The sequence below is a fragment of the Malania oleifera genome, chromosome 9 (genome assembly GCF_029873635.1).
Source record: "Malania oleifera isolate guangnan ecotype guangnan chromosome 9, ASM2987363v1, whole genome shotgun sequence".
Taxonomy (NCBI): domain Eukaryota; kingdom Viridiplantae; phylum Streptophyta; class Magnoliopsida; order Santalales; family Ximeniaceae; genus Malania; species Malania oleifera.
In genome coordinates, this window is record NC_080425.1 from 85,886,959 (window position 1) to 86,014,741 (window position 127,783).

The 127,783-nt window shown below is 37.1% G+C and overlaps 3 protein-coding genes across 9 annotated transcripts; all 3 read left to right on the plus strand.

Annotated features, from left to right (window-relative positions):
• The first annotated feature begins 9,026 nt into the window (after positions 1–9,026).
• Positions 9,027–75,429, plus strand: LOC131164495 (uncharacterized). 5 transcript variants are annotated; one of them, XM_058121742.1, is made up of 18 exons: positions 9,027–9,597; positions 10,313–10,712; positions 10,798–10,869; positions 11,001–11,063; positions 33,869–34,078; positions 39,355–39,960; positions 40,073–40,825; positions 41,297–41,581; positions 43,193–43,348; positions 46,973–47,159; positions 47,236–47,410; positions 47,782–48,262; positions 48,655–48,984; positions 64,033–64,819; positions 64,938–64,996; positions 65,499–65,960; positions 72,626–72,664; positions 74,980–75,429. In XM_058121742.1, the coding sequence occupies exons 1-18, from the start codon at positions 9,224–9,226 to the stop codon at positions 75,163–75,165; spliced, it is 5,625 nt and encodes a 1,874-aa protein (XP_057977725.1). In that variant the 5' UTR covers positions 9,027–9,223; the 3' UTR covers positions 75,166–75,429. The 5 variants fall into 5 exon arrangements, 4 of the variants coding, with proteins under 4 accessions (XP_057977725.1, XP_057977726.1, XP_057977727.1 ...); XM_058121743.1 differs by having other exon boundaries at positions 47,272–47,410; XM_058121744.1 differs by having other exon boundaries at positions 9,054–9,597; positions 47,275–47,410.
• Positions 75,430–76,959: 1,530 nt separating this feature from the next.
• LOC131164497 (transcription initiation factor TFIID subunit 12b) lies at positions 76,960–109,520 on the plus strand. 3 transcript variants are annotated; one of them, XR_009139274.1, is made up of 9 exons: positions 76,960–77,881; positions 78,099–78,314; positions 91,815–92,474; positions 92,698–92,772; positions 97,481–97,559; positions 105,160–105,224; positions 105,634–105,669; positions 105,759–106,007; positions 108,969–109,520. XR_009139274.1 is itself a non-coding variant. In XM_058121746.1 (8 exons), exons 1-8 carry the CDS (start codon positions 77,270–77,272, stop codon positions 105,939–105,941), a joined length of 1,917 nt encoding a protein of 638 aa, XP_057977729.1. In that variant the 5' UTR covers positions 76,960–77,269; the 3' UTR covers positions 105,942–106,326. The 3 variants fall into 3 exon arrangements, 1 of the variants encoding a protein (XP_057977729.1); XR_009139275.1 differs by having other exon boundaries at positions 91,824–92,474; XM_058121746.1 differs by lacking the exon at positions 108,969–109,520 and having other exon boundaries at positions 91,824–92,474; positions 105,759–106,326.
• A 1,907-nt stretch (positions 109,521–111,427) lies between these two features.
• On the plus strand, positions 111,428–113,460 carry LOC131163547 (transcription factor MYB8-like). The gene is made up of 3 exons (XM_058120140.1): positions 111,428–111,560; positions 111,968–112,097; positions 112,851–113,460. The coding sequence occupies exons 1-3, from the start codon at positions 111,428–111,430 to the stop codon at positions 113,458–113,460; spliced, it is 873 nt and encodes a 290-aa protein (XP_057976123.1).
• Positions 113,461–127,783: the final 14,323 nt, after the last annotated feature.

The following is a 127,783-nucleotide window of genomic DNA, read 5'->3' on the forward strand; positions in this document are numbered from 1 at the left end:
CCATTCAAAATGGTCAAATGGGATAATAAAACAGTTTTGTATTTATCTTCTTCAGCAATCTGTATTTGCCAAAATTTAGATTTCACATCAAATTTGAATAAATTGCAGCTGTACATAATCTATTTAGTAAAATTTTTTTATTAGGTTTTGGATACCTAATCCATTGAAGGGCTTTATTCAAAGGTTTGTAGTTTATGACAAGTCTAGGTTCTCCTCTTTTTATTTTTTTTAGGTATTCGTAGTAAGAATTGTATTCAAATGTTAGGATATTTTTGTTATTAACAAATCACATGATACAACAATATGATAGATTGACCAATGAGTTTGAATATTTATAAGAAATCGCATGCACATTGCCCTTTTTAAGTCCTGCAGATAAAAATAATTAAATAAGATGAGCAAAGTTTATTTTAAAAATGAAAATTACAGGCTTGTATAAAAGAAGTTATAAGCCAATTTAACCCATGATAATAACATATTACACGGATTTGGATTTGCATTAACTGTCAACAAGACTATATGTAGTACAATGACGTGGTTCATATTTATTTTTGTTCGAATTTATTAGTTAAAGGACCATTGGTTATCATTGTCAAATATAAGAAAATGAAAAGTAGAAATAAAAAAACTAATGGCTTTTTGACTAATATTTCTAAAACTAAATAAAGTAAAAAATGTTGATCGAGCAAACTCTCAATTTTCTCTTCAAATAAAAGACAATTTAAAATATGGCTAAAATAATAAAATAGATACTATAAAAAATTAAAATATTATGATAAAAATGAAAATATTATAATTATTTCAATTAATTATTATATTTCAAAACTCCGTTTTAGTGTTAAAAGAAAAATCTCATTGTACACGACAATTAAAAAATAATAAAAATATTTTAAAGTGATTTTTATTATAGATTTCAAATATTCATAAATTTCATGGATATTTTTAGATTTTTAAATTTACATCATTATTTAATTTTAATTTTAATTTAAAATTATGTAAAAATAAACAATTTAATTTACAAAATTTAATATTGAGTAATAAATATTTTTAGAAAATTTAAAAAATAAATTAAAATAAACAAATAATTTTTATTATTTACAAAATAATAAATAATAGAAGCATAAACTAATACAACAACAACAAAACCAAGTTTTAAGTCCCATTAAGTGGGGTCAGTTATATGAATCATTTTCTGTCAATTTATACGATCATGAACCATTTCTTTTGACAGATTCAGAGATATTAAATCTTTGCTCACTATCTCTCCTCCCAAGTTATTTTAGGTTTACCCCTACCCCTTCTACTTCCCCCCACAGTAACCAACTTACTTTTCCTTATTGGTGCACTATGTAGCCTGCGTTGCAAATGTCCATACCATCTGAGTCGTCCCTACCTTATCTTATATTCTATTACACCTAACTTACCGTGAATATGTGCACTCCTTAATTTATATTTCAATGTTATACCACTCATCCATCTAAGCATTCTCATCTCACTAACTTTTACTTTTTGGATATTATTTCTTCGTCGCCCAACATTTTGATCCATATAGCATAGCTGGTCTTATAGCTGCCCTATGAAACTTTCCTTTCAATTTTAAGGATATTCTACAATCATATATCACACTTGAACCACTGCTCCATTTTACCCAACCTGCTTTAACTTTGTGCATTATATCATTTCAATTTCTTCTTCAACTTGCATAATAGATCCAAGGTATCGAAATCTACAAGTGCTATTTATTTCTTCATCATCAAGTTTAATTTTGTTTCCAATATTCCTCGTATCATTACTAAAATTATATTTCATATATTCTATCTTATTTCTGCTTATCCTAAAGCCTCTAGATTCCAAAGTTTTTCTCCATCATTCTAACTCAACCTCTACTCCGTCCCTATTTTCATCAATTAATACAATATCATCTGCAAACAACATACACTATGGAACCTCCTTTTGAATACTATTAGTCAATTGGTCTATCATTAAAGCAAAAAGATAAGGACTCAAAGCAAATCCTTGATATACACCTGTGGTGATTGGAAAGTTTATAGTTTTTCCATCTATAGTCCTTACATTAGTCATTACTCCAGCGTACATATCCTTAATGACTTCAGTATACACATACATTTTTTTTTCTAAAACCCACCATAGAACTTCCTTAGGTATCCTATCATATGCTTTCTTAAGGTCAATAAATATCATGTGTAACGACTAGAAAATTTTTTGCTCAATTACTCTAATACCACCTGTAATGACCTGAACATTTCATACAACGGAAGTGGGGATAAATTATTATCAGTGTGTGGCAAGTGAGTTGTCAAGTAAGCAAGATATAACGATTCATTATTGCACTTTTACTGTAATATCATAAATACTGTTCTCACACTTATATACATATATCTGAAAATACATATTTTCATTTCACAACATATTTTAACTCACCAAATACTTTATTCTCATGAATCTATATGCATACTTGTAATACTTGTAACTTGGTTTAGAATCATATTCCGTATGCATTCATAACCTAGTATAGATTCACAATTCTATACAAATAATCATAACTCTATACAACACTGTTGCACCATATTACTACATAAAATTATCGTAACATAATTCTATAACAATTTTTCAAAACATAATACTGCATAGATCTGTCATATCATAATACTATATAGAATTGTCGTATCATAATTTCATAATAATCTGCTATACTCATCCTCATGCTGACTTGTATACGAGGAGGGTAACCTCATACTGGTCCGCATAAGAGGGTCCCTGCTATACTCATCCTCATGCTGACCCATATACGAGGAGGATATAACCTCATGCTGGTTCGTATACGAGGAGGGACTCTGCTATACACATCCTCATGCTGACTTGTATATAAGGAGGGTAACCTCATGCTGACTCGTATACAAGGAGGGACTATACTCTATACTCATAACTCTATATAACACTGTTGCACCATATTACTGCATGAAACTATCGTAACATGATTCTATAACATTCTGTCATGATATAATACTGCCCAGATCTGTCATTTTATAATACTTAATAAAATTGTCATATCGTAATTCTGTAAGGAACTGTCATATCATAGCTCTATAATAATCTGCCATACGCATCCTCATGTTGACCTGTATACGAGGAGGATAACCTCATGCTGACCCATATACAGGGAGGGACTCTGCTGTACTCATCCTCATGCTGACCCGTGTACGAGGAGGATACAACCTCATGCTGGCCCGTATACATGGAGGGACTATACTCTATAACCATAACTCTATATACAATCGTCCTTTATACTAATCACAGCATAAAGCCGGTCATATCATAACTTACCAAACATAACATTTCTTCTCTATTAACATAATATTTTTAAACCATAGTTCATGTATTGTTGTTTTACGATTTTTCTAAAAACATATTATAACATGCTTATTCTGGAAAATCGTAGTATTTTGATATAACATAATTTTCATTGAAAATCATACTCATGCCACACAAGTATAAGTAATATTCTAAATGAAAATTTGCCCTGATATCATATTCTCTAATAATACATATTAAATCTATTTTCCTGTTCAACAACAGTATTCCCAAACATTGTACTATAACTTATGTAATTTCTAAAAATAAATGCTATATCATATTTATTTACTCATGGCACACACTTGAGTGATAATTCAGGTATAATGATCAGCCTAGAATACCTATATTACTATATACTTTTGCTGGAAATAATCATATACTCAACTCTAAAATCTTACTTAAATTCAACAATTAATTTTTCCCTTGAAATACATATAATAATTAATTCAAACTTTTTATTATCTTAAGCCTGATAATTCGGCAAAATCATATTTAATATTTCCATAATCACATGCTCTATTTAATCAGTTAAACTTCTGAAAATACTTGACATAATTTATTCCCCTTACCTAACTGGCTAGGAGGCTCGCCTTCAACTTTATTTGCACGCCCCTGACGTATTATCCTCAAAATCCTGAGCTCTTGGAAAGATATCCGTTAGGGTCCTCAACCCATGCCTACAGGGTCCCAAAAACATCCTAACCTTGAAAATGTAACACCCTAATTTTACTTTACAAAATTCTAGTATATTCTCATACAACACAAAATCTAAACCCAAATGAGCCTGATAATATTGAAAATAGTCACATAATCTACTTACCCTAATTTTGGGATGATGCCCAAGTTGGTTTAACCAACAATCTACTCCAGCAGACTTGTAGAGAATCTCCCTAGGATCAATGTGGCGACTTTTGATCGTCGAAACAGGGCGAGAAATCTAAAAAGAAGTAGAGAGAGTTGTGTAGGAGAGAGAGAAAGCTGAGAGAAAATGATTTCTCTCGCTGAAATGTGGTTTTCAACTATTTATAAACCTCCTGTCACGTGGCCTTATTGACGAGCCACAATACCTCGTCGACGAATCCAAGAAGGGAGTTCATCGACGAACTCATATCCTCGTCGATGAATTTCAAGCCCTGAGATCAGCCCTCTCGGTAAATTATCATCGACGAGACATGTGTCCACATCGACGTGCCCAAGAAGATGACTCGTTGACAGGCACTTTGCGCTCGTCGACAAGACCCAGCTGAGGCCCCCTTTGAAAACTTTTTTTCCCTCTTCTTTCTTTATTATTTAATTTCTATAATTATTCGAGTTACTACAATATGCAAGACCCTCTTGTTTTCCCTAAACTTTTTCATTAATCTTCTTAAAAGATATATAACTTTTGTGGTAGATCTCCGAGGCATAAAACCAAATTAATTTTTTTAAACCTTCGTTTTTATCCTTAATCTCTGTTCAACTACCATTTCCTATAGTTTCATCATATGCCTCATAAGTTTAATTCCACGATAGTTTATTACAATTTTGAATATCTCATTTATTTTTGTATATAGGAATTAAAGTGCGTTTCTTCCATTCATCTAATATTTTTTTAGTTTTTATGATTGTATTAAATAAATTAGTTAACTATATAATTTCGTTATTACCTAAACATTTCCAAACTTCAATTAGGATGTTATCGAGTCCCATAGATTTCGTTTTTTTTTTTTTTAAATCTTTTTTAGTGCAAACTTAACTGCATTAACTATAATTTTGCAAATAAATCTCATATTTTTAGTTTTTTCTTCATTTGATAATTCTAAATTTAAGTCTTCTATTTGGTTTTCATTAAACAACTTACTAAACTAACTTCGTCATCTTTCTTTAATGTCTTCGTTTTTAACCAAGACAGTATCATCCTCACTTTTTATACATTTTATATTTCTTAAGTTCTTACTCTTAATTTTTTTAACTTTAGTAAGTTTAAATATATCTTTTTTTCCTTCTTTTGTATTTGATCTATCATACAAACTATTGAATGATCTGTGTTTAGCTTCACTAACAACCTTTTTTGTATTTTTCCCTGCCTCTTTATAATACTTTTCAAAGTTATCCATGTTCCTACATTCTTGCCATGTTTTATACTAAATTCTTTTTGTCTTTATGGCTTTTTATACACCTTTATCCCACCATCAACTTTCTTTGCTATTCAATAATCTTCCCCTTGATTTACCTAAAATCTCTTTTACTATCTTTTTAATAGAGCTAATTAATTTACTTCAAAGAGTATTTGTATCTATCTCATCCCTATAATCCAATGCTCATCTTTGATAATTTTGTCCTTAAATTTTATTATATTTTCTCTTTTTAGGTTTCACCACATAGTTCTCTTACACTGGTTTATTGTATCATTTTTCTTCAAATTTTTAATACATATATTTAACACTAAGACTTTATGTTGTGTGATTAGACTTTCATTTGGAATAACTTTACAATCCTTACATGATAAATGATCTACCCTTCTAGTTAAAAATAAATAAATATTTGACTTCTATTTTGTCCACTTTTAAAGGTTATTAAGTGTTTTTTTCTCTTCTTAAAACAAGTATCCATTATATTAAAATTATATGATAGAGTGACGTGTAACATCATTTCCACATACTCATTTTTGTCTCCATATGCATATCCTTTATCTATCCTCTCATAATTTTTATTATCCCTTGCAATGTGTCCATTTAGATTTCATCTTATAAATATTTTCCGAGTCCTTGGTATGCCTTGTATAACACTATCCATATCTTCCCAAAATTGTCTCTTAAGATTTTTTGCTAAGCCGACTTAAGGAGCATGAGCACTAATTGTAACGACCTGCTTATATACTCATATTATATAAGCAAAATAAATAAAACAGTCAACCCGAACTCGTGGGTAACGAGGGCACCTATCCTTCACAGCGGAAACCTAGACAACAGTAAATATAAATCACATTCTCAAAATCATAGAATACATAATATCAGAGTTAATTATTATCCATCATGTTCTGTATTTATATACAATCTCCAAAATACCCAAAAACACAAAAAAGTATTTCCTAGGATCCTACAACAAAAACCATTGATCCTAACACAACACTTATCCTCCCAGCAGGGAAGCTCAACTCACTCAGCGGCGGCCCTGACTCGCCAGTCTCTTCGGGTTTCCTGAAATAATTTAAACTTGGGGTGAGACACCTCTCAGTAAGGGTAGATAAATTAAAATCAGTTGTGTGACAACATGAATATTTAATACTGTAATACATATATCATACATTTCACATATCATAAAACATAAATCGTAATAAGGTTAGATAAACATATGATTTCATACTTCTAAACAATCATACTAATCATGTATTATCTGATATATTCTATAATACTGAAAACTACCCAGGATGAATAGCTAACCGATGTCATGTATTACCCCCCATGACGGGTTGTGCAGCCTGAAGGCGAGACCCTACAATGGCTGGTCGACCACTGTCGAGTCAAAAATATCTGTAAGTACGATGGGCCCGCCACACCTTGGTCCGGACTGCCAGGTGGACGCTTGCACTCTACACTGAAAGTCACATCGACTATTCATCTCCTACCCCCTCGTGGGGTGGTTAACACAAATCTGATCATAGATATCTGATCTATAAGTTACGGTACCGTGCTCCTGAAGCTGAACTAAACTAACATTCGGATTCTGATAACATATAGTATATAAACACACACTGTTTATCGTAAATCAAATAATAGCATTTTCTGAATCATACATTAACATAATAATAACGGCCTTGCGGCGAAAATATGAATAAATACAGCCTTGCGCCGAATAACATGAGTAAATACGGCCTTGCGCCGAACATAACATTTATTCTGAAATCATAATTTACTGCGTTTATCATGTTATTTTCGAAAATATTTGTAAACATGTTTATTTTGTAAATTTAACTTAACATGGTATAATATATATATAAAATAGTATTCATGCCACACGAATTGAATAAAACTGTATATTCCATTCTGAAATCACATTTCCTGTACAATTGCAGTATTTTACCAAACTTACATTTTCTCAATTATACTCATATATAATCACATGCTTTCTAAAAATTATTTTACTATTAAATAATAGTAATTTCAGTGGAAAATAACTGTTTTAATTTATCCCCTTATCTGACAACTGAAAAGCCCTCTATAATACGGGTCTTACACTCGTAGGAAACCTTAAGCAGTACCCTAAATGATAATTCCCATAACTAAACTTCAGTAGTTATTCGGGTACATCATTTCCTTCAACTGTGGAAAGACTAAATCTCAAATAAAAAGTCTTACCTCAACTTAAGGATGAATTTTAATGGAGTTCCACCGATGATCCGCTCCGGCAGATTTGGAGAGAACTTTCCCAGGAGCGTCATGGTGGCCTTAAATCGATTTGGCGAGCGACAGAGTCGAAATTGATAAAAGAGGAGGGGAAGACCGTAGAGAGAGGAAAGAGGAAGAGTTTCTATAAATTTATGTGTAAAAAATTTAAGTTTCAACTATTTATAGGGCCGGGTTCGTCGACGAGACACATCATCTCGTCAACGAGTCCTGTAGAAAGTTCGTCGACGAACCTGTACCCTCGTCGACGAATTTCAAATTTCCCCAAAATCCTCTCTCGGTATCTTCTCGTCGACGAAAGTTGCCTTCATCGACAAGACCCTCTTGCACCCTCGTTGACGAATCCCCTGTGTTCGTCGACAAGGACCTGATAAGTTTTCCTCGGTTATTACTCCTAAAGTGCAATGTCGTCGACGAAGTTTGCTGCCTCATTCTGTTTCTGTTTCATTTTCCCTTCCTCTCTATTATTTAAATACCATTATTATTCGGGTCATTACACTAATAATATTTATTATCTCTTGTCATAATACCATCTTGAATTTTATAATTCTATCAACTACTCTATTTACATCAACAATACTATCTTTTAAGTTATTATCTATAATAATTCCTACTATATTCTTATGTTTTTCTCTTCTAGTATATCAAAGTTTAAATCTTAATTTATCAATTTCTCTTACTTTCTCCCCCGCCCACTTAGTTTATTGAAGGCAAATTATATTAATTCTTCTTCCGATCATTGTGTGTACAATTTTCATACTTTTACCCATTAGTATCCCTATATTCCAAGTTGCTAATCTACTTATAGTTTCCTAAACTAACGTCTTTACCTACTCACGTCAATAATGATGCAGGAACCCTTGCAAACTTGACACTGTACTGCGTGCTGACACGACGCGTTGCTTCGAGGCGGCAAATTTTACGTCGCTCACAAATTTTTTATTACACCCGAGTGGTACAAGTGCAATACGTCGCTCGTAGGGGACGCCCAACAAATATTCGCTAAGAATTCATATCATAGTGATTAGACAAATTTTACGCTCACTTTCAGCTACCTAACACAACTCTTCTCCTTTATTCGTGTTTGAGATCAGTCGTGTGTGAAAAAAATAAGATTATAAATAAATGTATTGTCATACTAATTTGTTTTCACTAAAGTGAAAACAAAAAATAAACATTAATAATAATATCAGTCCGTCCGAAAGGATGTGGGAAAAAAACATTCGTGGGGAGAGAATAATATTTATGCTCTTACTCCTATCAATTATTGTCATCAACGAGAATTGAACCCTAGACCCCGATCCCAGCCGTTATCCGACTTCGCTGCCTCAAACATCCATCCAACGAACCACCCTCCTTCACCCGCCAAAACGACGAGAACGAGGAGGAGGACCACCACACACACTCTCTCTCTCCATGACTGAGCTCTTCTGCTCATTTTTCTGCTACAACACACGCTCCCAATGGACTCGATCACATCCTCAGCGCTAGAGGAGATATGCGTTTCCGGCCCTTCCGGTCTCCCTCTCGCCGAACTCTGGCCCAAGCTCCGCCCATCCGTTTCCTCCGCTGGCCTTGACTTTAGCTCCGGGGTCAAAGGCGCTCTCTGGTCCAGCCTCCTCCGCGTCCCCGCCCTCCAGTTTGCTGCTCGCGGTGTTTGCTATAGCGGCGGAGACCCTGCGGTTCAGCGTCTCGAAGAGGCGGAGAGGTTGGGGTTGAGCATTGTCGCCGCCGACCACCTTAGGGATAGCTTCCTTGGGCTTTATGATCTGCGGGCTGCTGATGCTGGCATTTGTCAGTCTCAGCGCTCTGCGCTCGGGCTTCTCGCCTCTGCTAGGTTTGTGCTGCTGAAGCTGGAATGCGAGCTCTTTTGGCAGTTTGAATTCAATTGTGTTGTGAGAGGGAGAGAGAGAGAGAGAGAGAGAGAGCCGTGTGATTTATTTGAAAAAGTTCAGACTTTTTTTTTATTGTTTTCAGAAGAGAGAGTAGAGATAGTTATTCGCGGCAATTCGTCTAAATTCTGCATTTGTTTGGCCGTTTCAATTAATGTGTTGAGGTGTTCTTTAAATGCCCCTTAAGAATTACAAGTTACTCTAGAAGGATGGATAAATTAGGATGGTTGAGAAAATAAGAATGTTGGAACTGAAAATTTTGAACTAATTAAGGACTTGAGGATGTTGTTTCTGTTGCTAGAGCCAATGACTGTTGGATAAATAATGTGTTATTTTTTTTTTCAAAAATAAATGTTGGAGCTGATAATTGTTTGATTGCTTTGGTTTAGTCAGTTTTAGTGGTTTCTGCCTGTGATTGTTTAGGTTCTGAGTTAAACATGATGTCCAGAAAGCCAGTGATTGTGGAATTGTATGGTTCCCATTAGTGCAATTCCTCATTTGTAGGTAGATTGCAAAGTACTCTTACGCGTGTGCTGTCAGCTGGAGTATATTTATTAAAATGGTTTTCTTTGAAATGTTCTAATTTTTTGTGCTAAGTGGCGCAGCAAAAATATGGTATGGCGACAATACAATGTTTGATAACACACTGGGCATTTGCAGAACCAATGGAATAACTCAAAGTCAACTTGCTAAAGAACTTGGCAAGAATGCAAACAACATGTTCTTTGTTGTGAGGAACCTTGAATGCCAAGGTTTGGTGACTAGACATTCAACAGTCATGAGAACCAAAAAAGCTTGCAGTGAAGGGGAGTCTAACAATAGCTCAGCTGTGACTACAAATATGATCTACTTATGTCGTTATGCGAAACATTTGGGCTCACAACAGAGGCTTGAAATTACAAAAGAGGATAAAAGTTTGGACAGTCTTGAGGATGTGGGTAGAAGTGCTATGGCTGGAGATGGTGCTGCAGGAGAGTGTGTCAAAGATGAAGTGCTTATAAATGATTATCTGCCTGCACTGAAAGCTATATGTGATAAACTCGAAGCAGCCAATGGCAAGGTTCATCATGATTAAGATGTGGTTATTTTCTCCTGTTCAATTTTATTCCATCATGCTTATTTTATTTTTTGACATTTTTTTGAAGGTTCTTGTCATCTCAGATATTAAAAGAGATCTTGGTTTTCGAGAAACACGTGGGCATAGACGTTGGAGACATGTAAACTTGAATTACCCTTTTAATAACTTAAACTCTTGGAGTTGCATCTTCTTGTTCTTCCCCTGCTTTTTTGGGTTGGCTATTTCCATTCTTTGACCATATTATTCATCACATTTATTTTTTGATGCCAGATTTGTAAGAAGTTGAAAGATGCTGGTGTTGTGGAAGAATTTTGTGCAAAAGTGGACGAAAAGGTAAACCTTTACTTTTTACTCACAAAATAATGCACTGGACTATTTTTTAGTTTGATATTGTCATGCCATGAATATATGTTTTGTTTGTTTTTAATAAATGTACTCTATGTTCACATGCCTCATTTTTGAAAGTGGAATAGTTAGTGTTAAAGCTTGATATACATTGTTGACCAACAACCTAACAGTTTAAGCTTTTAGGTAAAGTGGTTGTCTAACTTGGTATTAGATCAAGTTCCTAAGAGGTCCTAGGTTCTAGCTTTGTTACTGCATTTATTATGTGGTGTTTAAAAATTATTATATTCATTGTAATGGGTGTTATTTATTGATTGTTTATCTTTCCATGTGCTATTGGGTCGTAGTTGCAGGGGATTGTTAAAACTTGATATACATTGTTGACCTACAACCTTATAACTTAAGCTTTTAGGTGAAGTGGTATTTTAATAGTTTGCTTCTTCACGTTTGATCATGAATTCATGATTATTTTTTGTGCCAATTCATGGTTACTATTAATGGTTATTTAATCATTAGCTTTATTAGTTTATGTTAGAGTTATGTTAGTAAGTGTGAGTTAGTAATGGTATTATGGTCATTGGTATTGTACTTGACATATAAAGGAGGGACCTATCATTGAGGTTTGGTCTTCTATTTTACCCAATTATTTAACATGGTATTTGTTAGTTGTCCCAGCCCCGGGAGTATATAATCTAGAGGGGGAGTGAATAGATTCTTTTCGTGAAATACGTATTTTTCTACAAAATAAAAACTCTTGGTAAGATATAAGAAATTATATCGCAATATAAATATAAATCATGCACAAGATATAAAATAAAGAGTGTAAGGGAGAGAAAGAACAACACCGATATTTTTACGTGGTTTGGCACCAAGCTGACGTCCACGCCTTAGCACCAAGTCAAGAATTCCACAATCCACTAAGGATACTCCTTCACCGGCGGAGAAACCTTACAACTCCAGAACAAATCCCTACACTCGGGAACAAATCCCTACCGCGGTCACTAAGAGCCTTTGCTACGATTCACAAAGAACCTTACAACAATGGTTTACAAAGAACCTTACGAGAGATTGGAAATACAAATTAATGCTCCTTAAATTAGCCAATATGAAATACAACCAAATCCTCACTCTATTCTCTCAAGGAATGAATCTTACAAGATAAGTGAGCAAGAGAGGATTGAGCACTTGTGAAGAATAACTAAAATGCAAAGTGCAAAGTGCTTAGATTTTGGATAAAATGATATTTTTCACAAATATGATCAACAATGCTCAAAACTATGTTAATACAAGTTTAATAGCTTGTATTTATAGCCCAAGAGTCAAAGGAGCCGTTAGGGGAAAGAAAAATTATTTTATTTGGTAAACTAGCCGTTTTCCATCCGTTGGAGCGGTTCTGCCCGTTGGACTCGTCGACGAGCCCCCGCTCTCGTCGACTAGTCACACACTGTCACTCGTCGACGAATCCCCCGTGTTCGTCAACAAGTGCCTTGAATTGGAAAAAGTCATCAACATGAAAGTTGTGGCATTTTGTCTTAACTTTCCAGGGACACCAAGATCGTCCTTTTTGGACTTTTTTAGCAAAAGTTATGTCCCAAATACCGAAAGGTGTTCAGAACTCAAGGTTGCACTACGGTAGTGATGATTGCTTTGTTTTTCCTTGTCAAAAAGTTTTTAATGACTTAAAACATTCTTGGACAAAAGTATATAAAATATATTAAGTCTAATGAAGATTAAAACTTGTCCAAGTGAGTTTTCCTTTGAATATAAGATATCATATTTGAAAACTCGTTTCGATATCTTATATGCTTAGTATGCCCTTTATTGAAAATATACTTTACTTTCTTTGCACCCTTAGGACATAAGACTCGTTTTGACTCATTTGGACCAAGTATGAAAATGTTTGTAAAACCAAGATGTTAAAAACTTGTCCCTTTGAAAATAATGTTTGAGTTTAGGATTCATTTAACAAACTCTTTAAGTTTAACTTTGAAAACCATGAAATGTGAGTTTGTGTTTATGACTTTAGTGCAATCCTATAAACTCACGTGTTCTGGACCTTCTGGTATGCATGTGCATTGCTCAACTCTTACTCATAAATCATGCAGAAACAAAACGCAAGAGTTGCAAACTGAACCTACCACTCACACAATCCTTATTACAAATAATTCAAAAATTATAAAACATCCGGTTGTGCTTGGGTCCTTCCGGGTATGTGTCCATTTGATCTTTCCTTATTGACGCCTACTCGGTCCGATCTTTGCCTCTCACTCGGTACTGCAAGCATTTGCCACTTATACCTCTACTAACCATAACTGCAAAGATAGGAAAAACACTAGGAACACACAAATAGGTTAATATCATCAAAACACATTAAATATGATATTGTAGCCAACAAGGCTAACATTCTCCCATTTTTTGATGATGTCTAACCTATTACTAATTTACTTAATCTTTGCATTTGAGTTTGACATACCCTAGCTTATTCTGCAAAGATAAGCTAACCTAGAACCACTAATGGGTTGTTATCATCAAAACAATGCAATTAAGCTCACATAGCCTCTAAGGCTAACAGTATTAGAGCAAGATCCAACCTAAACTCTACCACCACCACCACCACCAAACCAAACCCTAAACCTAGCCATCCTACGCAAATCAGTCTATATAGGAGGATCAACCACACTCCTACAGCCTAGAAACTAGTCCAGGGACTGCCATAAAATTCAGTCGTCACTAGAAAATTCCCTGGCCATCGCTGCAATTCTCAGAACCTTCAAAACCCTTTCATTTTTCACAAAACCAACAATAACCAACAACAAAACCCTCTGATTTGTAGATCTGCAAAACCCCATTTCTGGAAACATCCTCATGTGCCTCCACGTGCTGGCCAATTGACGGTAGTGTTGGACCCATGCGCTGGCATGCGAAACAAATCCCAGCCCCCTTTTTCTTCATTTTTCCTTTTTTTTTTTGGTAGATGCTTTAATTAATTCCATATACCATAAAAATCCAACCTTTTTTAACCATGCACTTGTGGCAGTTGTGTTGTTCTTTGGTATTAGTAAAGTTTATTGATCTCTTGGAGCAGTGGCAGCGTTTATACATTGATTTTGTAAGGCTGTGGTATCCAGTTGTTGGTGACTCGTTTGTGGTTGAATCAATGGTTGACTCTTTTTTGTTTGTTTTAGTTGGTCCAAAAGTTCATTTTTGGAATCTCAAGAGCATTTTGTTCACTGTTTATTTCTTATTTGCTGCAGTATTGAGGTTGTGTGTGTGTGGGATGGCGCCCTCAAATCCCAAAAATTTGTTTCCCTTGTTAGGCACTTGTTCAGGTGAACAACCTATAACTACCTTGTAGGAAGAGTATCAAGGTTCCTCCATATCAAGCATCCCAACAAGCATCTTGTCACATTGCATCTTTTGCTTAGACTGATAATCCTACAGTTTGTATGTCATCTGTTATATCTTCCCTAGTCTTTGGATTATCGACTCTGCTGTTAATGATCATATGATTAACGTAGCCAACTTCTTTTTGCCAACCAGTATCCTACAAATTTACCGTAAGTTACCCTTGCTGATGGGTCCACAAGTACAATTAAGGGGATAGGATCAATAAATCCTACCCCTCCATCTCGCTTTATTTTGTTTTGCACATTCCTAAGTCCCTTTTTAATCTCATGTCAGTTAGTAATCTTACAAAAGCAGTAAATTGTTCTATAACCTTCTTTCCTAATTCCATGGTTATTCAGGATCTGAAGACGAGGAAGACAATTGGCACAGGATGCGAGACTTGTGAACTTTACTACTTTGAGTCGCTCTTTTCTCCCATTGCCTACATAGCGCTGCTTCACCACTTCAAATCCATTGTTGCCTTTGTCATCTGTCCTTGGACAAATTGAAACAGCTAGTTCCTATCTTGAGTTTTGTGTCTACTCTTGAATGTGAGTCTTGTTAGTTAGGAAAGCATCATCATGTTCCCTTTGCTACTCGGGTCGACAAATAGGCAGTTAGTCTTTTCATGCTTGTCCATTGTTTGGATCCTAGTTATATCACGTTGAAATTGGGATTTTGGTTCTTTGTTACATTGTCGATAACCTTTTTAAGGTGACTTGGTTATGTTTAATGAAAGATCATTTTGAGCTATTTAATATCTTTTGTGCCTTTTGTTCTAAAATAAAGACTTGGCTTGATATGCTAGTCAAGATACTTCATAGTGATAATGCTAAGGAGTACTTCAGCGCCCGATTCAATACCTATATGATTAAGTTTGGTATAATTCATTATTCGTCTTGTGTCCACACTCCACAACAATGGAGTTGCAAAACCGAAAAAAGGCACATTCTCGAAGTCATTCATACATGAATGTCCCTTAAGTTTTTTGGAGTAATGTCGTGCTCACTACTTGCTCTCATTATCCTTGGTGGCTACATCCCATATTTAAATATCTTTCTTAGGATTCCTTTGTTCTCCTTTCCTCCTCGTATGTTCGGTTGTGTGTCTTTTGTCCATCGGTTAACTCCGAGAATAGATAAGTTGGATCCTCATTCTATTAAATGTATTTTTTGAGGTATTCCTACAATCAAAAGGTATATCGATGTTAGCCCTACTTTACATGGATTTTTTGTCTCTGCTGATGTCACCTTTTTTGAGTCTTCACCATACTACTGCTCTAATTCCCCAAGTATTGTTGACCTTAATAAGTCTCTTCCTTTGCCTTGCCTTCCAGATTCTAAAATTATATCTGTGCCTAATCCTCCTACTTCATCCAATTTTAGTCCTTCTCGTCATTTGGATCATTCCAAGTTGCAGGTATACACACGAGGACTCAAGGGAGGAGAGCCTCTTCTTTGTGTTCACTTCTACGCCTTAGTTGCCTCATCAAATGATCCTATTTCCCAAGATGCTGATCCTCCCATTGCTGTTAAAAAAGGTAAATGTAGTTGTACCCAACATTCAATCTCTAATTTTGTTTGTTATGATTTCTTGTCACCCTCATATTACTGTTTCATTAGTACTTTGACTGTTGCTCTTCAAAAATCTATTCCTGAAGACCTATTCCATTTTGGGTAGAGGAATGCAATGATTGAAAAGATGCATGCACTATGGGATAGTTCTTGGTTTAGATTATTATGACACATTCTCTCCAGTTGATAAACTTGCTTCAGTATGTTTGTTCATCTCCTTAGCCATTACTTGCCATTGGCCTCTACATTAGTTAAATGTGAAGAAAGCTTTTCTACATGGTGATCTCTAGGAGGAGGTCTATATGGAGCAACCACCTGGGTTTGTTGCCCAAGGGGAGTCAGGCTTGTTGTGCTAATTCAAGAAATCATTTTATGGTTTAAAATAGTCTCTAAGAGCATAATTTGGTTGATTCAGTGCTATTGTACTTGAGTTGGGCCTCCAATAGTGTGTAGTAGATCACTCCATTTATCATCATCACACTTCTTCTGGCAGGATTTTGCTTCTTGTGTATGTGGATAAATTTTGATTATTGGAGATGGTGATCAAGGCATCCAGGATATAAAGCTTTTCCTACAAACTAAATTTCAGACCAATGATTTGGGATCGTTTAAGTACTTTCTTGGGTATAGAAATATTGAGATCTCGTATGGGAACAATGTTGTCACAAAGAAAGTGTGTTCTTGATCTTTTAGATGAGACTGGGTGTTGGAATCCAAACCTATTGATATGCCCAGATACAAAAAATAAGTGCCAGATATAGGTGATTTGTTGCCTAACCCAAGATAATACTTAATTCATTATTTGGCCTTGCTTTCTAGTTATTTTATGAAGGAGTGAGTTTTCCAGATGTTCAGTGGGATCGGCGAGCATTGTTATTTTGGTTTGTTTTTTTTTATTTTTTTTATTTAAATAGGACATCTTATTTTCCTTATTATATATTCTTTATGTTCTAATGAGATCATATATATATATATATATATATATATATATATATATTTTTTTTTTAATTATCCAAAAGAAGTGCAGATTGGGCAACATTCTCAATTTTTTCTTAATAGTCTAGTGATGGATGGAACTCTGCATTGTGATGGATAAAATTAAGTAGAATCTAAGTTAGAATTATAGAGAGAAGTTTTAGAATGTAGAGGTTTTAACATTAGTAGAAGTAAGACATAATGCATGACATTTTATTTTAAATATTGGAGAAAAAATTAAACTTGATGGTCAAGAAATTATTGGCACCACAAGATTTTGATACCTTGGATCTGTTATGTAAGCTGAAGGAGAAATTGAATACGTAATAATAATGTTAAAAACAAGTTGGGTAAATTAGAGAAGTGCTTCGTGTGTTTTGTGTGATTATAGAGTACCCTTAAAATTATGAAGAAAGTTCTCTAGGAAGATTATAAGGCCAGCTATGCTGTATAGATTAGATTATTGGGCAACTAAGAAATAATATGTCAAAAAAGTAGAAATTTTTGAAATGAGAATACTATGGTGGATGCGTGGTATAACTCTAAAAGATAAGTTAAGGGATGAATATATTTGTGTTAAGTTAAGCATAGCACCTATAGAAGATAAGGGAAAAGTGGTTAAAATGGTTCGGGGATTTGCCATGAAATAATGTAAGTGAGCTAGTTAATGTTGGTGGTAGTAAGAGGGGGAGGGTAGACCTAAAATAACTTCGATTGAGATAGTGAGGTTTGACTTCTGTCCAATTATTATAGGATATTGTCGTAGATCATGTGAAATGGCGGAAGAAGATTCATGCAGCTTACCCCACCTAGTGGGACTTAAGAAACTCTTTCTTTGGTAGAAAATCTTGTCCTTCAGTATTCATGTCTTACCCACTTCATTGTAGTAGTTGGAAGGTCAAAATAGCTTGAAAGCTTTTGTTTGCTTGGCAGTTCTTAATAGAGTCAACAACAGTTTGTTACTGCAGAGACCTTCTAAGGCTTTACTTCTGGGTGTGCATTTTTTTTTTTTTGACAATACACCCTTTTTGCATCGGTATTCTCTTGGAGGATTTGGAACAAGTTGTTTGGTTATTTTGGAGAGAACTGAGTTTTAGTCAAAGTGGAGATGCCTTTGTGACATAGGATGGGAAGTGGGTGCTTGGATGGATCATTTTGACTCAGTTTGGAGGCCAATTTCAAAGAATAAGGTCAATAGATTCTTGGGCCCTAAACCCAAATATTTGTGTATTTTAGGGATTGGTTTGTAATTTCATGTATATTTAGGGGTATAGGTGAAATTTCGTGTATTTTAGGCTTAGTGTGTGAATGCTAAATTTGATTTAAGAATAGAATGTTTGTTCTTCACCCCCCCCTGGGGCAACGCGCGCACGCGCAAAAGAAAAAAAGAGAGAGAAAAGAAAAGAAAAAGAAATAGAAAGAAAGAAAGAAAGAAGAAGAAGAAGAAGATTGTATCTCCCTCTTCATTCTCTCTTCTTCTTTCTTCTTCTTTCTTCTTCCTTCTCCTTATTCCCCTTTCTCTTCTATTTCCTTGATGCTGTCCTGCATCATTTTGGTATTAGAACCCAACCATAATCAGACCATTGTTCCATTTCTATCCTCACCCCTCTCGCTCATTCTTCTTCCACATTTCCTTCATCCCGTCTCCTGTTCTATTTTTGATCTTTCTACTTCCTCTTCTGCTGTCTCTAATTTTTGGTCAATAACTTCTTCTTCCTCCTCCTCCTCTTCTTCTTCTTCTTCTTCTTCTTCTTCTCTTTCTCTCTTTCTCCCCCTCTCTCTCTCGCTCTCATATTTCTGTCCTAATATGTTGCAGCTGCTCTTCTCTTCTGCCTTATTCTATCTTATTTTTCTCTTGATTCTCTTTCTCTCTCTTTCCATCTCCCTCATTGATTCTACAGTGCTAGAAAAATAACCAGAAAAAATCTGAAACTACAGCTGCGGCCCTCAAATTTTGAACACCACTTTCCAAGTGTCATTTTGCAATGCTACCACTACCATTCAAAATAGAAACCCCTGAAAAACCCCTCCCCAGTGATGCAGGTGCAGCATCAAGGATCTGCAGCCATGTGAGAGATGAGAAGAAATTGAAGAGAGGAAGGAAGGGGAAGGGAGGAGTGAGGAGATACAAGGGGGAAACTCATGCTCACTTCAATTCAAATTCATCAACAACTTTTCTACAGCATGGTTTTCACACACTATTTATAAGAAAGCCTCTTCACATGAAATTATATGTATATCTGCAAAACTAAATTATATTACAAACACACCATTATAATGCACAAATATTACAAACAAGCCCTCACATATACATTTTTTTTGCTCGGTAATCCCTAAAATACACATAAACTAAATATACAATTAACCACTATCCAAGCCCAACTATCTCTTAGAGCAATTCTTATTAATTATTCTTCAACATGGATCTTCCCAAGGTCTTACTTCTTCTCCTACATCACCCAAAATTTCTCCTGCGATTGACAAATCGTGTGGCCCCATGCCCTAGAGAAAGTTTCCCGAGTCATTGCCCTTTCAGAATCCCTATGCTCCTGAGATTATTTCTGACACCACTATCATCACTGCCACTGCAATTAGCATCCTCTGATCTTCCTCTGTTCCAAACGGAGGGTCTCTACATGCAGTGCATGCGATCCACATGCCCCATGCACCAGCAACGTGCATGTGGAAATTTTCCAGATATTGCTGCAACTTCTAGACTTGCTAAAAATTAGTTCTAGTCACGAGTTTGGGTTTTTCTCCAAGATATTTTGATTGCGAACATGATATCTTGCAAGCAAGCTGGTAATTTGACACGGAAATTTAGAAATTGTTGCTGCCAGCATCGAGACTTATACTTATTGCTGCATTTAGTGAGTTTTCTAAGTGAAATTATTTAATATCTGCATGATACTCAAGATTAAAGGTGAATTGAGGATATTTCTTGAAAAATTGGGAACTGTTGGCACTTGTGTTGAGGGTCCTTTGCAATAAATAGTTGCAGCATATATATATATGTGTATATGTGTGTATATATGTGAAGACTATATTACTTTGGATAGGCTAATGACTGAAGTTGCATCCCATCTTTTTCAGCATTGTCATTTTGCCTTGAGATTGTGGAATAAGTTATTTGGTTTATTGGGAGAGTGTTGGGTTTGAAGGGGAGCTTAGGAGCAACAGTAAGGTTGTTGCCGTGTGACCTGGAGGTCACAGGTTCGAGGCGTGGAAATAGCCTCTTGCAAAAACGCCAGGTAAGGCTGCGTACTGTAGGCCCATTGTGGTCCGCCCCTTCCCCAATCCCCGCATATGCGGAAGCTTTGTGCACCAGGCTGCCCTTTTTTTTGGAGAGTGTTGGGTTTGCCCAGAAATGGTGGAGGACTTTTTGGCAGTTTCATTTGCGGGTTTTGGAAGGAGAAAGGACAGGGAAGCACCACAGAAATGCACTTATTTTGCGGTGCTGTGGTTTTATGTTGGAATGTAATGCACTTATCTTTTTGAGGAAGAAGTTCATTTTTTTGCTGGTTTGGGAGAAGATTCATTACTGTGCGTCACTTTGGTGTGTTGGTTACGGGTGCTTAAAAGGAGGGAGCTTCTTAGATATTAAACAAGAGTGGCGATATTTGTTGGCTTGATTATGCATGCTGTGATATTTTTGTTTATTTCCTTTTATTTTTTGTTTTGTTTTTTGTATTTTCTATCTGATTTGTTCCAGATTTCTCTAGGGAGATGTCTTATTCTCCTTTCCCCTAATCTACTAATGAAATTTCTTCTTTTCTATTAAAAAAAACACTGAAGTTGCTGCCTTGGGAAAGAGGCCCATTTATTTTCCTACACCAGGAAAGTGGTATAGCTGTCGTCCCTCGTACTTTTGAGTTGTGTGAAGGCCGAAGTGATCATTTGAGTCAGGGAATTAAAGGAGAAGTTTTAGATTTTAATAGTGATGGTTCTCCTGATGAATTTGATGATTGGGTGTATCCTTTAGAGTACTATTTCCTATGGTATGACATTAATGAAGTTAGAAAGTTGTACTTGGTTGAGTTACAATTGAAGGGAACTGTTCAAATTTGGTGGATTAAACAATAAGAGATTTAGAAGTAGGAGATTTGGTGAGATTAAAACATGGGATGAGATGGTGAGATTAAACATGGAAGCAGTTTCGTCTGGTTCTTGAAGAAGCTGGTGCAGCAAGCTCCCCACATCCTATGTTGTGGAGTAAGTAAGGTGGTGTTGGAAGGTAAATCAGGAAAAGGTGATGTAAGTCGTTTCAAGTCAGATCATTTATGTTTTCGGTGTGGAGGCGACATGCAATTGAAAGATTATGGAGTGACCGTTACAGATAACTTCACATCATGCTCAGAGGAGAACATCCAAAAGGTGAAAATGTATAGGGCTTCGGTGGTCACTGCTAGTGTTGTAGAGGTGGCTAGGGATGTTTTCAGGGAAGATAAGTGTACGAAGGCTGGGCTGGGTCTGCTGGTCCTCATCTTGGACTTGAGCCAGTTATGTGAGAAAGGGAGTTCTTCTTTCTTATTAAAACTGGGTCATTTAATAGAACAGGCCCCAAGATTAAATAATAATTCTTTGGGCCTTTCTATGGGTCCTAAAGAGGGTTCTTCTCAACAGTGGTTTTCTCAATTGGGTCTTGCTTCTAAAGAGGCCCATTGTGAGGGTATGGATGACCAGGCTCATCTCATTTTTGTTCCCATTAGTGATTAGGTCCATTCCCTTGGCGAAAATTCACAAGGGTCAGAAAAGGGAGATGGGAGCAGTCAAATAATTGTTAACCTCCCTCCAATTATACAAGAAAAATTTAGAGCAGGTAAACATTCAGTGTGTTATCAGGAGGACTTCAGCTTGGTTTCGAAAACCATTCAGGAAGAAAATGATGATATTTTTGAAGTGTCAGATTGGTTATTGATTTTGGTTTTGTAGATGGGTTAGATGCTGGTATATCCAGGAGTAATGGAAAAAAAGAAGCTGGTTTGGAAAAACAATCTGATACTTCAGGTTTTAAATCTGAAAAATCTAAGGGCCCAAAGGTGTATGCTCTGATCTTATGGACGCAGAAATGAGGAAAGCGTTTTGAGGAGAAAGTATTTCGGTGAGATAAGGTCAAAGATTTAAGGAGGAGATTCTGCAGGCGATTTGAGTATTGTGGAAGATGTACTTGCTAAGATGAAGGATGTAGGAAGTAATGAGCTACAAAAATAGAGAGCTTTTTGATGATGAGGGGTTGGAGAACATAATGCTGTGCAATGATCGATTTTTACCTACACTAAAGGTGGTGTGGTGATTTCTAGGAAGGATTTAGAAGCCCCAAGAGATTTTGGAAAATTGGATTTGAAAATGAGTGATGCTTTTTATAGGGGGTAAATTCAAAGCGAAGAAGGGTTAAATGTAGCAAATCTAAAGCGGTTGGTGAATTACAATGGGAAGGGTTGAAAAGGGGTTTCCTTTTTCAATTGTTCTTTTTGATTATTGTCTTTTAGTTTTTTGCTTTATTTTTTCTTTCTTTCCTTTTTTTGCTCTTTCTGTTTTTTATTATTGTTTTTTGGGTGGACTTTTGTCCCCTTAATTTTGTAACTTCTTTCTCTTGTTCTAGTATACATTATTTTATTATCTACAGAAAAACATGGGATGAGATGAAGCGAGCCATGCAATAGCAATTTATATTTTATACATTCCAATTACTAAAAACATATTCATTTGCAACTTTTCAATTTGAAATAAGAAGAAAAGACAGCGATAAAATGCCCTAGTAGGTTCTATCATGGAAATAGGACATGATGATTGCTTTTGTTAGAGGTTATTTATGGCTTTTAGTATTATTACTATTATTAAATATGTTAGTATATTAATTAGTGAGAAGGCCCCATGTGCCCCCACAAAATCCCATCGCTAGAGAAGGCCCCATGTGCCCCCACATGTCGTTCAATTGGCTGTAGTGCCGACCCCACGCACCGGTGCGTGAGACAGTTTCCGACCACCTTTTTTCTTTTTTTTGATTTTAAAATTTTCCCCTCTGCCATGTTCTGATTCCTTCTCTTGACAATATTATCTAGTTGAGCATGTTTTTTGAGTAAAAAGTCCAACCTTTTTTGACCATGCACACGTGATAATATGTTAATTTCTGTTCGGTGCTTGTGAGGCTTCTTTCTGAGTTTCTTAGAGCAGTGGCAGTGTTCGTACATCAAGTTGTGAGACTGTGGCAGTGTTATATCAGTAGGTGAGTCGTTCACCTCATCCGTGGTTGTGTTGGTGCTTTACATAGTTTGTGATTGTCCCAATTAGTTTTGATTGTTCTTCTTGTTTGACATTGGTGTGGCTGCAAGTTTGTGAGTATTGGGATGGAGTCTATGAATCCCAAAAATCTGTTTCCTACGTCACTGCCACAGATAATGGCTCAAAAGTTGGACAGAAAGAATTTTGTTCAGTGGTCTATAGCTGTTCAAGTTTGTTTAGCTGGATTAGGAAAATCTGACCACTTGCTCCATTATGATCCTTCTGATGAGAAGAGAAAGAAAGTGTGGGTTCAAGAAGATGCCTTGATTGTTTTCCTCTTATGGAATTCAATGGAGCCATAGATTGCATGGATGTGTATCTAGATACGTGCAAGGAGATTTGGAATTATGTCAAGCTTCTATACTCCAGTAACATTACATGTATTTATGATTTATCCCTGGAGTACTTTCAGTTACAACAAGGAGATAGGAGCATTGCAGATTATTTTGGAGAGATGAAGCGTATTTTTGAGGAGCTTAACATCGTGCAACCTAACTGCCGATTTTCGTGAGATGCAAGAACTAGCAGGCTTAAGACTTGGGTTTAAGGTAGTTCTGTCCCAGATACTTAGTAGTGTTGAGCTGCCATCATTTGCCAATGTTTATTCTTGTGTCCTTTGTGCTTCCTTTAGCACACATTCTCTTGCTCTTGCATTTGACTCTGAGAGGACAGCCTTTGCTACATAGGGTGATTCTAGCTCTCTACTAAACAACTACAAAAAATTATCAAGGTGGTTCGAGTGGTGGTGGTGGTAGAGGTGGATGAGGTAAAGGCACTCCTCACAAGTGCAATCATTGTGGATGGAGTAATCATACTATTGAGTAGTGTTGGGATCTCCACGGTAGACCTTCACGTGTTGCCAATGCAGCCACCTTTGACTTCACACCTTTGGAGGCAGCCAATGCAGCCACCACTGACTCGACACCTTTGGGGCTGAGTTGGGGGCAACATACTGTATCTATGTTAGAGAAAGAGTACTCTAAGTTCTAGCAATATCAAGTGTCACGATAAGCTTCTCTTCCCATTTCAACTCTTTCCCAAAGAAGGTAATTCCATAGTATGCCTGTCATCCAGTACTTCTCGTCCTAGTCCTTGGGTCATAGATTCCGTTGCCACTGATCATATCACAGGTATACGTAGTTTCTTCTCCACTCTTCAATATCCTGCAAATTTTCCTTGTGTTACTCTTGTTGATGGATCCACCACTGCAGTCAAGGGAATTGGGACTATAAATCCTACTTCTTCTATTTCTCTTCCTTCAATTTTGTATATTCCCAAATTTCCATTGAATCTTATTTTGTTAGCATGATTACTAAATCCATGAATTGTTTAGTGAAATTCTTCCTTGATTCAGTGGTTATTCAGCATTTGAAGATAAGGAAGACGATTTGCAGAGGGCATGAAGTTGGTGGACTTTATCACTTTGAGCTGCTATCTCCTTCTACCACTTGCAATGCTTCTGCCACACCTCTCCAAATTCATTGTCCTCTTGGTCATCCTTCTCTGGAAAGTTAAAACGTCTTGTTCTTGATTTGAGTTCTGTGTCTAGTCTTGATTGTGAGTCTTGTTAGTTGGGAAAGCACTATCGTGTCCCTTTTGCTTCTCAAATCAATAAATGGGCTGCAAGCCCTTTTATGTTAGTTCAGTATGATGTTTGGGGTCTTAGTAAAGTTGTGTCCAATTTGGGTTTCTAGTACTTTGTAACCTTTGTGGATGATTATTCAAAAATGACTTGACTATGTTTAATAAAAGATCATTCCGAGTTATTTCATGTATTTTGTGCCTTTTGTTCTGAAATAAAGACTCAATTTGGTTTGCCAGTTCAAATACTTCGAAGTGATAATGCTAAAGAGTACTTCAGTACACAATTCACTACTTATATGACTCAGTTTGGTATTGTCCGTCAATCATCTCATGCCCCACACTCCTCAACAAAATGAATATGTGGAGAGGAAAAATAGATATATCCTTGAAATCACTTGCACCTTAATTTTTCAAATGCATGTAGCTAAAGTGTTGTGGAGTGATATTGTACTTATTGCTTGCTATCTGATTAATAGGATGCCATCATCTGTTCTTAGTGGTAAAATTCCCTACTCCATTTTCTTTCCCAATTCACCTTTATTCACTCTTCCCACTCATATATTTGGGCGTGTCCTTTGTTCTTCAACTAATTCTTGAGGTGGATAAGTTGGGTCCTCGTGCTATAAAATGTGTTATTCTAGGCTATTCATATACTCAAAAGGGTTATCTTTGTTAGAGTCCTGTGCCGCATCGCTTCTTTGTTTCTGCCGATGTTACCTTCTTTGAGTCTACACCTCATTACACCCAGTCCCTGAGTGCTTATGAGCTCAACGTGTCTCTTCCTTTGCCTAATCTTTTAGATTCTACATTGCTGCCCTTGCCCAACTAGCCATCTGAGTCTCCATGTAGTTTGAGTCCGTCTCATCGTCTTGACCATCCTAATTTGCAAGTATATTCACGATGACGGCTCCAAGGAAGAGAGTCCCCTCAAGCTTCTACTACCATGCCTTGGTTTCCTCATCTTGTAGTTTGAGTCCTCTCATTTCTATTCAGAAAGTAAACGCACATGTACTCAACATCTCATTTCCAATTATATTTGTTATCACTTCTTATCACCCTCCTATTATTGTTTTGTTATTGCTTTAACATCTACTACCCTTCTTAAATCTATTTTGGAAGCCTTAGCCCACTCTGGGGGGTGGAGGAATGCTATGGTTGAAGAGCTGAATGCTTTACATGACAATGACACTTGGGACTTGGTAAATTTTTCTCCTGACAAGTCTATGGTTGGTTGTCATTGGGTTTACATTGTGAAAGTCAACCCTAATGGTTTTGTGGCTTTTCTAAAAGCTCGTCTTGTTGCTAAGGGGTATACTTAGGTGTATGGTCTGGATTATTCTACTACTTTTTCTCCAGTTGCCAAACTTATGATAATACGTCTGTTCATGTCCTTGGGTACTACTTGTCATTGACTCACTAGCCTCTGCATCAATTAGCTATGAAGAATGCTTTCTTGCACGGTGACCTTGAGGAGGAGGTCTATATGGAGCAACCACTTGGGCTTGTTGCTCAAGGGGAGTTTGGCTTAGTGTGTCAGCTCAAGAAGACACTATATGGTTTAAACCAGTCTCCCTGAGTGTGGTTTGGTTGTTTCAGTGCTGTAGAACTTGAATTTGGTCTTTGACGGTGTGTAGTGGCTCACTCCGTGTTTTATCGTGATACTTAATTGGGTAGGGTCCTTCTTGTTGTTTATCTGGATGATATTGTTATTACAGGTAATGATGATAAAGGTATTTAGAGTCTCAAACTTCTACATATTAGGTCTCAAACCAAATATTTGGGATTGTTGAAATACTTATTGGGTATAGAAGTATCTAGATTTCGTATGGGAATTGTTTTGTCACATTGGATGAAACTGGATTGTTAGTATCTAAACTGTTTGATACATCCATGGATCCTAATAGGAAGTTAGTGCTGGATATGGGTGGTTTGCTACCTAATCTTGGAAAATATCAGAGACTTGTTGGAAAGTTGAATTATCTCACAATCATTCAGCCGGATATATCTTTTGCAACAAGTGTTGTGAGTCAATTTATAGATTCTCCAAGGACAAGTCATTGGAGTGCAGTAATTTGGATCTTGAGATATCTCAAAGGTGCACCTAGGAGAGGTATTTTATATCATGATCAGGGTCACACTTATATCCATGGATATATAAATGCCGATTAAGCTGGGTAGCGTTTCTTTGGAGATCCACAACCAGGTACTGTATCTTGGTTGGTGATAATTTGATTTCTTGGAAGAGTAAGAAACAAACTGTGATGTACAGGTCAAGTGTTGAATCATAATATAGAGCTATGGTTCACAATACTTGTAAACATGTCTAGTTGAAGAACATTTAGGAAGAATTGAGTTTTTCGCATTCTTAGCCTACAAAGATGATGTGTGATAATCAACCTGCTTTCCATATTGCCTCCAACTTGGTCTTTTGTGAGCGGATGAAGCACATTGAAGTTGATTGACACTTTGTTTGGGAGAAACTTGTGCATAAGCTTATTACTACTGCATATGTGAAGTCTGATGCGTAGCTTCTTGATTTGTTTGCCAAAGCTTTAGGGGTGCTCTTGTTAAATTTATTTGTAACAAGCTAGGAGCAGATGTTTATGCTCCATCTTGAGGGGGAGTGTTAGAGGTTATTTTTGTCTTTTAGTATTATTATTATTAAGGTGTTAGTATGTTAATTAGTGAGAGGTAGTAAGGGTATTATAGTCATTAGAATGTATTTAATTTGTAATATGAATAGAGGGAGAGACCTATCTTCAGGTTAGGTCATTCATTTTAATCAAAATCTCAATAGCTTTGTACCGAAGAAGGGTTGAAGCCAACTATTGCCTCCTAGGTTGGTGCATGTTGTCTTATTATAGTCGAGGAGGATATGCATTGCAATCCTCCTAGAGCTAGATTAAACCTTCAGTTTAGGAAGCGTAAGATGGAGTTGTGGCAAAGAAGTCCATTGAGCAATTAGTTATAGTAGTTTGGACTGATATCCCTTGGAGGACTCCTAAACATTTTGGAACAACTTCTAAGGTCCAACCATCAATCAAGTGCTTCAAATGTCAAGGTTGTCGATAATGTCCTAACCAAGTCATGGCTGTTATAGAAAAAGAAGGAGAAGATGATGAGGATGATGGCTTTCAAGTGGTTGAAGTTGAAATAGAAATCCCTAGTGACTTAAATGATGATGGCAATGTGAATAATTTTTTTAGTGCTCTGACCTATGCTCTTTTCCCACAAGGTTGAAGAAAAAGAAGACTCAAGATCAACTAGCATCGTTCAAACTTAGGGGATTTGTTATTAGAAGCTTTGTACTTTGATTGTTAATTGAGGTAGTTGTAGAGTTGTGGAGAAGTTAAATTTGGAAGTTGAACCTCATCCTAATCCATGCAAAACTACTTCGGTAAATGATACTAACTTGAAGGTCGATGGTTGCTACCTTCAAGATTGGTTCAAATGTGGGGACAATGCAATGTGATATCCTTCCTCTCAAGATTTTTTGTACCCTTTTTCTAGCATCCATCGATGCCTATGAAAATTCTTATTCCCTCTCCACTAGTATTAGTTGATGCCTACTCAAGCACTTCCATTCACCAAATTGATGCATGCTGCTTATTCCTTTCTTATGAAGCTAGATCATTGTATGATCATTGTATTCATGGTGATGGACTCCTTTGTGCTTTCCTCTGTCGAGTTCTTTTTGGAAGGATTGAATTGATATAGGATAGGAAGCGGGTACTTGGATAAGTGGATGGTTCATTTTTACCCAATCTGGAGGCCAGTTTCAAAAAATAGGGTCAATGGATTGGTTGGTGCTAACCCAAATATACTTAGTTAATTAGTAATTTATGTGTGTTTGGTTTTCTTGAAAAAGTATTATATGTTTTGGGGGCTTGTTTTGTAATATTTGTATTTTTTAGGGGTTTGTTTGTAATTTCATGTGTCTTTATGGGGTATAGATGTAATTTATTGTATTTTAAGTTTTATTATAAATAGTGTGCGAAAGGTATGTAAGAGATGGTTGTTGTTTAATTTGAATTGAGAATTGAACATGTGCTATTTCCCCTTACAGAGGATGAGAAATGACTTGATATGTGTGGATGTTGAGCTTGATCTGAATCTCATCATTAATAGATCTTGATGGAACTCTTTTTTTTTTTTTTTTAAAAGAGGGCGGCACCTCCTAATTTTATTAGAAAGCCCCTCACTTATGGCGGAGGAATACCATGGTTCCAATTGATTGTAGTCATTAGCTTGTGTTGTTTGTATCATGATATGTTCTTTGTAAGCTTGTTTGCCTTTAAATCCTTATTGGTAATATAGGATGCTTTTTAATAATAAGGGGGTTTGACAATAATAAGGGGGTAATGTGCACTAATTACTAATTTACATAAGGGGATAATTTTATAAACTTATAAGTTAATTACTAATAACTAAGAAGTTACTGTTTATATAAGGGGGTTAAGGATAAATGGAAGGGATAATTGGGAATTTGGAAGGGGTAAAAGAGCAAAAGAGAAGTTGGGGGTGGGGGGGGGGGGGGGGTTTAATTTGGCGCTCTAGTGTTGCAAAGCAAAGAGGCAAGGAGTACAAATAGCCTGGAGGCTGCGTGTGATAGAGGTTGAAAGCCTTCGACGATGCCCCTCCTCTTGTTTGCCACATGTTGCTACTGTGCAAGAGATAGAGTGAGCAAGGAGTTGTAGTGCTTGCGAGGGTTTCTTTGGAGTTCCAAGGAAGAGGAAGAAGATGAAGTGATGATGCGTGCTTCAGTCAGGGCTTCAAAATTCTTTGCTTTTCCCAAAATTTTCAGTAAAATTTGTGCAATAGTGCTGAATTTATTGAAATTTCTATTGATTCTTTTTTGAAATTTTAGTCAAAATTAACCAAAATTCCCAAATTTCAGTTAGAAATGAATTTGAAAGTCAGTTTCTTTTTGGTACTCTCTAAAACTTGAAATTCAATGTTTCAATCAAAATTTAAGTCCTTGTATACTACTAATAATAACAAGAACAATAATAATAAAAAGTAACGATTATGTAAAGATATATTTATCATTATTTTCTAGTTTCCATTTTTTGGCATTTTATGATATTTCAATTGACTAAAAACTTAAGCACTAAATAATAATTAATAAAAAAATAAATATCAAACAACCTAAAGCTACACACAAAAGAAAGTATTTTTTTTTTCACTAGATTTTTTAATTTTTTATTTCTAAAATTTTTTTCTTGATTTTCTTACATTTGCATATTTTTTTTAAGTAGGAAGAAAATTAAAATGAATAAAAAATCAAATAGAAACAATAATAAAGTAAAAAACTGGGACAGGTAAACTTGATCAACCCAATCGGGTTAAACTTGGTGACTCGACCCTGGTAGCTAAAGCAGTAGCAACATTGGGGTCACAAGACTGCTCCTTACTTTTCCTTTATGAAACACTAGGGTCTCAAACCTTGTAGAGCTACAAGGGGAGGTTTCACTATTGCTTCGCTGCTGCATTGCCAAGCCAACTGCTATTTGCAAGCTGACTACCATGGCTGCCCATCGCTGGAGCACCCAGAACAATTGACCAGTGGATCCCCCACACATTTGCTACTGTGTTCGCCTGAACTACTGTTGCCCCGAGTGCTTCTCTGTCTCTGTCTCTGTCTCTACCTCTGTATCTCTCCTTACTTGCCATGATGACCTTGTTGTGCAAAAAAATAAGAAGAAGAACAGATGTGGTCTTGGGTAGTGATGGAGTTGTGCGTGCTCATGCATCGGTTTGTATGAGACGTGCACTACAGCCGTGGCTGCTGTGCGTGGCCGTGATTTTGGTGATGATGATGAAGTTAGGTGATGATTATGAGGTTAGGTTGTGATGATGGCGATGATTGCATGCATGAAAGGGAAGAGGATGGATGGGGATGTCAGTTACGTGAAATTAATAATGAGCATGGAAAATGAGGATATCATGGTTGTCACTGTCAAACACAATGGTTTGAAGAGAAAGGGAACCCTCCTGACCCGTATGCTTAATGAGGAATTGGGAAGGGAGCAGTTGCCTACCTCTCTTATGCCCCCAAGAAAACCCTAGACCTTCCAAATGCCTTTTTTTCCCCTCTCACTCAATGTCTGCAATCCCCACCTCTTGAACTTTTGGACGTATTCCCCATTGTTGAATGTGTGTTTACAAGTTCCCCAATAGCTCTCTAAAATAGAGAAATGGTGACAACACTATTGCCGTTATGGAAGAGATGCTCTTTCCCTAAATAAAAAGGGGCAATATTCTGCTGATTGATATAAGATTGAAAGGGAGCTTGGGAATATACAGAACTGAAGGAAGAGAAATATAGGAAGTGGGATTTACAGTCCTTATTCCCTTAATTGCATTGGTGGATCCATCAGTAAAAATAACATAATGTAAGTTTTTTCAGGATATAGGAGAGTAGAGAAGAGATTAGGAGTACCTGATATATGATCACTGGCAGCAGAATCTATAACCCAAGGACTAGGATGAGAAGTATTGGGTGATTGGAAAGGTGTAGGGTTACTTTTCTGGGCAAAGGATGCAATGGGAAGGGAAGCTTGCTGGGATGTTTGATACCGCTGGAATTTGGATTATTCTTCCTTTGACTTAGATATAGTGCACTGCTTCCCACTTGGACTTGAAAGTGTGGTATCTGTGGTGGCTGCATTGGCGACATGAGGATGTTTACTGTAGAGATCCCAAAACTGCTCAACAGTATGAGTTCCTCGTCAACAATGAATGCACTTGCAAGGAGTGCCTCTTCCTCGTCCATCTCTTCCACCACGACCATTTGAACCACCTTGAGAACTTCTGCAAAGCTGCATGGCTGAAAATCAGAATCACTTTATCTGACAAAAGTAGTCCTCTCAAAGCTAGGGGTTGAAACACTAGATGCAAGGGAAGGGAAATGTGTGCTAGAGGAAGCACAGATCTGAGAATAAGCATCGGCAAAGGATAGCAGCTCTGCACTACCAAGAATCTGGGATTAACCTACTAGAACTCGCAGAACTGTCATCTGCTCCCTCTGTTTGTGCATCTCGCGAACATCGGTGGTTATAGGTCGCACAACATTAAGCTCCTCATGGATACGCTTCATCTTTTCAAATTACTCCATGACACTCCTACCTCCTTGTTGTAACTGAAAGTACTCCAAGGATAGATCCTACCTACATATGTGTAATATCAATGGAAGACAAGTGTTTGACATACTCCCAAAAATTGTTGCATACACCTAGATGCATGCACATCCATGCAATATGAGGTTCCATCGAGTTCCACAAGAGGGAAATAATAAGTGTAGTCTCCTGAATCCACACTTCTTTCCTTTTATCATCAAAGGGCCCAGATAGGAACAAATATTTTCTGGTTTTCCTAATCTTGTCAATTTGATCTTGACAGCCTTAGACTACTAATCATAATTCTTTTCATCCAAATTTTTGGTTCTTATCTCATAATTCTTTTCATCCAAATTTTTGGTTCTTATCTGCAGGGATGATGAAGGGAACATATTTTTGGGATTCAAATCCATCCCGACACTCACAAATAGAACAAACGTCAAACAAGATGAACTTATGGACAACCAGAACAGGTAAGGCTAACCACTAACACAACCACAAACAAGCACCAAATAAAAACAGGCATAGCACTGCCACAACCCCCAAAAATTAGCCTACACACACTACTAATGCCCCAAGTGACCAACCAATCAGCTTAATACTATTAAACAACACGAGCGGACAATCCAAAAAGGCTAGATCTGTTTTCTAACATAACCAACAACTTAATATAATGGTCTATGGAATGGTTTTAAGCAATCTGGAAGAAGTCAGAAAACTGTCTGGAAACAACTCTCACACGCTGGTGTGTGAGAATGGACCTGCCGTTGTGTGGGTGATACTCCAATGATGAAATTTCTCCCACTAACAGATTGGAGGGTTCTGCGAATGGGTATGGTGTTGATTTAGTGAAATATGGAAGGGTTATTGAGATTTTGAAGAAGGCAGGGCTGTCCAGGAAGTTTCTAGTGACTGCAGTGTTTTCTGGTAACTTTTGGGCTTTTTTCTAACCTCTAAAGGTACTGCTGACCCCCCTATGATGGCAGATTTGCATAGGACCATAAGGTTTAGGGTTTGGTTTGGTGGTAGGGTTTATAGGTCAAATCTAGCTCTGATACCATATTGAAGTATTGAGTGAACCAAATCACAATGATAAGTTTCTCCCTCAATTTATAATGTGTGTCAAGTACATACCAATGGCCATTACGTTAACTCTCACTTATTAACATAACAATAACACACTCATATGCTAAATGACTAAAATAACCATGAACAAACATAAAACTTTTAAAAAATAAATGTTTTTTTTTTTAATAATTGAAATTATGTCATCTATAACTATGTTAAAATTGGGTTGAGGTGTATTTTGGGGCTAATATGAAGCACTGGGTGGTTTTGGGGTGGCCCATGTGGGCCTGTGGCCAACTACATTTGGGGCGACACAATTTCTCTATTTGTTTGTTTTTTATTTTTTGTTTCTGTTTTTGTTTTATTTAATTATTTTTTTTAAGGTTTGTGTCACATGGAACATTTGCGTTTCTTGAGAGGGTTTTGGCCGGATGATCCAATATCAACATGTGGTGGGTGCGTGTATGTTGGGCTGGCCTGGTTGAGGAACTTAGACGTGCTTATAAAACAAAAAGAAAAAAGAAAAATAAAACTATGGATGAATCTATTTGTCCGGGCATAATACTTTATTTTTTTATGTTTATTATTTAATTCATGTATAATAGGTTGAATTTTGAATGGACCTTATGCGTGGTGCAGGCACATTGTTAGTGTAACTTGAAAATAATTCTAGGTTTTATGAATTTATTACTGAATTTCATGCACTAAATCCATGGCAATAGGCACCTATGTGTCTTTAACTCACAAAGTTAGTCAATGTACATAAAATTTTATTATTACCTTGATATCTTTGTACTTTTTGCAGGAAGTTAGCTGCCTACGTTTGGTGAAACAGTTTTCGACAAAGTATTTTGAGCAAAAAAATCTTGGATGTGGAGATGATAATTTTGAAGAATATTCAGCGAAGTTTGGGAAGAAAGGTCAAATAACCGATCAGCTTGTAGAGCTTCCAATTGAGCATCAAATTTATGACATGATTGATGCCAAAGGACGAGAGGGCTTAACTGTTGTCGAGGTTTGTACATTTGTTTCTTGGCTTTTGTTCGATTATATTGCTGTTGCTTTTGAAATTGTTAGTGTGCCTTTTTTTTTTTTAATTTTCCTCCTTGTCCAATTTTTTCATAAACAAAATAATTGTTCCTACACAGATTTCCTCTTTCTAATTTTATGCTTTATATTTTGGTTTGGTTTTGTTATTTTTGTTTTTTAAAATTTTTTTGGGGAGGGATGTTTATGGGAGCCTAGGAGGTTCATTGAAATCATGAGATTTTTTATTTTAAAACAATTGAATTCATAGATCTTGTTTTGATAGAGGTTTAGTAATTTGCAGTGATAATTTTCACTTCTCATAGAGTCAAAATTTAGCAAGGATAAGAAAAGAAAAAATAGGGAAGAGAATATGTAGGGAAAAAGGAGAGGGCTTGGGTCCTCCTAATATACTAAGAGAGAGGAAAAGGAATACAAGCTAGAGGAGTACCAAAAGGGAAAATGAAAAAGATAAATACTTGTAAGGGGCAATTCCTCCACGTATGGTTTGGGATCCACCATTTCCAACATGTTATATTAATATTTGGATGCTCTCAAGTGATGTGGGACCCATGTTATTGGACCCACTCCAAACCATATGTCTCATTTGTATGGGTCCAAGTGCCAATGTGGTGGGTTCCAAATCCTATGTGGAAAAACTGCCCCTTGCAAGTTTTCTCAAAGAAAAAATCTCTTAAGAGTTGAATGCTGGCCAGTGCAATTGATAGAAGACTTTAAATTAGCTAACTCACACTGACCCATATAACTCATACAAAAGAGGTTGGCAATGGAATTTTGTCTAGTCTTGAAGTGTTTTGAAGTGATGCTTGTACTTATTGCTTGCCATCTTATCAGTAGGATGTCATCCTTTGCTCTTAGTGGTAAATTCCCTACTCCATTTGCTTTCCTAATTCTCCTTTGCTCTCTTTACCTTATATATTTGGGTGCCCTTTTTCCATCAGCCAACCCCTTGGGTGGATAAGTTGGATCCTTGTGCTATAAAATGTGTATTTTTTGGGCTACTTGTGTACTTAAAAGGGATATCGTTGTTATAGTGCTACTTTGCATTGGTTTTGTTTTTGCTAGTGTTACCTTCTTCGAGTCTGCACCATACTAATCTTAATCCCTTAGTGCTTCTGCTCAATGAGTCTCTTCCTATACCTAATCTTCCAAATGCTAGTTTGTTGTCCTTACCTAGTCATCAATCCGTGTTTCTTTGTAGTTTGAGTCCTTGTCACCATCTTAATCGTTCTAATTTGTTGGAGCGTTCACAACAGCGACTCCAAGGAAGAGAGTCTTGTCTAGTTTCTATTGCTATGCCTTTGATTTCCGTGTTTGATGATCATATTTCCTATGATGTTGACCTTCCCATTGTTGCCTAGAATGGTAAATGCACATGTATACAACATCGTATCTCCAATTTTGTTTACTATGATTTCTTGTCACCCTCCTATTTGTTTTGCTACTACTTTATCCTTTGTTGGCCTTCCTAAATATGTTTCTGAATCCTTAGCCCACTTTGGATTGAGGAATGCAATGGTTGAAGAGATGAATGCATTACAACACAATGATACTTGGGAGTTAGTATCTCTTCCTCTTGATAAATTTGTGGTTGGTTGTATGGTTTGGATGATCTGTGGTTGCTTGTCCAAAGGCATATCTTGTTGCTAAGGGATATACTTGTGTGTATGATTTGGATTATTTGGACACAGTTTCCTTGGTTGCCAAACTTACCTCAATGCGTCTATTCATCTCCTTGGCCACCATTTTTCATTGGCCTCTGCATCAGTTAGATGTGAAGAATGCCTTTCTACATGGTGATCTTGAGGAGGAGGCCTTTATGGAGCAACCACTTGGGTTTGTTGCTCAAGGGGAGTTAGACTTAGTGTGTCGGCTTAAGAGGGAGTCATATGGTTTAGAAAAGTCCCCCAAATTATGGTTTGTTCGATTTAGTTTTGTAGTACTTGAGATTGGCCTTCAATGGTGTGTAATGTATCACTTTATGTTTTAATTGGATCACTTTATGTTTTATCATCATACTCTATGGGGTAGGATTTGTTTTATTGTGTACGTGAACGATATTGTAATTACAAGTGATGATGATCAAGGTATTAAGGGCCTAAAACATTTTCTATGGACTAAGTTTTAGGCCAAAGATTCACGAATCACGACCATTGAAATGCTTCTTGGTTATAGAAGTATCTAGATCTTGTAGGGGAACTGTTTTGTCACAGAGGAAGTATGTTCATGATCTTTTGTATGTGATTGAGATATTGGAATCCAAACCTATTGATACACCTATGGATTCTGGCAATAACTTAGTGCTCGATATGGGTGATTTGTTTCTTGACCCAAGGCAATACCGGAGACTTGTTGGGAAGTTGAATTATATCAAAGTCACTTAATTGAATGTATCTTTTGCAACAAGTGTGTGAGTCAATTTCTGGATTCTTTGAAGAAAAGTAATTGGGATGTAGTAATTTGCATCTTGAGATATCTCAAAGGTGCACCTAAGAAAGGTCTTTTAGATCCATTAGGGTACTCTTAGGGATATATTGATGTAGATTGGGTCGAATCACCTTCAAATAGAAGATCCACAATCAGGTACTATATCTTTGTTGGTGGTAATTTGGTTTCTTGGAAGAGTAAGAAACAAACTATAGTCGCTAGGTCAAGTGCTGCATTAGAGTATAGGGCCATGAATCACACTACATGTGAGTTTGTCTAGTTAAAAAGCATGTTGGAAGAACTGGGTTTTCCACATTCTCGGTCTATGGAGTTGATGTGTGATAGTCAAGGTGCTATTCATATTGCCTCCAACTTGGTCTTCATGAGCGGACAAAACACATTGAAGTTGATGCCACTTTGTTTGGGAGAAACTTGTGCAGAAGCTTATTACAACCACCTATGTGGAGTTTGATATGCAGCTAGCTGATTTGTTTACCAAATCTTCCTGGGGTGCTCATGTTAAATTAATTTGTAACAAGCTAGGGGCATATGATATCTACGCTCCAGCTTGTGGGGGAGTGCTAATGGGTATTTTTAGTCATGTGTTAGTGTTATGTGCTTGATATATATTATAAATATAAGGAAAGTCCTATCGTTGTGTTATGTCTTCGGTTTTACCAAAACTTTATGTAGCTCTTAAGAAGATTTGTAGATAGAGCTGCCAGGGTTTGTAAGGGGATTTTTATTTTTTATTTTTTTTTTGGGGTGGGGGGGGGGGGGAGTGAGAAGGTCATAGTGTCTCATCTTCAAACTGATGACACTATATTTTTCTTGGAGCATCATAGAGTCTTCTTTAAATGTGCCCACCAATTTACAACTTTTTGGGTGTGTTTCAGGGTGAATTTAGGGAAGAGTGGGATAGCTGGTAGTTATTTGGGAGTTGCTGGATAGTTGGAGTTGGCTTCTTTAGCCGGGTGTGGCATCGTAGATTGGTCTTGACTAGCTTAGGGGTTTCCTTTTGATGGGAATCCTAGCTCGGTGGATTTTTGGGCTGTCGCAGGGGAGGAGGTGGCCGAGCGTTTGAATGGGTTGAAGGGTGCTCTTTTTTTCTTTAGGTGGTCATATCACACTTATTTAGTCTGTTTTTTTTTTTTTTTTTAAAGTATACTCCTTTGTTTTTTGTCCATTTTTAGTTACTGTAGGGGCAGCTCGGACTATGTTAAGAATCATAAGAGATTTTCTTTAGTCTAGTGTTGGGGATAAGAAAGATTATTTGATTAGTTGGATGGTGGTGTGTAGTATAAAGGATAGGGGGCTGGGTCTAGAGAAGTTGGTGTCAAAAAACATTACTTTGATGAGTAAATGGTTATGGAGGTTTCCTTTAGAGGAGACCTCTGACAAAATAATTAAAAGTAAATTTGGCTTAGAGATAAATGGGTGGCATGCTAATGTAGGTTTTGGATCTTCTTTTGGGAGCTCTTGGAGATGTATAGCTCACCATTACCCACATTTTATTCCAAATACCAAATTTTGAGTGGGCAAAGGTCTCATTTGTTTCTAGGAAGACCCTGGGGTAGAGGATTCAACACTTTCTTGTTCACTTCTTGCTTTTTATTGTCTTTATTCATTGCATAATGGGTTTTTTTTTGTTCTTTTTTATTTTTTTTCATTTTTCTATCGAATGGTGAGAATTTTTCCTGGGATTTCCATATCTGTAGATATCTAAATGATATGGCAGGGTGGAGCTCAGCTATCTTCTTTGTTGTTTTTGTTGGAGGATTGCTGTTCTTCCAAATAGGGAGGATGTGCAGAAGTGGGAATTGGATTCTCTGTGGGACTTTTCTTGTGATTCTTTTTTTTGAGTTTTTGATTTGGGAGAGCATTACTTTTTTTCGCTCTATCATAGTATTTGGAAGGCTAAAGTTCTCTCTAAAATTAAAACTTTATTTGTTTGGTTGTTCTTAATAGAGTTAACACTAAATAATCTTTCGAGAGTAGGAGGCCTTCTAAGGCATTATCTCCGGATGTGTGCTGCTTTCCTTCGATAGTTCTGAATTGGCCTCTCATTTGATTATGCATTGTCATTTCTCTTGGAGGATATGGAACAAGTTATTGGTATTATCAGAGAAAATTGGGTTTGTTCCAATTGAGTGGAGGAATTGTTGGCATTTTCATTTTCAGGTTTGGGCAGGAGTAAAGACAGGTCCGCCTTATGGAAATGTGGGTTATATGCTGTGTTGTGGTGTGTTTGGATGGAAAGGAATACTCACATCAAGGGGAAAAGACTTCTTAGTTTTTCGGATAAGATTCAATATTTGGTTGCTTTATGGGCTGTTGCTGCAGATTGTTCAAGGGGATGTGTTTTGAGGATGTTCAGTGTGATTGTTTGCATTGCGACCTTCTTTTTTAGTTTTTAATGTTTTTTCTAAGGATGATTCCTTATTCTCCTTCTTTGTGCATTCTTTCCTTAACAATATTTCTTCTTTTTCGATAAAAAAGAATACAGTTCTTTAACAGTACTCAAAGCACTCAACCATGTGTTTATATTGCCAAAGGTAATTTAATTGAGCTATGTCTCAAGTGGGCTGTTCTGGAAGAAGCAGTTTTGGAACTGGGCATGTTTGTTCAAACTAGAGTAATTTATGCTGGTGTTGTTTTTGCAGACTATTGGTGTGAATTATATATATGCTGTGCAGCTTTTCTTTTTTAATGTGCCTTTTGAGATTGGTTTTCCGGATCCATTCTCACACATACCTGCCTGTTTGTGTTTCCTGTTGACTGTTGAATTCCTTCAATGTTCGTAATTGCTAAAAACAGGTGTGCAGGAGGCTTGGAATTAGCAACAAAAAGTATAATACTCGTCTTCGTAACATGTTTGAGAGGTTTGGGGTGCATCAGCAATTTGAAAACTGTAACAAGAGCAAGGCATATCGAGTCTGGACGCGTGGGAATTTTAATCCTGAATCACATAATGCTTTTCCTTGCATATCTGAAAATCTATGTAATAATGATGGCGTTTCTACTCCACATGTTGAGGGTCTAGCTTTTTATGAAAAGTCAGCTCAAACCATTCTTCCATCGAACTCTTCAGCTTCCACAGATGATATTGCAACCTCTGTAGAAATCAAGAATGGGGACATTGATGAAGAATTTTCTTGTTGCCCCCAAGAAGATGTTGAGTGTATCCATATGCTTCCTTCTCCAAGCATTCAGCAAGAGTTAGTTCATGAAGTGGGAGGTACAGGTCCCAATGCCAAACTTGGTTTAGTGAGTATTGCAACTGAATCGATTGATGCTCTATTAGAAACATCACCTTCTTCTTTGGCAAAGTCACTGAAATGTCAATCATATCAGAAGAATTCAAGTCATATTTTGACTGCAGACAGCATTCAGCGGGAGCAGAGAATACTTGAGTTATTACAGGTGTTTATCATCATTCATTTTCCAGAGGCTGTATTGTGCAAAACAAACTTCTTTCTGTCTACTCTTCTACGTCATTCTTAAGAGCTTGTTGTGTTACCTTTTTCTGATGCAGGAGAAGAAATTTGTTTTGAGAGCTGAGCTACACAGGTGGCTTGAGAGTCTTGAGCAGGACAAGGACACAGCAATGGACAGAAAAACACTTATCCGTGTCTTGAAGAGGCTTCAAGAACAAGGGCACTGTAGATGTATTGATATTAGTGTCCCCCTCCTCACAAATTGCCATCGTAGCCGTATTCAAACAGTGATTCTACATCCATCTATTCAAGGTTTACCTCCCGAGCTATTAGGTCAACTTCATGATAGAATCAGGTCTTTTGACATGGAAGTCCGTCGTGAAGGCTCATCTAGGTTGAAGAGGGAACTACCAGTTCCTGTACTAAATGATGTCCAGAGAACTTCAAGCCGTGTAAATTCAGATGCTCAAGCTTTAAAGTCAGAAATCATGCGTGCTAATGGATTTGTAAAGGCAAAAATGGTTCGTGCAAAGATGCTGCATAGTTTTTTATGGGAGTATGTGAATAGTTTACCTGATTGGGATGATGTGTTTTCCTTGGGGAGAGATGCGTGTAACGAAAACCCTCACAGCACTTGCAAGTTGTTTGCTCTAGATGTAGCTATTAGGGCAATCCCATTTGAGTTGTTCTTACAGATTGTGGGATCCAGTCAGCAATTTGATGACCTGATTGAGAAGTGTAAGAGTGGTTTGCGTCTCTCTGATCTTCCAACTCAAGAATATAGGCGGCTGATGGACACCCAGGCAACGGGACGCCTCTCATGGATTATAGACATTTTACGGAGGTTGAAGGTAATGTGTCTTCACAGTGAAGTTTAATTAATCCTTTAGAATATCTGAGGTTTGATAACTGTTTCAACATGTCACCACTGTATGCGCTATGTCTAAAGGTCTTGATATGTCATCTAAGTTCCTTAAGGATGGAGCATTATTTTACGGGATACTTTCTATGATTTCAAGATAAAATGGGAGTGGCCTGATCCTGAGTAAAGTCTACTAATAAATATAATTCATTAATTTTTTAATGATTGCTTGGAAGAATTATATTGTGCGACATGTACCACGGTGTTGTCTCCATGAAAATTGCTCATTATAATACAGTATTGTAGATTGGAGAATGTTTTTTTTTTCCCCCCTCTTTGGCTTGCGGATGCTAGTTCATATCTATGAATACAAAGATTGCTACTTCTTTAATCTGTTAGAATATTATTTACCTGGATTAATATAATGGCATTGCATACCTCATGCTGATATTTGATGCAGTTGATTCGGCTGGTAAGTGATGGTCATTTGGAAGATGGATCTGAGGTCCCACATGCCACACTTAAACATGCTATGGAGCTTAAACCTTATATTGAGGAGCCACTGTCAATTGTTGCTTCATCTTCAAATTTTATGTCTCTCGATCTTCGCCCAAGGAAAAGACATGATTTTATCCTTTCAAATAGAAAAGCTGTTGATGTATATTGGAATACTTTGGAATATTGTTATTCTTCTGCTGTTCCTACAGCTGCGTTGCATGCATTTCCGGGATCTGCTGTCCATGAGGTATGTGTTCACTCTCCACTTTTCTAAGTTTGTTTGTTAATTGTGACAAGCGATTATAATTTATAAATAACATGTCATATGTTAACCATAATGTATGTGGTTTCATTTTTAAAAGTTTTATTTATGGTGGGCATGGAATACCTGCTGTCAAGTTGTTTAAGTGCAAATTAATGAGGCTATTGGAAAGAGTACTAGTTCTACTTTTATTTCTTTGCTTTCTAGCCGTGTATTGGCTAGTATTTACAATATTTTCTAGCAAAGATCCTTGCTAATAGGTTGTGTATGGATTCAAGTGATGTTATTTCTCATGCTTAGAGTGCTTTTGGGGGTTTTTTCAAATTTTCAAATGCTATCTTGCGAGTTAATGAAGTGGTTGAAGATGTTCAAAAGGAGGAAGGATAAGGGTGTTGTTTTTAAGTTGGATTTGAGAAAGTTTGTGATTGAGTTCGCTAGAGTTTTTGTGATAAGGTTTAGTTAATAAGGGTTTGGAGATTGGTGGATATCTTGTATGAGGGGCTGTTAGTCTAGTGCTTCATTTGCAGTCATTGACGTTCGACGGAAATCTTAGCTTCTTTGTATTCGTAGGCTCGAAGCCTCTTCTTTGAGGACGTGTGTATGATCTATTTATATATTAGATGTGTGCAATACAGTATAGAAAGCATATTTTATTCCAAGAAACAGTGGTGTTTACTGTGTTCATTGAATTTCCTTTCATATGTATTGTGACCTTGGAGATTGCAATAGCCAACCCTTTAAATTAATTAAATTATTATTGCTCTCTTGTGCATGTGGCTGGATCATGCATGCCTTTGTGACTCACTGGTTGTGTTCATAAAATATATGTTTTTTTCAAAGCTCCATAGTTAATAGACAAGAAATTGGTTTGACGAATTTATTCTATAAAATCACTAGCTTTGCTGTGGACTGCAAAGAATTTGGTTTAATTTTTATGGTGATGTGAATAATGAATTTGTTCTGGATGGACTTTTAGTTTCCCTTTCACTTGGTGCTATATCATTTCTTAAAAGGTGACTGTATGTGCTTGTTTCTGACACAAAAAAGAACAAAAGAAACTCCTTTAAGACAGCCAACTGCAAAAGACCAAAGCGAAGCCGCCAAATAATGAATCCTTTCCCATAGCAAGGAACACGTGATCTTCCTGCCTGTAGAAGTATGCATATTCTGTTCCAACCGAACTCCTTACAAAAGTGCAAAATTCCCACATCTCCTCAAAGCCAAGCTTATTTGCTTTTACCAAAACCTGTGAAGGAAATACTCAACAAATCCTCTACTGGCCCACAGACCCAATTCTCTCCAAATAAACCAAATAGCTTATTCCAAACCCTCAAGAGAAAGAGCAAAGCAAAAAAGGATTTGAGAGGTTGATCATAACGCTATCAGTACGTAAAGCCCCTACATCCAGATATATAATTTGTGTCTTAGGCAGACAATTAGTGTGACCTTAACTTTTTTTTTTGCTGTGATTATTTGTTCTTGGCATGCTCTCTCTCTCTCTCTCTCTCTCTCTCTCTCTCTCTCCTTCTTCTGCTTCCTCTTCTTCTCCTTCTTTGTTAGGTTAATTGCAAAAATAATTATGATGATGTTTTGCAGGTCTTTTTTCACCGGTCATGGGCTTCAGTTCGGGTTATGTCAGCTGATCAGCGTGGTGAGCTCCTTAAGCGTATAGTAAATGATGATCCAGATAAAAAACTTTCATTCCTAGAGTGTCAGAAGATTGCAAAAGATCTTAATCTGACCTTAGAGCAGGTTAGATTATCTATTATTTTGCTTAAGATGCTGTAATTTCTTTCATGGAAAAACATTATGAACCATGAGATAAAGTTAATGTATGAGAATTAGCCTTGGTTGAATGGTAAGGTGCTACACTAGAGGTCATGGGTTCAACTCATGGAGAAAACCCCTCCAAGTATGGAGGTAGGGATGCATACATCTCCCCCCCCCCCCCCTCCTCTTTCCCCCCAAAACAAACTTCAATACGTCATGGGTGCATTGTGCAGTGGGTGTTGCATTTTTTGAAAAAGATAAAGTCAATATGTTTTTCTTCAGTGAATTGGTCCATATGTTTTTCCTGTGGTAGCTGGATGAGTTTCCCAAGTGGTTTGCTATATTATTTGGTTGATAAGATCTCTCAAAATATTTAAGGGTTGATAACATCTGATTGTTTTCTTCTTTCAAAAAAAAAAAAAAATTTTTTAAATTAGCCTGTTTTGGGGGGAAGCTGATTACTATGTACTGTAGCACAATTTTATTTATTTATTTAACCATATGATATATTACAATTTATTATACTGACTATGGGTGGCAACATGGTGGGCTTGGGATTGTGCTACTTTCTGCAAGACTGCAGCCATGCCTTAATAAACTAGTAAATTCAAATCTGCTATGGGGAAGTGGGGGTGATGGGGATGGGGGAGAGAAAACAGATAGGACAGGGTGTGTTATGGTCATATTCAAAATTTTTGTTGTCTAGTGCCTTATATGGTTTGAATGTACAAAAGCAGAAGCTGGGGGCTGCCTCAGTGCCTGTGTTTGGTATGGTATCTGGTAAGGAGTAAAGGGATTGTGCCTCTTATAGAGCTTCAAGCTCCTTTAACTGGCTCACGATGGATGTGGGGATTAGTTCCCAGCAATCACAGTAACAAAACAATGTCTCTTGTGCAGCTGCTGTACTTTCCTTTTTCTTTTCAATTACTGTAACCTCTCTTCAAAAGCATTTTCCTTCTCTCAACATAGTTTTATTTCATGGAGAATTAGTATGAACGACTCCCCAAGTTAGTGCTTTTGGATCTGGTTTAACAGCTGGGCATCAAATTGTTTTTCTAGTCGCAGAGTCAGCCTCCTCATGCCATGCTCAAAATTTAATTCATCTGGCTGCCTTCAAAGAAGATGGTGAGAGTGATATAACATTGTGGCGAACAAACAATTGCAAGCTTTCTTGATCACTTGGTCTTTGATTCCTTAAGAAGGTTATTTTCAATTTGTTTGGTCTTCAATTTGTCTCAGATCAATACTCTTTTGTCTAATTTTGAATATCTGTCTCAGATCTTAGTTTCAAAAATTGTGAACCAAAAAGAGGGGAAAAAAAAGATATTATCATTGTTGTGTGGGCTTTCTTGTCCAATAGGAGGCACTTAACATATGATGTGGATCTTTACACATGTTGAATCACATTGTTGTGAATGCTAATATGTCATTCTGTGGTTCACATGTTCTGCCTGTCAAAGTTTGGCTAAAGATGGTGCTTCGTTTTTCTTGCGCAATAGTAGGCACTTAACATATGATATGGAACTTTACACTTGTTGAATCACAATACTTTAAATACTAATATGCCATTCTGTGGTTGATACATTCTGCTTTTCAAAGCTTGGCTAAGATTGGTGGGGTGAGTGTAATTTGGAACAGTGGGGAGGGTTTTGTTTTATGAAGATATTGATGTTTGTGAAAGCAAAACATTAATTTTGGAATATGGAGGTCATAGGTGATGTACATACTAGGAAAAAAGATATTTTACAGGAGATAGAGTGATAGAGAGATTAGAGGGCACTCTCTCAAATGAGTTAGCTGGTAGAAGAGTCCAATTGTCTAATGAGTTTGAGCATGTTTTTTTTGAGTTTTCAGGGGAGGAGGTGAGTTGGAGCTAGAAGACTAGAATGAAATGGCTTAAGGTGGTAGATTGTAATAGAGGGTTTTTTCATTAGGTGGCAATTGGCAGGAGGAGGAATTTTATTAAGGATCTGTAGAGACAGGTGTGATGCAAATGATATTTGACTATTAAATTTTTTTAGCCCCATGCGATATATATGTTTTACAGCCTTATTAATGCAATATTATTTTAAAAATTATAATTTAGAACCAAACAATAAAATAATTTGTAAATGTCATTTTTTTTAGCTTACCTGTTATTCTATCTCAAGGCTCAAAACTAATTGCTCAATTCAATTTGACTAATTAATTTCTAAATAAATCACTAACGATATGTTTTTATCAGTCAACTCATAGACATATCTTGGGGTGCGTGGGATAATTGAGGGCCCATTTAGTTGTGAAAAACATTTTATATTTTCCATTTTTAGTTGTTCAAAGAATTATAAAAATTGCAGCTTATTATCAATTTTATGAGATTCGTATTAAAAAGATATAAAATAAAGAGCCTTTCTAGTAGGGCGGACTTCTTTTTTTTGGGTTTTGAACCTTGGATTTGGATTTTTGTGGATTTGGAAGCTCAATACATTATCCACACAAATCAAAGTTGAAGATCCGAATTCCATGGTCCCATATGCAATGTAAGAATTCAGAAATATATAAAATAATAAAAACATGTTTTCCAACTTTTTTTTTGAATATTTAGAAAAAAATGGAAAATTAATGTGGCTTTTTTGTAATTATTTGAAAAATTATAAATGGAAAATAAAACCATTTCCACAAGCAAATAGTGTTAAAACATTTTATTGTTGTTCATTTGTTTTATGCAAATGTTGTAAAACTGAAAAATTGACTTACTTTTTTATAATTCTTTGAAAAACTAATATGGAAAATAAAAACTGTTTTCCACAACTAAACAGGCCCAAAATTGCCTTCCAAGAAAAATTCTTTTGCTGCATGCAGCAATCTTTTTTGGAGATAGCAGTAGAGAAGGATTTTGATCAAGAAAGTTAGGCTTCCATCTGCCTTGATCTTGCATGCTTTCTCTCCCAACCATCCCAAGAAGCTTTTGATCGGAATCACACAGCTTGCTGTCCTGATGAGCATTCCTTATGAAGAGAGGGCTCAAAGTGACTATTGAAACTCTAGCTTGGTAATGTTTGGTTGGGAGCTAAGCAAACTGAAAGGCTTGGAGCTTCATCCCTCAAGTCGTCTTTTAGCTTTGTAGAGAGCAAAAAGAGGGGGATGGGGGGTGGAGTGCTTTTGGTGGGAAAGAATTACTTCCAGACATTGAAAAAAGATGGGATACAAATCTTTGTTTTTTTTGGGGAAAGGCTCTGTTAGATCTAGTCTGATTGATGTGATGAATTTTGTTGCAAATTTGTTCTTGAAGTCATGCAATCTTTTTATTTTTGGTTGTATGGTTCTGTAATCTCTGTTCTCCCTTCTGATGCCTCTGTTGATATCTTTTATTATGAAATTTGATACCTTGCTGATCAATTTTTTTTTTATTCTTTTTTAAAACACTAGTGCTAAGTGTCAAATGTTTGTATCTTCCTAGTCATCCTTTGCTCTTCATGATGTTTTGTTGGACTTCCTTTTTATTATTATCTGTATGTGCATGCATGCTTGCATATATTGTGCATGTAAATTTGATTATGCTTGTTTAAAGCTGTACAGTATTGGCTCTTTAGGCCTTTTAAGCTGCATCAAAATTACCACTTGCAGGTGCTTTGTTTCTATCATGATAAGAGGCAACAGCGCCTTAACAGATTTCGGGGAGGTTTACATGCCAAAAACGGTGAGTTTCAATTGCTGAAAAATGAACATCCTTCATCTTCTAGGAAAAGAAAACGATCTTCAGGAAGACAGCCATTGAAGCATATAGAAGTTGACTCTGAAGCTGGGCAGTTGGGTAAGCAGAACCTTGCCTAGTTATCTAATACTTTTTAACAAATTTTTAGAAGAACAACTTAGCATAAATTTTTCAGGAGAGCATGACAATAATTTGCCATTGTATCATGAAGAAGATCATGTAGAGGATACAGAAGAGCCAGCATCACATGAAGGAGATGAAGTGCATTTTTCTTTCATTAGTCAGTGTGCCTTTTCAAGGATGAAGCCGATGCGACAAAAAAAGTTCCTGTGGACGGAGGAAGCAGATAGGTAAGGCAGAATAAATACATAAAATTCTACTGGTAGACCATAATGACAATGTGCTAAATCTTCTCCATGACCTCAACAATGCAATCAAGGATGGTGTCATGGGATATTTAACTGGTGGTTTCATGTCATGGGAACTTTTAGGCAAAGAAATTTAACCACAGTATAACTTCGTCCTTAAGAGTTTTCTGTCCTTCATATAATGCATGTCTGCCAGACGACGCTGATGCAGTTGGTGAATTGTCTACATGGTCTACCTGACACTATATGCCTTTATTTTAAAAAAATTGAGTAATTGGAATTTTTTTCATCTTTTTTTGTGAGTATAACATTCAGTTTTGTGGATTTCACTCAAATAAATCTCTTGATGTCAGGCAATTAGTGATCCAATATGCAAGGCATCGTGCAGCCCTTGGGACTAAATTCCATCGGATAGAGTGGGCTTCCCTTCATGATCTTCCTGCACTCCCAAGTGCCTGCAGAAGAAGAATGCAGCTATTGAACAGTAATATGAAATTTAAGAAAGCTGTAATGAGGCTATGTAATATGCTTAGTGAACGGTATGTCAAACAGCTGGACAAAACCCAGAAAAGACTTCCAAACAATTCTGACTTCAGGTTGATGACTCAAGGTTCATCAGGGGAATGTCTTAACAGGAAGTTCTTTGATAGTGTTGAACATAATCTGGAGTCAGATTTTGAGCAAGAGGTATGGGATGATTTTGACAATAAAAGTATTAAGATAGTCCTTGATGAAGTTCTTCAATACAAGAAGATTGCAAAATTGGAGGCGTCTAAACGAATTGGATGTACATCTGAGGAGTGGTCAGATCTAAATGTGGATGCTGAAGAATGTGTAAATTCCTGGTTCTTTGTCACAGTTGACTTTGGTTTTATGCATTTGCTTCCTTAGCAGCATCTCTTAAAATTTTTAATTTAATATTACATATGGTAAATACAATAAACCTGATCTCATTTTGTTGGGTTAGGAAGTGCCTTGATAAAATTTCATGAATTTTCACGAAAAGAACATTATCTCTCTCTCTCTCTCTCTCTCATTTCAAAATTATGTGGGCACGAGGAGCCTTGCTTGAACCTGCCAATGTCATTAGTAACTGCCTGCATGTGTTGCATCCCATGGCATTTCTTTCTGCTGAACATATTTCCGAAGACTAGGGTAATCTAAATTCAAATTTCATGCATATATATGGTTGGGAACTGGCTATCTGAAGTCTTTTTCCCTTGCAGGATCCCCAGGGTACACTGCTAGGTTCCCCAACCACTCCTGGTGAGGATACTCAGAAACATTGCAGGGAACGATTTAATCATTCTAGTCGAAGATCAAGATGTCATCGTGTACCTCGAAAGTTCATCAAACTTTTGAAAGAAGGGACAAGTGTTGATATACAAGTGTTTGAATCATTGGCAGTTTCCAATGCTGTAGAACTATTTAAGCTCGTCTTTCTCAGCACCTCAACAGCACCAGAGGTGCCATACTTGTTGGCAGAAACTCTTCGGAGGTATTCAGAACATGATCTTTTTGCAGCCTTCAACTACCTCAGAGCAAAGAAAATGATGGTAAAATTTTGTTGTAATCCTTGTGTTAATGCTGCTTTTATTCATTTATTTATTTTATTTTGTTGGCTATGCATGTGGGTACAGGTCCATGTGTTTTGCTTCCTTGATTCCTTAATATTGAATGCATAGAGACTGCTGTCGATTTTTTCTTTTCCAGTTGGGTCCTGCTGCCCCGCGGGTGGGGGGGGGGGGGCGGTGTGTGTTTGGAAATTATAAAGAGTGCAAAAGAGGAAAAATGTAGGGTGAGGACAAGAAATACTTCCAAAAACAAGAAAAGAGAAGAAAAGTAAAGTTAGAATCTTTTATTAAGAAATTCCTTCTTCAAAGCCCTTTGTCATGGTTTACAGAACTCCTTAAATTATCCCACTGCCTTTCCCATTTCCTTCTCACTATACGGCTCTTCTAAAAATTACTTTATTTAATTTCATTGCTAATGGGAGCAACTGACTTCAGCTGCAACTCATCTAGGAGATCATGAGTGTATTCTTTCCTTGCTTACTTCCTCAATATGAACTGACCAGAAGCCAACTTAAAATCATTTTTGAAGTTCTGTGTTATCAGTGGCAAACTCATTACCCTTCCTTTCCCTTGCACACCCTGACCTTCGGGCGGGCATGATTGTCATCTTCAAAGTTTGTTGCTTTTGTGCAAAAAGCTTTATTTAGCTACTAAGTGCAGGTTTTCAAATCAAGGCAGTGCCATGATTTGGGTTTAGGCTTTTTTTATAAAATAGAATTGCGTCCAATGTCGTAATAAACTGTGAGAAGTTCAAATAGAGCATATACTGGATAGAGTGAGTTGATCATTGTGGTGGATTGCAAAAGGTAGTTAATAAATTTGATGAGAACCTTATTTGATTGAGTTCTTAGACTCTTGTTGTGGAAATCCTGAATGTTTTGGAAGTGATTTGGAGAAGATTGTGGTAGAAGATTAAGGCTCTAATTAGATCCGATATTTAGGCTGATTGTATGGGTTGACACTTATATTTCCATATTTTATTTTCTGTGTACATGTTAAATAGGTACCCGAGTATGTAAGGAATATGCAATTGAATATACAATAGATTTATTCTCATTTTCTACATGGTATCAGAGCTCGGGTTACTTTGAAACCCTAAGCAATCCATGGCTGCCCAAAAAGGAGACAGCCATGAGTCCAGCTAGTCTTTTCAAGCTCCATGGGCTCGGCTGGCGTATTCGAGAATTCCCCACTCCATCTTACCGTTGAAAAATTCAATGGTAAGAATTACAGAGAATGGGCATAGTCAATCAAGCTCGTTATCGACAATAAAGGAAAGCTCGGCTTTTTTACCGGCGAGACTTGGTGACCACCTCCTACTGATGTAGTGGCATCCCAGAAGTGGCGGTCTGAGAATTCCTTGATAATGTCATGCTTGATAAATGCTATGAAGCCAGCCATTGGCAAAACGTACTTGTTTCTCTCGATGGCAAAAGACGTGTGGGATGCGGTGCATGAGACATACTTCGATGCTGAAAATGCTTCCCAGATTTTAGGGTTGAAGACGCGGCTATGGCAGATGAAGCAAGGAGATTGGGAAGTCACGGAATACTACACCGAGATGCTCGGACTTTGGCAAGAACTCGATCTCAGCTGTGAAGAGGAATGGGAATGCACGGGTGATAGTGTACGTTTTAAGAAGAAGATGGAGAACGAGAGAGTATTCGAGTTTCTGGCGGGGCTGAACCGAGAGCTTGATGATGTGAGGAGCAGGATTCTAGGTTGTCGGCTGCTGCCCTCCATCCAAGAAGTCTTTACTGAGGTTTGGTGAGAGGAAAGTAGGAGGAACGTGATGTTTTAGGATCAAAACCAGTTTAGGCCCGAGGCATCAACTCTTGTTACCCATGGGCCTCATACGGGATTCGGCCCAAAACAGTCTAGAAGGCCCTATTGTGAGCATTGCAAAAAAGCAGGCCATTAACTAAAGGCACCTGCTAGACCTTACATGGCAAGCTCGCGGATTGGAAGCTCAGACAGTTCAATAGAGCCCAAAGTCATCAGGCCTCCTCTGAAACCTAGGAAAAAAACATACCCACAGAAGCTCATGGTCTGAAAACTTCTAGTGGGGGATTTAATTTCAACCAATTTGCGAAAATATATGAGCTGTTTTCCAATTTCCAAGCCTCGGGTCAGTCCTCTAATAATATGTCATCTGGTTCTTTAGCTCACAAAGGTACTTTTTTAATAGCCCTTAGTTCCACTTCTCATTTTACCCCTTGGATTATTGACTTTGGTGCATCTAACCATATGACCGATGCTCATCATTTATTTTCAACATACTCACCTTATGCCGGTAATTTAAAAGTCAAAATTGCAGATGGGACTCTATCCCTTGTTGCCGGCAAAGGGAGTATACGTATTTCTGAATCTATTACTCTTGAATCTTTCCTCCACGTTCCTAATTTATCGTGCAATTTGCTATCTATTAGTCAGTTAACCTAACAGTCTAATTGCTCAGCTAAATTCCTACCATCTCATTGTGTCTTTTAGACCTATCATCAGGGAAGACGATTGGCAGTGCTACAGAATGTGACGGGCTCTACTACTTTGACAATGCTAATGTGAATGGACTGTGTCCTCCTACTATTTGTAATTCTGCATCTACTCCTAGGGAAAGTGAATTTTTGTTATGGCACAAAAGGATGGGACATCCTAGTTTTTAGTATTTGTAACACTTATTTCCTTTAATATGTTTAAATAAAACTGCCTTGGATTTTCAGTGTGAAGTGTGTGAACTTGCCAGACACCATTGTACTACTTTTCCTAGATCTCAGTATAAACCATCCATGCCATTTAGTTTGATTCATAGTGATCTATGGGGCCCTTCTCGTACTCCTAATAGGACCCGTACAAAATGGTTATTACTTTTATTGATGATCACACTCGTCTGTGTTGGGTATATTTATTGACTGATAAAACTGAGGTATAATCAATCTTCATGAATTTTCACTTTATGATACAAACCCAGTTACACACAAAAATCCAAATCATTTGGACTGATAGTGGTACTGAGTATTTCAATCACTCCTTGGGCACGTATCTTCAAGAGAATGGTATTATCCATCAAAGCTCTTGCATTGACACCCCTCAACAAAATGGGGTTGCTCGTGCCCTGTTGTTCACCTCTCACATGCCAACAAAATTTTGGGGTGACTCAATTTTGACAGCCACATACCTCATTAACCGAATGCCTAGTAAAGTCCTATCCTTTGCAACTCCGCTCCAAAAACTCCAAGAGACTTTTCCCAATTCTAGGCTTGGCTCATATCTTCTGCTTTGTGTTTTTGGGTCCACTGTGTTTGTAGTAACCCGAACAAAAAAAAAAAAAAAAAAAAATCTTGGAGGAGATATTTTTAGATATTTATATATAAATATTTTGGAGGAGATATTTTTAGATTACTTAAGGGCTAAGTTATGTTTATTATATAACTCTCTCTCTCTCTCTAAACCGCGAATTCACTCTCTCTCTCTTTAAGATCTTGGGCGGCTCGTTGCCCGAATTGACGATCCAATGTTACTACATGGATCAACGGGTGAATGTCTACAAGTCCTACAGAGTAGAATCTCGATTTGGGGATTTCCTAGTTTTTACCCCAAAGTTGAGTTAAGGGTCGAAACGAGCTTAGTGACTTGTAGATCTGTACTAAATAGGGTGATATTGACGTATGGTCTTTTAGTTTTAGGATTTGGGGATCCGTGTGGTTGTTTCGAGCCGCTTGGAGTCGTGTTTCGGTATACGGGAAGAGGTAAGGGGATTTGTTTATATAAGTTATTTTTAAAATCTGATCCGGTAGAACTGTAGGCTATGTTTATACGAATGTTTTGGTTACTTCCTTGGAAAATTTCACCAGGTGAGATTGCCGGCTTTTCGGGTGTGCGGTTTTCGGGAAAATTAGGGTTTCGGGTATCGTCTTCGTTTCTTTTGAAAAATCGTTTATTTGATTAAAACTAAAGTATAGAGATGACCGTACCTTTATTCTATGTTAAACTGTATTTCCGGATCAATTATCATATGATTGTTTAATTATCCAAATAGGTGTGGCAGGAGAGGATATTTTGTGATGATTGAGTTGTGATGTGTTTGAAATGGAATATAGGAACTGGAGTTCCAAACTGTTTTCAGGAATGGTGGTTACTGACATGCCGGTTTCATTACCGTGGGGTCAATAATGACATGCCGATTTGATTCCATGGGGTCAAGACATTCCGGATGAACATCGTGGGGTGGTAAGACATGCCGGGTTAATACTGATGGTCGTAAATTGCCGGTTTATGTCGAAGAGTGTGAAAACACTAGATTTGTGCTTGTTCAATACCGTGGGTCAATAATGACATGCTGGTTTGCCGGATTATGGTTACTAAAACACTGGTTCAATACCGTGGGGTCAATAATGACATGCCGGTTTGTCGGATAATATCGAGGGTTGTGGAATGTCGGTTCAATACCGTGGGTAAATAATGACATGCCGATTTGTCGGATTATGGTTACTAAAATGCCGGTTCAATACCGTGGGGTCAATAATGACATGCTGGGTTGCCGGATAATATCGAGGGTTGTGGAATGACGGTTCAATACCGTGGGTCAATAATGACTTGTCGGTTTTCCGGATTATACCGATGATTGTGAAATATACTGGAACTGTTTGTGAAAATACTGGAAATGTGAAATGCTTTGTTTCTTATTGGAATAACACTCATGTGCCCACACACTGATATAACCTGGTTCTCCCTTACTGAGAAGTGTCTCACCCCAATCATACAAATTTTCAGGTCCTTCAGGTGGCCGGACCTAGCATTCTAGAGGGTTCTGGAGCATAGTATTCTGTTAGTTTTTGTAAAAACTGTTGTGAAAACTGAACTGTAGCCGGGATGTCATTTTGGATTATGTTGGATACCTTGGGTTAATGTTTTGTATTATGACAGACTTAGTACTCTAGTATAAATGAATGTAATAGGTTGAAATATGTTTCGTTGCGTTATTCATGTGAATAGTGGTTGTGAGTAGGGTATCTGCGAGCCCTATCGAGTTGGACCCTTATATTTATTGGCATCATGGATGTTTGTATGATATAAATACAGGTTAGGTTCTCAGATCACACCCCAGTGCCCACTTTCGGGGTTCGAGGCGTGACAATTTGGTATTAGAGCTAACCAGGTTGTTGGGTTAGGCTTGATTGGGTGAACATACTAGATTATAGGAATGTAAGTAATGGGTAGATTGAGATATGGTTAACGTAGGTCGAGGTTGTCTTGTAGCTAGACCGGGATTCATTGAAAGTGTTTTGAGTTTTTCCTGGAATGACGATTTCAATAAAACCACGACAAAGCATTGATGGTTTCGTGTCGGTGCGGTGAGGTAGACCTGGACCCGAGAGTTTAGATGTTAACATGATTATTTTATAATGATTGTGTTTATTGTGCTATGACATAGGAATACTAATCTATTCTTATCCTGTTTTCAGAATGGAGTTCAAGGATAACAACTTGGACGGTAGCTTGAAGGGGACTTCGAGCGATGGGTCTCTTGCCGTGCCTCGAGGCTTGACTGAACAGGTCTTGCGAGAGATTGGGCGGAATGTTAGGGGACGGGAACGTCCACCTACTGCTACAGGTTGCACTATCGAGAAATTTACCGGCATGCATCCTCCGACGTTCACTGGAGGATCTGACCTAATAGTGGTTGAGAACTGGGTGTAGAAGATAGAAAAGATACTGAAAGTTCTGCACTGCACAGATGAAAACAGAGGGTTCTTTATGCTACATTTCAGGTAGTAGGTGAAGCTGAGAGATGGTGGACGACTGTGAGTTTGCGGAGGAGCAGAAGATCGGGCCATCAGAGATGACGTGGAGCCGTTTCAAGGAGATATTCTTTGAGCGATACTTCCCGGCTTCCACCCGAGACGCGAAGGCGAATGAGTACTCAAGTCTGACCCAGGGAACCTTGACGATGCAGAGATATGTGGCCCGCTACATCGAGCTATCTCGTTTTGCTCTGTGCATGATATCGAACGAGTATGAGAAGACTCGGAAGGATATCCGTAAGCAGGTGGCAGTTCTACAGATTCTGGAATTCACTGTACTGGTGGATAAAGCCACCATGGCTGAAGCTAGTCTTCAGGAGGAAGTGGTAGTCCAGGATCAGAAGAAGAGGCTAGCGCCTTTTGGTTCTCAGACTGGTGCTCATCAGGGGTAGTGGAAGAAGAATAACTACGGTGCTGGTAAACGATAAGAGGTGGAACCACGGGGTCCATAGGGGGATTCATCTCGCGCATGGTGTTCCAGGTGCCATGGGTGGCATGAGGGTGAGTGCCGGCCATTCGCGGGTAACTGTCGCCATTGCGGCGAACAGGGCCACGTGGCACGAGTCTGTTGTGCGCCGATGAATGCTACGCTTGCACTGAATTAGTACGGGGGAGGTAACCAGGTGCCCCGGGGAAATTCGAAGAAGAACACTGCTCAGGCGAGAGTTTACTCGCTTACCCCTGCCGATGCGGAGAATGCGGGCGACGTGGTGACAGATACCATGTTATTGTTTTCGAATAAAGCCGTTGTCTTATTTGATTCGGGAGCAACCCACTCCTTTATATCTGCAAATTTTGTGAAATTGTGTGGGGTTGAAACCCAAGTGATGGATGTGGGAATTGTCCGTGGCGACACCATCGGGGAGTATGGTGATATGTAGGAAGAAGTTGGGGAATTATCCTATAGAAATTTAGGGAAGGACGCTACCGGTGAATCTAGTGGTATTCGACATGTACGAGTTTGATGTTATTCTGGGGATGGACTGGTTATCCTCCAATTTTGCTGTCATCAATTGTAACCGGAAAGAGGTAGTGTTTAGACCTCCGGATGGACAGGAGTATAAGTTCGTGGGATTGTGTGCGCGCTCGGTGCCATAGATTCTATCGGCAATATAGGCAAAAAGGTTACTTTTGGATGGGTGTCAAGGGTACCTAGCATGTGTAAAGGAGCCACCGCGGGATGAGTTAAAGCTCGAGGATATCCGAGTGGTTAATGAATTCCCGGAAGACTTACCCGGTTTACCTCCTAATCTCAATCTCAAGGTGGAGTTTGCTATTGAATTGCTGTCAGGAAAGGTACCGATTTTTAAAGCTCCATACCGGATGGCTCTAGTAGAACTTAAAGAGTTGAAGGAACAGTTGCAGGAATTACTGGATAAAGGTTTTATTAGACCCAGTGTTTCGCCTTGGGGAGCTCCAGTGTTGTTTGTGAAAAAGAAAGACAGGTCAATAAGGATGTGCATTGACTACTGTGAGATTAACAAGGTAATAGTTAAAAACAGATACCCGTTTATAGATGATTTGTTTGACCAGCTATAAGGAACGCAGGTCTTCTCTAAGATCGATCTACGGTTAGGGTATCATCTAGTGAAGGTTAAGTCTGAGGATGTGGTAAAGATTCTTTCTGAACCAGATATGACCACTATGAGTTTCTAGTCATGTCATTCGGGTTGACTAACGCTCCGGCGGTATTTATGGATCTAATGAACAGGGTTTTCCATGAATACATGAACCAATTTGTGGTGGTGTTTATCGACGATATTTTGGTATACTCGAGGAGTCCAGAAGAGCATGAAAACTATTTGAGGTTGGTGCTTCAGGTACTGTAGGAAAGGAAGTTGTATGCTAAGCTGAAGAAATGCGAGTTCTGGTTGGAACAGGTTGTATTTCTGGGCCATGTCATGTCGAGGGGTGGTATCTCAGTTGATCTAGGTAAGATTGAAGCAGTCGTTGACTGGGTGAAACCAAAGAGCGTGCAGGAGGTTTGGAGTTTCCTAGAATTGGCAGGGTATTATCGTCGATTCGTGGACGGATTCTCTAAGTTATCTGGCCCTCTGACACGGTTAACGAGGAAGGATGTGAAATTTGATTAGACTGGTGGGTGTGAGCAGAGCTTCCAGGAGTTGAAACACCGACTAGTCACTGCTCCGGTTTTGACCATCCCATCTGGGGACGGTGGTTTTGTATTATATAGCGACGCATCTTTGAAGAGTTTGGGATGTGTGCTGATGCAACAGGGGAAAGTGATTACTTATGCTTCTCGGCAACTCAAGGAGTATGAGAAGAATTACCCTACACATGATTTGAAGTTGGTGGCAATGGTGTATGCATTGAAGATCTAGAGACACTACTTGTACGGTGAAAAGTGTGAGATCTTCATGGATCATAAGAACCTCAAATACTTTTTCATGCAGAAGGAGTTGAATATTAGGCAGAGGAGGTGGCTTAAGCTGATCAAGGACTACAATTGCACCATCAGTTATCACTTAGGAAAGGCTAACGTGGTAGCTGATGCGTTGGGTCGGAAGTCAGAGCATGCGCCAATATCTGCGGTGGTAGATCAACATCATATCAGAATGGATCTGGAAAGTCTCAATGTAGAATTGGTGGGTGGTAATCACTAGACATTCATTGCTAGTTTTGTGATCTAGACGACATTGTTTGAGAGAATTAAAGCCCCGCAGGCCAATAATGAGGAGTTAGTGGAGGTTGTAGAGAAAGTGCAGAAGAGGTTGGTTGCAGATTTTAACATCTTTAATAATGGTGTATTAAGGTTTGACACCAGGTTGTGTGTTCCAAACGATGAGGAGATAAAAAGGACGATTTTGGAGGAGACACATCGTTCTTTGTTTACGGTACATCCAGGTAGTATGAAGATGTATCAGGATCTACGCGAATCCTTTTGGTGGAGTGGCATGAAAAGGAAGATTGCTTAATTTGTAGAGAAATTACTGACGTGTCAGTAAGTGAAGGCTAAGCATCAGAGGCCGGCAGGGCCGTTGCAGCTATTGAGTATTCCTAAGTAGAAATTGGAGCATATCTCCATGGACTTTGTTACAGGGTTTCCACCAGCACTTCACGGGCAGAATGCGATCTTGGTGATTGTCGACAGGTTGACTAAGATTGCTCACTTTGTGCCGATGAAGGTTAACCACTCCTTGAATAGGTTGGCAGAGCTATGCGTTTAGGAGATAGTCAGAATGCACAGAGTACCGGTGTCCATTGTTTTAGATCGAGATCCAAGATTCACTTCTCGGTTCTAGAAAAGTTTATAGGAAGCACTGGGGACTAAGCTTACCTTTAGTACGACATTTCACCCTCAGACTGATGGACAGTCGGAAAGGACAATTCAAATCTTGGAGGATATGTTACGTGCTTGTGTGTTGGACTTCGGCGGTTATTGGATACGGTTTCTACCGTTGGTGGAGTTTGCCTACAACAATAGCTTCCAAGCTAATATCGAGATGACACCATTCGAGGTATTGTATAGTTGGAGGTGTCAATCTCCTATGTACTGGGATGAGGTCGGTGAACGATAGATGTTGGGACCCGAACTCATGCAGCAGACTTCTAAGAAGGTTAAATTGATCAGGGATAGAATTAAAACAGCCTAGAGTCAGTAGAAGAGTTATGCGGATGTTCGCCGTCGGAAGTTGGAGTTCAAGGTAGGGGGTAAGATATTTTTGAGGATTGCTCCGATGAAGGGGGTGATGAGGTTTGGTAGGAAGGGCAAGCTGAGCCCTAGATACGTCGAGCCATTCGAGATTATGGAGAGAATCGGTCTGGTGGCGTATAAGATAACATTAGCCCCAACACTGTCTAGGATTCACGACGTGTTCCACGTGTCCATGCTTAGGAGGTATGTTCCTGATCCTTCGCATGTGATCAACTATGAGTCCTTGGAGCTCGGGAACACTTTAGCATATGATGAAATGCCGGTTCAGATTCTAGACCGTAAGGAACGGGAGCTACGTACTAAGAAGATTCCGCTTGTGAATATACTTTAGCGTAATCATGCAGTCAAGGAAGTTTCATAGGAGTTAGAGTCAGAGATACGTCAAAAGTATCCTCAGTTATTCAAAGATGCTCAGAGTTAGACAGGTAAGCAGAGTGGTAAGTGAGTGATTTGTTTGGTCTTCGGGAGAGCTTGTATTTGTAATCTCCTGAGACGTTATGTGTAACCAAGGTCTTAAATTTCGGTTTCGACTCAAATTTCGAAGCTCCAAAAGTACGGAAATTTCGATTTCGATGTCAATTTTGATTTCGATTTGAAAAAATAACAGAAATTTGTAATAAAGCACGGAATTCTTTGTGAAACTTTAGAAATGGTTAACAAACATAATATTATAAGTTTTAGGACTAATATATTAGAAATTAAATACATCTATGTTTTGTATGAGGTGGAAAAGTTGTAAAATAGTATGTGTATCAAACATATTTGTAGGATAATGTACATTAAATATATTTAGTTAATACAAATGAAATTCATAAATCATTTAAATATTATTTATTGTACAAATAATGATAATTTAGACATGAATGGTTAAATAAAATGTTATTGTAAGTTTATTTTTTCATATAAACTCAAAAACACTTGTAATAATCTTTTGTTTCGATAAAATAAATAAAATAAATAAAGATAGAAATTTCACTTCACTCCTAAATTTCTCATTTGAATTTTGACGAAATTTCATTGTATAGTTAAAATTTTGACAAGTTTCGCTAAAATTTCGAGATTTCGATAAATATCGGATGATTCATTGAGATTTCGATGAAAATTATGTAAGACAGAAATCGACTGCCATTTCGATTTCGAGGGTGACGGAAATCGGAAATTTCGACAATTTCGTGGAAATTTAAAACAATGTGTGTAACCACGGTATTCCTCCTCCATAAGTGAGGGCAGGTAATAAATTTGCGATGGGGCTGCTATGTGGGTGGCCGCCGGCTCTTCCTAGAGACAGAGCAGTTAGAGTTCAAATGATGTAATAGAAACAGTTAGCAAATTTTGAGGACGAAATTTTATAAGGAGGGGAGATTGTAGTAACCTGAACAAAAAAAAAAAAATAAAAAAATCTTGGAGGATATATTTTTAGATATTTATATATACATTTCTTGGAGTAGATATTTTTAGATTACTTAAGGGCTAAGTTATGATTATTATATAACTCTCTCTAAACCGCGAATTCACTCTCTCTCTAAGATCTCGGGCGGCTCATTGCCCGAATTAACGATCCAACGTTACTACGTGGATCAGCGGGTGAATCTCTACAAGTCCTACGGAGTAGAATCTCGATTTGGGGATTTCCGGGTTTTTACCCCGAAGTTGAGATAGGGGTCAAAACAAGCCTAGTGACTTGTAGATCTGTACTAAATAGGGTGATATTGACGTATGGTCTTTCGGTTTTAGGATTTGGGAATCTGTGTGGTTGTTTTGAGTCGTTTGGAGTCATGTTTCGGTATTGGGGAAGAGGTAAGGGGATTTGTTTATATCAGTTATTTTTAAAATTTGATCTGATAGAACTATAGGTTATGTTTATACGGATGTTTTGGTTACTTCTTTGGAAAATTTCACTGGGTGAGATTGCCGGCTTTTAGGGTGTGCCGTTTTCGGGAAAATTAGAGTTTCGGGTATTGTCTCCATTTCTTTTGGAAAATCGTTTATTTGAATAAAACTAAAGTATAGAGATGACCGTACCTTTATTCTTTGTTAAACTGTATTTCCGAATCAATTATCATATGATTGTTTAATTATCCAAATAGGTGTGGCAGGAGAGGATATTTTGTGATGATTGAGTTGTGATGTGTTTGAAATGGAATATAGGAACTGGAGTTCCAAACTGTTTTCAGGAATGGTGGTTATTGAAATGCCGGTTTCATTACCGTGGGGTCAATAATGACATGCCGGTTTGATTTTGTGGGGTCGAGACATTCTGGATTAATACCGTGGGATGGTAAGACATGCCGGGTTAATACCGGTGGTCGTAAATTGCTGGTTTATGCCAAAGAGTGTGAAAACACTAGATTTGTGCTTGTTCAATACCGTGGGTCAATAATGACATGCCGGTTTGCCGGATTATGTTTACTAAAACGCCGATTCAATACCGTGGCATCAATAATGACATGCCGGTTTGCCGAATAATATCGAGGGTTGTGGAATGGCGGTTCAATACCGTGGGGTCAATAATGACATGCCGGGTTGCCGGATAATATCGAGGGTTGTGGAATGCCGGTTCAATACCGTGAGTCAATGATGACATTCCGGTTTGCTGGATTATACCGATAATTGTGAAATATATTGGAATTGTTTGTGAAAATGCTGGAAATGTGAAATGCTTTGTTTCTTATTGGAATAACACTCATGTGCCCACACACTGATATAACCTGATTCTCCCTTATTGAGAAGTATCTCACCCCAATCATACAAATCTGTTTTAGGTCCTTCAGGTAGCCGGACCTAGCGTTCTAGAGGGTTCTGGAGCGTAGTATATTGTTAGTTTTTGTAAGTACTGTTGTGAGTACTGAACTGTAGCCGGGATGTCATTTTGGATTATGTTGGATCCCTTGGGTTGATGTTTTGTATTGTGACAGACTTAGTACTCTGGTATGAATGAATGTAATAGGTTGAAATATGTTCCGCTACGTTATTCATGTGAGTAGTGGTTGTGAGTAGGGTATCCGCGAGCCCTATCGGGTTGGATCCTCATATTTATTGGTATCATGAATGTTTGTATGATACAAGTACAAGTTAGGTTCTCAGATCACACGCTGGGGCCCCTTTCGGGGTTCGGGGCATGACAGTATTTGTCCACATTCACGCACCCAAGCGAAGTAAATTGGATCCCAGAGCACTTAGATGTGTCTTTCTTGGTTATTCTCCCACACAGAAGGGTTACAAATGCTATGACTTGATTTCCCAGAAACTCTATGTTAGCTTGGATGTCACCTTCTTCGAACGTACCCCATACTACTTGCTTCAGGGGGAGTCCTTGAGTAAAGCTCAACCCTCAAACTCAAGACTACTTCGATATTGCTGTTTTCGAGACCCCTCCATACCCTATATCTGCTCCTTAGCCTAGTATAGAAGGAAACTTGAACTCAAGGGGAGATGTGGAAATACATTCAAATAGGGAAACACTTGTCTACTCAAGGAGGCCAAAATCGAAGTCCAATGAGACTCTCACTTCCGAAGCACAAAAAGAGCCAGAACCGGTGATAGTTCCAACTCCTCATGAGTCCAACTCCAATCCCGACCAAGTAAAAGATGACTTACCCATTGCTCTTAGAAAACAACCTCGTTTATGTACTCTCCACCCTATCTCAAAATTTGTATCTTACAATGCTCTTTCTGCCAAGTGTCGTGCTTTAACTTCTAACCTTGAAAGAATCCAGATTCCTTAAAACATTCAAGAAGCCTTGGAGATTCTAGAGTGGAGAGAGGCAGTGATGGAAGAGATAAGGGCACTAGAAAAGAATGGAACTTGGGAGGTGATGACTTTGCCAAGGGGGAAGAAACTAGTGGGCTATAAGTGGGTGTTCACAGTAAAGTACAAGGCTGATGGCACAGTAGAACGATACAAAGCTTGCCTTGTGGCAAAGGGGTTGACTCAGACATACGGTATTGACTACACCAAAACGTTTGCACCAGTAGCAAAGCTGAACACCATATTGGTTCTCTTGTCCTTGGCAGCAAACCTGGATTGGCCACTCCATCAGTTTGACATCAAGAATGCTTTTCTGAATGATGAGCTAGAAGAAGAAGTGTTCATGACGCTACCACCAGGATTTTGCAAGGAGGGAGAAGAAACTAGAGTGTGTAAATTGAAGAAATCCCTATATGGACTCGAGCAATCAACAAGGGCGTGGTTTGATAGATTTGCAAAGATAATAAAGAATCAAGGATACCGACAGGGGCAATCAGATCACACTATGTTCTTCAAACAGTCCAATGAGGGAAGAAAGACCATCCTGATTGTGTATGTCGATGACATCATTCTCACCGGAGATGACATAGGAGAGGTGGAGAAATTGAAGATGGTCTTAGCCACAGAGTTAGAAGTAAAAAACCTGGGTCAAATGCGATATCTCCTGGGAATGGAGGTCCCCAGATCAAGAAAGGGAATTAGTGTCTCCCAGAGAAAGTATGTACTTGACCTTTTGACCAAGACTGGCATGCTTGGTTGTAAACCAAGGGATACTCCTATCGGGGCAGGAAAAAGAACAGAAGATGTAGGAAAGCCTATGGATAGAGAGAGATATCAGAGACTAGTAGGTAGATTGATCTACCTCTCTCACACTAGACTTGACATTGCTTTCACTGTAAGTGTGGTCAGTCAGCACATGCACTCACCAAAGGAGAGTCACCTAGAAGCAGTATATAAGATTCTCAAATATCTAAAAGGTTCTCCAGGGTGAGGACTACTCTTCAAGAAAGGTGACAGTAAGAAGGTAGAGATCTACACAGATGCGGATTGGGCAGGATCAGCAGAAGACAGAAGGTCTACTACTGGCTATTGTACCTATGTTTGGGGAAATCTAGTAACATGGAGGAGTAAGAAGCAGAGTGTGGTAGCTAGAAGCAGTGCCGAGGCTGAATTTAGAGCTGTTGTACAAGGGATGTGTGAAGGGCTATGGTTACCAAAACTTCTGGAAGAACTACACATCACAGTAGAGCTCCCCATCAAACTCTATTGCGACAAAGCCGCCATTAGTATTTCTCATAATCCTGTTCAGCATGATAGGACTAAACATATAGAAGCAGACATGCATTTTATAAAGGAGAAAATTGAGAAGGGGACAATTTGCATGACCTATATCCCTACAAGAGAACAATTAGCAGATATTTTCACCAAGGGATTACAGAGATCTAGCTTTGAAGAGTTTATTTGCAAGTTGGACATGATCAATATCTATGATCCAACTTGAGGGGGAGTGTGGAAATCCTGAATGATTTGGAAGTGATTTGGAGAAGATTGTGGTAGAAGATTAAGGCTCTAATTGGATCCGATATTTAGGCTGATTGTATGGGTTGACTTTTATATTTCCATATTTTATTTTCTGCGTACATGTTAAATAGGGACCCAAGTATGTAAAGAATATGCAATTGAATATACAATAGATTTATTCTCATTTTCTACGCTTGTCCCCCTTCAATTCTCTTCATACAAAATAAATTTGTTTGTATAAATGCATTTCATTCTATTTTGAATGCTGTTTCTCTGTTGGACAGGTTGCAGGTAATGGCAGTCATCCTTTTGTTCTTTCTCAACAGTTTCTGCAAAGTGTTTCTTCGTCTCCATTTCCGACAAATACTGGAAAGAGAGCTGCTAAGTTTTCTAGTTGGCTACATGAAAGAGAGAAAGATACGATGGAAGAGGGCATTAATCTTACTGCAGATTTGCAGTGTGGGGACATTTTCCATTTGTTTGCTCTAGTTTCTTTGGGAGAACTGTCCATTATGCCATCCTTGCCTGACGATGGTGTTGGAGAGGCCGAGGATTCGAGAAGCTTAAAACGTAAGGCTGAGGACAATGAGTTTTGCAATGACGAGCAGCCTAAAAAACCAAAATCTTTGGGGATTGAAGGCGAGATTAAATCTCGCAAAGCAAAAGGTTTTCCTGGAATCATGATATCCTTGAGTCGTAAAATGATTTCAACAGACAATGCTTTAGAAATTTTTAGAGATGGGGATATTCGTACAGGTTTGGTTCCCTTTGATGAGAATGATCAATTGAACACTGCCTGGGGTCAGATAACTGGAAGCAGTCCATGTCATTCTGACCATATGGAGGACATTCTTGACTATGACACTGGTATTCATCTAACGGAGGTTTCCAGTGAGTCTTCATGGGAAGCTATGACAAGCTATGCTGAATGTTTGATGTCAGAACATCCTGATAAAGAACAGATAATTCCCTTCTATCCTGAGCACTTTAGGACTGCTTATACAGCCATTCATAGGGCTGGTGATCAAGGTTTGAGCATGGGAGAAATTTCTGAAGTTTTGGAGATGAAAGGTATGCTTTGTATTCTTTTGTGTATGCTGTTTTGTGTATATCAGATTCAGCTTCAGAATAGAAGCTACATGCATACAAACTCCAACATATTGACTCTTTGTTGGTGTTTTTTCTTCAGGAGAAAAAATGGCTGAACTTATTGTCGACGTGCTCGAAGTATTTGGACGAGTTTTGAAGGTTAGTTTTGCTGATGATTAACGTATCATTTTGGAAAATGAATTTGAAATTGTGTGAACTTGGGTAAATTATAATGCATTAATGTGTGGTGTGTGCGCGTGTACACTGATCCTGGGCTGAAACTGCTGGGGTTTGGAAATCTTGCTCAATCTTAGCACCCTCATTGTGATATACAAATGACTGCTATGATCCCTGAGTGATGGAATTATGACTTGATTAGTGGTGTGATGATTCTTGTTGAGGTTCTGGTAAAAGTGATTATTGGCAGCAAGCTGGTATCTGAGTTTGTGAAAGAGAAAAGGAGGCTCAGGCCACATCACTAGAATTTTCATCCTGAACCAATGTTCAATAACATTCTCATGTTCCACATTTGAGCCAGTTAGGGCTAGATTAGCTGGCTCAAATTTAACCTCGTTAAATTTAACTGCTCTATTATCTGTCCATATAAGGTTTAATATTTCATATGGTGAACTTTTATAATGTATCGATGCTATTTATTCAGGTGAATGCTTATGACTCTGTGCATGTTGTTGATGCTTTATATCGTATGAAGTACTTTTTGATGTCAACAACTGGTTATAGTCAAGATAATCCGACTCCATCCATAAAATCACCTGGAACAAGTATTGATCATCAATTGATCCTCCAGCCAAAAAAGCTTGAGACTAACTGTCAGAGGGAATCAAACATGAACACTGATGATGTGCATAAAGTTACCATTCTTAATCTTCCAGAAGAGGTTGTTCAATTCTCAAACAATATTCAGTCCATTGAGGAGCTTGAGAGCTGCAGGCTGGGAGGGAAACATGACGGTGAAACATTTGAATTTTCTTCTGCTGATTCGCATTTATGTAGGCCAATATTACCATGGATAAATGGAGATGGGACAATCAACAAGATTGTCCATAAAGGACTTATGCGCCGCATTCTTGGTATCGTGATGCAAAATCCTGGGATATTAGAGGTATGTGCACATGTGCTATTTATGGTGTCTGATAGCTTCATTCAATTTATTTGAAACTCCTTGCTTTTGAAATTGTTATCTACATGTCACTGTAGCCCCCCCCCCCCCCCCAAAAAAAAAAGGGAAAAGAAAAAAACTGTAGTATGAAGCAGAGACTCAAATTTCAAATTAAAGCAACATCCAAGCTTACCTGTTTGCAAACATCTAATAAACAAATATCATTTAAAAGTGCTTTTAGTTACTGAAAACCTGCTCGACTTAATTGCTTAGATAGTGAATGAGGGGCAGGATTATGTTTTATTGTAACTTGCCTCCTCACATGCAAGCCAACTGAGCTCCAAGGTATGGGCTAGGCAATGACCCTAGTTTACCTTGTGCTGTAATTAAACTATGAAAATGAGGATACCCAAGATTCTAATCCTGTACCATTAGGGAATGGAGGTTCTGATTTCATATTGAAGGACCATTAACCTAAATACTTGAGCTGTTATCTTTAAGATCAAATGGTTGTTTCATAACATGGTATTAGACAAATTACGTCCTTGTTGAGAATTTGTGGGAAGATCTTGAGGCTGAAGATTAATTTTTCCAGAAGTGATTTAGTGGGTACTAATTTGAGTAATAGGGAGTTCGAGAGCCTTAGGTCCCTAGCTGGCTGCGATTCCTTAGCTTGGCCTTTATTGTGTCTTGGTCTCCCTTTTTTGTTGGGGGGGGGGGGGGGCAGGGAATCCACCATCAGATGCTTTTCGGGATCCAGTGATTGAGAGAGTTGGGAGGAGATCGGAAGGATGGAAGAGGGCTTTTGGAGAGCTTTAGGTCTCTACTTGGCTGCAATCATATCTTGGTCTTCCTTCAAGGGGCAATCATTCGTTAGACGCTTTTTTGGATCCAGTGGTTGAGAGAGTTGGGAGGAGATTAGAATGTTGGAAGAGGGCTTATCTTTTGTTGTGGGGGCAGAACCACTCTTATCAATGCTTCCCTCTCCAATGTCCCCATTTATTTATTTTAAATTTTTTTTAGAATCTCTACTAGTGTGGGCTGGGGCTTTAGTGAGAACTATGAGAGACTCATTGTGGTCTGGTTTTGGGGAGATAAGACTTAAGAGGGATCACCTTATTAACTGGGAGGTGGTTAGGAGACCTAAATTGTAGAGGTGCTAGGCGCTGGTAATGTGGTTCCGAAGACATCTCTTTAATTGGGAAATAGATATGGAGGTTCCCTTTAGAGTCTACCTCCTTATGGCATCAGGTTATTAATGCATCGGAATGGGTGGGGTACCAAGGGGTTGGCTATGTTGCCCATGTGGGTCTCTGGAAGTTTTTTTAACTGGTAGTTTGTTTTTTCTTTCCTCTCACTCGCTTTAAATTGGGAATGGTAATAGAATTCAGTTATGGGAGGATGTTTGGGTGGGCGAGATTTCATTGGAGCTGTTAGTGCCACGTTTTTTTAGACTTTATTTTGTTTCATAAAGCACCAATTTCAGCTTTCTGTCTTTCTGAGTGGGGCTCATTTTCTTAGGATTTTCATTTTGTTAGGAGTCTGAAAAAGAGAGGTCAATGAGCTTATCTTTTATTGGGTGTACTGGATTCCTTTTTTTCCTACTTTGAGGGGGTGCTCATTTTCTTAGGTTTGAGTCTGAAAAAGAGAGGTCAATGAGCTTATCTTTTATTGGGTGTACTGGATTCTTTTTTTCCTACTTTGAGGGGGGCTGTTAGGTTTTCAGTTGGGGATTATTTGGGGTCTTTCTCCTCTAAATCTTTCCTTAATCATCCTGTAATATCTTCAAATCCCAGCATTTTTTGTCTGAAACTGTTTGGAAAGCATAAATTCCCTTTAAGATTCGGGCTTTCATCTGGGCTTTTGTTCTTGATAGGATTAATATGATTGACCTGCTACAGAAAAGGGAGATCTGATAAAGCTCTTAGGCCAGACATTTGTCTGCAGTGCCATGAGGTAAATGAGGCTAATGCTCATTTTTTTCGTCACTGTTGGGTCGCAAGGTACCTGTGGAACTCTTTGGTTTCCTGTTATGTTGAGGGCTTAGTAGCTCAAAAGAATGTGTAACTTTTTGTTGGTGAACATTTGGGGTTTGGGAAGAGTAATAGAGGGAGGACTTTTGGAATTGTGCGGTGTGTGCTATTCTGTGGTTGCTTTAGCTCAAAACAAATGCAGAGATCTTCAAAGATCAGAAGAACTCTCTGCATTTGGTGTGGGAGAAAGCCACTTTTTTTTTGCGTCTTTTGGTGAACATTATTTTAGGGTTTTTTTTTTTTTTTTTTTTGGGGGGGGGGGGGGGGGGGGAGGTGGGGAGCGTTATTGCTGTCTGATAGTCACAGGGATTGGAAGGCGCACTGCTGTTATTATTATTATTTTTTTTTGGCTCTTATGGAGGATATCTTATCCTCTTCTTCTTTTAATTATGTCTTTTCTTAATGAAGTTTTTTATTATGAAAAAAGAGACAATTTGGTGTTGGGGTTCAGTATCAAAATCCTTGAGCAGTTTTCTTTATTCAAAATTTTCATGTGTTAAGTTACACCTCAATATAATGGCTTAATCTTTTAGATCAAATGCTTGTTTGACATTACTATGGTAGATAGCTTCAATTTTTGAAATATCCCTCTTTGGCTGATGGGGCCGCTAGTGATGGGGGGCTGTCACTGCGAGGTTTTATGGTTGTACAATTTTTAGTTTATTTTTTAATTGAATGCGTGGTAGCTTTCTTAATGCTAAGGTTGCTATTTTTACCTGTGGTCTGGATATTTTATTTTATTTGTAACTTTCCTTTTTCTTGTTCATTTTCCTCGATGGAGTATGGTTTTCTAAAGGTCTTGTCTGGGTCTCTGTGGTTTGGTGGTCGATAATTTTAGACAAGATATATGGAATGAGCCCTTTGCTGTGGTTCACTTTTGGCGTGCAGGAGTTAATTTTTGTTAAAAAAATCATGCAGACAAGAATACACAGCAGAAACAAACAAACACGCATGCACAAGCCAAGATCCTAGTAGGACCATCTCATGCATTTAAACTCTCAATTCTTCTTAAATGCACTTTGTCTTGTTTATGTCCCTCCTTTGGTTTATTATAATTTTGCAATGGGTGTAATGACATCAGTATCCATTAATGTTTCAATTGGAACTCCTAAAGATGAACATTACTAAAATTTGTTAAGAGGTACCTATTACAACTCATAAATAATTTATTAGACAATCATGGAATTTTCACCTGTTTATAAATTGGTTAAGTTGAATACAAACCCATTTAAGACACATTCATTAACTACTTGGTTCATTGACCCATGTTTCCATGCCATGGGAAGAGTAATATTTTTGGGGAAAAATCTATAGCGAGCCCTAAAATTCAACATGAACACATGAAAAGGAGGAGTTTAAAAAAATGGCATGTGGCGCAATGTGGTACACCCAAACAACATTGATAACAACAACAACAATGACAAGGACAATAGCAATAATTATTATCATAAAATTGCTTTATTAAAAATTATTATATATTTTTTTTACTACTAATCATAGTAACAATAATATTATTATGATTATTATCAGAAAAATATTATTACTTTTATCATCACAAGTATTAGTACTATTATTTCTTTTACTTATTCAATAATTATTGCAATTGTTGTTATAATGTGATTGTTATTGCTAGTATTACAATTATCGATAGTGTGGAGGGAATGGAATAGAAGAGGATTTGAAGGATAATCTACGTGATATTAAAGATGGATGGAAGTGATAAGTGCAAAACACTGAACTCAAATTTGATTTGAATTTTAACTTGAACTGGTTACTGAATCTGAATACTAAATTATTTTAGCCATTGGTATCTAATACAATTTTAACCATTCGGAGGAAATAGCATGGAGGCAAAAATCTACCCTTTGGTTGAAGGCAGGAGACAGGAATACCAGTTTTTTCCAATGAGTTGCTAATGTGCATTGTAGATGCAACTTGTTAACAAAAGTTGAAGTGGAGGGCGAGCTCCTTGTGGAGGAAGCGGATATTAGTAGGGGAATTTGCAATTTCTAAAAGAATCTGTATACTTGGCAGGGGCTTGAAGAGCAACAATAAACCGTATTTCTTTCAAAAAGCTGAATTTCTCCATTACTCGGTGGCTTGAGAGGCCTTTTGAGGAAGAAGAAATTGTTATAGCTTTAAAGAGCTGCAATGGGGACGAAGCCCCCAAGCCTGATGGCTTGAAATGGTGTTTTTCCAAGACTGGGACATTCTCAAGCAAGACATAGTTGGAGTCTTCAAAGACTTCCACAGTTCAGGCAGATTTATGTCTAGCACTAATTCAACCTTTGTCTCCGTGATCCCTAAAAGAGCAGATGCTTTAAACATCAGAGATTTTTGGCCCGTCAGCCTGTATGAACTGGAGTAGTCTCTTTTTGAATTTCCATTTTGGGAGAAATCTGAACTGTAGGGAGACTAATGAGTTGGCTCTTTCAACCAGTTTGCTTGATTCTTTTCACGCTCATTTGGGGAGTGATGGAAGGGTTTGGAGTTTAGATCCTTCTGGGGAATTCTCTGGTAAATCTTTTTTCTCCTTGACTAATAACCCTAATGTGGATCGTTTTGGTTTGAATTCTTTGATCTGGAAAATAAAGCTCCCTAAAAAATAAAAGCTTTTATTTGGACTGCGGTTCTTGAAAAAATTTATACTAATTATTTTTGTCCTTCGAGCAGTGGTGAGACTTGTTGACATCTGTTTCATCATTGCCCTTTTACTTGGGTTGTCTGGAATATACTTTGTGGTATTTTTGGTGAAGACTGGGTTTGCCCCTCCACCTTGAAAGCTTTTTGTACTACCATATTTTGGGGTTTTAGAAAAGGAAAGAATAGGAAAGCCTTGTGGTGATGCACTGTTATGGGTTATGGCTATTATTTGGTGTGTCTGGTTGGAGGGGAACACTAGAATTTTCGAAGGGGTGGGTGCTGCTAATAATTTGCTTTAGAGTAGATTGGTATATCTTGCGTTGCTGTGGGTGTCGGCTAACAGTCTTTTTCATCATGTTTCTTTGGAAGGCCCGCAGTGGGACTGGTTGGCTTTGCTTCATTGAGATGGCTTTCAGTTTATGATGAATTTTCGTTCTATTTTGTTGTTATTGATGTAAAAGTAGGATTTCTTATTCTCCATGTTCTGGTTTCCATTTTTTCTTGTCTTATTATTTTTTCTGACGTACATTCTTCTCTTTTCTAATCAATTCTTTGGTTATAAAAAAATTTAAAAAGTTATTGGTAGAAGGCTGGTAGTATTGTGAGGGGATTGGTGTGGGTTTAGATGACATGCATCTGTCTCACTTATAGTTTGTCAATGTACCAATTTTTTTTTCTCTGTCTGGGGTTATGGAGAGCTTCTCTAATGTGTTGACTGTCTTGCAAAGTTTTTCAGGAGTTTTTCGATTGAAGATTAATTTGTACAAGGGTGGGATTGAAGGCATTAATGTTAGATTCTAGTGTTCCTTCTCATTATGTGTCAAAAGGTTTGGTATTTTGAATTGGCTTGTTACGTATTTAGGTGTTCTCCTAGGTGGTAATCCTATGGTTGTTTTGTTTTGAATGCTGTAGGTGTTTGCATCATGTTAAAGCATGGGACTACTTCTATTCTTGTTTGTCCCTTTGTATTATTTGTCTTTCTTAAGGATTCGAGTGTCTGTTGTTCATGAGTTAGAAAAGCTGAAGGGGGAGTTGCATGGTTGGGAGCTGGACACAGTAAGAGGGACCACTCGTTAGTTAAGAGATTTGTATGCATAAGAATGATAATGGTGAGGGGGACTGGGCCTGGTAATTTGGTGTGAAAATATCTCTTTAGTGAGGATATGGTTTTGGTGGTTCCACTTAGAGGTTAATTTTTTTTGGCATAAGTTAATTCATAAGGTGATTCACAGAAAATGTGAGCTCAAGTAGAATGGGGGGATGCTATAGGACACTAGAGCTAGTGCTATTGTTGGTCTTGGAAATTTGTTTATCAGGTCTCTCGTGCCTTATCTTGTTTATTTGCCTTTTCCTTCTGTGGCTTGTGTTCTTGGTTGCATGGATTATTCTTGATTTCTGTGGGGCTCACCAGGGGTCATCCCCAACAAAATGATTTGGAGCAAGGCTTATGGAAAGAGATGACTGCGGCAGTGACAACTGGAGGCATGGCTACTTCATCAAGAAATTTGATGGGAAATCCAGCTTTGCCCCTAGGGTGGAAAGGATGGAGAACCTTCTCCTTGTGTTTTATCTTTTTTATGTGTTTTCCCTTGTGTTTGCTGTGTTCTTGGTTTTGTGGATTTTTCTCAATCTCTAAATGACTCACTGTGGTTCCTCAACAACACAGAAACAGACACGTGCACACGTGTGTGTGTGTGTGAGGTTGTGTATGGTTAGTATGGTGTATCACGTAGGCAACAATGCTTAGGCTTATCTAATTATAGATTTAGGAACTTTGGTTGCATATACATGTGTATCACCCTCAACCCCCACCTCTTTCTATTGCGCAATTGGTGAATATTAATTGCCTTTTAATTTCTGAAACATCTTTCCTGGCTGGGCTGCTTGGCCACTGGAATTTTTCAGTGGTCAAACCTTGATCAGAATGAAAGGTTGTCCAGATTAAGCATTTAATATGGATGCTCTCTAATAATTTTTTTACCATTGTGACAGGGTGATATAGTTTGCCGAATGAATGTATTGAATCCTCAGGTATGTCATTCAATTTAAATATCCTCCATTGACTGAATTTTTTTTGGATTTTTTTTTATTTATTTATAGATGCTCACATCACTTTAAAATCTATTCCTAGTACCCTGTCTACCTTATTTTGTTCTCATATAAATTACAGTAGTATCCCATTTTGTGGTTGCAATTTTTCCTTCTTGAAAATTGGGATGCTTGAGAGGGATTATCATCATATTTGGTTCTGAAGTTCGCATTCTTATTGCTTTATACAACTTCAAGGTGCTGAGGGAAGAAAAAAAGAAAAAATAAAACCATAAAAATGAAAAAGATAACTGCTCTTTTTTCAGTGTTTGTTTATTCATCTCAACTGAAGGGATTTTTTTTTTTTTTAAATTTTTTGAAAGAAATATATTAAGAGGGTGAAAGAGATAATTACAACCTAGGATAGGACAAGAGGTCCTCATTGCAGGAAAAAACAAACAAGAGAAAAACCAAATAAGGAAAAAAGGAACAAAAAAAGACTAGCAACCCCTTAAGAAAACACCTCTTTAAGAAATATCCCCAAGTGTCAGAGGAGCCAGAAATTTAATCCAAATTTCCATAAATCTCATCCAACAATAGACCAATATCACATGCAAAATCACTATCATATTCTCTGTTCTCTTCTGAAATAAACACTCCCCATCCCCCCAATTTATTTGGGGGCCCCCCCCCCCCCCCCCCTTCTTTTCTGAAAATGACGGACTTCTTTATCTAACTTAGGCTTAGAACAATTCTTAGATTCCTCAACATATAACTTCCCCAACAATACCCACCACATTCGGGTGTGATCCTTTGCCAAATTCTCCTTATTCTGGCCTCCTGAAAAACCATTTCATTGCAAAAATTATTGAACAACTCCACAACACGATCACTATTATATTGAAATATAGGAAGCATGATGTTTTTTGTAAATTCAGCAATAGTACTGCATCCTCATTGATAATATGACGACCCACATGAGCTGAAATTCTCTTAATCTAGCTTTAAGAATTTTGTAAAATGGGAATCTCTGACCCATATGCTAATTGTCTGCTGCCCTGTTTGCTTGCTGGTGTACATGATCCAATAAAGAAAATTAAAATGATGAATGTGGTTTTGGATATCCTTAACTGTAGTATCAGTTGTCCAAGGAGCTGCATTTGTTCTTTGACTGCTTGCGTATCCAGTCACCTTCAATTTCCTCCTGATGAATATTTAGTCCTCAAGCAGTTCAACTTCTTTCATGAAGAGCCACTATTTAACTGATCCCAAGCTCAGCAGTTCTGAAATTTACTTTATTGTAATTTTTTTCATAGTACAACACCACCTATAACTGGATTAAACCTCTTGTAGGTGGGACAGCTACCTACTAGGTGGTATTTCTTAGCTTTTCTAATAAGCAATATTGTTCCAAAATTTTCATCCGTTTTTTGCGGGACAACTACCATTTTCTTTGATGGCTGCCAGAATGATTAAACTTTGACCTAGGAATAAACACTATGCAGCCTGTCAATTTTTTTTATTACGAAAGAAAATATACTAGGAAAGAAAGAAGGGAGGATTATTGTGTTGGTGGGGATAGAAAATCTTAAAGGAGAACAAGAGGAAAAAAAGAACACAAAGGAAATTTGAAAAAAAAAAACTAGCTCATCCTAATTAAGGAAACCCCTCCATAAGCCCGTCCCTTTGTAGTTGATAAAGCTCTTTAATCTTGCTAATTCCATTTGAACTTGGTCTCTTTTCTTTTGGCCCCATCCTATTGAACTTCATTCCCTCCATGATCAGCCAGCCCCAAATTCATTATCCAAAAGATTTTGGGTGCCAACATTCTGAGCGCCATCCTCCCCCACAAGAGTAGTAAATAATCCATGCCTAAATTGATTAATTGCAGCCAAGCTTACACCCAATCCTTCCTCAAAGATAGGTACATCCTCCAAAGCTTCAAGCGGAGGAGAAGGCACATAAGAAATGCCCCAGGAGCATCAGAAGAATCAGAAACATAATCCATTTTTTCACGAGTCTCGTCATATAAAAGGCTTGTCACAAGCAAATTGACTATTATACTCACTATCCTCTTCCAAAATAACCTGACATGTTTTCTTGTCCTTCTGAAGTTTACTTCCTCCTTCATTTAAGTCAGACTTAGTGCACTTCTAAGATTCCTCAATATTAAACTCGCCAACTTCAAATTTCCACCCCCAGCCCTAGGGGCATAATTGAGATAATATTATTGTTAACAAGGAAATTGCCCTTTACCTGAGTTACATGCTCTTTTTTTGCACGAATTAATGTCATTGCTCGGGTTCAAAATTTTCCAGAGCTGCAGAAGACTGTTGGAGTTGATGATTTTGGATAACCACCTGTTCAAGCGGAAGATGCATCAAACGACATCTGATTCACCTCCCGCCATATTGGGGAGCCTTCTTGGGAGCAGCTTCAGGAAGCCCAAGTCAATTTTCCGTGAACATTTCTTTGCCAATCCCATGAGTACATTCCAATTGTAGAGAAATTTTGGATTTTAGTTTCTTTCCTTTGGTGGAAGCTTTTGTTGTGAGGGCGCTAATTTGGAACAAAAATTTTATGTTCCCCTTCGGTCCTTCAGGTGGTCTCAGGTCTGTGTATTAGTGGAAATATGAACTGCTTATGGGTATGGTGTGTAGGATTGTAGAAAGGACAACCAAGCGATTGTAAAGAATCCTACCATAAAAGTTGCTTCAATGTAACATTATGCTACCTCAAATGTGTTAATATTTTTTTTCCCTTCCAAACATTGGTTAATTTCTTGACCTTGGTGAAAAAGCGTGCTACGCTGATTGCCTGAGAATAGTGGAGCATAGCTAAACCATGACTTTTGTGCAAGAAAATGGCTTCTTGCGCCGCTGTGTTTAGTAATTTTTCACATTCCATTTATATCAAAATGATTTTAACATACATGATGCAGGTGTAATATGTTTTTATTTAGTTTGTGCACTGAGCTGTTTTTTTTTTTTTTTCTAATTCATTTATAACGAAGCTAAAAATTTTACTCCTATTGTAATTTGTTGGATAAAAAATCCAGTTACTTTTTTATTGAAATTTATTGTTCATTCACACATTTTAGAATATTTAGAAATTGAGAAAAAATAATTATACGAGTATAAGATATTTATGTGAGTTTTAATTAGTCTGATATTTGGAGGACACTTAGGTCATATTGGTAATCGAGGACGGTAAATGTAAATAATTTTTATAACAAAATCAATGAACGAAAGTTTTATCTTACATGTCTCTGGATGGGGTCTCAAGTTAGTCACATTTGAACAAATTTTTGTCTTAATGATACTAATTAATGTTATTTTTAATTTCCTTTTTTTTTTTTTGAAAATTGAATCCATTATCCACACAGAATGAATGTTTTTGGGTTGTGAGTATTTTAAAACTACATGTGTCACAATTTCTTTGGTTTGGTAAATTCCATTCATCCATTTTGATATTTATTTTGAGGTAAGAAAAATGCTAATTTTTGTCATTTTTTGGAAAATGATATTAAGTTTGATTGATTTTGGATTTGGAATTGTATTGGATTTGAATAAAATATATAAAATTATATTGAAATTTATTCAAATTCATCCAAATCTAAATTTAAGATCTAAAATTCATACTAAATATTATCTAAAGGTTTCACACAAAAGCATGAAAATTTCACTGGCATCATTCTTGGTTAAGTTATGAAAATTTCATTCTCATCTACAATGACTAGATTTTTTAGTGTTTAATTTTTAATTTATGATGATTGAATTTTTAAGCACAAATTTAATTAGGTATACATTCTTAATAATTTTTGGTACTAAGATTATAATTATTTTTCATACATGGGTCATGGTATAATGATTATCTTTTTAAAATACATGCTAAGATTATCATGTTAAATCAAAGCATCGACGCGAGTATATTTTTTTATGTATAGTTTTGGAAGTATTACAACACAATTAAAGTAAACCAAAACACCTATATTAGAGGCATCCTATTTTCAAGAATGTAATTTTAAGAATGTTATTTTATAAAATTATTTTTTTATTTAAATGATCCCTAACTTTGAGAATAGAAGGAGAGTTATGGAATCACAATTTTTGAGGATTTTATTTTGAAAAAGGCCTCCTTTTCCTTTAATTAATAAAATATATTGAGACAATTTTATAAGTTAAAAAATATATTTTTTGGGTATTAGACAGACAATTTTGTAAGTTCAAAAGCCCGAGTTTATAGAATCCCTACTTCTTTAGAACTCTCAAAATTTAGAAAACGAAGAAATCCCGGAAATCTATATTCTTCGAATTAAGCAGATCTTATTGGTGGGTCTTGAGACTCAAAATGCGATACTCCTGACATTTAACGAACGAATGTAATCACTGCAGATATTTCCAACTGCAGAGAAACTTTCTCCCCCCTCCCTTCTCCCCTTCCCTTCCCTTCTCCCTCTCTCTCTCTCTCTCTCTGAAACTTTTATTCTGGAACTCAATTCTCCCAACGGCGACCCACCAATTGAATTCTTTTTGGAAGCCATAGCAATGGCTTAGCAAGGAACAGCAGAAACCCGTCGCAATCTTCTCGAATCGCAAAGCTAAGACAATGGCCGAGACCTCCGTTTCTTCCCCAAAACCTCTCCAATCGCCGAACGCAATTGAACCCATATCCCAAAACCCATCAACAAACCCGGCCATGCCCTCCCCTTCCAACATTTCGAACTCTCCGTCCATTGATATTCCGCAGATGTCGTCTCCCCCTCTTCATCCCCTTCCCCAGGTTAACGCTCTAACCCCATCGCAGTCGCAGCAGATCGCCCCCACGGTTGGATTGGATTACCCACAAAAGCAGCAACAACCGCAGCAGCAGCAGCAGAATTTGATGGGTACGGCGTCGAGTTACCAATTACAGCAGAGCTTGCAGAGGTCGCCGTCAATGTCGCGATTGCATCAAATTCAACAGCAGCAGCAGCAGCAGTTTGGTGTTGGGGCTGCCGGTGCAATGCGGCAGCAAGCGGGGGTCTACGGGCAGATGAATTTTGGCGGTTCTACGGTTCAGCAGCAGCAGAATCAGCAACAGCAGCAGCAGTTGGCTACGGGCAATTTGTCACGTTCGGCATTGATGCCCCAGAGCGGTCACCTGCCTATGTTGTCCGGCCAAGCCGCCGCTGCTGCGGCTGCTGCGCAGTTTAATTTGCAGCCGCAGTTGCTTGCATCGGTATGGATCAAACTTTCAATCACAATCATAATTTTCATATTTATTAAATTCTTTATTATTAAATAAAATGTTAACGTTCTGAGTTAGAAAAAAATTGTTACATTGGTTATCTCGGAGACTGATTCAGATTGATCATTCTTTTATTTTTCATGTCTTTTTGACAAAACTGAAGTCATATTCATATACCCTTTTGAAATAAGTACAATTTTGGGTGTAGCCGAGGCAGAAAACGGGGTTAGCCCAAGGGACCCAGTTACATGCGGGCAATTCTCATGGGCAAGCTTTGCCTGGAATGCAAGCAATGGGAGTGATTGGTTCACTTGGTTTGAATTCACAACTCAGAGTAAATGCCCCCCTTGCGTTTGCCCAGCAGCGGATGAACCAGGGGCAAATGAGGCAGCAATTGTCACAACAATCTTCACTCACCTCTCAGGTATGATATTGCCCTTCGTTGTGTTAGACAAACTAAAATGGTTCAACTTTTGAGTATCTATTGAAAAAAGGGACTCTCCTGTGGTCATAGATGTCATGGTTTATACTCTGATGACTATTATAACCAAAGCCTAAATATCTAAACACTCATAAATGAATTTAAGTTTACCGTATGCTTCTATTTGTTCCTAGATTTGCATATATATCATTATTTTAAAAGAAGTTATTTGCTTCTCTCTATTACAGTAATATGTTGCATATTTTATGTTATTTAAATATTAATTTTATGGAATCCTTTTGATTGTGCTAACTTCTTGCAATTCTTAGGATGTCAATGAACTTGCTCTCACATCACCACTGTTTGTTGAGGTTTGTGATTGTCTTTACTTCGTTTTTGATGGCCTGAATTGTACCGACAAGGGTCCTGGTTGGGTTAAACTGATTTGGGCTAAGTTAAACCTGAAGTCGGCTCAAGCATGTTTTTCTTCTTGAAAGAAAAAAAAAAGATGCATTTCAAGCCTTAGAATCAAGTTCAGTTTCAATGGTTACCAGCTTAAAAACAATACTCAAATATTTTTAGGGGTATGAGGGAAGAAGTACAAACAGAAGAGTAAACAGTATGGTGCCAGTGCCTTATACTTTAGAATATGAGTCGGGATGCAATTGATAAGTTACGTGCAACTAAAAGTCTAAAATTTTTTCAGCTTTTGAAAAAAATTATCAGAAGCATTCATGGAAACTAAGAAGAATAAGTTACTTTGGGAAGCTTATTCTTGAATGAAATATCTTGATAGAATACTAAAATTTGTTCATGATTTCATTGGATTTCTTATTCTTGAATGAAATTTTTATTTATCCATAAAAAGAAAAGTGACTTGATATTGGACGCTTGATGTTCAAATTCATGATCAGGAGGCATAAGAATGTAAGGCCTGATACTGCAATACACATGTTTATTTCTCTAATTAGGTGCTCAATATTTGATAATAGCATTGAATGATAAAAGACTGGCTTCTTTATGCCAATTTGTATGTGGTGCGTACACATATTTCTTTCGAGGAAGACATTGTCAGTAATCGTCTATGAATGTGTCAAAAAGTATCAAGAAGTAAAGAATCGAGCTGGTCTCCACACCATGTAAAGCACAATTATATAAGGTGAAGAACATCAATTTTCAATTTTTATTGCAATTCCTAGGATTTACCTTGCAATTTGCAATAAAAGTAGATTTATTCGATTCCAAGGTTGACTAAGAATGAAACAGGTGACTTAAACAGTGATAGTAGTTTTTTTTTTTGCTGACTTCTTGTGTTAGAAGTCCAGAAGTATCACCACTACTTTGTAAAAATATGGGGCAACCATTATGCTTCTAGGTATAAAGCCCATGCTTCTCATGGTCATTCCAGTAATCTGTCTGTCTCTACGTTTAGCAAAGAACTACTTGATGGAAAAATGAAGTTAAAATACCATGTTTTTGACGTGTGAAGGTTAGCATCCATTTCAGGAAATGAAGAATTGAACTGCAAAGACAGAAGTATGCAAGTGTTCTTTTCCAGAAAGTGGGTAACTGCCCGTTGGCAATTTTAACATTTTTAACACTAGAACACATGAGATAGAAAAAGAAAAATGTTACTATGAGATGCCTGATCACTGGAGGATGATGAAGCTAGGCATTAAAGTAAAGGCTGAATATTTGACTAAGAAAATATGGAGGTGGAAGGAATATCATACCACTGAACATGATACCACATGGTGGTCCACATCTAGTCTTTCTATAATCTATACTTTCTTAGGGGACACTACTGACTATAAAAAATTGGTGGGTTGCAGTTTTTTTTATTATGTTTTTTGTGATGGTTGTGCTCTTTTTTTCAGTTAAATCCCAACATAATTTCGATAACTTGTTCCCTTGAATGTACCACATGTTTTGCACTAGTAAGCATGAGGAGGCGTGTCCTTTAGATTCCAATAATACTTTTTGTGAGTTGGTCCCACCAATGTTTTAAAAGGCTCAATCGAGGCTCACCTTGAGGCTTAATATAGAAATACCAAATTCCAAAGAGGCTAACACATTACATGCCTGAGGCTTAAGCATTTGTACAAAAGGCACAACCTTTTGCACCTTTTAAGTTGAGGCTTACACATTTTTGGGTGTATGATTCTCTAGTTAGATTTGGTTAGAAAATTTTAACTCCATGTTTATATAAAGGAAACGTCATAAATATGAGTTGATTTCTAAAACTCTTGAATCTTTCCTTTTTTGAACTAATTGAGAGTTGTATCGTAGTTCTTAAAAATAATTTGAACTGTTATAGCTATCTCTGGTCATGATTTATATGATGAATTGAACTTAGCAATTTTTTAATGGCCAACATGTAGTTTACAAAAGATATTTGAGTTTTTCTATTATATTTGTGACTTTCTTAATATTTTTCTTTATTTTAAAAATATATTTAATTTATTTTTGTCTTGGGTATGTATACATTAGTGGGGGCTTCTTTCCAAGGCGAGCATGGTTAATTGTGTAGCATGTTGGATTTTTCTCCACAACTCCTTACATTTGACAATGTGCACGACTAATCTTACTAAGCATGCAAGAGTATTCAACCAAAAATGCATAAATATTGCTGCATGAGTTAGGTATTTGGTCATTATGCATGTTGGGTTTATCGAAGGGACTGTTGTCTCATGGCCAAGTGTGTTTTGTGGAGGGTAAATTCTAACAAGAGTGAGAGTCTTGTATAGTGTTCATTTTGGGTTCTTTCTCCTATACTGTTCTTTTCTAGGGTTAGAAAAGGGATTTCTCAAAAAATGGACAGAGAGAAGTGTTGAACTCTTTTATTGTATTTCTTTACCCTAGCGACCAAACTCTTATAGCCTTATCAAATTACCCATGGATGTTGGCCTAGTATTGAACCACCTAACTTTCTTTGTGTTGTAGTAGTTCAATTGTCCTTCATTTTTCTTGCTATTTTATCTTGTGCTTTTACCATTTGTGTTGCATGTTCCTTGTGCCAACAAAGGGTATTAGAGCCGGATTTTTTCATGTATAAGTTGTTTGACAATATTGCTTAAAAGGAGAGATGGAGGGGGTTGCAACAACCGGTTTAGGGTGGAGAAGTTTGACAGTAAAAAGAACTTTGAACTATTGAAGTTAAAAAGTTTTGTCTTGGTACAATTTGGGAGAGTAAGGAAAACAAGCCAAAAAATACAATTGATGATGATTTTTGTGGATGGACATGAGAGTAGTTTCTATAACCCGTTCATGTGTATTTGATGATATCATGTTCAATGTAGAAGTTAAGAGACGACTGCCAATTTGTGTGAAAGATTGGGAAGCTTGTGTCAAGCTAAATCTCTCTTTCGAAAGAGAAGTTCTACTTCATGAAGATGAGTGAAGGTGCCAACTTCTTGAATCACTTTTATGCTTTCCACAAGCTCCTAAGTCAATTAGAGAGCCGTGGTGTGAGATTGTAGGATGAAGACAATGTGGTGACTTTCCTTTGTATGTTGCTTAATGATAGTCTAGTCATGGCCTTGAGCTACTCAATGTAAAAAATACTCAAATTAGATAATGTGATGGCGCCAATGAACTTTGGAGGAATGCAATCATAGAGTTACAAGTTTGGTGCAAAATGAAGCTCTTGCTATTAGAGGACAGTCAAGTGAACATGAGAAGTCATTAAAAAACAACTCAAAATCTATAGTGGCGGAAGTTGGTAATGTCTAGATAAAAATGTAAATGTTTTTTTGAGAACTCTTGTAAATGTTATGCACGTGCCCAATTTGAAGGAAGACTTGGTTTAGCTTTAGGAATTAGATTCAAGAGGATATAAGTTCATAAATCATGGTGGCTGTATCATAATATCAAAGGTGCCATTGTGGTGATGAAAGGATTCTAAGTTGGAAACTTGCACAAGTTAATTAATAACATATTATGCAAAAAGTGGGTTGGTCAAGCACATAGAAAAGAAAGTGCTTCCCATAGAAGAAGTGGAAGATGTTTTGAGCAACAAACCAAAGGTTTACTTTGAGGAAAGGATCATGCTATTTCTAATAAAGAAGGATAGGACTTGTGGAGCTCCTCAATGTTTCAAGCCAAGATAAATTTGGTGGTATGACAAGGCGGCAAGTGGTTATTTTCTATCAAGGTGGAGGTTATGAGCTTGGTGGTGGCACCATGTGTGTGAGGTGGACATTTGTTGGGTTAGTCCCTCCTATGTGGTGAGACCCAACTTATCAAATTTTTCTTTTTTTAAAAAAGGAGGTAGCTATCTAGCAAGTTGAACCTTGCATGGTGCATGCATACAAAATTTAAATTTAGTTGGCATGGGCATGGTTTGCTTTGCCAAGCTTGTTTTCAAGATCAAATTGTCTTGGATTTGTATGCATTAGAGGGGGCTTCTTTCCAAGGCATTAATGGTTGACTGGGTAGTGTGGTGGCTTTTCCTCCAAGATTCCTTACATCTGATAACAACATGGCTACTCTTCCCAAGCATGCAAGAACATATTTTCAGAATTTTTCTGAAAAATACATAAATATTGGCTTGATTATTTAATGTGTCGTTGGCCTTCATGCTTGTTGGGTCAATAAAAGGGAGTGTTGCATCATGGCCACATAACAATAGGAAGAGAAGGGTATGTTCGGTGGAATGTACTTCAATCCAATGTGAGAGAGTTCACCTTCGGTTCTTCCTTTTGCGTTAGGATAGGATTTGTGGGGTTTCACAATTTGAGGGAGAGAGGTGTTGAACTCTCATGTTATACTTCTATGCACCTTGATAGAAACCAAGCTTTGTTGGATCGCCCTAGTGCCGAACCATGTAAATTTCTGTGTTGTGGTTTTTCAATTTTCTTTCATTTCTTTTGCAATTTTATCTTGTGCTTTTACCACTTCCCGTGGTGGTAGTCCTTGTGGCCCAAAACTTTTTGGGTGTTGACCATATGGTTAGGTCTTTTATGGTATTAACCCTTCACTTGCCTTCCCCATGTGAGCGGAAATCTCGTTTCACTTGTGTTCAACAACATCACCATGAAATTGGTCAAATCATAGAAGAACATAACTGATCATGAGCCTAAATTTGAGCCTATTTGCATTTCCAATTTGAACGATGAAGATTTTTAAAGATGTGATCTTGCTTCTTAAAGATGTCATCTTGCTCTATTATCTTCCTATGAGTAGCTATATCAATTAGACAACTAGCTAATATAGAGAAGCCTGGAAGTGGTGTTTCTCCTTTCATTTAATTGAAATTGGCAAAGTGGGGAGATGACTCTCTCTTGTTGATGAAAGTGGCAATGCTTTGTTGAAATTAGTCTAGCTTGGCAATGCTACCTTCTTGGGGCACGTGTGGGAACAAGTGTCTTGTATCTTGAAAATAGAAACCAGAACAATGCTGAAGAATGCTCTACCTATCTCTTCCCAAATAAGTGGATAAAGTGTTTGATCATGCCGCTCGCCTTTTGATGGGGGCAATTGTGCCGGTTGATTTTATGTTAATGGTTGACATGTCTAACGTTTGTGGAAAAAAAAGAGGAAAAATCAATTCCTAGTCTTAAAATTTTGAATGAATATGGTGCTATGGTACAAAGAGTTCTTAGTTTGGAATGAGTGAGGGTGCAGAACAGAGGAATTTAGGTTCTATTTAAGGTGTCTTGGATGTTGAAAAGCTTCAAAAATGGGCCAAAAAGCTATTGTATCTAACCAGATAGGTAGAAGGCATGTTGCTAATATTGATTGAGGAGAGGAGGAAAAAGAAACAAGGAGATATGGCATGCAAAACACTGCCGACTCAAACTCCTTGAGGATGGACAAGAAGTCATAATTGCCCTGCTTTTCTTGAAGACATGGGTTTGGAGTTGGTTGACTCGGTTGGTAAATCGATCAGGTTAGGTTTGAGCCCTTGGACGTATGAGAGAAGGAAGAAGAAAGTCTAGAAGAAGTTAAAAAATTCAGTGTCATCAATCAATTATAGGGGTGGGAAAGGTGTTGATAAGGGCGGTAAATAGGTTAGGTTAGGAAGATAGTTAGTTGGAATGTGAGAGGATTAGATAGTTTGAGGAAGGGGAGCTTGGTTAAGGAGGTTTTGGATAAGAACTCCTCCAATATTATCCTTATCTAGTAAACTAAATTGGAAACGATAGATGGGGGGTGTAGTGAAGATTGTTTAGGGTGCAAGTTGTAGGTATTGGGAATTTTTGCCTTCTAGAGGTGCTTAAGGGTGCATTCTTGTCTTACAGGGTTTGACCTCTATTTCGAAAGTGGATACTTTGACCGGTGTCCCTTTTTTTTTTTTTTTTCCTCTATTGGTTTTATTTGAAATTAAAGGTAGGGGATAGTGGTGGGTCTCATCAGTTTATGGTCCTTCTAGGCCTACCTTGAGGAACTTCCTTTGGGAAGAGCTTTGCTATATCTTTGGCTTTTATTCCCATTTGGGGATCATGGGAGGAGCTTTCAGCGCAGTTAGATTTCCAAGAGAGAGAGAGAGAGAGAGAGAGAGAGAGGGGGGGGGGGTGGGGGAGGGGGGAAGGGGAAGAACTACCGCAAGTATGTTCAAGTTTGACTCTTTAATTAGGGATTGCAGGTTGAGAGATCTTCTTTTGAGGAATGCTTTATTCACTTGATCAGTTTCCTATTTTGTTGGAGTCTAGTAAGGTGTCATGGGGTCCTACCCCTCTCAGGTTTGAGGAAATGTGGCTAAACTATGCGACTTTTAAGACTTTGGTTAGGGATTCATAGGGGGAGGAAGTGGAGAGGTGTTGGGATGGTTTTAAATTCATGAGGAAATTACGAAGGTTGAAGGAAAAATTGGAAGTTTGGAATAAGGGGGAGTTTGGTGATTTTAGACTTAGAAAATCTAGTCTTTTAGGCAAGTTGGTGGGTTGGATAGAAAGGAGGAGGAGGTAGTGTTGTTGGATAGTGAGGAGGCTAGAAGAGTCCTTATTAAAAATGAGTTGGAAGAGGTGATTTTTAAGGAAATGAGGGGTTGGAGGCAAAAGACTAAATTTAAGTTTGTGAAAGACGGTGATTGTAATTCCTCTTTTTTTTTCCCCCGTAAATTAGCCAATAGAAACAAGAGGAAAAATTTGATTAGGGAGCCAGATTTGGGGGATGGGAGGAATACTAATGATCAGTGTTTGACATCATCTATCATTATTGACTTTCGTCATTTGTATTCAGAGGAGATAGTCATAATAAACCTATGATAGACGATTTAGATTGGGATCCTATCTATACTAATCAACTACACTTGTTAGAGAGACCATTTGATGAGGAGGAAGTGAAGGGGTTGGTATTTGGGATGGATGAAGATAAGGCTCCGCAGGTTTAACATGGCCTTCCTTCAAGATTGTTGAAGATAGTTAAGGCTGATTTTTTTATTGAAGTTTTCACTGATTTCTATGGGAATGGGATTTTGAGCAAGAGTATCAATTCCAACGTTGTAGACTTGGTGCCTAAGAAAGCAAGAACTTCAAAGGTTGTGGACTTTAAAACTATTAGTCTTGTTTCTAGTGTGTGTAAGATTATCACTAAAGTCTTAGCTAATTGGTTGAGTGCGGTTCCCAATGATGCTGTTTTTAGAGCCCAAAGTGCTTTTGTTTTTTTTTTTTTTTTTTTTTTTTTGGGGGGGGGGGGGGGGTGTGAGGGGAGAGACAAATTGTGGATGTTATCTTGGTTGCTAATGAGGTGGTGGAGGACATTCGTATGAATAAGAAGAGGGGGTTTGTTTTCAAAGTAGATTTCGAGAAAGCACATGACAAAGTGAGCTGTGAGTTTCCTGGATAAGGTCTTTGTGAAAAAAGGGTTTTGGGGAACATTGGCATAGGTGGATTAGGGGCTGTCTATCTATGTGTGGTTTTCAGTTATTGTTAATGATGAACCTAAATCTTGCTTTACTGCTTCTAGAGGCATTAGACAAGGAGACCCATTATCCCCCTTTTATTTGTACTTGTAGCTGATGTTTTAAGTGGGATGGTGGATAGGGCAGTTGATAGAGGTTTTGGTTAAAGGATTAGGTGTGGGCAATGAGGGGGTGGTGGTTTCTTATCTTCAATTTGTTGATGATACCCATTTTATTTCTTGAAATCATAACCTTTCATTTAGAAGAATTATCGGTATACTTGATGTTTCTGAGAGAGTTTCTAGGCTTAAGACTAATATGGGGAAAAGTGGTAGCAGCCCTAAATGTACCCAATGAGAGAACTAGAGATTGGGCAGCAGATGTGGGGTGTGATTTATTGGATTGGCCCCTAACCTATCTAGGGGTTCCATCGGGGGGGAATCCTAGAGTGGTGAATTTTCAGAATCCAATAGTGGAGAGGATTATGAAGAGATTAGATGGTTAGAAGGGTTCCCTTTTCTCTTTTGGGGGTAGATTTACGCTTATCCAAGCTTGTCTCTCTAGCATTCATTGTATTTTTTTAATTTATTTTTAGAATCACAGTGGGAGTTGCTAGCAAGCTTGGGAGAGTTATGAGTGATTTTTTGTGGTCTGGTCTAGGGGTTGTAGGGACCATTTAGTAAGTTGGCGGAGGTTTGTAAGTTTAAAAAGGAAGGGGGGCACCGCTCTTTTGGCTAGATAGTTGTAGCACTTCCCTTTAGAAGATAATTCCCTATGACATGGAGTTATTTGTAGTAAGTTTGGGTTGGATAAGAATGGTGGGATACCAATACTAGCTTATGATGTTCTTTGGGGAGTCTGTGGTGGTCTATTTTCCATATTTACTTTATTTTCACCCCTCACCCAATATTTTAGCAGGGAGGGGTTCCTAGATTCGTTTTTGGAAAGACCCATGGCTCAAGAACAATTCTGTTTCCACTTCTTTTACTTGTTTTTTTAGATTGTGTTCTAAGCCAAATATAGTTATCTCTTTCTTTGTGGATAATGGGAGTGGCTTTCTAGTCTCTTGGAATCTTCGTTTAAGGAGACCTCTAAATGATAAGGAGATTGTGGAGTTGTCTTCCTTGTATATTGGACAATTGCGAATTATCCTTGGGTAGGGATGTTCATTCTTGGTGTCTGGATCATTTGGGGGTTGCTTTTTGTAAATCATTCTGAGTTTTTGACTATTCAAAATCTCCTTATCCTCTTTATCCTATTCTTTGGAAGGTTAAAGTTCCTCCAAAATTTAAAGCTTTTACTTGGTTGGTCATGCTTAACAAAATTAATACCAATAACTTGCTGCAGACTAGGACACTTTTGAAGGCTCTCTCTCCAGATGTTTGCATGCTCCGTTGTACGAATTCTGAAATAGCCTTTTATCTCTTTTTGTGTTGTCATTTTGCATGGAGGACTTGGAGTAGAAATTGTTTGGTTTTATGGAAGAGAGTTGGGTTTGCCCTTGTTCATTTGCAGGCTTAAGAAGAAGGATAGGACAGCTCTATGGAAGTGCAGCAAGTATGTAGTTTTATGGGGTCTATGGCTGGAACTTGACCTGCGGATTTATTATGGGAAGAAGTTGAATACGTATTTGATGCGGGAAAAGATATAGTTCTTGACTGACTTTGGTGTGTTGGGTTTGGAATTTTCAGGGAAGCTAGCTTTCAGGATTTAAATAGGGATTGGAAGAACTAGTTGGATTGATTTCTGTTTTTTGAAGTTTTAGTTTTTTCTGGTTTGTTCCAGATTTTTATGGGAGATATATTGTTCTCTCCCTTGTAAATTGTTTCCCTATTAATGAATTTTCTTTTGCTATCAAAAAAACAATGAAAAAAGAATTTGAAAAAATTTGAGGAGGAAGAAAATTTCCCAAATTCAATTTTGAGTAAGCATCCTGATGATTGTGTGCACAATGTGATTAAGAACATAAATGCATGGTCTTAAATTTCCATGAAATCATTGAAGTTCCCATCAGAATTCCACTTTCATAACCCCGGAAATTGAAACAGTAGTTAATTGCTATCTTACAAAATTTATTGAAATCTCAAAATTTCAACAAAGTTGTTAAAGTTTTGATTATGAAACAAAGCTTTAACGATTTGAAATTTGAGATTCATAACTCAGCAAGGATTCTAGCTCAATAACACTTGTATATTTTGATACCTTGGATCCATTATGCAAGCTGAAGGAGAAATTGAAGATGATGTAATGCATAGAGTTAAAGCAGGTTGGGTAAAATGGAGAAGTGCTTCAAGTGTGCTTTGTGATCGTAGAATGCCCTTAAAATTAAAAGGAAAGTTTTATAGGACATCTATAAAACCAGCTATGTTATATGGATCAAAATGTTGGGCGACAAAGAAAAAGAATATCCAAAAAGTAAAAGTTGCCGAGATGAGAATGATTAGATGGATGAGTGGTATAACATTGAAAGTTAAATTAAGGAATGAAAAAAATTCATGGTAAGTTGGGTATTGCTCCTATAGAAGATAAGATAAGGGAGGGATGACTCAGATGGTATGAACACTTGCAACGTAGACCACATAGTGCGCTAGTGAGGAAGAGTGAATTAGTTACTGTGGGGGGTAGTAGAAGGGGTAGGGGTAGACCTAAAATAACTTGGAAAGAGATAGTGAGTAAGGATTTAATATCCTTGAATTTGTCAAAAAAAAAAAAAAAAAGAAAGATCCATGATTGCATAAATTGGCGGAAAAGGATTCATATAACCGACCCCACCTAGTGGGGCTTAAGGCTTAGTTTTGTTGTTGTTGATGTTATTCATATTAACTAAAATGAATATTTTTAATATGGTTATCATGTACATTTATTGCACCTTATATACTACATGCACTTCATTCCTGTTTTTTATTTATAATATTTTTTTTTCTCAATCTATTATTATTATTATTATTATTTTGATAAACAAAGAATTTTATTAAAGAAAGAAAGAAGGGGTACAATAATGAAAAATAAAAAAAGGAGAAAAAACCAGGGGGAACAAGATATCCTTCCGGTACAAAAGGAAAGAAGCTATATAGAAGATAAATGCAAGATAATCCAATAGAGTTGAGCCAACCAATCCCGCTGTTTGTCTTCCAAAGAAACATGCTGAAAGAATCCATTTGCCGAGGTCTGAAGGGACACTATGAAGACCACTCTGCCCTGAAGCATATTAGTGGAAGTGGCAACACCTTGAAGATTCCATCATTTCTTTCCAGTATGCGCCAAATAATAGTTAGAACAGTTCATGGCCTGAAAACTTTCCTCTCACCAAAATCTCCAAAGAAGCTAGGCACTCCCAATTTTCACCAAACATCACAAATAAACTATTCCAAAGTCCCTGAGAGCAGGGACAATGTAAAAACAAGTGAGCTATTTTCCTCATCCCTAAAAGAGAGGACACAATCATTGGGAGACAAGGCTTTGTTTAGTCTTAGCTTCTGAAGCAAATGATTAATATTGGTTTTCTATGGCAGTCCAAGTCTAAGAAAATGCCTTGATCTTTGAAGGAACTTTTGCTTTTCAGGTTAGAGAACAACGGGCAAGAGGGCTATGTAAGGGTCATGGACCAAATGAGAAAATAAAGATTTGCATGAAAATTTCTCAGAAGAATCAAGACTTCAAAACGCTTTCACCACCCACTTGGACATTAAAAGAATCAAGCACGATAGTTAAATAAGCTAGCTCATCACTTTCTTTCTTGTTGAAAGTCCTCCCAAAGCCAAAGGCTCATACCCAATTATCATTCAAAAGTAGATCATCTCCCCATTACCCACTTTGTGATGGACATTAGGAATGAAAGGCCAATGAATTTGAGACTCAATTTTCCAAGGGCTCAAGTAAGTAATATTAACTCCCTGCAATAGCATCCCATCGATTTTGTAGAAGTTCAAATTTGCTGTGAATTACCTTCTGCTCGAGAGTGTGAAATTCTAAAGGAAAATCCTGTTGCAACTTCTCCACTAAGGAAATGTTTTTGGACACCAAATACCTAGACACAGGCCTCCCTCTCTTTTAGACCTACTCACAATGTTCCACCCTTCTAAATTATCTCTCTTCCACTTGCCAGCACCTGGCTGATCTCTGAGCAACTCTCCCTGGAATTAAAAAAAAAAGGATAAATAGTGCAAGGGGATAGAAGAAAGGCAAGCAAGGATAAGAGTAATACAATCCAAAAAGTGAAAAATGCTCCTTTCCACCCATCCAGCCTGCTAGAAATTCTATCAAAATATGGTCCCTAAAAGAATCAGTGGTAGGATGGGCCCCTAAAGGAACTCCTAAGCAGGTAATAGGCCAACTCAAAATGCTGCAACCTGCTAACCTAGCAAAAGAGATTGGGTCAATGCCTAATCCAACCATACCACTTGGGTCAATGCCCCTAAATCTTGCATTATAATGTTTATTGACAATTTTTGAAGTTTCATTAAGAAATTTCCATGCCTTACTTTTAATTTTCATACTTTAAAAAAAAAAAAAAAAATTCGAAGCTGAAACCAAAATCAGAATCAACAATGAGATTTCTACAAAATTTCTGTGCTTGAAATTTGATTTGAAATAAAAATGTAGAACCTTGTACAACAACAGCGAACCAAGACTTAAGGCCCACTAAGTGGGATCGGTTACATGAATTCTTTTCTGCCAATTCACACAATTGGTCCCATGCTGTGGTAAAGGAGGGTTGCATTAGGTAGCTGACTTCCAGCATAAAACACGAAATTATATTCTCTTTCCGCTTCTCTATAGTTCTCTTACATAAAAGGTGAGTAAAAAGTTCCTAGTGTTTGAGGGACACCATGCGATCATACATCTCCATGTGGGCCTTAATCTGTGTATATGAAGAAATAAGAACATGTTTTCCAAAGACCTCCGGAAATGCTTGTTTTTTCTACTTAACATATGGAACGAGCTAAGCTATTTACTGGCACCTTTCCCTACCAAATTCTATCTACCCTGCCTGCTTCTTACATTTGCTGAGCTCTGAGCTCCTCTGGCTTATATGCTGGCTACTCTGCTTTAGTAGTGCATCAACTAGTATTTGACTACTGATTCTATGTTATGAATCCTTCTCGATTTAAAACCTTGTATAGATGAGTATTATAGAATCATGAAGCCCAATTTAAGCAGCATGATTTATTTTGAATCAGTTGGGACCAATGTATTTCTTAGTTCTATGATCAATTAGTTGAAGATATGGAAGAATCATTGAGGTATGAATTTGTTGATGTACCAATTGGGAATTTGTTTTAGCAATATCTTGACGCTGATTTTATTGGAATTGGTCAATCTTAACAGCTTTGTGAAGACACCTGGGCTTGGGAAAGGAACTAATGTATCTTTGTAGTACAAAGCATGTTCACAGAAATGTTGCTTATTTTGCCAATATTATAGACATTATTCATTTTAACATGCATTTTAGTGGATATAAAAAAAATCTCATGTTCTTCAAAGCCTTGTGCAGATTTTTTTGCATATATTTTTTGACTTGAGATGCACTCACACTGTAGCATTGATTGGATTCCTGAAGAAGTTTAGTCACTTATGCAATATTGTTGTATTTTCTTTTCCATGTGTTGTTTTATGTTCATTTTTTTTACTCATGATTTGAACATTTAATTTATTTCTAGAAATTACAGGCTCAAAGCTTACCAAGGACATCTTCACTAGCATTTATGAACTCTCAGTTATCTGGGTTGTCTCAGAATGGTCAACCAGCTATGATGCAGAATTCTTTGTCACAACAACAGTGGTTGAAGCAAATTCCAGCAATGTCTGCTCCTGGTTCTCCTTCATACCGTCTACATCAAAGGCAACAGCAGATCCTCTTGCAGCAGCAACTGGCTTCAACTACTCAGTTGCAGCAGAATTCAGTGGCCTTAAACCCGCAATTGGCCCAGCTGGTACAGCAGCAGTCATCAATGGGGCATCCGCATCTGCTTCAGCAGCAGCAGCAGCAGCAGCAGCAGCAGCAGCAACAGCAACAGCAGCAACAGCAACAGCAGCAGCAGCAGCAGCAGCAGCAGCAACAACAGCAGCAGCAGCAGCAGCAACTCCCGCAACAGCAACAGCAACAGCAACTTCCGCAACAGCAACTTCCTTTGCACCAACAGCAGCAGCAGTCTCCCAGGTTGCCAGGACCTGCTGGCCAGAAATCTTTAAGTTTGACGGGATCACAGCCAGATGCTGCTGCATCTGGCACAACTACGCCAGGGGGCAGTTCCAGCCAAGGAACGGAAGCAAGCAATCAACTTCTTGGAAAGAGAAAGATTCAGGATTTGGTTTCACAGGTTTTTCCATCATTTATTTATTTATTTTTTCCTTTTTTTTTTTTTTGTTCTCTTCATTTTCTTTGCTATGTTTGTGAGCTATAGTAACAAATTTGAGTTTTGAAAATTAATTATGGTGGATGATTTGGAATGTGGACATTAATCCAGTTGTTTCTTTTCTTTTCAATTTTATGATTTAAAAAAAAAAAAATTATTATGGTGATCATCTTTTGGTTGTTCACAGGTGGATTCGCGAGGAAAGCTCGATCCTGAAGTGGAAGATCTTCTTTTGGAGATTGCTGATGATTTCATTGATTCAGTGAGGCTTAAGTTTTTATTTGCTTTGCTTTTATGTTTTTCCCCCCTCTAAGTCTGCTTACAGATGAACTGAAAGAAAATAGAAATGCCTTCTCTCTCTCTCACACACACACATATGCATCAATATCAACTATGTGCGGGTTAGAGCTTACTAAACTAGATGAGCACATAAAATTATGGCCTGAAATCCTCCAAAATATTCTTTTGTGGCGACTTAGAAAATGGTGGTTTGTTCACCTTATGCAAATTGAGTGTATGTGCATGTGAAATTCATCGTTTGTTCAGAGAGGAAAACTCAATCTGCACATAGACTATGATTTTCAACATTCTGGGATCTTATGAGGGAATTTAAGAAGCTGCAGTCAGGAGCTGAAGTGTCAAACACCAAGATTGAACATTTAAACTGTATTCTTAGTCCAAAGAATTTGATGAGGATAACACTAAGGCTGTAAATTCCTGTTTGATTGGGGAGGAGCGATGTAGTTTTTTTGCTTCATATATGGATAGTCTTGGTCAACCAGATATATAGAAGATTTAAAATGAAGAAGATTGGAGACTTAAAAAATTTAGAGTAAGGATTATAGCATAATTTAGAGCAATTTAGTTGACATATAGGCCAGGAAGAATAGGGTAGACCTTGAATAACTTGGACTGAGGTAATAAGAAAGGATTTGACAACACTTCTACTTTCTGAGGATATTATACTGGATTTTGTAGAACAGCAGAAAAGGATTCATATGGTTAATCCCACCTATTGGAATTTAAGGTGGGAAACCAGGTTTGAGAATAAGGTGGGATCCCTGGATCTAGTGGCCGGTGAATCACTGATCAAAGAACGAGCAGCCGCCAGGTTTAATGATTTGGTGGGATCGGAGTCCCCCGAAGGACAGAATAGCACTACTTAGTGACTAGGAGTGGAGAGCCCGTTGCGCGTTGGTGGTGGTTGTTGCTGTTATTGTGTTCAAAGGAAGACAAAAATCTGAATGTATACTGAAGTGGTACATGCAGATTTGGCATTAAGCTTATTATCCACTATTTTCAAAAAATATTGGTGAACTTGTCTTTTGTGATGCCATTTATATTTTTTAACTGTAAAATCACCAAATGTTAAAAAGATTTCAGTTGAACTTTTGCAATTTGGGAGGATTCAAATAGAAATAGGGTTTCTTAGTTGCTATCTTGCAAATTTTGGCTTAAGTTTTTGGAAATGTCCAAAATTTCAGGAATTTCAGCCAAATTTTCACACATAGAGGATGAAATTTCGAAAGTATAAATGAGAAATTGAAAAGGGGATAAATATTGGGATTTTCATTTTGTTTCTAAATTATTCACAAGCATCCATTTTGATATTTTCTAAAGTTCCATCCATAATTTCCAAAATTTATTGTAAGTTTCCAATTTTCTTTAGATCAGAATTGATATTTTTTGAAATTGAAAGTTCTGTTGAAATGCCGTGACCCTAAAATATTTCCATTGAAATCAAAATTTTGATCCTTGCTTGGACTTGCTGAAGCTGAAGGCTGGATGTTGGCATAAATATTGTTTTTTTTAAATCAGCAAGGAGAAAAAATTATCCATCCTTTCATGATGAATTTCCGAACTCCCACTCCATGGGGTTCCCTTCTATTGTGTGTTGTCCAACCATTATGCTCAAGCCCATATTTAGAAACGATAATATCCCAGCAAAAGTGGTCTTTCTCCTTCATGAATCTCCATAACCACTTCCCAATGAGGGCTTTATTTCAAGTGAGGAGGGATTTCAACCCCAAACCCCCCGAACAAATGGGTCTTTGCATGGAATATTATTTGAAGACCACTTCACCTAAGAGCTTAAGCTGTTAGGTTGTGGACCAACAATGTATATCAAGCCTTAACACTCCTCGCACCAGCAGGCCGACACCACGTGGAGAGAGAAACAAACAATAAACAACACTCATTATAGGGAATAAGATAATTCTTAAAATCATGAACGGTGGGCAACACGACTACAACGCAGGACCTCCTGGCAACCATAGCTCCAATACCATGTTGGTTGTGGGCCAACAATGTATATCAAGCCATAACAAATATATTTTTTGAAGAAAAGAATTTATTAGCAAAAAAAATGCAGCAGGATGGTCATTGAATATGTTTCTGTTCTTGACTTCTTTTTTTAATCACAGAATATATTCAGATTTAGTGAATAAATTTGTTCTTGGGTTGGTAATATGCGGCTTCCATCTGTGTTAAAAGATTGGGAATCGCAGATTATCAATTATTCACTTTTCTCTTTCTTCTCATACTATCACTAAAATTCACTGGATTCTTTTTTTTTTTTTTTTTTTTCCCCTTGGAAATTATGTAAGCAAGTTACAGGATTTGAGAAAACATCTTAAATGTTGGCCTTGATGGATGAGCAGTGTAACTATATAACTCTAAAAGGCAAGGAACAATGCATCTGAAGTAAGGAGTAGCACTTGTAGAAGCTGAGACAAGGGAAGGGTGGCTAACATGATTTGGGTATTGCACCATGGTCCAATAATGTTCCAGTAAAAAGCGATTTAGTTGATGTTAAGGTTGTAGGAGGGGTAAACTTTGAATAGTTGGAAGAAGTTAGTCAGTAGTCACTCTGACTTCTAGATATTGTTCTGGATTATGCATAATGGCAGAAAAGGATTTGTGTTGTGGACTAGTGGGACTTGAGACTTGGTTGTTATTGTTATCTTGATAGTTAGCTTATTCAATTTTCTTTTTTTTTGGTGTGTGAAATACAAGGGTAATTTTAATATGGGTTGAGGGAGGTTAATGGGTGATATGAATTATCTTTCATTTATATATGAATGGTGTAGATGGACCTAGAACATAAATTTTTGCTGCACATCAGAACTAGAGAAGTATGGAAGAGTAACTTGTTCTCGTAACATTTCTTCTAATATGAAATATAATGTATTATTTTTGCTCTGGTTGTAACTCAGACTTGTACAATAAATAAGATATATAACATTCTAAACTAAAAGTTTTAACAAGTGGCTTCAAAGTTTGGAAATTGTGGAGATAGTGTACTTTCATAGTTTTGGGTGGAAGGTCAAACAACATGCTTTCATACTAAGCAGTTGTGACTTATAATCCCATATTTAGTTGACAGTTTATGGATGTGTATCTGTTAATATTATTTATCTCCCTTTTTGAATTTTTGGTCATATGGTAATACCTGTTGATTTTTTTATGTGGCCTGTTGGCAAACCGACACTTTTCATGCTGAAATGTTTTAGAAACACTCTGTGCATATTTTACATAATGATTACAATATGAAGCTAATGTGGGTCCTATATTCATAATCTGAAAGTTTGTGAGATGTTGGTACACTAACTGGTTAGCACAGATTTTGTGGCCTTCAAAGGATTTCCTATTATGTTGTTGCTTTGAGGTTGTTGAAGATCTTGTGTAGTTCAAATCACACAGTTCTTTGATTGTGAACTAGTTTTTTATTAATGGAATAAGTAAAAGAGTTTGTGATTATGTTCTTCATGTTGACTGTTGAATATGGGTGTGGTGCAAATCATGCAATCCTTGTACAGTTGTACTGTGAAGTAGGTTCTTAGTGAGTAACCAATGAAGTGGTTTTTGAGGCCTGGTGGTCTAAATGTCTTGATGAGCATATAGACTTTTTGAACTGTATAATTTTGTCAAAGGTTGGTTTCTCAAATTTAATTTTAATATGCTTGTTAGTCTGCATTCTGAATTTTGCAAAAAATTATTGAGAAGTAAACACACATGCATGCACCAAATGGTTTTTTCATATAAAGGTGATAAAAGGAAAGTTGTGAGAGTTGCTTATTGTCATGAGAAAGTTGAAGTCTTTGAATTTAAATGCTTGCAGAAAGTTTTGAAATAGGATAGTTTTTATATTGCAGTCTTCCTCTAACATTTGAATACAGGCTTCAGCCTTATCTCATGCCCAAGACTTATAAGGTGGCACCTTGGCAATTACTTGTTTGAGGCGACCTGTTTGGGCCCTATGTTCAAGACTTGTGAGGAGACAACCTTGCCCAAACCACATGTTTTTAAAGTGATATCATTCTTGTCATCATGTTGAGATTTTGCAAGAACTGCCATTTGCCAAATTTGTTCAATGTGATGCTATTGTATTAAGTGTTGATAGCCTACTATGCTACCACTGCTTTGACATTCTGTTGGCTTCTACAAGGTTAATGCAGTTGCTGCTTATTCTCTGATTGATTGGAATTTCCTTACCTTGATGCGAAAAATGTATGTGCACTTGCCTGCCCCAACTGGTGGGGGTATTTTTAGTTTAAGACAACACTCTTTCCTTCTGCAGTCAATATAAGCAAAACAAGCAACAGTATTAACAGTAGCCATGGCCTAGATGTTGGTCTGGCATGTAACAGAAAATACAGAATAGGTCTATAGTTGGAGATATCGTTGTCAAGTGCCCAATCACACCAAGATGGATGACTATTAACATTGTTTTTGGTTGTTTGAGGAGGCCTTGTTTTCTGGAGAGTAAATTCCATGAACTAGCAATACTGCTTTAAAATATCCAGAATCAGAGATTTTGTTTGGGTTTCCTGACTGAAGACTGTTTATCTTATCTTTCTAGTCTAGCCCCAGCACTGTTCATTTCAATATTTGTGGTAAATGATGTTTATGTTTTAGCTCAATTGTGGAGGGCTTCAGGAAGCGACTTATTTCACCTCCCCTCTCTGCAGGTGACTACATTTGCATGCAGTTTGGCAAAGCATCGGAAATCTTCTACAGTAGAGTCCAAGGATTTGTTGCTACACCTAGGTTTGTTCTTCAATACTGTATGTTTCATCAATGAGTTTCTTGGAATTCATATGGAAGAAGACCATGTGTCACTGAACCTGGACCCCTAATTTCTCACTTACTATCCTGAATGGTTTAATTTTAGATGAGAGAAAAAAAATTTATATGACTTGATAGCAGATGCCAACACAAGTGGATATTAAATATGCACAATGAACTCAAGCACCATAGCATATAGCAGAGTTTTTGTATAATTATCTTTTTTCTTTCCCCTTCCCCTCTTTTTATGTTGATCCAGCAATTCTGCACGCTTTTTGTGCAAGGTTTTGGTTTTTTGTAACCTATTTCTTTTTCCTAATTTCTGCATTGGTGTTTTCCACCTAATTTGGTCAGATAAATGGTTGAAAAGAGTGGTAGGAATCCAAATCATTTTTTAATGGAGAAATACCTCCATAAACCAGTGAATAGTGAGATGGATGGCACAAAATCTTGTCTGCTAGGACTGCCATATGTATGTTTGCATGCAAGGTTGATATAACTTGTTCTGGTTTTAGGTTACATGCTTTTGGATAGCTGCTTTTTTCTCACTATTTCATGGCAGACACTTGAGCTTGTAGAAAAATAAGGAACATCAAAGCTCCGCTTCCATCTTTGTTTTTTAATTCTTCAATCATGCCCTGGTTGAGCTTTGGACTTAGTGCCTATTGTCCTTACTCCTTTTTTTCAGCAACCTTATCGTTTTTAGGCATAAACTGTGTCATTACAACTACAAGCGCCAAGGGTGCACAACTGGTGTGCATGTGTGCATATAAATGTAGAAATGGAGGTAATGAAGACAAAATCAAGAAGAAAATATATCTTCAGCACGCAAAGAGGGGGTCTTAAAAGAAAAAAGAGAAGTCTTCTAAAAATAAAACAAAAGTCATGATCCAACCATCCTTAAGCTTCTCAAAAGAGAACTCCACCCTTTCTAAAGCTCTATGCCTCTGTTGCTCTTCTCTTGCCATAGAATCCACATTAATGGCGTGGAACTCTATTCCAAATGCCTCTATTTCTCCTCATCTCCTTCCTCCCCAGACACTAATTTCATCATACAGAACAACCTTGCACCACCTAATTCCAAGCAAGGCATAAACCATCTTTCACAAAGATATTCTTGTTAATACCAGAGGAGTCCATAGGTGTGCTTGATAGTTGATACACATGGGTGAGCACCAACTTGACCCCAAAAGTTTAAGCCTATTGAGTCTTGTGCCCAACCATGTATATAGACACCCATCATTCACTCACTTTTTCTAATGTGGGACAAATTCACAAGTGGAATTCTCAACAATCTCCCCCTCACTTATGAGTTCCAACTGCTCCCCCTTGAATGGGAGCTCCTCCGCTTTGTGAGTTCTAACTGCTCCCCCTTGAACGGAAGTCGTCTTTTCCCCTATGGGACTAATTCTCTAACAGCTGCTCAAGTCGGCCTTATCGCCGCACCTTACGTGTCTTGGATTGTATTCCATGTGGGCCTTCGAACCAATCCTACCTCCCATGTATTGATCCTATTTGGATCCATCTTCGGTCGCACACTCCCACACCCAGAGTTATGAACCGTCGGCTCTGATACCACTTGTATCAAAGTTAGGAGATTAAACCTAGCTATCAATGGCGGAAACCGCTGGCCAAAGCAAAGGTTTGGTGACCTCTGAATCCCACGAGGGTGAGAACGAAGCTATCTCCACCATGGGCTTAACATGACTCGACAACTCGTCCTTCCAGCTCATGGTGGAGAAGATCAATGGCAAGAATTTCCGAGAATGGGCACAATCAATGGTAAGGGAAAGTTGGGATTTCTTACCAGCGAGACACGGAGACCTGCCCCAACGGAAACTGCTACCCTTCAAAAATGGAAATCAGAGAACTCCATGGTCACGACGGGGTTGGTGAACTCCATGAAGCTGTTGATTGGGAGGACTTATCTCTTCCTACCGTCGACGAAGGAAGCTTGGGATGTCGTCCGTGAGACCTACTCCAACACCGAGAACTCCTCCCAAATCTTTGAGCTTAAGACGCGACTATGGCAGATGAAGCAGGGAGAAAGGGATGTTACAGATTACTATATGGAGATGACTGCTCTTTGGTAGGAACTTGATTAGAGTTTCGAAGAAGAGTGGGAATGCTCGGGAGATAGTGTCTGACATAAAAAATGCCTCGAGGATGAATGGGTGTTTGAGTTTCTTGCTGGATTAAATTGGGCCCTTGATGATGTCTGTGGAAGAATTCTAGGTCGTCGTCCCTTACCATCAACACGCGAAGTTTTCTCAGAAGTGAGACGAGAAGAAAGTAGGCGTAAGGTGATGCTGAAGGAGACAATCTCTACTGACCGTACTAGACCAGAAATGTCTACCTTGGTGTCTCGAGGGACTCTTCCAGATTTAGTTCAAGACAACAGAAGGGATGCCCCTAGTGTGAACACTGTCGAAAAATTGGCCACACTAGGGAGATGTGTTGGGAGATACACGGGAAACTAGCTGACTGGAAGCCACGAAAAGGCAACAAAAATCAGGGCTACCAAGCCACAGTTGATAATCAAGCCGAGAGACCTCAAGGGGAGAAAATCAGGAATAGTTCCAGTTCAAGTGGTGCATTTAATTCTGAGCAGTTGTTCTCTACCTTTCAGACCTCGGGTCAATCTTCCGCAAATATTTCTTCGGGTTCTTTAACCCAAAGAGGTAATTTTTGGCAAGCCTATTACCTCTAGATCCAAAACTCCTTGGATTATTGATTCAAGTGCCTTTGACCACATGACTGATGCCTATCATCTTTTCTCATCATATTCACCCTGCGCTGGAAATTTGAAAGTTAAAATTACAGATGGATCACTTTCGTCTGTCGTAGGCAAAGGGAATGTCCGACTCTCTAACTCCATCACGCTGAAGTCCGTTCTTCATGTTCCTAATTTATTTTGCAACTTACTATTCATTATCCAGTTAACTAAGAATTCCAATTATTCTGCTAAATTTCTTCCCTCTCATTGTGTTTTTCAGGACCTATCATTAGGGAAGACGATCGGCAGTGCTAAGGAGTGTGAGAGATTCTACTACTTTGAGGAGGCTAATGTGAGTGAACAACGTCAAATTGCTATCTGTGATTCTGCATCTGCTCCTAAGGATAGTGATATTTTGTTATGGCATTTTAGAATGGGTCATCCCAATTTCCAGTATTTGAGACAATTATTTCCTTCCATTTGTTCGAATAAAACATCATTTGATTTTCAATGTGAGATTTGTGAAATTGCAAAACACCAACGTACTTCTTTCCCGAAGTTAAAATACAAACCAACCTCACTGTTTACTATGATTCATAGTGTTTTATAGGGTCTGTCTAGCACTCTCAATCGTAACTACACAAAATGGTTTGTTACTTTTATTGATGACCACACTCGTACTTGTTGGGTATACTTGTTGAAAGACAAAACTAAAGTGCGTTATGTGTTTATCAATTTTCATTCCATGATTCAATCACAATTTCACACAAAAATTCAAATTATGCGTATAGATAATGGAATTATTCATCAAAGTTCCTGTGTTGACACCCCCCAACAAAATGGGTTTGTTGAATGAAAAAACAGACATATCCTTGAAGTAGCTCGTGCATTGCTGTTTACAACCAATATGCCAAAAATGTTTTGGGGTGATGCCATTCTCACAGCTACATGTCTCATTAATAGAATGCCTAGTCGAGCTCTCTCTTTTGCCTCACCTCTTCAAAAACTCCAGGAATTTTTTCCAAACTCTCGTCTCAGCTCTAATCTCTCTCTCAAAGTGTTTGGTTGTGCCGCTTTTGTCCATATACATCATCGACATAAATTGGATCCGCGCGCCCTCAAGTGTTTCTTTCTTGGCTATTCTCCTACCCAAAAAGGGTACAAATGTTGTGATCCTACAATAAAAAGGGTATTTGTTAGTCTTGATGTAATTTTCTTTGAAACTACTCCTTACTTCCAAAAGCCCTCCCTTCAGAGGGAGACTTTGAGTAGTAAAGAAGCTCAAGTTTTGGATTTCAATACCTTTATTACTGAACTTGAGCATGTTCCAAACACTGAACTTGTCCCAAACACTGAGCCTATCTTGAAAAGTGCTTCTAATATGCCAAATACAGAAAAAAAACTTGATTTGAGGGGAAGATGCAAGAAAACAAATAACAAGGAGATACTTGTCTACTCAAGAAAGCCAAAATTAAAGGACACAAATAATATCATACCTAAGGCACCAAAAGAGTCGGAACCAGTGATAGATCCAAGCAACCATGAGTCTTCATCCACTCCTGATCAGGTAATGTCTTCAAGTAATCTTGAGTCCTCCTTTAATAAACATGCACAAGCTGATATCAATTTACCCATTGCTCGCAGAAAACAAACTCGGTCATGTACTCTCCATCCCATCTCCAAATTCATGTCTTACAATACTTTGTCTATAGGATGTCGTGCTTTTACCTCTAATCTTGATAGGATAAAAATTCCAAAGAATATTCAGGAAGCCCTTAAGATCCCTGAATGGAGAGAGGCAGTTATGAAGGAAATGTGGGCCTTGGAAAAAAATGGAACATGGGATGTGATGAATCTACTGAGAGGGAAGAAACTAGTGGGCTATAAATGGGTGTTTACTGTGAAATACAAAGCTGATGGGATAGTGGAACGGTACAAAGCCCACCTTGTTGCAAAAGGGTTTACTCAAACCTATGGCATTGACTACACAGAGACTTTTGCACCCGTGGCAAAACTGAATACTGTCCGAGTTCTCATAGCCTTGGCAGCCAACCTGGATTGGCAACTCCAGCAACTTGACATCAAGAATGCTTTTTTGAATGGCGAATTAGAAGAAGAAGCCTTCATGACGATACCACCAGACTTTTGTAAAAGGGGTGAAGAAAACAAAGTATGCAAACTCAAAAAGCTCGTGTATGGACTCAAATAGTCTCCAAGAGCTTGGTTTGATAGATTTACAAAGGTGATTAGGAGCCAAGGATATTGGCAAGGACAATCAGACCATACTATGTTCTTCCGGTAGTTTGAAGATGGGAAGAAAACAATTTTGATTGTATATGTCGATGACATCATCCTAACTGGAGACAACATAGCAGAGATGTCGGTTGAAAAAATTCTTGGCCACTAAGTTTGAGGTAAAAGATTTGGGACAAATGCGGTATTTTTTGGGGATGGAAGTTGCTAGATCAAATAAGGGAATCAGTGTTTCTCAGAGGAAGTATGTCTTAGACCTCCTAACTGAAACCGGCATGCTTGGGTGCAAACCAAGTGATACCCCCATTGAAGCAGGAAAAAGAAGAGAAGACATCGGAAAACCTATTGAATGAGAAAGGTATCAGAGATTAGTTGGCAAAATAATTTAATTATCAGACACTAGACCCGACATCGCATTTGCAGTAAATGTGGTGAGTCAACATATGCATTCACCTAGGGAAAGTTACCTAGAAGCGGCGCACAGGATTCTTTCTCGAGGGATCTCTGGGCCAAGGACTATTCTTCAAAAAATGTGAAAGCAAAGAAATAGAAGTCTTCACAGATGCTGATTGGGTAGGATAATCAGAAGATAGAAGGTCCACTTACGGGTACTGCACCTTTGTATGGGGAAACTTGGTGATTTGGAGAAACAAAAAACAGAACGTTGTGGCTAGAAGTAGTGCTGAAGCAGAGTTTAGAGCTGTGGTGCAAGGGATTTGTGAAGAATTGTGGTTACGGAAACTCTTGGAGGAGTTACATGTCATGGTAAAGTTCTCTATCAAACTCTTACTGTGATAACAAAGCAACCATTAACAACTCTCTTAATACAGTCCAGCATGACAGGACCAAACATGTAGAAGTGGATAGACACTTTATCAAGGAGAAGGTTGAAGAAGGAACCATTTGCACGACTTATGTTCCTACCAAAGAACAAACAGCCGACATCGTCACCAAAGGATTACCTCGACAAAGTTTTGATGATTTCACATACAAGTTGGATATGGTCAACATTTATGATCCAACTTGAGGGGGAGTGTAGAAATCCTGAGAATAATGGGTCAATGATACTAGAGATTGTATAGGGATTTCTAGCCTAATACTTGGGCAGATTTCATGCTCTTATTTTAGGCAATTCTTTTCTTGTTGATATACGAGTTGTATTATTTATAGAGAGTTTTGGTTGCACAGAATTATTCAAGAAATACATAAATCATTCATTCTGATTACAGATATGGTAACAGTGAGTGAGATAAGATGGTATACAAATTCTTCTGCACTCTTGCATAGTGTAGCAATTTCGGTGCAACTCTAGTGAGGTATTATTTGCTTTGGTCCATGCCCCTCACGATTTCTCTCATAAAAGTCACAAGGATGAGACCTAATCCATCCTTACATGACCAAGATCTCCATCTCCCTAGTATAGGCTTGACGTAGGACTGTGACAAGCTCGTGCTTGATATTTGATACCCTTATCATAATGTCCCACATTTTTGCATAGGGAATCCTACATTATCCCAAGGTTGCTCTTATACCAAACATAACAATCTCAACCTAACTTTGGTGAGGTATTGTCCGCTTTGGCCATTGGGTCCCACAATTTTTCCCCATAAAAGGTCCCTCACATGACGAAATCTAATTCATCCTTATTTAACCAATATTTCCCTACATCTTCTAGTTTAACATCAAAATTTGTATAATCTATAGTAGCTGCATGCCCACACTGTGTGCGCCTCGTGTCATATTTAATACTTTTTAGGGTATAATGTGAAGTTAGGATATAATAGGGTTCTGTGTGCGCCTGGTTAAATGTTGCCTAGGACAAACACAAAAATCTATCAATTTAGAAGTAAGTTCAATTGCAGGATGCTATGATTGTAGAAAGATCCTATGAGGATTCAACTGATCCCATGAATCCTATCTTACCAGAACAAATATATACTGGGGTATCCTTTCTTTCTTTGTGGATCTGGATCCTTCTGGCAAATTAGGATTGCTGGATTCTTTGGCAAAGTAGGGTTGCTGGATTCTCTTGGCAAAATGGAGCACTGGGTCCTGATTGTGATTTTTGCTCCAGAATACTAGTCATATGTGAGGAACAGGATTGTGGGCTTATATTTATGTTACTGCAGAAATGGTCTTAAATTCAGGCTCATATTACTTGCCTGTTTGAAGGGGTGCAGTTTTCAGGATAACATCAGAGATTGGAGCGCTAAGATGTAGTTTTAGTTTCTATTTTCTTTTGTTAGAGGACTTATTGTTCTCCTTTTTTCCATCTTTTTTCGTTCTGCTTTTAATATAGTTTCTTTCATATTTAAAAAAAAAAAAACTCAGGCTCACAGTACTGCAACAAGGAAGATCAAGTAAATGTTTTTGGCATGCCCCACTTGTTATGTGTGCATTTAAATTAAGTGATAGTGATTGATTTTATATTACAGATCTCTTGAAAAATGGCTGCTCAGATCTCATTTATCATAATATGCATTACTTCAATATTAATATTACTTCAGGTGCATTTTTTTATGCACACCATATCCAACAGCTTCCTTGCATTTGTTTTCCTTATATTATTTTTAAATGAAACAAATGAATCTGATGCAAAGAAATTATGTGCAGAGAAAAATTGGCATTTAACTGTTCCTGGATTTTCAAGTGAAGAGCAGAAACCCCAACCAAAATTTGTAAGCATGCTACTTATATAGATTTTGTGTTATGCAATATAGAATATCTCTTCGTCTATATGTTCTAAGCATATATTCAAAAGGAAAGGCAAGTAACCATGTGATAGAATTCTAAGAATAATAAGATGAATTTTGAGAAGGTGTTTTGCTCATGTCTATTTGAAAATTGATGATGCAAATATAGAAATTCTATGAGCAGAAAGCATTTTGAAGTAGTCTAAAAATTTTGTCAAACCATGCTTTTGCATTGTCTTAATCTGTCATTATACTTGAACAATTTTTTTCACTCTTCAATTCAGGCAATATGATAATTCAGGGCTCGGAGAATATTTTTAATGCACATTATTTATTATTTTTGTTCCTTGAATGAACTGGTAATTTGATATTTGAATTTGAATTGCACTTGCAGTCATCAAATGATCTCCACAAGAAGCGTCTTGATATGGTAAGTTAAAAATTATTTTAATTTTCATTTACTTTGTCCTCTTTTTTCATGTGTTGTAACTCTGCCTCTTCTCATTAACTAATTTTCAGATACGGGCATTAATGGAATCATCGCACACTGAAACAACTATGAATAATGCTAAAGATATTATCAGACAGGGACTTAGCAACTCAGTAGGTGCAAACCACCTTATGAGGCCTTCACCTAGTTCAGATCAGTTAATTTCACCACCAACCAGTTCGCAAATGCTGCAGCAAATTACACGGTTCTAATGGAATAGTTCTTTCTTTTTTATCAGCTCTCCATGGTGATTGGGTCTAACTCATTTGACCTTATTGGTAAGTATGAAGCCTTATAAAAATGAACTTCTTCTGTTATACCTACAAAGATGACTGTAAAGTGCGAATCGTGATAGATGAAACATTCCTTTGACTGTTAGTGCTGGTTGATTTATGGAAGGGAACCATGGCTTTAAATTTCTGTGAAGTTGTCACCCATGGAAATTTCAACTTTTCACCACATTTGTAATCGCAAACAAGTCTCCACTCTGCTGAATTTTCTTTGAGAATTCAAAATTTTCTTTGAAATTTCCATGAATAGGCCAAAATCTGTCGAAGTTTGAATGAAAAGTCAAGAATTCTGGCAGATCTTCAAATACATTGTATTCCATCTCATACAAATATAGGCCCTTCTTTTATGTTTTGGGTTTTTGAAGCTGGTTTTAATTGACACATTACTCATCTTGATTTATAATATCATGTTCTTTTTAGCAGTTTGTCTTGAGAATTCCACTTGTGAGTTTGCCTCACATTAGAAAAATTGAGTGAATAATGGCTGCTTATATACATGGTTGGACCTAAGACCCAATAGGCTTAAACTTTTGGGTTAAGTTGGTGTTCACCCATGTGTATCAAGCCTACCCATGGATACCTCCGGTGCTAACAAGTGGTATCAGAGTTGACAGTTTGTAGCTCTAGGTGAGCGACGCATAAAAAAAAGTCGAGGCATGAAGCTAATTCTTCTGACGTGCTAACATTTGGAAGACCAAGTGTGTGACCGAGACCAATAAGGATCATCTAAGTTTGGAAGATAGATCCGAATAGGGTCAAAACGTGGGAGGTAGGATTGGTTTGATACGTGGAATGCAATCCGAGTCACGTAAGACGCGATGGTAAGGTCCACTTGAGCAACTGTTGGAGAATTGAGCTTACTCTCATGAGGAAGATGAATTCCCTTCAAGGGAGAGCAATTGGAACTCACAAGTGAGGGGGGGATTATTGAGAATTCCACTTGTGAGTTCGTCTCAAATTGAAAAATTGAGTGGATGATGGGTGCTTATATACATGGTTGGACCCAAGACCCAATAGAGTTAAGCTTTTATGTTAAGTTGGCGCTCACCCATGTGTATCAAGCCTACCCATGGACTCCTCTAGTGCTAACAGTTTGTGCATGCATATATTTAAATTTTTTTAAATATGTTTTATCAGCCAATAATTTCTATTTTGAGCGTTTATATTATTAGATTTCTACTAGTAACTAAATGATTTGATATATATATTTTATCTTTTCAACAAAATTTCATCATAAACATAAACAATATGTTTATAATTTAAATTATTGGTAACATTGGGTGGAACAAATTTTTGATAATCTTATATTCCGCAGTGTTATGCCACAAGGAAGCATTGTTGTGATATCGACTAAACATTACATTATGAGTCCAATATGTTATTTAGTTGCATATATTACGTAATCCATATTGTGAGAGTGAAGGGGAGCCTATGCGCATGGTAAAACTGTCGCTGTGTGACCTGGAGGTCATGGGTTCGAGGTGGAGAAACAACCTCTTAAAAAAAAAAAATGTAAGGTAAGGCTGTGTACTGTAGACCAACCTCTTAAAAAAAAAAAATGTAAGGTAAGGCTGTGTACTGTAGACCCATTATAGTCTGCTTGTCCAACTGAGTACTAGAATTATGGTATTCTTAAATTTTGTGGTTGGGTTTACATTAAATTTCACTCTACGATAGGGAACAGTTTGCCCCCAATACCCTCTCATAAAGCACACTATTTTCAGTAAACTCTTTTTGATTGGATATTAGTAAACATCCCTTGACTCATTTTCTGGTTTGTTCTCTGGAGAAGTTATTTTCCGAATATTTTGTTGAAATGATTATTGTATCGACTGCTGCTTATTTGTTCATGATAATTTCAACTCAGTTAAGATGCAGTTCTAGAAAGAAGCAATATTAATCCTGGATTTGTTAGGACTGCTAATGTATGGATCTAGATATAGAATTTTCCCAGAATTTAGATGTTTTTGATGTTAGGAGGAGTAATGAGATTGTTTTTTTTTTGCAATGGGAGATTATTTATAGAACTCTGCTGTGGGATTTGCCATGCTTAGGTGGTGTGGTCTTCTCTAGGCTCTCCCTACCCTTGGAAATTTATTGTTTGTGCAGTGGTTATAACTGGTGTGAGCCATTTAATTTTTAGAAACTGGAAAATTTGAATTGTGTGGTCATGTGTAGGGGGTTCGGTTTTTTGTGTAGTGGGCCAACACCTTTTGCACCACCTGTTTTTTCTCGTGGCTTGTATTGGGGAATGTCTAGATCTTTAGGCTGTATTTTGATCCTGAAGTATGCTTATATAGCCTGTTCGAAAGATGATTCCTATGCGATTAGAAGGTTTTCTTATATCAGCAGGAGATTTGACATGAAAAAGCTACTCATTCAGGTGTCAACATCCTTCTCATATGCTTTTGAACTTTCCACTATGAATACGGTACTAACACAAAACATAATTTCTCCAATAGATCCCTATATATCAGTTTTGTTCCCACTGAATTCACAGATTTGAACCATCAATCACAAAGATTAATGCTTTGCATTTTTTTAACAATTTTAGAATTCTTGGACCATCGCAGTTGTATATCACTCTGTTTAATCTGGATTGGGTCAGCTGTGTATGGATCCTGCTCAGCCCTCCACTCTGTTACTGTTGAATCATATTAGCCCTTTGCTTAGCTCGATTTTAGTTCTTTTTCCCTAGTTCCAAGTTCTACTTGGTCTGAAATTCATTATGTCTCGGGAAGTGAGATATTACTTGCTTTGTGTTTTTCGGGGCACTAGAATCACTATTGATTGCTAATAAGCCTTTGATTGACTGATGTGTTCTGGTGCCATTTATTTTATTAGCGTGCATTATTCAACCTTAGGTTGGATTGACGATGTGTTTTGGTGCCCATTTTTTCATGGAAACTTGACATAAAATTTCAACCTATTCTTTTGTGCATATATCAGGTTGAATTGACAAGAGCTTGTGCGTAATTACTTTCAACGAGTCAGAAATCTGAAGATGGTTGCGAAAATCACTGCTGCTGCCATCTTCCTATAACTGTGTTTTGTTTGTGATTATTTGATTTTGTTGATAGTGCCATAAAAGGTACTCCTAGTGAATTGACGGCCTTACCTGGTGGCTGTGTATCTTAGGTTTTCTATTTCTATTTCAATTTTGAATTTTTTTTCCCCCTTGTTTTTGGGGGAGGCTTGTGTATTCTTAGTTTCAGCTGAGATATACTTGGCCATAATCCAAGTATTCTTAGCTTTCCGGCACATGGGAGAGCTTGGGACGCTTGGGCAGGCATTGTATTCTTATGCATTACCATACAGAGTATCTTTTATGGAGTTCTTTAGACTTTTCAGTTTTCTTGTGTCATAACAAACGTATGAATTGAGCTGTAAGTTCCCCAGTGGAGTTCAAATGTATTTTTCAAACTCTTTTATAGTTTTTTCTGGCGGGTTATGCCTCTTCCATACCAAATATGATTCTGGAAAATTGCTCTATTGATGTAATTGCTTCGGCTTATTCATATTTACGCGCATGATTTTTACATTTGAAATAAAAAAATGTTGATGTCTTAAACTTGGTTTATCATTGTGTGGCCAACAGCCAACATTATCTTAATTCAGAACTTTATTATTCTGAAACTCGATTAGTGATTTTTAACGACTAGAGCTGCAATTGAGTCGAGCCGAACTGAGTCAAGCTCTAGTATGTTTAGGCTTGGCTCATTTAATAAACGAACCCTTAAAATTGAGCTCGAGTTTGGCTCATTAACTAAACGTGTCAGGCTCAACCTTGTTCATCCTTGATTTATTTATTAATTGAGCTTAAAACGAGCTAAGGCTAATCTTATTAAAATTGTAATTATATATTAATAAACTTTAAAATTAAATCTAAAATTGCTTATTGAAACATAAATTTAATATTTTAATTTTTGTTTTACTATCTTATTAAAAATTTTTAAAAGACAATGTGAGTAGTCATGATTAAAGAGAAAATACTTCTATATGTGCAAAACACAGCAAGTTTAAAATACACTCTAAATCAAATATATAAATTTATGAACCTTCTAACAAGCAAATAAACTAAGCCTATTTTTTATACATACTAAAAAGTTGATGAATTTACTTCATGAGTTAACTCCTAACCTATTAAATAATCCTATTCCTTGAGTTTTTTTTTGAACATTTTAAGTTGCACTAAAGGAGTTGGATCACAAGCTTAGCAAGCTGAGTATGATCTAGTTCAAGTTCGACTTGTTTAATTTTTGAGCTCAAACTCGAAGTTGACTCATCTATCTCAATAAAGGAGTTCAAACAAGCTATTATCAAGTCAAATATTGAATAGCTTGCCAACAACTTGACTTAATTATTTGCAGCCCTATTTAGAACCATTATGGTAGATCTTAATAAAATCCTCCATGTTGATTTTCTAGAATCAAGAAATCATCTTCTTTGGGCATCAAGGGTTCTTTATTATTATTATTATTATTATTATTATTATTATTATTCGGGAATTCCATCCACCATCGTGCCACTTTGAACACTATGTTGCAGCACCAAACTCAGGGAGGTGAAAGCTATCCACCTATTGACGCATTCCTAGTAATTCACCGGCGTAATGCCTAAAGGGGGAATCGAACCTGTGACCTTGGGGTCACCAAAGTCACAAGTTGCCCTTATCACTTGAGCTGATCCGATTGGAAATGTTCTTTATTATTAACCATGAAAGAAAGTTCCAATAAATATTTCTTTGATACGTACTTCAAGGTGTATATCCACTCGAGCATTTTTGAGCATGAAGGGCATCACTTAATTTGTTGATCGGATTCTTTTTTGGAAAATTAGTTACAATGCATGTATGTTGAGTATTAAAATTTAATACTCTTCTAAGGCACAATGAGGTTTTCACAACTCTTGGTTAAGTTTTTGACAAGGTAGGCTAGCTAATGTGTAGGTGGGTGAAACTATGCATGTATACATACACACAAACACACACAATATACACACATTATTTCAAAAGAATTAAATAATAAAAAAATAGACATATAAAAAACTAATTAAGTAAATGACAAATTAAGCTAGATGGCATAGGGAGACAAGTAGCATTTTCCAGTCTAATATTACTACGTTTCCCCTAGAATATCTAATTCCTCATGGTCACTATACTATAAATCTTTTCCTCTCCCTCCTAGCTAGCTAGGCTAGCTTTAAGCTCCTTTGGCCACGCCTCCTTATAGTAAACAAGTTTCATCCAGAAAAGAAGATATGTGGATGGATCTGAGCTATCTATTTGACCAAACACACCCACTGCATATATATATATATATATATATATATATATATATATATATTTATTTACACTACTTCGCACACCCATACAAGAATAGAAAATAAGCAAGAGAGAGCGAGAGAGAATGGGAAGGAAGCCATGCTGTGCGAAGGTGGGACTCAACAGAGGAGCATGGTCGACTCAGGAAGATCAAATCCTCATCAACTATATCAAAGCCTATGGCGTTGGCAATTGGCGAACCCTTCCTCAAAAAGCAGGTCCCTATTACATATATACATAGCATGCATGTCTTTAAATATGATGTTACCTTTTTCTTTTTTTCCCTTTCTGATTTTGTTCTTGCTCTTACTCATATTTTTGTGTATTTTTTTGCTTTCTTCTTAACGATTCATGTACCCGACTCATCATGTTTTAATAAATTCATTATAATTATATATATGTTGCATGTGGAAAAATAAATTTTTTTTAAAGGATGGTGTACTTCTTAGACATTTAGGACACTTCATTATATATTTATCGAGATAATGAGTCCATTTTTCTACTTTTTTCACTTAAATATTAAAATAGCATTTCAAATGAAAAGCTGTAACGCTCAATACTCAAACCTAACAGAGACGTGATATATATGATACTGTTTAATAAATTCATAAAAATTTAAATGAAGGGTTGAAGAGATGTGGGAAGAGTTGCAGGCTGCGGTGGATTAATTATTTGAATCCGGAGATTAAGAGAGGAAATATTTCTGCAGAAGAAGAAGACCTCATCATTAGACTACACTCTCTTCTTGGCAACAGGTTAATTTTCTCCCCTCCCCTTATTAAATTAAACAGTTTCATTATTTACTAAATTAACTTCGATTTCCATCCTCCATCTATTCTTTTTTTTTTTTCAATTCGAATACATGCCAATTTTAACTAAAGACAACTTTGATTAACTGGGGAAAGAAACACGTTCCACAGCATTTTTTCTTCTTCACGTGTCAATTTTTCTCGACAATTCAAAAGGCAAAAAAATAAAAAATAAAAAAATGCTTGTTTTATTTTATTTTATTTTATTTTTCCTGTGCAGATGCTTTTACTTGCAAAATTGCAGGTAAAAATAGTAACGTTATATGAAATATCATGAGCACATGCAAAATTTAAATTTGCGAATAAACAATAAAAAGTAGTAAAAAGCTTTTCAATCTTTGAAATGGAATGTTTTATGGATATGTATGTTTAAATAGTTGGATCAAAAGACTTCTATTTTAAATTGAGATCTCGAATTTTGAGGTATATGGGACTGCCCGATAGACCGAAAAAAGAACATTATAATTCATAATTTCCTTATTAAATTTTTATTTTTTAAAAAATTATAAAAATTTTCAAGATTCATATTAATAGATAGAAATTAAATTCTCGTTAATCCAATTCTCGATTTTGAACATCTTGTTTAAGTTCCCATATTAAGAGAACGGATTCTATATAAAATCTCTTTAATTAATTAATTAATTATTTTTTGTTGAAGCAAAATTAAATTGAATTGAATTAATGTATGAGCGTATTCAGGTGGGCTTTAATAGCAGGAAGGCTTCCGGGGAGAACAGACAACGAAATCAAAAACTATTGGAACACAACACTGTCCAAGAAGCTGCGCGTGCGCCGGCAACCCACTCCTCGCCCTTCCTCACCAATTAAATCTCCTACCAATAATATCATTAATCCTGTATCCAAACAGCCGAAACCTGCTACCGTTGCAGTTGCACCACCCGGCGCCGGCGACCTTCCTCCTTCAGGAAAACTTGCAGCAGATTTCGTCGTCTCCGATGGCGGCCAGAGCTCCGTTTCTTCAACTCCTGTCGGCGAAGATATCGACGACGATCGCGACTCGTTGGATTTTGATCACCTGGACGTCGATGTCTTTGACTTCGACGTGGAAGCTCTACTCATGCCGCCGGATTTTAATGCTTTCAGCTCATTCTCATCATATTTTCCGAAAACCCACGACTGCAGCAGCGGCGATGAGATGATGACGATGATGATGACGGCGATGGAGGATAAAAATCGTCACCATTGGCGTCATCATGGCGATCACCCTCTTCCACATTATCATGATGATGCTGATCATCCTTTAGAACAGGAGCTGAGGAAGGTGGTTTCGTTTCTAGATTTAGAATAAAATGATTAATTAAATGAGTTCCTGGATTAGTTTGATTGATCGAACAAGTTTAGGAAGTGAGATACGAGATGATGATCACCTCCGCAACTTAATTTCAATTACTATCATTAGTTAGTATTTAATGGTTATGCATGCATGCATACGTACCATTAGCACGTGCTTAGTTATATATGTATATGTTAAAGAACATACGGTGCGTGGTCAGACTTTGTGTCTCACCCAGTATGTAATATATAAATAATATAGAGTTTCATTATATATATAATATAAAGGTCATAGCTATACGTTGACCCATGATTATACAACACACTATATATTGACACATATAGCTATCTGTGCTAATTGATCAGGTGTTAAATGTGTTGAGTATAGGATCGAATGCTATTTCATTGATTGATATATTTGATTAGTGAGCTGTGTATCACTAAAATAAGTGCACAATAAAATCTTTCTTATATTTCAATTTTTAAAATCAGATCTTGACATTCATATTTCTCGTCAATTTAGTTGATGAATAATTTTCTAAATTAGTTTTATATTAAAAATTATGATTATATTAATTGATCCATTAATTGACCATAATACGAACGATGCAGTTAATTTTACATAATTTCTAAATTTTTATGTCATTTTTTACTAAATAAAAGAAGCAAATAAACATTATAAAACTTAAAATCATGATAACAATTCACATGTTTTTTTTTTTTCTTCAGATAGCTCGGGGACTATAGTCATCATCACGCTACTTTGAATACTATTATGCAGCACCAAACTCAGGGCTGAAAGTCGCCCGCCAATTGACGCACCCCTGGTAATTCACCGGGATAAATTCTCAAGGAAGAATCGAACTCGTGACCATGAGATCCATATATAGTCTGTTGATTCGTAATTCATAAAACTTATTTTAGGTTTTTTATTTGTATTTTTAGTTTTCTTGATTTTATATGTCAATGAAATAAAATAAGGTACACCTTAATTCTAATTCTTATTTTTATTTTATTTATTTAATTATAATATTTCTAAAAAAAGTCCTTTTTACATAAATAAAAAAATTAATGCGATTATAACATATAGAAATATATTTATTTTTTTACTTTAAATTTATTAAGACATTATAAATTTTTGAGAATAATATGCAATAGAAATGTTTGTAAAATAATTCCATTTTATGAACACTTAGCATGCTATAAGTTATCTCAGTTTGTTTTATTTTATTTTTTCTTAATCCGAGAAATTCTAAACATAAAAAAGTATTGAATTAGTTGATGTCATTTGGTTGTTAATCAATAGATTAAAATGTGGATTAAGATAACAACTCTTAGTGAGAATGCAAATTGACAAAAAATAAAAATGTAAAGGCGCAAATTTTAAAACTGCTAGAACATGAGGGATTAAAATGATTATGACAAATGAAATATTAAGGGATTAATTACAAAAATTTGAATGTGATACATCCAGTTTACCTATTGTTTTTAATCAAACATCCTTAGACTGCCTTTGGGAGTAGGGGTGGCCAAACGGATCGAAACTTGATGGGTGATTTGTGACCCGCCTGTTTAAATTGCGTTCGGGTTTAGTAAAAGGTGACCCACTTATAAATAGATTAGGCAGGTGTGAGTTGGGTACCCGTTTATGTGTTGTTTATTAAACGAGCGAGTTTTGGTTTATATGTTAGTCACCCATTAGTAAACAAATCAACTCAAACCCAAACTCGTTTAATCCCTACCCATTTACGACTCGCCCAAACACGACCCATTAACTTGTTTTGCCACCCTTATTTGGGAGCATGGATTTCTGATCTCTGATCTCATATTTGGATTTGGATAGATTTGATAAATTTCAGTACAATTTTATATTACATAATATTCAAATTTAATACATATCGGTTCACTAAACATAGGATTACAGTCTTTTAAGTTTTTTACTAATAAAAATGCTACATGTGAATATATATATATAGACACATGCGAGCCTTTTCAATCCAATTCTATATTTCCACACTATTCTTTTTTTTTTTTCTTTTTGAAAAATGAAAAAATTAATATCTTCCAAATAGTTAATAAATTAAATAATACACATCATCATAAGTTAATTTGGTTTTGAAACTTCGTAAATATTTTAATTTCCTAATAATTTGTATTACTTGATCCTTAGGATGAGAAACATGTATATTAATTAATTAATTAATAACTATAGCTAGCTAGTGATCGATGTAGCAGAAAATGACAATGAAAGTTGCGTTGACGAAGATTTTGGAGAGATGGGACAGGTCATCAAAATGCACGTGCAAGCTCTATCCCATAAGAAACAATCCCCATGCAGCTTGTTCCTTCTTGTTTGTTTCCGGGGAAATTAACGTGGACCTCCCTCCATCTTTCCCGGGAAAGTGGGACACATGCCCGCCCCTACATCGGCTCGTTGAAAGGTTTATTATATTATATGGCTCAGTACACGTGTTTGATTGCGGTCAAAACTTAATTACCTCGGATGATTTTTTATAAGGTAAAAATTTGTGAGTTTGAATCTTAATTCAAATCCTTGAATTTTAAATAACTTCGACAGAAGAGCCTGGGCCAATGTGTGAGGCCCACAGCCAACCTTCGTGGCCAGATATAACAAGGCAACGAATTTGCGAGCCCAAAACTGGCCCAAGTCGTTGTCCTTCATCATCAGCTCCATTCTATGGGCTTGTTGTCCACGCCTATGCTTATTGGGCCGTTTGAACTATCCTATGCTTGCTTAATTGATTAAGGCCTAGTTTCATCCTCTCCCGGGTGTTTTTTTAAAGGAATATTTAAAAAAAAAAAAAAAAAATTGATCCCTACCAAAAAAAAGATTTTAGAAAGAAAAAGTTGACTTTTAAGCCTTTGGTAAAAAAAGTTATAAGGTGTCTAACACTGCGTTTGGGAATATGAATTTCGCATCTTGAATTCAGAGTTGGATGAATTTTTACAAATTTTAATAAAATTTAACATTACATCTGATCCAAATCCAAGGGCTCCCCGAGCATAGGGTAAAAGAATTTAAAATGATTGAAATAAATTTTTTAGGAAATATAATTAATGCATTGATAGTTTGTAATATTTCAAAATAATAATAATAATAATAATAATAATAATAATAATAATAATAATAATAATAATAATAAAATTGAATCATTTGTTGGAGAAAAAGTTAAGTTTTATCTTTTAAAAATTTTAAAAAAATTAAAACTCAGAAAAAAGTAAAAAATTATTTTAAAAGTGGAAATTGTTTACTAAACACATTCCATCAATTCAAGTTTTATTTTTCAATTGAGTTGAAAAAAAAAAATAGGGACTAAACTTATCCTAAGGATTCTCTCCTTGACAATGGGAGGACCGTCCTATACTCATATACCTAAAATGTTATATATACACTATAAATTTGTTCTGATAAAAAAATTTATTTGAGAAACAAAAGGGTACATTCATTAGTTTACTATAATTTTATTTAAGGGTTGTGTTCAGTAATAAACTACAGAGAGAGCCTTTAGCTTATTTAAATACGAACTATGGGCCAAAAAAATAATAATGGGAAACTAGGCCATATGATGGCATTGCCAATTGGAAAGCGATTATACCCTCCCATTTTGTTTAATCATTCTAACTAATCACTGTCTCCTTGAATTTACTCTTAAAGATGTACCTAATCTTGTGTAGTGCTAATGCAAATACATATTATAATAAATTAACAAAGCACACATCATATTATATTTAAGAGACGAGCTTTATTCCAATCTTTATTCCAATCAGATATGGATTAACCATTTAGAGTAACTCCTTTAGGAAAGTGATCAGCCTAATTCCTTAATTTGATAAATTAATGATTAATTACTTAAACAAAACATCTTAATCATACTTTTAGTAATTAATCATGTCTTATGTCAAAGGGACCGAGTTCTAGCAACACACCTGCATTCAGATTGTAATGGCACCAAGTCTCAGTTGGTTAAATCAATAACACAATCAAATTTATTGGTTAAGTCCTTTGCGTGACGAGAGAATGACATACACAAGGAAACCAGCTTACATGTAGGAGCAACACCTCAATACCTTATTCTTTTGCTTAAAAAAACAAGGATTACATACTCATAATATATATAGGAACACTATATACGAATTTCCTCTGATGTCTCATGTGACACCTCAAACTATCTACCTTGAGCAATTGAAAACCCTAAATATTTAGGTTGTGCTGTATGCAGTCAACATTTGCCAACAAATCATAACCATCTATGTTTACAAGTATGTGACTAAAAACATTGTTGTATAGCAATCTGTGAGTTATCCTTTTAGACAAGGTTGTATGTCAATCTCTACAAAGAAAAAATTCAAGTAAACGCCTTATTTGGTCAACACATGTCAAAACTGCACCTTTTTCAATGATACTTTATACAACTACGGATCAACTACACCATGTATCATATATATATTAACAAAATTGAAAATCTTTATTGATATGCCCTCTGTTAGCACCGGAGGAGTCCAAAGGTGTACTTGATATACATGGGTGAGCACCAACTTGACCCAAAAGTTTAAACCCATTGGGTCTTAGGTTATACCATGTATATAAGCACCCATCAAACACCCACTTTTTCCAATATGTGACAAATTTTAAAAGTGGAATTTTTAACAATCTCCCCCTCACTTGTGAGTTCCAACTGCTCACCCTTGAATAGAAGCTCCACCACATGTGAGTTTCAATTGCTTCCCCTTGAACGGAAGTCATCTCCCTTATGGGACAAATTTTCCAACAGTTTGCTCAAGTGGGTCATCTTACATGTCTCGAATTATATTTCAAATGGCGCCTCCAAACCAATCCTACCTCTCACGTCTTAACTCAATTTGGATCCATCTTGACAGCTTAGATGATCATTCTAAACCTTGGTCACACTCCCACACCTAGTGTTATGAACCGTCAGTTCTAATACCACTTGTTAGCACTGGAGGAGTCCAAAGGTGTGCTTGATACACATGGGTGAGCACCAACTTGACCCAAAAGCTTAAGCCCATTGGGTCTTGGGTTACATAATGTAGCATCCATCAAACACTCACTTTTTTCCATGTGGGACAAATTTCACAAGTGGAATTCTCAACACCCTCACTTTTGGCGGAGGAATACCGTGGTTACAAGACAAGCAATTGAGAGATTACAAATAATGAAATTAAAACCCTCCCAAAAACAACACCAACAACCAACCAAACCAAGATAACAAATCCAAACAATTCTAAGTAAGAAACGAGTCTAAACAGACCTAGATAAAATCAAAAGAACTTTAAACAAATCTAAATCCATCAAACAAAACTCGAGAGTTGAACTAACGAAGAAAGAAAGTGAGACCCAACCTATCCATTCGAAGTATACCTTTTAGAGAACATGGTAAAAGATGTTATTCTTTGTAATTGACATTGTTTCCTATTTCTCCTTTTTTAGAGAGAAAATCAGTCGCACTATTGTCTTCCCTATATTGATGGATTACCATGAAATTCACTCATTCTAACTCCGCCACGAGCTCCTCCAAAAAATCCCAAAGATAACACCATGTGTCATACATAATTTTCCTTTAAACTCTAACTTGTCCCACATACAAGCAAGCACCATATGTTCAATGACACACTCATATATACCTGAGCTAACTATTCGTTCATGTCAACCAAAAGCAACCATTGTAGCAGTCTTGTCAACGACTATGACCCTAACCATGTCGAATAAATGACTTAGCACCTCTGTGCTCCCTCTTTAACAACGAAGAACATGATCAATTTATCGAATATTACAAGATAACTCATAGCATGTCATCTTGTACTATTATTTTGACACATCGATCAGTGTTCAATACCATGCACCTTGACATTTTGTGGGGTATATAGTGTTAATTAATTTATGTCTACTTCTTTTCCTCTTTTCTTTTTTCCTATTAATTATATCAAGTGTCTTAATATTTTATAGGGCAATACTAATTTTATAATTTTTATTTGTATGCATGTGCCTACTTTTTTTCCCTCTTTAATTCATTTTTTCATGTATCCCAACTCATGTGAGTCTAATTGAATTGTCTGTAGACATGAGATACATGCAAATAAGGTGAGAAGCAGAGACAAAAAAGTTCTTTATTTTTTACAATGTTAGTGAGGATCACAATCATTTGACCTCGACACTTGAGGATGTGTAACATGGATGACATCAACTTTATCATGCTTCAATATTATTTTATTGATTCTTTCACTTTTAAATGGGAAAGTATGTACAAATTTTGTGGCTGATTTGCATTGGAGTCAGCAAAATATTTAATTAACAGAATAAACAATGCTTGAATGAACGTGAAGTCACTAATTGATAGTAATTATTGTTTAATTAAGTATGCTTTTAATTACTTTTGCTTTTGAAAGTGCTACATATGATAATCCTAGTGTCCTAAACTAAGACCATCATGTCATTAATTAACTATTGCAAGGGTTAAATCAAATTAGAAAAAAAAAAGGTGGTGTAGCTGTAAGAAAATCCATTATATTATAATTAACTACTTATTTTGCTTAATGGAAGCCACGTGCATTGGGACTTAAGAGGAATTAAAGATGATCAAAATAATATAATTGATAAAAAATTGGTTGAGTACGGAATTTCAAATTATTTATATTTTCTTATCATGCCCATTTAAGTATTTAAAAAAAAAAATTATTTCTTGAAGTGAGAAGTATAATTTTGTTTTTAAATTATGAAATTAGCTTATTTAGGATAGTTTTTTTTAGTTGCTTTTGTAATAGTTGTAATATATTTTTCATTAATTAATATATTTACATTTAACCATTTTTTTCTTATTAAACTATGCATATTTCTAAAGCAAAGTTGTTTTCTGTGTTGTAGACCTCCTATTTTGCTCTGTTGTTATATATAGGAAAATTTGGGTCTCTTTACCTTATTTTCATTTCAATTCTAGGCTTATTTAGGTGGTCTTTGTTTTGAAAAAAAAATGTAGGTGTCATGTAAGGTCTTTCCTTAGGCACGGTCTCTTATTTCACTCATCCTTACCGTCCCATCAGTTGCATGCACTAAAATGTTTTACAATAATTCATGTACTCATTAATACAATCACAAATAAAAGTAAACAAAAAAAAGAAAGAAGAATGGCAGCTTCTATCCTTGGGCTGGCTTCCCCAATTCCCTGCACACGCACACACAACAATAGAGGCCTAAGTTAGTGAAGGCCCAACTAGGAAAAATCTAAGGCCCTCAGTGGGCCTATGTTAACTTTAAAATGCATTTGTATTAGATTTGGTGTATTCCCAAAAGAGGGGGGGGGGGGGGAGGGATGAATTGGGTATTTAAAAATTACTTCCTAGGTTAAACTAGATCAACAACAGCTTTACACAAACTTAGGGTTTTTCTATTTAATTATAATCCAATCAACACATGCATTACCTATAACGAATTAAGCATACAACATACATGTGTTGAAAAATAAATTTACAAAAATATAAAGAACACGCATGATATGTTATCGTGACTCAGCCAACTGTGCCTACGTCCCCGCCTCTAACTTGTAAGACCGAGGATTCCACTAATGCTCACTTAACGGGTGGAGCAACACCTAATACAACCAAGTCAATTAGCCCAGGGCTGACCTCAACCTTTACAAATTCTCCTTGCCGGGCGGAGAAGATTTTAGGTCAAATTCACAGGGCTAACCCCAACCTTTACACAATCCTTATCGGACTAGATTACCACCCCCTCAGGCCACACCTGGAATACAATAGATTTACAATATAAATTTCGTGTACAATTTCAGTACTTCTCCAACAAGAAGATTTGCACCAATACGCATAGTCACTAAACAATGCACATAAACACAATAGGAACTATAAGTTCAGTGATGTGAATGTGTGCAATCTACACTCACTACAATGTGTGTTCTCAAATAAGTACAAGAGTGTATACTAGAACTATCTTTGAAACTATATATCAATATATCTCAATCATAAGTCTAGGGTTTCAAAGATGTCTATTAAGAGTATTCTAAATATCTCAAAATAATATTTTCTCAATATTCAAGTACAAGGAGATATTAAAAAAAAATAAGTTTATAAAATATTTTTGCACACAAAAATATAAGCCCAAATGAGTCTTGCAATAATAATGCAAAGACCCACTTAGTTATAAGATTTTTCCCACATAAAGATTTATTGAATTAAATCAGTGGAAAAAATATTTGCTTAACTCTCAATGTGAAAATTAAATATCAACAAATGTAATGAGAGTTATAGATTTGTAGGATCTCTCAAGATATACTCACTCAAAGAGATTTGGTAAGGGAATGATAAAAGAATGAGTATATGGGATGTGTATGAAGAAAGGACACTCAAAAATTTAGAGAAAATTCTTCTTAATCAAACTCCCTAATCTTTTCTTCATTTTTGCAAATGAGGACCTATATATAGAGATAGGAAAAATTATAGCCGTTAGGACATGTAGGGTATTATTAATATTGTTTTAAACTATTTTAACCCTAATTAATCTCGTTCAAATATTTTAACCACGGTAAAAATAATGGGGCAACCCGAGAACACCGGTCGACCGAAAGGAGGTTCGGTTGACCGATCTGTGTGAGTTAGGTCAACCGGGTAAGAAATGAACTAGAAGTTTGATCGATCGGACATGGCATCCCAAGGGCAATTTTCCTTTTTAGTGCGGTTCGGTCGACTAGGAGCTTTTGAACTAACTAGTTCGGTTGACCAGACCATTGAGTTCTCACACGTGGGAACTCGGTCGACTTGGACGTTGTTATTCATTTTGGGCACGGTCGACCAGAAGGTCAATTATGTTGACTCGTAGGGAGTTCGGTTGACTGGGTATAAATAAACTGGACAAGTTCGGTCTACCAGGTTGTGGTTAATCTGTTGACTCGGCACCGGTTCGGTCAACCGGGAGGATTTTGTACATGGGAGTACGGTCGACCAAACATGCATATTTTGTGCATTTCAGTTCTATTTAATCATGCAATCACTCTATTCAAATGACCATACATACATATGCATAAGTGAGTGTCCTAGGGTTATTTCTAAGTCTTTTTGAGGACACTGAAAAAATCCGGCGTCGGTCAACTGAAGGGTGTTCCCTAAGGTCCATCTATGGTCTTGATTTTGTGTTGGGACCTAGAGTCGTTCTAAGGTCTTTGAGTTTTGTAGTTCCTACATGCATGATATGCATTGAATATTACAGACCTTTTTCCTATTTTCTATTACAGACCCAAGTTAAAATTAATATTACAACAATGAATATTCAACTAGGGTCTTCATTTTCCTTCGGGTCTTCGAGTGTCATCATATGATATTGCCAAGATAAACTTGCACATCAACTTGACAGAAATTAAATACTTGAATATTTGTCATAATCAAAATAGGTATGACCTATAGGGTCAAAAAGTTGGGCTCAAATTGGAAATTCAAGCCTATTATGAGCCTGTGTTAGCCCAAAATCGGTCACTTAGGCCTACCCATACCCCCATGCTCTAGCCCTGCTCTACTACCCGTACTCCCCTTGCTTCACGCCTACTTCACTACCTTGCCTCCTTGCAACTAGCTCCTACTCCACTACCTTGCTCCCTGACCATACCCTAGCAAATCCTAACCCCTCAAGATTTTGCTCCACAACCTATAAATATAGTAATAGAGAAGAAATGAAAGAGGGGGGGGGGGACCTAAGAGATTCACTCGAGAAATCAAGAGAGAAATAATGAGATTAGAAAAGAGAGAATAGATAAGGAAATAGGAGAAAGAAGAAAAAGTGGCTTCCTAAGCAGAATCTTCCTAAGGGGTTGTTGAAGATAAAAGAAGAAACATAAAGAAAGAGAAGCTGAAGAAAAGCTGGAAAAGAAGGCAAGGTAGAGGAGGAAGAGTTTCGAAGACCAGAGGTTAGCGTCCCTTCCCTGAACCTTATTGTAAGTTTATGAATTTTTGGATTTAGTAATTATTTCAAATTCAGTCCTAGAGAAGTCCCTTCAACTAGAGCCCAAGTTGAGGAAAATTCTTAGCAAAATCCCCAAAAATCAGAGTCCAAAAAGCCCAAATAAAATCCCCTAAGTCCATAAACATAGCCTCAAATTTTCAAATTAAAAACCCCCAGCAAAATTCCCAAAATCTCCCAAACAAAACCCAAATTTTTATTTGAATTTATATCGATTTAAATAAAATATAACTAAATTTAGTATCGAAGAGTGAAGACCACTATGATCGAACCTCCCAATTATTCTTTATTTTATGATTATAGAGATAGTAGGTGGTTGTTGATCAACCATGGATATATGATTGAAATATCAATTTCAATTCTTTTATTTTTTTTCGAAGAGTGAAGATCACTATAATCGAACCTCTTAGTTGTCTTTCTTTTATGATTATAGAGATAGTTGGTGGTTGTTAATCAACCATGGATATATGATTCAAATATCATCTTGAGTTCTTTTGATTTTTTCGAAAAGTGAAGATCACTATAATCGAACCTCTCAATTATCTTTCTTTTATGATTATTGTTGTGTTTTTGTGACTCATATACTTGATGGATTGCATAAACAAGGAAGAAGACATACTAGAAAATCACATGTACATGTGCTAAGGAGCAACAGGAAAACAATCAATTATTTGGTTGAAATAGTCGACTATTTGGCTCCATAATTCAGACAATTTACATTCTGTCTGAAACAGTTGATGGTTTGGCTCAGGGTGCCTAGCGTAGATTTCAAATTTTGAATAAATGGACGTTAACACGGTTGGGTTTCAGGGGAAAACCTCCGAGGAGGCTTATATATACATAGTATATGTTTTATATATAAAGCCAAGTGTGTTGGTTGATGATTGTTGAGAGAATTGAGAGGGTACTTGTATTACTTTTGTGATTTACACAAGAAAATAGTGAATCCTTGCCGTTTGCTCCTGTGGATATAGGCATTGCCTAACCACGTAATTCCCGATATCATTGTTGTTGTTATTGCTTTTATTTATTTACTGTGGTTGTGGAATTGTTTTGTATTTTCACCATTTAGATTGCTGCATTGTGTGTTTGATCTTTTACACAAATATATATATATATATATATATATATTCCACTGTGCATATTTGGGGGGTTTTTACACAACAATCGGTATCAGAGTATTGTTGTAATGGCCTTTGGATCTTCATTTACAAAATTTGACGTTGTTAAGTTTGATGGAACTGGGAATTTCAATTTGTGGCAGAGAAGGGTGAAGGATCTTTTGGTGCAGTAAGGCATGGTGAAGGTCTTATATAGAATTCAACCGGATAGTACGGATGACGCGACATGGAATGAATTGGGGCCAACGACAGTATCAACCATCTGACTTTGTCTAGTTGATGACGTTTTGTATCACGTCATGGATGAGGATTCTCCAGCATCAGTTTGGCAAAAACTAAAAGCCGATATATGTCAAATGGTCTGTCAAAATCTGCAAGTGTAGTGGAGGAAGATTCATAATGCAGTGATGGGGATATGCTATGTGTTTCATCGGGTTCAGAGTGGCTCATAAGTGATTTTTGAATTAGATACTGGATGCTCTTATCATATGACAACAAATAGAAAATGGTTCGACATCTACAAGTTAGTTAATCCTGGTTGTATTTTGACGGGAAATGATATTTCATGAAAAATATTTATTTGGAAATGTCAAAATCAAAATATATGATGGTGTTGTAAGAACTGTATGTGATGTAAGGCATGTGTAATGCCCCGGACCCGCCACGTGGAGCCCGGAGTGTTATAAGATCAACACGCGTCTCTGATACCATTCATGCAGCGAAAATAATTAAATAACCTCAAACATAATATACCAGAGTTCTATATTTACATATACAGATCCATAAAATACAATCTCATTCTTCATATTACAAAACCAAAATAAAATATATAAAACATAAAACTAAATACATAACCGTTCTATTATCCAACTCACAAAAACTAACGCCGCCCTGGAGCTATCTAAGCTCGATCACCTAGTAGACCTAAAAAGATTAAATCATCATCGGGGTGAGACACCTCTCAATAAGGAAGAAAAAATTTACAACAGTGTGTGGTTGAAGTGTTTAGTACATAATTAAAATATCCATACAATAGTATTTCACCACCAATAGCAGCCAAGATAACGTTTACATAATCACACCATTATCAATTTCTTTATCACCCAATCACATGCCACATACGTAATTATTTTTACTGATAATTCTTGAGAATAGGGAAGTCTACCCGCTCATACAAGTAGATTCACTCTGCTCTAGTGCTAACACCAGGGCACTCACCTTTCTCAGTAAGCCCTCGAGTTATGTATTCAGGTAAAGTCTCCACGAATAGAGAAGGTTACTCGTCCATACAAGTGGCTTCCCTCTACCCTGATATCCATAAATAATCACCAGAGCACTCGCTTTCCTCAGCAAGCCCATGGGTGGAGTAATCTACTTTACCATAAATACTTAATTAATTACAGTCACACATAACCAATAATAATCGTTTCTCAAAGCTCCACACATATATGCATACCACAATCAATCCACACAGTCTTCAATCATATCCACACAGGGTCCATAAACATGTAGAATACAATGTCCACACAGGATTCTAATCCATACAAAAATACGTGTCTACACAGGACTGGTCCACACAGGACTATCAAACATATAGCATACATGTCCACACAGAACTATCAATCATATAACATGCATGTCCACACAGGACTATCAAACATATAGCATACATGTCCACACAGGACTGGTCCACACAAGATTATCAATCATATAACATACATGTCCACACAAGACTATCAAACATATAGCATACATGTCCACACAGGATTGGTACACACATGACTATCAATCATATAACATATATGTCCACACAGGACTGGTCCACAAAGGACTATTAATCACACAGATTACAACACAAACCACCCTGTTCATGGTAAATAGGTAAACAAACTCCTCATACCACTGCTAATGTTTACTCCCAATATAAACGCCCATATAACGACCTTCTCATACCACTACCAACGTTATATGACGGTTATATCAAGTACGACATAACAACCTCCTCATACCATTGCCAACGTTATATCGCAATTTACATGAACCACAACACAATTCAATAACAAATCCAACCATTCAAACACATCCACACAATTACCACAGTATACACAATCAACCAGTATTTTCAACCAACCAGAATTTGCAACCCAACAATATTCACAATCACAATGATTCATCAATCCACAGTACTTACAACCATTTAATTAGCAAAGTTGGTTTCATGCCACACGGTTTTTTCTAATATAATATATAAACAAAACCATATTTTCATTTCTTGCATCATTCGGTATAATTTACCTAAATATTTAAAATTTTATACCCAAAAATTATCCAGATAAATATTAGAAAAAATATGCTATAAAGTATTTCCCCTTACTTGCTCCTCGGGATTCCTACCTAAACTGAATAAAATGAGACCCTGTATTCCAAAAATTCCACTTACTCAAATCTTAGAAAAATACCCATTTAATACTTCCTAGGCTCCAACTAACAATATTCGTTAAGAAAACTCCCAAATAACTCACTTACCTTGATTTTGTGATGTTTTCCAAACCTCTCAAATCAACGATTAACTCTTGCAGCTTTACAGAGAATGATCCTACGAACCTCGTGGTTGTTTAAGATCATCAAATTAGGTCAAATCCAGCCAGAGGAGCCGTGGCTAGAGAGAGAAACAAAAGGAAGGATGAATTCTTCCGCTGAAAATCTGAATTTTGCCTATTTATAAGCAACTTGCCACGTGGCCTTGTCGACGAGACATCTAGACTCGTTGACGAGTCCAAGAACACCGCTCATAGACGAACCCGGGAGCTCGTCGATGAAATTCAACTATTCAAAAACCTCTCTCAGCAAACCCTCGTCGACAAGACATGCATACTCGATGACGAGGCTGAGAAGATTGCTCATCGACTAGAAAATCCAGTTTGTTGATGAACACCTACTTGCTACCCTTTTAAAATTTCTTTTTCCTTTTCTTCTATTTTTCCCTTTTCCTTTTATCATCTTTCCTATTATTTTAAATAGTTAAAATTTTTCAGGTCGTTAGAGCATGTACCAGGTCTAAGGAAGAATGTTATTTCATTGGACATTTTGGACTATAATGGATACAATCACAAGTATGAAGGTAAGGAAATGAAAGTGTGTTAAAGTGACTCGATAGTGATGAAAGGAGAAAAGGTAGAGGGAAATTCTATGTACTGCAGGGTGTTACGGTTGTAGGTGAA

What these genes read in the sequence shown, in the direction of transcription:
- LOC131163547 (XM_058120140.1), top strand. Translation starts at nt 111,428, where the DNA reads ATGGGAAGGAAGCCATGCTGTGCGAAGGTGGGACTCAACAGAGGAGCA. An exon ending in AACCCTTCCTCAAAAAGCAG is followed by an intron (nt 111,561 to 111,967) that starts GTCCCTATTACA and finishes ATTTAAATGAAG; the next exon opens with GGTTGAAGAGATGTGGGAAG. An exon ending in CACTCTCTTCTTGGCAACAG is followed by an intron (nt 112,098 to 112,850) that starts GTTAATTTTCTC and finishes GAGCGTATTCAG; the next exon opens with GTGGGCTTTAATAGCAGGAA.
- LOC131164495 (XM_058121742.1), top strand. Translation starts at nt 9,224, where the DNA reads ATGGACTCGATCACATCCTCAGCGCTAGAGGAGATATGCGTTTCCGGC. An exon ending in GGGCTTCTCGCCTCTGCTAG is followed by an intron (nt 9,598 to 10,312) that starts GTTTGTGCTGCT and finishes GGGCATTTGCAG; the next exon opens with AACCAATGGAATAACTCAAA. An exon ending in GAATACTTGAGTTATTACAG is followed by an intron (nt 39,961 to 40,072) that starts GTGTTTATCATC and finishes TTTCTGATGCAG; the next exon opens with GAGAAGAAATTTGTTTTGAG.
- LOC131164497 (XM_058121746.1), top strand. Translation starts at nt 77,270, where the DNA reads ATGGCCGAGACCTCCGTTTCTTCCCCAAAACCTCTCCAATCGCCGAAC. An exon ending in AGCCGCAGTTGCTTGCATCG is followed by an intron (nt 77,882 to 78,098) that starts GTATGGATCAAA and finishes TTTTGGGTGTAG; the next exon opens with CCGAGGCAGAAAACGGGGTT. An exon ending in AATCTTCACTCACCTCTCAG is followed by an intron (nt 78,315 to 91,823) that starts GTATGATATTGC and finishes TAGAAATTACAG; the next exon opens with GCTCAAAGCTTACCAAGGAC.